General features: G+C 37.5%; 1 protein-coding gene across 1 annotated transcript; it reads left to right on the top strand.

The window, feature by feature from the left end:
* The first annotated feature begins 24,159 nt into the window (after positions 1-24,159).
* On the top strand, positions 24,160-119,192 carry LOC145984557 (dynein axonemal intermediate chain 4-like). Its single transcript, XM_083118206.1, has 16 exons — positions 24,160-24,217; positions 29,846-29,955; positions 33,087-33,170; positions 37,024-37,270; positions 40,929-41,095; positions 52,995-53,102; positions 56,502-56,568; positions 88,995-89,171; positions 89,537-89,643; positions 92,239-92,477; positions 97,833-97,981; positions 100,736-100,911; positions 106,673-106,852; positions 107,609-107,782; positions 117,230-117,307; positions 118,334-119,192. The coding sequence occupies exons 2-16, from the start codon at positions 29,896-29,898 to the stop codon at positions 118,445-118,447; spliced, it is 2,127 nt and encodes a 708-aa protein (XP_082974332.1). The 5' UTR covers positions 24,160-24,217; positions 29,846-29,895; the 3' UTR covers positions 118,448-119,192.
* Positions 119,193-144,179: the final 24,987 nt, after the last annotated feature.

Raw genomic sequence — 144,179 nt, 5'->3', positions numbered from 1 at the left:
GTGTAACAGCTTCGTAAAAACACTAAAAGACACCATAGATGTTTTTAGGCCAGATGAGAAGAAATGGACAAACACACATACTGAGATGGTTCCGGCATACAATGTTAATGCATGGAAACAGAGGAGTCGAGTGGTAAAAAATGTTCCGATATCACGTTCTGATTAAAATGACAGCCTTACAGTGGCGACGATTTAAGGGATAGTTGCTCCCCATTTTTTATTTTCTTGCCTCAACATTATGGCCTCAATGTTAAACCTTGTCTACCAAGAGAAAGTAAACTTTCCTTGCAACGCCCTCCGCACCCCCCTCCCCCCATTTTGGAACCCAATTGCCACCACTGGTCTTGAACATTTGTGAGATTCTTATTATACCCCTTAAAAAAATGGTGTTGAGCCCCCCCCGAAAGGAATTCCTGGATACGTGCCTGATCCATGGCCTCATATTGCTGTTTCTTGACATGTCTTTTTACAGTGCAGAGTTGTCAGCTCTATGCCTAACCCCCAATATGAATGGAGGACTGCACCTGTCGTTGGTCAGCGGATCCCTCGGATCTAGCTGGGAGGATCACATTGTAGTCCACCAACCATACCCAACTTCTGCCGATTGTGGGACGCTTATAGAGCCATGACAGGACAGCTCTGTAGATTCCAACAGAGCAAAATGTTGACCATTTCACTCAGTTGGTTGACTAACTGCAGTGAACAAGTCACTGGGCGTTGAGATCGTCACATCCCTACGCCATTTAGATATATGATTTAACTTACCCAGAAATAAAATTAATGGCTTTTCATTTTTTCTGAAAATATGACAACTTATTTCTAATTTTCTTTTTAAAATGGCTGCCGGATTTTATATATTTCAAATTAACTCAAAATCTAAGAATCCCATTTTTAGAACATAAACTTTTAAATAATGTTTGCATAGATGCAGGGATAGTGGGGCAAGTGGGGCCATGTCCTCTTCCATGGAAAATTAATGTCAACCTAAAAGTATATTTTTCACACACATAATTCTAATTCAGTCACAGTTGTTTGTGTTTATTATTAAATAATATTGGAGGAACTTTATATCAACGAGTGTTTCTTTAAGGGGGGGACACTGTTACGAGGGGAATCTGTCTCGTTTACCCCCCCCCCCCACACACACAAACAACCAAAGAAAATCCTGTTTGAATGTTTTGTTCTTAAGAATATTCTTATAATTTCTTATATTAGTTTATTTACATTTATTAGGAAAACGGCACATTTTAAAAAGGAGTCTATTCTCTTTTAACATATTAATGAGGAATGTACTTTTTATTTTTATAAGTTGTAGATTTGATTGCTTTGGTGACTGGTGCCAACAATACTTATTGTCGGATTAAAAATTGTGGATACTTGAGTTTGGACTCCAATTAAAAATTAGCGAGTAGACCTACATAAAAACGAACTACATCAAAATTTAGCTTATTCAATTCTGCATTAATCTATTGTAACATTTTTTTTCCCCAGTATGCCTTCTATTTTTTATCGGAATGAGAAAAAGATGCTGCTTTTTTTAGTGTTGCAAATTATCCCTCTCTTTTAAATTCTATAAATACATCCGATCATGATGAAATTTTAATACGGTGCAGGCAGAAAGGTTTTAAACACAATTCTTCATTTTCAGATTTCTAAAGTTGGTTAAAAAAACATTCTTATCAATTTCGTGGAACAATTTTTTCTTATTATTGGATAGTCCTACAAGTACAATATTGGCCTTGTTTAGAAGCTCCTTGCATCAGATTTTAAAATACAGTATCATTGTCAATTCACATTACAAAACCGATTTCATACAGAGTTTTTATTCAATGTAGTAAAGATCATAGGCATAGCTACGGGGTGTGCCTGGTGTGCTTAGGCACACCCTAATGGGCTGCTTTATCAAAGAGAATTAAAAGCAGATATTTCAATAAGAGAGAAAATAAGCGGATTCTTTCTTTTTCCAGGACAAATTTATTGAAAGTAGAGATTATTCAAAATATTGAGTTTATCGCCAAATCCCACCCTGCTTCCTCAATATTGGTCTAAAACTTACCTATATTTGTAGAAATAGGTTCTTTTCTTTACTGAAAGCTCGAAATTAAAAACTAAAACAATATGCATAACAATAACAAGAATGGAAACAATATGCATAACAATAACAACAATGTCACAGTAACATATTTGCTGCCAACAATTGCCTTCCCCTCCATTCTCACAATCAACTAATTATTGTATGCTTTCTGTGCAGAAGAAAGCTTATCAGTAAACATTTTGACAATGCAACTATATTGTTGGAAGTTTATTTATCAATGTCGCTGGTGGCTGGTACGTATTTAAATCTCTTTTCTGAACCGACTAGTTTACTTCGTTGTAACTGTCGTTGTACTTGCTTTTTCGGATTCTGTTGCAAATTCGTTTCTCGGAATGATCGAAGGAGCCATTATTTGATGAAAATTGCTACTTGTGGACGTGATATTTCGTTTGTGTAAACTTGCCATACTTTTTTTAAATAGTGAGTTTATGCTGTAAAAGAAGATGGATTGTTTTTCTGTAAGATTGAAAAGAAACGAAGGTGGTTCATATCGAAAGCAGACAGTTGAAAGTTCAAATGCCTGTGATAGTGCAAGTTGTAGTGGTATCCGTGAAATAAAAAACCATCCTGTTTTGATGCTCCAGATGCTGAACAAACACCAGGTAATCCTATTGACATATCAGTAGATCCTTGTGACCCTGTGAATGCAATACCACATAACAGAATAGAATGTGATGTAAGGTTGAAATTAGGACCGTACCAACCAAACCTGGTGGTTTTCCCTAGAAGTAGAATAGTTGGGAAAGAAAGGGCTTTTCAATCTAGCTGGTTTCACAGTTAAAAATGGTTGGAATATACAACTATACAAACAAATGGTTGGTAGTATAGCTGTTGACTCTGCATTTTGTTTTTACTGCAGAGTTTTTGCTTCAAACAATGCATCAGTCAGAGAGCACCTTGATCAAGCATTCATTACGCGAGGTTTTAAAAACTGGCATAGAGCAAAACAAATGTTTTCGAAGTCATGAAAAATCTAAAGGACACCAGCAAAGCTTAAGTTCCTGGTCAAACTACAATAAAAATAAACCAATTGACATCCAATTAGATGAGTGTAAGAAGGCTTTTCTTTCAAAGCAAGAACAAACAAGATGGCAAAATCGACAAATCATGGAGATCTGCAATTATTTTTGGCTTTGGAAGAAATCACTCAAAACAGTCATCAGGATGGACTAAAACAACAAGTCAGATCGTTTGAGTTCATCTTTTGTCTCACAATGCTGCATCCAGTCCTACAAATGATAGTGAAGGTTAGCAAGTTACTCCAAAGTCCAGATGTAAATCTACTTTCGGCTGTATCTAGTGTCAGATTGCTTCACAATTCTGTGCAATCCATGAGAAATTCATCTCAATTCATGGAACTCTTCAACGAAGCTATTAAGGACTCAGGAGATTTCAATTCCTCCAGTGAAGAGGCGCAAAATTGCAAAGACTCTTGACGAAACAGTCAGCTCCTGGTATTTGTATGAAACAAAGGAAGAGGCGATGAGAATTTCTTGTTATTATCCTCTTTTAGACTCAGTTGTTTGATATATTGATGAGAGATTTCATCAAGAAACTGTTGGGGTCATCAGTGCCATGGGAAATCTGGTTGACTTGAATGTAAAGGATGAAGAAATAGCTGTCTTAGCTAGAACATTCAAATTGTCAGGCGACGAGTTGGTAGCAGAAGTAAGACTTCTGAAAGGAAAATCCTCTGTACCTAAGGGAATTTCTTCTGTTATGCTACAGGAGTGGTTTGAGTGGTTGGAGAAAGAAGAGAGAAATAAGATATTTACTGCATTCTACTCTGTACTACAGCACTTTTCTTCTATACCTGTCACAAGCTGCATGTGTGAGAGAGCTTTCTCCAAGCTTACCCAAGTTAAAACTAAATTAAGAGCAACTCAGATGCAGAATAGATTGGAAGCCCTGCTTTTGCTATTTGTGGAACAGGAAAAAGCTTTGTCTATTGATGTAAATGAAGTTATTGATGAGTTTAAGAACATTGTACCTTCGGACAGATGTCTCTTGTTATAGATGACACATATTTTGATGAATTTGTTTGTAACATTTATGAACATTTTTTGTGTGTGTAATTTCTATGCAACTTGATTTTTTTCTACTACATATATTCAGAAATTTTCAACACTGTCATTTAGTGAATTTATATTCCTTTACACAGATCAGTGCAGTTAAAGAGCCAAGTGATTGTATTGCAAAATATGCTATTAAAAAGGTACAAGACCTACTTTTTTTTCTTTGTGCACAACCAAATATAAAGTTCTAGCTACCCCTATGGTAAAGATGCATGTAGAATGTGGCAACCAGTGGCGAAGCTAAGGCGTAAATACTGGGTAGGCTGAAAAATCTGCTTATATTTTTTTTATACAGCAGGTCCATGCGTCGATTCTTGTTGGTCGCAAAAGTATCAATTATCAATTACTCTTTCCTTGAAGCCATGATTAATAGAAAGTTCTTTAACCAGTTGTTTTTTTTTTCAATGGCTATTGTACTGAGAGAACTTAATCTTTCATTTTTCATTGAATTGCGGAGATAATTTTTTACTCTCTTGAGGGTGCTCATACTTCTTTCGGAGGAAGCTGTTGTTACAGGGAATGTCAAGACCAACTTGATAAGTTGTGTTACATCTTTGTAGATTGTTTGAAGATCATTGCTAACTATGAATTTTAGAAGGTCTGCAGGAGGTAAATGCTTTTCTTCATCAGCATAGATATTCCTTAAATCATTTTCTAATCGTTCTTTGTTGAAAAATGGATATGTGGACAGAAGGTTATTTAATTTCATCACAGGAAAATGTAGTTTATATCCCCCAAAGCTATTTTGGTCTAGCAATTCAACAAATTTTATCTTTCCAAGATCTCCAAAAAGTATTTCCATTTGTACAGTCAGTGTGTCCAATATTTTATAGGTTAAGCATCTGAGAGCCATGTAGTCTTGTTCACTTATATTTATTTCACTGCAAATCCTCTTAGTTTTTTCAACACATAATTTCACAGTATTATATTTTTATAACATAAATGCACTATGTGACACAAACACACAAACACATGCACACATGCACTTGAAGTAAATTAACATTCAACAATGCAGCACGTGAACAACGCACTTTGCACAAGAAGACTAAAAGCACAACAGGTTGGTTCTGAGGCTAGCCGCTTTCACCCAGCGAATCGGCAGTCCCCTATTCTTACACTCCCCTTCCATCTACGCAGAGCTCACGATGTAGCTGCCTTTTAACGTGAGGCTTTTCGTCAAAAGCCTCACAGTTCGGACCGAATGCGCTCTCCTCTTTCTGGCCTGACTGACGAGATATCTGGAAGGAGTGGCGGAACCAAACGTTCGGATTACATACAGGGTGACAAGAAATAACCCATACAAAGTTTGGTGTATCCTGCCAAGAATGTAGTGTACCGTAGCCAAATAATTGTTGTGTTATTGGATTTGCCATAGTCATTTGTAACTGTACCTGTTGTTTCGGCTTCATAACGGTCACTTTCTTTGTGTTTCATAATGTCAACCAAACGCAGTGCAATTTTGGAACTGTGGCGTCAAGGAAAGCATCAATGTGTTCCAAAAATGACAGTCTCAGATGCAGTTCGGTGATTCAAGGAGCTCAGCCATGAAGGCGACTGTCCCGGAAGATGAAGAAAGCCTACCGTCAATAAATCCAAGAACCGCAAGATCATCAAAAAGCGAGTTCAGCAAAATCCGAGGTTCTCCATGAGAAAAGTCGCCCGTGAGATCGGGATCAACCGTGAATCGGTGCGGCAAATGGCGAAAAAGAACCTCAACCTCAAGGCGTACAAGCTCCAAAAAGTTCACCTTCTCACGGACGAAAGCAAGCGCCTGCGACTCAAAAGATGCCGCCCTCTGAAGCACCGGGCTGCAGGTCAGCGATGGGAGCGCATTCTCTTCACAGACGAGAAGCTGTTCACCATGGAACAGGCGCACAACCACCGAAACGACAGGACCTGGTCTGCAAAGGCTCACGGTACATCAGCCATCGTCGAACACAGCCAAAATCCGCAGTCGGTCATGGTGTGGGGAGGAATTTGCGCAAGCGGCAAGACGCCCCTGGTTTTCGTGAATCAAGGGGTCAAAATCAACCGAGAAGTGTACCACCGCGACATTCTCGAGAACGTCGTCCTTCCGTGGGACCAGCAGCACTTCGGCGATACGCAATGGACATTCCAGCAAGACTCCGCTCTGGCCCACAGGACGAAAATGACGCAAGCGTGGTGCAGAACCCATTTTCTGGACTTCATCGCATCGACGGAATGGCTGCCCTACTCGCCGGATCTCAACCCAATGGACTACAGTGTCTGGTCGATTTTGGAGGCCAGGGTATGTGCTAAACGCCACCACAGTTTGGAGTCGCTGAAGCAATCTTTGCGCCATGAGTGGAACCGATTGTCGCCCGAGGACCTGCGGCCCATCGCCCAAAATTTCAAAGCCCGTTTGGACCTCTGTATGGCTGCCCAGGGAGGCCACTTCGAAACCGGCTGAACATCTTGTTCCTAAGGTCCCATGTCATTGTTCTTCAGTGTTGTTTTGCTCAATTGTTTCGGTTTAATAAATTTATGATCACAAACATTAGTACGGGTTATTTCTTGTCACCCTGTAGTTTAATTCGTTTTAACGAATGACGATTGTTAGAGGGTACAAGAAATTTTGATTTCAACATTTTTTGGGTAGGCTAAGCCTCAAAAGCCTCATAGTAGCTTCGCCACTGGTGGCAACACCATGTTGTTGAACCATGGAAACTGCAGGCTGTCAGTGTGAGCAGTGTTGGCACATTCCACATACATCTTTACTCTGTTGAATAAAAATCTGTATCAAATAGTTTTTGCAATGTGAATTGACAATAATACTGCATTTTAATAACACATGCAAAGGGTTTAAAAAGAAGACCAAGGTCGTAAGACCAATCCTAAGAAAAAGTTGTTTCACAAATTGAGAAGGACAGTTTTTTGACCAATTTTTGAATTCTGAAAATTAAGAATTGGCTTAAAAACCTTTCTGCCTGCACTGTATTAATATTTCATCATGACTGGACCACCAGTTCTTTATTTGTAGAAATTCAAAGAGAGATATAATTTGCAGAACTCCAAAAAAGGGTAATTTATCTCATACCTATAATAAAATAGAAGGCATACTGGAGAAAAAAATGGATAAGGTAGATTAATGCAGAATTGAATAATGCAAATTTTGATGTAAATCATTTTTATGTAGGTCTACTAATTAAATTTTAATTGGAGTCCAAACTCTAGTATCTATGATTGTTAATTCTTCCTTTTGGCATCCACATTCATTTCTTTGCATATGAATATTACAAAAATCTATCACATGACAGTTTTCTGAACATTATTGGATGAATATTGTTTGTTGTTGTACACTCAGATGGGATAATGGAAATAACTTTACTACTACGCCATGGGCAAGGCTTGTGTAATGCTTTTTATTCTCTTGTGTTTGTAGTCATATATTTGGTTACGTTGCAGCATATTTTAATGTTGCTTATTATATATTATATTGTTAATATAATTTGTTCAATTGAACCGGTTTTAAACCCATGTTAGTTAATAGCTGAGGGGAAGAACTAGCTCCCCTACCCCTCCCCCACACACAGATATAAATAGAGAGGGGGCTGGTTAACAACATTGTGAAGCCATTCAATTTCAGTTATAACTTGTAAACCAACTTGTTTCAGATAGTCAATATGTTTTGAGCACATTTAAAATATTTTTTGACATTTTGTGGCCTTTTTCAACCCAATTTTTCCTCAATTGAAGCCCCTTGCAGATGAAATTCTGGTCCCGTACATTGAAAGTACTATGAGGTAGGTTTTATTTTAACTTACATGGTTCATACTTTGGGATCGAATATCTGTTATTTGTGATTTCCGCACTTGGAAACACATTTATCATTATACATCGAAGTCTCAATGAATCGAAAAAATTTTCCTTTAGTTATTAGAAACAATACGTAATTCTCGAGGGGTACTGTCACACAAGGACCCTGGACATACCACTCCTAAACCACCCATTCACATACTAATAAAAGCAATTATAAGGGTATGCTTTCAATCAAATAAACACTAACACTCGTGCACATCCATAAAGAAACATTCCGTCGATATGACATTATCATGTTCCTGGGTACCATGGTCTGGTTGAGATGACATGGAATGACCCATCAAGTTGACACACCTGCAGAGGGTTGAAGAAGTCTCAGCGAGGAACATTTCCACCAAGAGCCGAAAACAAAGTGGCAGGGGGTGGGGGTTAGCCTTTAAGACACCAACCGTGCCCATTTTCGCCTCGCACAGCGATGGAACTCTCGCAATGTTGACACAGTTGCCACCTTCAGAGATAAGTCACTAAATACAACTAATTTGTAAGACCCATTGGCGAAGTATTTTCTGCCTACTTTTGAGGAAATGAACCTAGTATTTTTCCAAAGTTAAATGAACATTTTGATAATAGATAGATGCGCCTAAAGGGCCATCCAGCCTTTTTTAAAAATATAAAAGTAAAAAATCCTCTGATGATGCGAGTTTCCTTTGGCATTTCAACAATTTCTTTTTACAACAAATATATTTTCAACATCCAGTTGCAATACATGTGCATGGGTGAGGAGAAGGTGAGAGGATTTGTTTTCCCTTCCTCTTGTCATTGTTGTGTTTGGTAAAATTTTGATCTCCAGGAAACGTATTTCTTCAATTTTACAGGAGAAAGTACTTACGGAACTGAGTTGCCATAGACTTTTGAAAGGTCGTGGAAGTGTTTTCTCCTTTTGTTAATTTATTCGGCTGGTAAATCATGTATTTTTCGACATTAATGTCTCTCGGATGCACAAAAGCTCTTGCTCCATTACCTTCCACTACGTGAATCAGATGTTCTGTGCGTTCGTTGACGTAACCCCTGGTCAGTGTTTCCAACCACGTGGTTTTGTAACTGTGTAAACGTTGCAGAACGTACGTAAATGTGCATCATTTTTCAGCACGAACTTAAGAAAAGATTATTTATTTATTGAGAAAATTTCAGATACAGCACGCAGCCATTTTACACTGAAATCGGTAACAATGAAAGGAACAAAAAATAACAAAAATAAAAATAAGAAAATAAGACAAAATATTAATATAAATACGTCAAGATAGCACAATTAAATATTATTTAGCAACATATGTTCTGATGGTTGACCGAAAGGCATACTCTGTGGAAAATACATCAGCACTTGATGGGAGGTCGTTATATTGAGTGGGAAGTCTGTGGAAGAGCGATCTTTTTTAAATTTCCAGTCTAGGCTTTTTGTGTAAAATAGATTTGTGTTGCGTGGAATTCCTGGAGGAGCGTGTTGCAATGGATTTTGCCATTGAAAATTTTGTAAAGATACCTAAAATCATTCAGTAAACGGTGCTGATAGGCAGTCTGTAGGTTTAGAAAGGACAGGAGATGTGATGTTGGAAAGTTGCATAATGAGGGAACCCTGTAACAAACTATAGCCAGGAATAAGTTAAGAACAGAATCGATTCTGGAGAGCTGAGTGGGACATGCCATGGACCAGACGGGAGAGCAGTATTCTATTATTGGGGAGATGAATGATTTGAAGTACAAGGTGAGGGCTGAGATGTCACTAATTAAGGTGAAACGATACAATAAACCTAAGAGAAGCACAGCCTTTTTTGTCGTGCCTGTAATATGTTCTTCAAATGTGAGTTTTTGGTCGAAAACAATGCCTAGGTCTTTATGAGAGGATACTGCTTTGATGTTATTGCCAAAGATGGAGTAAGATGACTTTAACAGGTTCTTTTTGAGAGAGATGGTGAGAGTAGTACATTTTTCAGGAGTTAATGTAAGTTTCCCTGTCGTGTTTCCATGAAAAAAAAAACGTTACGTCATGTCATTCAGGAGAAGATGAGTATCGTTCGAAGTGGAGATTTCTCTGAAAATCTTACAGTCATCTGCGAAAAGAAGGTAATTACTAGAGGTGGCTGTAGATGGTCGGTAAGGTCATCGACGAATAATATGAACAAGAGGGGTCCTAGAACACTGCCCTGTGGTACTTCAGAAAGGACGGGAAGAAAGTTAGATAGAGTTCCTGGAAGGACTACACGTTGTTGGCGATCGCTAAGGTAATCTGTGAGAAAGTTAAGAAAGTTACCATGAATGTTGAATCTATTGCATAATTTGTGAATCAAAAGACGATGACTGACAGTATCAAAAGCTTTGGCTAGATCAAAACGTCCGGTTGTGAAATGTTTGAAATACATTTCATAGCATGTGAGAGAAAAACAGACAGGTTCGTAACACAGGAACTACCAGAAAGAAAACCATGTTGATTTGAGCTAAGGTACGGAGAAACAAATTTATATAGCCTGTCTTTGATGATTTTTTCACAAATGATGGACAGAGGAGAGAGTAACGAGATTGGCCTATAGGAAGAAGCAAGGTTTTTGTTGCCACTTTTGTGAATGGGAGTGATGTTAGCTTGCTTCCAAGCATGAGGAAAGACGCCCTCCGAGAAACATCTATTCAGAAGAATACAGAGGGGATAAGAAAGGGATTCCCCAGTTTTCTTCAGGAACATAGTGTTGATATTGTCCGGCCCTAGGGCACGGTGAGCTGGGAGAGACGACAATAGACTTTTCACTTCATCGGTTGTAGTGGCAAGCTTTGTTAGAGAGGAAGAACAGACTGATCTTACGTTTGGAAATGTTGCAAGGGGAGCAGGCAGACAGAAGTTACCGTGGAAATAAGCATTTAAGAGTTCAGCCCTTCGGTCACCTTTCCCACTTTCACTATTGTGTGTAATTTCAACAGGAATTCTGCTGTTGTTTCTTCTCGAGTTTATTAGACTGAAGAAGTTCTTTGGATTTTCCTGTATTGTTGCATTGATATTGTTTATGTATTCTTTGTATTTGTTTTGGAGTAGGTACTTTGAGTGCCATCAAAGAAAAGCGAAAGTATTGCAAGTGTGCTCACTCGGGAAGTCCTTCTAAACTTGCCAGGCTTGATTCTTGTTAGCCAGTACATAGCGCACTTCTGAGTCGAACCAACTTGGAAATCGGCGAGATGCTATTCTTTCCAAAAGGACAAGGTCGTTCAACCATTTCATGAATGGCAGCTGTAAATAGCTCACCTGCATCGTCGACTATCCCATGCATCGTGAAGTTGCACGGCAAAAACCAGAATATATGTTATCCTGACATGTAATAAAGTAAAAAAGTAAAGTGCTCCCCTGTGCATAGCACCAAGCCATGAAGGCGTATTGGGGGTGTGGGAGTAACGCCCCACACTTTCTTGATCCGGTCGTGAGTGGGGGTGATGTGATCAGCATCACGCCCCTGACCGCCTTTAACCCCCAGGGTTTCCCCCAGGTACCCATGTTCATGTAATATATAGTATTTTTCTGATGTTGAATAACAATTTTAACTATGCTTGCCTTACCTAACCTTGCCATGCAATTGAATGTTTTTTGGGGCTATCCGTGCATGGTTCGTGGTACAAGGTATTTTTTGGTTAAGAAGGTTGGAAACACTGCATACCCACTGCTAATCGACAACGCTAGTCAACCTGTGGCCGCCATATCGTGTCTTACGGAAGCGAAAAAACAACGAACAATAATCACTTGATATGTCGAAAAGAGAATTTATTTTCATTTAAAAAGCAAAATCCCATCTTAAACAATCTTTCGCAATGCAGAATAGGTAAGTACGATTATTAAAAATTACGGAATGAACAAGTTACGAGACGTTTCCCGGAGATTGGAATTTTAATCAATAAATTCGTGACCAAAGGTTGGTCACTAGCCATAAGAGAGACAGTTCACATTTTTCTCTGCAACCACGTAGTGAATAAAGAAATATATTTTCAAAGTATGTATGTTTCATTGTGTTGTTTTGGTTTCGGTTTCTTGTTAGCATCAAATCTAATACCTCTAATCTAATATTTTGTTAGGTTAAATGCTGGTGTAATTTTACATTTTTCTTAGGTCAGCATATTCACATGTTATCTGGCTTGATATGTGTGTATACAAACAGCAGGTACCCTTCACCCTCGGTATCACCTCAAGAAAGGGAAATATTTTGTATGATTTATGAAGTTTATATTGCTCATGAATGTCTTACATTGTTTTTGCTCGCGGAGATGTGTTATTGTGAAGGCTTTGTACAAGTGAATATAATACCTAACACAACATTCCACAACAGCAACTATAATTTTACATCATTAGGTTAGGTATGTTAGGTTTGGAGTGGATAGCACATTCCACTGTTCTTTTGATATGTTAGGCCCGTATTCATAGTCGTTTCTCAAGAAAGGAAAGCGTCTTGAGACCTCTCTTAAGACGCCATGCTGTTTCATAAACGTATCTCAAGATACTAGCCAAGAGACGGTTTACTTCACCATCTTGGATAAGAACAGTCTGTGCCAAGAGACACTTTTGGCGTTTCATAGTTTTCTCTCAAGATCCATCTTAAGATTCGCTGTTTCATAGACACTTCTTGGCAGCGTAAGAGCGATATTCGGTCTCTTAAGATCCTGTATTCGCCAAGAGAACGAAACAGATCTCTTGAGATACAGAATGTTCTCTTGAGAAAATAAAAATGGACGTTGCAGTTAGAAACTATGATGAAGAGGATGGATATTTTGAAGATTTTCTCATTGCAACAGCTGTTTTGTCCAGTTTTTATGCCTCAGTTTTGCATCAGGTATGTAAATTGAACTACTCTCTACGTAATTATCTTAGTTTGAGGAAACATAAATCTTGTTAATTGGTTGTACTGCCTCTCTTTCTTCGGTTTATTGATTCATAAAGAAAAGTGTAATCCTGTATTATAATAATATTGTTTCTGCATGAACATTATTTGATTCTGAAGTAGTGCATCGATTTGTTACTCAGTTGTGTAGCAAAATAATGGAATACAATAGGATTTCGGTGCCGTTAATCCAATGTACTCCCTCGAGAATTGTTTTGTTTTCTTTTTAATGGACAGATTTCGATGTTTTACGTAATATTAAATTGGTTCCAACTCGCGGAAAACACAAATAACGGATGTATTTGATTCCAAAGTATGACCGGCGTAAGTTAAAACCTTCCATCTACGGTTACTTTCGCCGCCTTTTATTAGTAAAAAAAACCGTTTATGTGCACACAAAAAGAGCGAAAGAACACGTCAACTCCAAACCTAACACTCCTAACTTAACGACGAAAAATTTTAGCTCCTGTTGTGGAATGTCGTGCTGGGTGCTATATTCACTTGCAAGAAGCCCTCAGGCTGTTTCACAGTAAGGTAACAGACGTACTTTATTTCACAATGACACATCTGTGCGAGCTAAAAATAGTGAAAAACCTCAACATTTAACATAAACCATGCAAGGCATTTACTTTCTTGAGGGAGTACAGATTGTCAAGGGTACCTAGTATTTCTATTTTGGGCAACTACTGGCACAATGTGGTGAGACCAGATATATCTTTCACACATTTTCAATGTATGTATGTCAAATTACTCACACTAACTTGGGAAAATAAACAAGACAATAACAGTTAATCAAACTACCTAACCTGTGCACTATAGAAGTTTCTGATTATTTTTAGACACACAAATGGAATACCTAACTGCCCTCCCTAACATGCAGTGCAAAAGATAGAATACAAGAAAATATTTGTGTCTTAAAAATAAATTTCCACAGTGACAAATCACGAGACCTGGTGAAAATAGCCCCAAAGCTTGGTTCATCACCTGGTGAATGAAGGTAGTCGCTGATTTTATTTTATTACTACAGTATATATGATTACACAAAAATATATGATTTAACATGAACATATTTGAACAAGCATAATTGTGAAATCATGAATATTTCTCTTCTATTTTTCATTCCAAAGGTGTACACAGAAGAGGCTGTATCCCTTCAGATAATTTTTATTTGACATAAATTAATATAGGTCCAAACTCTGCTTTTGTAATTTTGATATTCTCATAGTACACACATGCATTTACATAAATCATATTCTACATGTGCCTATAAGCAAATACTGAACAGGTTTTCTGATGAGAATAATTTTACCATCCCGCTCGTGTGCACTTATGCAAGTAGTTTAGGCAGGTATGTAGAAATTGTTTAGATTTGAATAATACTGAAAAACTTTTACAAACACAGTTATTTTCATGTTATTAACTTCAGAAATGAGTATTTTCTGCATTTCAAAATGCACAAGATATGGACATTTTAATAATCAGGTATGTGTATTGGGTTAATTTGTGGTCAGGCATTAATTTATGTGGAATGAATTTTCGTTACAACTTTCCATGTTCTTATTTTAAATTGTGAGATCAGTCTTAAGGATATTTTGTTGTTATTTTTTCAGGTAGTGCAGGTCCAAAAAGTGAGTTCTTGACTTCGTGGCTAGATGGGCAGGAAGTATTTATGATAATTCGATATTCCAAAGGACAAGATGCAATTCTTCATGGCAAGGGATATTCAGCTCAGCTCGACCATACCTCTACAGTCCATTCCAAGACCCACCAACTGATCCTGAAAGAGGTACAACTATGCCCATGCTCAGCAGAGGAATGTTGTGGAGAGTACCTTTGGGATATGGAAGCGACGTTTTCCACGTTTGTCCAGAAGACTTGGAAACAGTTCGAGACATTGTTATCGCGTGTGCAGTTTTCCACAATATGAGTATCATATACAGTGGCGATGTTGAAATTTTCAAGGAACCTCAGATATCATGTCTGTAGAAATAGAGCCTACACGTGTGCATCGTAACAATGGTGAGCTGCAAAGGAGCTTTGTTCATATGAATATAACAATGTGGTCAGCTTATACTTTGTCAAAGACTATTCACTCAGTTTTCAATGGTTCTCTTTTTCTCTCGCACACAATTTTCTGCATCAGCATGTGTGTGTGACTGTGAATTATAGTGGTAGGAATCCTAGTTTTATGAGATTCGTTTGATTTTTATTGTGAACGCTGTTTTAGCATTTTCCATGACGTTAAATTCGTATTCATCCAAGTGCTGTGTGCATTGATACTATTGATTGATACTAAGAATATCAAAAAGTTATGCTGCAAAACTGTATTTTCCTTAAAACCATGCATTTTACTACATGGTTTTAATGTCACCAAAAACATGTGTATTTTGTATATGTGGACAACATAATTTCATTTAACTTATGTTCTTTCCCCTTTTTTTTAGAGTCAAAGAAAATAATGAAATGTGACCTTCCTTTATGTATGACCAGTGAACAAGATTATTCTCAAAATAAATTAGTGCTTTACCTGTAAATTAGTTTTGATTTTTATTTATTACACAGTTTAAAGTTTCTCAGTGATGTTCATGTGTCTAGTAAAATTAACTTCTCAGTGATGTCCATGTGTCTAGGAAAATTAACTATCTTAATTCCTTTGGTTCTTTTATGATTTGTGCCGGACCCTGTGGCTGAGTGGTTAGCACATTGCACTGCAATGCCAAGGGTCCCGGGTTCGAATCCCACTTGGGCTCGGTTGTTTGTGAATGTCCATTCATCAATTTCATCACTCATCCCCATCTTCGCAAATTAGCCAAGAGGCACAAAACGCGAAGTAAAGTAAACTAAATCAATCAATCAATTTTATGAATTTGTATCATGTGGATATTCTTGGAAGCCATGGGAGGGAGTATGTATGCACCATGTGCACACATGCACAGACAATCTATAAAAAAGTAACATAAAAATCTGTGGTATCACACCAAAAATTATTTACAACAGGAATTATATGCTTTCAACTATTCAGTATAGCCTGGTACAGTTGAGAGTTACTGAGGTAAGTAAGTGCATCAAATTATCTTGATATCATTCATTAATGGGAAAAGGCCTGATGATAGTGTACCATCAAGCTAATGTTACTCTAATTGACTGGGTAAAAAAATATATACTCCTTATATGATTTGAAAAATAATGAGTAACTTATGCAAGAGAAATGTTCATAGGAAGCAATTGAAGGTCTCTGTGTGTAAAACATGCTAAGTGACACCTTGGTCATTTCCGAGTTCATTATGAAAAAATATTATTAGAAGCTATACTGTAGATAAATTGTTTTCGTGTTGTGTTTACCAATTTCAGAAGGCTTCACCGAGTCCAATGCAAATTGTATGACATGGCAATTTCACTCTAAAATTGAAGGATGGCACATTTTACTTTGTAACTCAAAAATACCAAAATGTCACTTACCATGTTTTTCACCCAAGCCCTTCAATTGATCATAGCTCGCTGGAACATTTTATTGTGACCATGGACTCTCACTTTGTTTCTATAGCCTATGGTACAGCGTAAATGAGCAAAGGCAGAGAGGCTGTGATTAGGGAGTGGGATAAATTAGTTTGGTAATGTTTGTGCATCTCCTCATATGTGAGAATCCCATAATCTTGTACCTTCTGTTTTATGATGGAATAAAAAACACACCCAGTGTATTGTTATACACTTTTGCATTAAACTTTGATACATCTCAGATATTCATTAAATGACAGTAGATTTATTTTGTCTTCTGTCAAAAGTTTAGCTCTTAACATATTCTGAATATTTGATGTCCTTTGCTATACACTCATTTTGTGCATAAATGCCAGGCTATAATCGCTCCGCATATCTTGTTCACGTGTATTGTAACCACCCATTTGAAATTCCAACTTCTCAATGTTACGCTTTCTTCGTTGATGAATTTTACTTGTACTTGTGTCGAATTATGTCATTGCATTTCGCTTATACTCTTGAGAGGAGTGAACAATTTATATGCACATTGTGGAAATTCATTATGAGTATTCCGCTTGGGATTTCGAATCCATAGAAGTAGTTTTGGTACTAATCTGATATTCCCCGGACAGATTTTTTCATTTTTACAGAAGAAACTACTTAACGGTAATAAGTTCCTGTAGCATTGTTTAACATCTGGAAGGTGTTTTGTGTGATGTGGGAATGTTTCATAGCGGAAATTCAACCATTGACACATAGCCCCATGAACGATTCCCGGTAAGGTTAGGTTAGGTAGGGTCACGTTTAGGTTAAAATAGTTAAAAATTGGTTTCGAAAGAAATATGCGTAGCCCCACACACCATTCTCGCATAGCCACACGAACCATCGACACATAGCCCCACAAACCATTTGCGGAAACGTACGTTCTTCAGTTACAAAAACACTTTTATTAAAAAAAAAATACAATTACTTTGATAAAAAAAACGTGAATGAATTAAAGAATGTTCCGAAAGTGAACAACATCTGTTCTATGGTTTTCTGAAAAGAACATGACAATGTGCAGGTAAGTTTGGACTAGATAGCCCTTTCTCATTTGTTGCAAATTGATACTTGGGTAGAAAATGGAGAAGCATCCCAGTATTAGACTGATGTAAGGAAATTATGTTCAAACATATTGATGCTACAGTGAAAGAGTGGTAAGGTTGGTAACCTTCAAGTTCATAAGATTCCTCAAATGCATGCCTGCAGCTGTAAATGCCCATTTTGCTCAACTAAAACTTTTTTTTTTATCTTATGCTTATGGATATATATTCACAAATGAATTGATTTTTCTAATATATAATGTATCAAATTTGTGTCCCAAAAAAGTTGAATTGAAATGGTTCTCGCACATATCAATGCAGCGATGTCCGTTGAACCATAGAAACTGCAGGCTCTTAGTGCTAACAGTGTTGGACACGTTCCATGTACATATTTACTCCAGGCTGTCTACCAGTCAAGATAGTCAAGAAATCATGCTTGTGGTCAAGAATGTTTGCTATTTTTTTTTGCAGTGTAGCGAGTTAAATTGTTATATACCTGTCCTGGGATTTAATAATATTGAATATTTGAAAATTTAAATTATATTGAGTTTTGTTTAAAATTTGTTTACTTTGGTTCTTAAGAATTACATTTTTGTATGCATAAAGTTTTGTAAAATATTACATAACGTAATGTGGGCATTCCCCATCTAAGATGATATCTGGAGCATTAATTTTTACATGCATTAATAATTAAAGCAAGTCAAGCACAGCTTCAGTTTTCATCTTCACTGGCCTTCTGGTAAGGGTTTTTCATTGAATAAAAATATCTAAATTTGCAACTATGCCTAAGTAGTGAACGATTAAATAAGGTTAAGAAAAAGGGAAGAAAGATCAAGAATTTTGGATTTGTTATTTTGGTAGACACCCTGTACTCCGTTGATTAAAAATCTGTTTGGCAACGTGAATTGACAATAATAATGGATTTGAAAAACAGATGCAAAGACCTTCAAAGCAAGACCAAAATTGTATTTGTAGGACTACAATACTATAAGGGAAGTAGTTTCGCAAAAATTGATAACAATAGTTTTTTGACAAATTTTAAAAATCTGAAAATTAAGAATTGTTTAAAACCTTCCTGGTTGCACCGTAATAAAATTTCATTAGAATCGGACCACCCATTTCTTTTTTATAGAATTTCAAAGAGAGCGATCGTATGCAAAAAAAAGGGGGGGGACACTTTTTTCTCAAGACAAAAAAAATTGCGTAGCATAGATTAACGCAGAATTGAGTACGCTGAGTTTTGATGTAACTCGTTTCTATGTAGACTAATTACTGGTTAATTTTTAATTTGAATCCAAACTCTAGTATCTATAAGTTTTAATCCGTGAGTAGATAATTATTTTGTTGTTCTTGTTTCTCTTTCATCAACGTATATGAACAACAAAACATGAAGCTACAGCACAACGCCTGTAGTGAATTTACGTCTTGACTGCACACCGCTGCGTGATTTTCTTTTGTTTTACTACCAACATACAACCCTATCGCTAACCCAAGAAAAACATACAAAGCCAGGAAAGTAATTCATCTTCTGTAACAAAATCATCACTTATCGAAATAAATGTACTTTTACGACTCTGTTCATAACTTCACGTAATTTATTAATGTATTTCAAAATGTGTTTTGTTGTTTCTTTTGACAATTTCTCTTGCAGTTCTTTTAAGTTGGCATCACTTCAGGCAATCGTATCTCAGGATCGTCGTCTTGGCGAAGAGAAAGTTTCTTTCCTTGGGAAGAGCGGCTCTTAGCCAAGAGTTTCTCAAGATACGACTATGAAACGACACTGTCTCAAGACGAGATTACCTTCCCAAGATCGTCTTGGCTAAGAATCTCTTACACAGTGTCTTGAGATTTAACTATGAATACGGCCCTAAGTGTGCATCCAAATGATAAAACATCGAAATTTGTCGACTTAAAATAAATTAAACATAATTTCTCACGGAAGTACAGTGGGTGAATGTCAATAAACAGTGTTTCACATACACGGAAAAGTTAGAAAATATTCCACGTTAGAAAAACATTTTCTCATAAAAGCCACATTTTGGGATAAAGTAAATTATGTGTTCTTTTTGGTTCCGAAGTGTGTAACAATTTTAAATTAAATTATTCTAATGGTTTTAAAAAATGCCAACATATTTTTCGAGGGAGTACACTCACTCACTGGCACCGTTAACTTGTCCGTAACACATTCAAGAAAACCAAAAAGAAATAATGAATAAAGTGAACTAAATTTAATCCTGCAGAACATATAGATGCAAAAAGAAGATGTAAAATTTCAGTAACCGCCAAACGTCTGAAATTCCTTTATTTTCTTCTTTTACACATTGGTACTTATGTATTCTGCATTCCTAAGGATTTTTCAGGGTGCCATTTCATTTTTTTCACGCAAATAATATCAACTTTCGACATATCGAGTAATTCTTGTTTGTTCGTTTTCGCTTGCGTTACACGCAATATGGAGGAGAAATCTTGACTAGCGTTGTCCATGATCAGTGGTTATGCAGTGTTACAACCTTCTTCATCGAAAAATAACTACTTTCAAGTTACTGATTTTGTATTTTTTTCCAGGTTCGAAAACCCCACGAACCATGCACAGATAGCCCCACGAACCATGCACGAATAGCCCCATGAACCATGCATGGATAACCCCACAAACCATTCACGGATAGAGGGCCTCCCCAATGGCGCAGTGGTAGCATGGTCGCCTTGTAATCAACGGGTCCCAGGTTCGATACCCGGTGGTGGCACAAGTGGTTCGGATCCCACTTTAAACTGTAGGTCCAGTCCCGATTAGCCTTACTGTGCATAAAGTGGACTTAAAACACCAAATCAAATCAAATCATTCATGGATAGCCCCACGAACCATTCACGGATAGCCCCATGAACCATTCATAAATAGCCCCACGAATCATTCACGGCAAGGTAAGGTTAGGTTAGGTTAGGCAAACATAGTTAAAATTGTCATGTTCTTGGAAAACAACGGTGCGGTTGGAAACACTGACCGGGGGTTACATCATTGAACGCACACAACATTTGATTCGCGTAGTGGAAGGACATACAGGCAACAGCTTTCGTGCATCGGAGAGACATTAATGTTGAAAAATACATGATTTACCGCCAATATATATTAAGCGAGGGAAAAAAAAACACTTACGAGATCTTCGTAAAGTATCCAGAAACTCATTTCGGTAAGTACTTTCTCCTGTAAAATTGAAGAAATACGTTTTGCGGATACGAAAATTTTACCGAAGATGCTACTCCGATACACGAACGGGATGTATTTGAAAATCAGCACTAATACTAAGCTGTATGCGACAGTAAACAAATGACTGTTGTCATAGGCCTGTGGTTGTTTATCATCGGTGTATGAGAGGTATTCATAATGCAAGCATCTCTGTAAATGAAAACATAAAAATTAACTCCCTAAAAACTATTATTTTTGGTTCCATAAATAAATTAAAAAAAATCGCCAAATGGTCCGGCATCATTGCATCTTGTGTTCCATGTTCGTGTGAAACGTGAGATTCGACCTCTTCATTTTGTGCTCGCTGAAGCGAAGCGCCTTCCACTTGATCATGAAATACAAGTATAGACGGTGTTAAAGGCGGAGCTACTACGGAGCATGCGCACTCGTCTGGTCCCCCTCGAACATCCGGTTACGCTTATGGTGCTATGGGCGTTAATATGAAAGAGCAAAGTGGAGATTCTTTTACAAGGAAATAGGGAGTCAGCTGTGTAGCATATGGTTGTACAGTTCGATCGTGAACAACTATATTGAGTCAAGTACAGTAGCGTACGCAGGATTTCATCAAGGGGGGTGTTATCTCGAAAACTTTCTACAAATTCACATTACCATTGTTTTATTATAATTTAATTAACTAATAATAATAATAAATTAATTAATAATTCTTATAATTAATTAATTAGTTTAATTACTACTAATGCAGCTGCTATTTATGAAAGAAATAGAACAAAATTACAATTCTTTTGTTTCAAAATAATTGTCTAGTCAACGGTTATTTGTATATGATAAGTGAGACATTTTAAGTGTGAAGAAAATCCATAAAAACAAGCAAATATATTAAATTTATTGAAATAATCGAAATATGAAACTCATTCAAGGAGCCGCGCTGGTGTAGCCTGACAACTTCGTGGGATATCCGGGTTCGATTCCCGGAATTGGTTGGAATTTATCCAGCCTTGTCTCCGCACCCAGCCTATGGGTATCTGAGAGCAACCTTGGGGGATGAAGGCTGCCGGAGCATGGTGCTGATCACATCACCTGCAAAATAGTTCGAGATCAAGAATCTTTGGGGCCCACCACACCACTATGTGTGACTTCATGGCACGGTGCTATATACACGGGGGAATTTACATTACCTTTACCTATGGAACTCACCCAGGGTGATGATGAAGCGCGAGAATACATGTTGCTGAATTCCACTGAGTCTATGTTTTCGTTGTAAAGTAAGTTTATAGACATTCCAATACATTTATCCCTTCTAGGTGATTCACAAAAGACTTCTTCGACATTATTTAATGATGTGGATGTAGACTCAGCATCACTTGAGAGTTCACAAGGGGATGTGAAATCAGTACCGGGAAGAACGTTTGCAATAAGGACGAAGCAAGGAATTTTCACACTTCTCGCAAGAGTCACTGCGCGACTTTTGCAAAAGAAAATTGCAAAATTGAACTTTGCGGCCGCTTAGATTGTGTTTGGAATGTTGTGTTTTTCTTCATGCTGCATGGGAATAATAATGCAAATTATTATTATTATTATTATTATTATTATTATTATTATTACTGTCGCAGATCTTTGACTGTGATAAATTAGCCATTTTTAATTTTTTCTACAGCATTTTCCATAATATTTCAAGAGCTCAAGGGGGGGGGGGGTTTAAACCCGGTAACCCACCCTTGCGTACGCCACTGGTCAAGTATCACTTCGAAAGTTTCCGAAGGACGTAGAGAGACGAAACCTATTGATACAAGCAGAAAGAAGAAAGGATTTGTACGACTTGCATTTTGTTACAAACATGTTGATCGTATATCTGCGTATTGTGTTGTGGTGAAAAGCATGACTCTTAGTGAGGTTTCAAACCGAAGCGACACGCGACAGCAGTGGTTCGTACCGAAGTGACAAGCGACACAGGCCCATTTAGTCTATAAATAAGCATTTACCGCTCATGGGAAATCAAGTCTCAGGCTGCACAATACACGCCATTGGAAATCTGAGCGACACGTGCAGCTTGTCGTGTCGCTTTGGTTCGAGAAATTTCATTGATCACTGAGGATCCACTTTTAAGTGGCACGGAGATTACACATCGAAGCGACAAGCAACAGCCCCTTTACTCTAAAGGAAACAATTCATCTTGCATACGAGTACAACAGACCGAGGCGACACGATGCATGATACTGAGAAAACAACAGTCCAGTCCAAGCGACATGTGCGTTTTCTCTTGGTGATTTGGTTCGAAAGGAAGCTTTCAGACTGCAGCGATACGTGTCTCTTTGAAACCAACATCCAAAAATAGACAACGCCTTCCGAATTAGAGACACACGACAAATTGCAGGTGTCGCTTGTCGCTCGGAATGAGCCGTTTTATCAATACCGTGCATTGTGTTGCCCCGGGCCTGTTATTTGCGCAAGCGTAACTGGTGAATGGTTTAGTTTAGATCGAATGCTTCTGTACGAAATCTCGATATCGCTTGTCCCTTCAGTCTGAAAACTCCCTTGTTGTTTGAAATAAATTCGTGCAAGTGAAAGTAGCATGCCATATCATAGATTTTCCCTAAATCCCCCAGGCGGAAAGGCGACGTTGAAAGCACATATATTTACTAGCATTTGTAATGTGTCATTTCATAAATTCTGCAGATTTGTTGACAAAGATTCACTTAAGCATACTTTATAATATAATAATATCACTAGTTTTATAGATTTATCTTTCCCTCACTTTTCCATTTACAAAATAATTGAATATATCTAAACTTTCGTACGTTTTGAGTTCGTCGTGCGTGTACAATGTACATGCGATACTTGTATCATATGTAGTGCTATACAACTGGCGGCCACAAAGACTCGTCATATTTTCTCTGCAGTTGATCATCCGACGAATTCTAGACGTACACTCCTTCATAGGAGAACCTTAACAAATACCTTTCTTGACTATCGTCGCACAACTGATGAAAACAAGCGCTTATTTCTTACTTCGCATGTTGGTGAATCTGCACTGGCAACAACGGGGACTGGCCTAAACCGGAAGTTCCGGGGGGACCGGGCAAGACCTCACCAATGTTTATGTTTACATTTTTAACACGGTCTATAAGTTGAACCATGATATGTGATTTGGTCATATCGAAGTGACCTAACCACAGCCAGCCTCATTTGTTTATTTATGCATTACTGCCTGCCCACGGGTCTCTCTTAATGCACAACACTTTAGAAACCTTGCGTACTGACGTCACAGCAGAAAACTTTTCAATTTTAGGGTAAATGCCTATGTGGTTAGGTTAGGCTAGCTAGGTTTAGTTAGCTTAGCCTAAATAATAATTTTTCATTGTATTTATGCGACTGGAACAAAATCTAACAGACCTAATTTAACCTCGTGGTACTATTTTGTCTTACGTCAGAACACAAGGTAGCAAGACTGTTGTGCGACAAGGGAGGCCTCTGTCACGCCCAGTCCACAAAGGAGACGAGTGTTGAGTTAGCAAACACCTGTACCTGGCACCATTGACATTGAGTTGGTAAGTGTAACTATGGCAACAAGCAAAAAGGGTAACAACTTAGGCAGGTGTTTAGAAAAGGTAAAATTGCTTTATTGTTTCTAATTATTAATTAGCATACCGATTACAAACGGATAATCCGTCACGGATTTGTATTTTTGGTTAGTTTATGTCACTTTTCATATAAGATAATCGTGACGATCAGGATAATGCTGGCTGAATTAATGTACTGCATAATATCCGTGCCATACCCGCGAAAAATGGGGAAAGGCAAGGAAAATTATGCAAATAATCAGTTTCAGTTGAGCACGAAACTTTTTTCTCCGAAAAGTGAACTAATCCACTACTATTCATCATCTTGTTGCACTACAAGCAACCGCGTGTGCTAATGACCAATTGTACACCCTGTATAATTTCAACTTTTTTTGCTCCAATTTACATATTTCGATGTTTTAAGATGCCTAGAAGTTAGTTTAACATGCGGAAACAACAAATAGGGGAGATATTTAATGGGAACGATTCCGATTGTTTTATGATTTTTTTCAAACTCTCCAGCAGAGAGACTAATTTTTGTAGAATATTAGCAATCATTTTGACACGAAATTTGAACCTTTCTTAACCCTTAAACAGAAACGTAGGTCTCTACTTCATAATTAGAAACATCCGGTCTGAGAGACCTTATTTTAGTAAATATGCGATAACGCCCGGACACCTTTCACTCATTTATTTCCTTAATTTTACCACTGGCATTTACCTATTTTGCCTTGCGGAACATTCTTTAAGGTGAAGTTATGCCCTTTTCCATAAAATACTGTCAACTTTTCATATTACGATTGATTATTTGTCTTACTTGTTCCGCTTCTGTAATAGACAATATGGCATGCACTCGTAATGGATCATCACACGTCATGATGCGCCAGCTTGTGTTTTGTCGATTTTCAGTGCGCAAGCAGTGTTTCAAACCTTCATGACGGAAAATTACGTACAATTTCAATTTTGTTTTCATGTTTACCTCCACAAACCATGTACATTAGCCCACGGGTAGCCCCACAAACCATTGACGTTAGCCCCAAAATCCATCCATGGGTAGCCCCACAAACCATTGACATTAGCCCCAAAAACCATTCACACAAGGTTAGGTTAGGCCTGTTACGTTAGGTTCCATTAGCACTCATTTCACCCCTAAATTCATCGAAAAAGAAAGCGCGGCAAACATAGTTAAAAATATAAATTTTCGTAAAATGAAGGCACGTTTGGAAACACTGCATAGATCGCGTGACTTTCAACGCTCTCGCCTTCTGCACGCACACAATGGAAACAACGGCATAATGTGACAGGCAATGCCAATTTCTTACGTAAAAAGTGATTAATTCTTGTTCGGCAGCATTAAACTACGAAGTTTTTACTTTCCGTGAAAGAAAATACCCCCAAGAATGTCCAGAATGTTAAAGAAACTCATTTCAGTAAGTACTTTCTCCTGTAAATTTGAAGAAATCCGTCCAGGCGATATCGCATATTTACCCTTATTTTTAAGGTATCAGTTCGTTATATCGGAAACACTTTAAAATCGGATATTTTGTGTTTCGTATGGTTTGTACTTACCAATTGTGTATTGTGGAACATATTTGAAGGTGCCATTAAGGTTTTCACACAATTAGAAACATTTTTTACACTAAAATAAGCCATTTCTCGAAGTGTTATGGAACGCACATCATGGTGCGAGCCCCACAAACCATTCACGGTAGCCCCAAAACCATTCATGCATAGCCCCAAAAACCATTTTTTGATTGTATAATCATCCACCAATAGCCCCACAGAGGTTAGGTTAGGTTCAGTTAGGTTAGGCAAACATAGTTAAAAAAATGGCATGGTTAACCATTCAGGCATAGCCCCAAAAACCATTTGGGATCATTTAACCATCCACGAACAGCTCCACAAACATTCCCGGATAGCCCCACGCACCATTCACAGAGGTTAGGTTAGGCAAACATAGTTAAAAAAACAGCGTGGTTACGTTTTCGCTTAAATTGAAGCAATGGGAATTGATTTCCAGCTGAAATAGATTGAAAGATGAAAGAAAATACCTCAAAGAACTTCGACAATGCTACAGAAATTGATTTCCGTAAGTAGTTTCTCCTGTAAATTTGAAGAAAAATGTCTCCGATATAACAAACTGTTACCTTTTTTAATATTTGTTATTAATTTTTTTAAATTTTTTTTAGACAATAAAATAGCAAAATTATGATTAATAACTCAAATTTATAGAAAACTAAAATTACATGGGAACAAAACTAAGAAAATGTATTATGTAATCACTTCCAACTTTTCTCATTTGATATTGCACATGTGATACTTACTTCATAATTAGAAACATCCGGTCTGAGAGACATTATTTTTAAATATTTGTTATTACATTTTTAAAGTTTTTTTTAGACAATAAAAGAGCAGAATCATGATTAATAACTCAAACTTATTGAAAACTTAAATTACATGGGAACAAAACTAAGAAAATGTATTATGTAAATCACTTCCAACTTGTACTCATTTGATCATACCTTGGCATTGAATACGTAATGCGAAACACCCGGTCCGTTAGACCTGCACGTTTTCAAACAACAATAAGTCTCTCGTAACAGACAGTAACAAACTGACCAGTAACATGTGCAGAGTGTAGGCAAGAGGTTGATAATAAGGTACTGTAGAGGGGGGAGATGCAGCTCGATGAGTGTTGCCACACTGTAGAATTACAAAACACTAAAGGTCTCACAGACCGATGTTTCTGTTTAAGGGTTAAATTAATGAGTATAGTTTGGATTTTGCGAAAATGTTATTTATGTTGGAAAAGAAATTACCTTCCACAAGCATGCATGCTTCCCATGGACAGTAAGTTTGTAAGTACACATTTGAACACCGCACGGTGAACGAACCAAGGTAGAAGGGGTAGTTCATAACTAAGACGATAATAAACAAATGGCTGTTGGCAAGTACAGAATTATATAGAATTATAGGGAGCTGAAAGACTAGTGTCAAGGAAACACACAGTAAAACTCTGCAGTATGTGTTAACAGATCTAAATCAAAATCAAACCATGTAAAAAATGCATATGTAGCATGATGAAATCGCAATGAATCTAAAGGATCTTGAACTGCAATTTTTGTTATTCACACACAAAAACACGTGGGAAATCATACAATAATGCATCATTACTAAAGCCATTAATCACAACACTCTAAACATGACAGAAACTGAAGAGTCACCACTTTCACCATTCGTTTGGAAACAATTTTTATAACATATCATATAATTGTGTAGATCGGGTTTTGGGGAGGATTTTATTTGTTATGCCATTAAAAAGAAACAGGTATGTTTGTTGGTAACTAATGCTTTTACTGTTTCAAGGTGTTCAGTGAACAATGCATATATAAATGCACAGCCATGAAAATAATCAGCGGGGCAGAATTTTTTATATTAAGTGTAAAATATTTATGTATATTGTGTGAGTGTAGAGACATTACGGAATCTCCAGTAGACTTGAAGTGTGGATACCCTTAAACACAAATAAAGTTTGATACCCTCCCAAAAGCTGAGCTTCCAAGAATGCATGGCCATTGGCAAGCAGTCATCATCAGAAAGTCTTAATGGTAAGAACTATAACACTCATGTGCTGTTTCATGTGCTTTGTAGATTCATATTCTACATCAGAAATTTCCTATTTTACATAATTGTGTCATAAAGTCCATCAGTGTATATTTGTAGTGTAACATAGTAAGTTACTGTATATATTGTGCATTTGCGTCTCATCCCAACCGTGCAGTGTATAAGACCGAGTGCCTCCTCCCATGCCCAGTTCCCTGAAGGGGCATCATCGGCCATTTTATCAAGGACCTAATTTATTTTTTCATATATTGATATGTGTATACAGGGTGGTCCAAAAGTGCGAACAGGCCGAACAAAACCGAAATGCATGCGGTTATTGAAATTTTATATGTGTACATGTAGTTTGGGGATGGGGGAAAACCTACCAAACTGCTTTTGAAATATGGTCGCCATCTTGGATCGGGATCACTTTTTTTAAATGGGAACCTAGACATGTGAAAACATGAAATCACACTGGAAAAAGCTCACAAACACGATGATAGCATTAATTTTTGCAAAACTTTATTCATGTTCATGCTACAGGGTGTTAAAGAAGTGTTTTCAATGGTTTCTCTCATTGTCGCAGGTATACACAAGCGTTTCCATCTCTCATGATCAAGGATGGCAGTTTCCCTGAGTTCTTTCAACATGATTGCACTCCCCTGCATTTTGGTCACAGTGTTGGGGACTATCTGAACATCCAGTTTCCCAATTGGTGGATAGGTCACAGGGGGCCTGTGGAATGGCCACCATGCTAGCCCCCCTCGATTTTTATCTGTGGGGCCACTTGAAATCACTGGTCTATTCCGTAAAAATTCATGATATGGAAAATTTGAAAGACAGAATTATCGAGTGCTGTGCAAGCATCACACCCAACATCTTATTGAAAGTCCATCAGGAATGGGTGAATTGACTCAATATAACACTGGCAAACAATGTTGGTCACATTGAGCATATCCTCTAACATCCTGCAAATATGAAAAAAATGTTGAAAACACTTCTTTAACACACTGTAGCATGAACATGAATAACGTTTTGCAAAAATGAATGCTACCATCATGTTTGTGAGCTTCTTCCAGTGTAATTTCATGTATCACGTGCCTAGGTTCCCATTTAAAAAAAAAAAAGTGATCTCGATCCAAGATGGTGACCATATTTCAAAAGCAGTTTGGTAGGTTTTTCCCCATCCCCAAACTACATGTACACACATAAAATTTCAACAACCGCATACATTTCGATTTTATTTGACCCATTCTACACTTTTGGAACACCCTGTATACATGTTCAATACAGTAATTTACTAATTATATTATGCCATGAACTTACAACAATGAACTTTATTATACAATATGATGTATAACCCCAAATTTATTGACGTGTATGTTTCTCTGACATTTTTTTGTTTAAAGAATATGTTCTGTTTCTTTGTAAAATAAATATGCAGTAATTTTTTTAAGGCACAGTCCAACAGTCATTTATTAAGTAAATTATTGAATTATTTGGGCTCTTCAAGAATTTTGTATCACATTGGTATATTCCCATCTCTGGTTACTCACTTTTGACTTTTGGTGGGGGTGTAGGGGCTGAGTTTTTTTTAGGTCTACTTTATTAACAGGAAGGCTAATTTGGACTGAACCTACAGTTTAAAGTTTCATTTGAACCACTATGTGCCTCCATTAGAGAATCAAACTGGGACACATTGATTACAAATAAGGTGATGATGATGACCACTGCACCATTGCAGAGGCATTTGGGGGTACTGTACAATATCCTTATGCTTCAAGAGCAGTGGCAGCTAATGGCAACAAAATATAATTTGTTTGGGGGTGGTGTTGCAGTCCTGCAGCCCCCCCTCATCTGTCGCCACTCTTCAAGAGTAGTTACTGCAATCCCCCCCACCCCACTGATTTTTTTTAAATACCACATTAGCACATTAGTGGTTATCAGATTTGATAAATTTCAAATTTGTATTTTATCACTGTCTTATCATTTACCAATTTCCACATTTGAACTATTTTAGTTTCACTTAAGCAAACAATTGTATTATTTTTATTGTTTTTTATTGTTTTTTAGATTTTGCTATTGAAGATACCAACATAATAATTAAGGACAAGTGCAGCAATATGGAAAAGCCATCAGATGCAACAAGACGTAAAAGAACTTCACGAAAATATCATGTTAAGGTGAAATAGGTGTCTTTCTTTTGTTTTGGAGTTTGGTGAAATTTTTAGTTTAACCTTTTGATTACCGAGCCAATTTTGCCAAATAAGTACGCTGTGACCGGGCCAATTTTTAGCAAAATGCAGAGTTTCATTTAGACAACTGTAGATCGGAGGCTAATTGTCCTAGAGAGACAAATGAAGTACCGTTGTACGTGGAATGAACCATAGATTTGTACTATATACAATTTATGCACATTGAGTGTATCTATTGATGTGGGGGAGGGGAGGGACGAAAATTCCAAAATTTCTGAAAATATAATGCCCTTCTTCCCCCTCACTGGACAACAAAGTAAAGGACATTGTCAAAATACACATGGAAAATGATCACAGGCATGTTTGGAACAAGAAAATAATTGCACTATTATCATATGAGCAATAGAGCACAACTTGTAACCCCCAAAGTGACATGTCTGTGCTCCACTTGAAACTTGTCAATGCACAGCCACGCACTACAAGAACTTTTCGCTGCACAACCATGATTGTGAGTGTCTCAGAACTCCTTAGAACTGTGTTATCAGTCTATTTTTGGACGTTGCTGGTCACATTGCAGTCACGTGATGACCATCTGTATTCGGGTATAAGGATTTCTCTTTCCACCTGCACTTTCCTTTGTTACACACCCTCTTACCCCCCCCCCCCCTGCCGAAACTGAAAGTACTTGCCAACCTCCTGCTACCGACCATCAAAGTATTCCCAAATCGAGGTTCAAGTGCATTATTGTAGTGCAACAAAATTCCGACCTTTTGTTTGTCAAAATGCTTTTTTTTGTTAAAAGAAAGCCGCCATTTTCCTGCCTTTTTTTGAAACACCAAGACATTCAAAAATTTCATTTCCAGCGTATAATAGTGACATTATGACGTAAAAACTTACAACATGTCAAAGTATCCCGATCGAGATACCTGGTCACCGAGGGTTTACCAGTAAGTATCTCGATCGAGATGCCTGGTAAACAAGAGGTTAATATCATATTGTAATGTATATGATTCTCTTACATTGTGTGATGTAATAGCAGAATTATTAACATAAAAAATTTCAAATTTCCATTATTTCTATCTTAACAAGATGTTTATAGTGTAATTTTTATAAAATTGCACTATTTTTATTGATACAACTACACTATTACAATTGATGCATTTTTTTTGTCAAAATTGGACAGAACTTGCTGGTTATTAAGTATGTGGTTACATTATATCTTTTAAAATATGTGAAGATTATGATGGAATTTTGACATGTGATATTCATTAGATGGTTCTAAAATATAGATAACACAATTTTTTTTCTTCCTTCACAGGGATATTTTTATTAAGACTGAGCTGATATAACTTTGAAACAATTTCAATACCAATACTAATGCTTGAACATTTTAACAAATAGAAGTTTTTGAGAATACCTATATAAAATTTTCCATTGCAATTATACCACATCAATTTACTAAATTCTTGCTTTGGAGCATTATAAGAAATAGAAATATTAAAATAGATATCAATTTAATGATATAATCCTTTTTTTTATGTAATGCTGGTGCAAAATAAATGAAAATTTTGAATTTTGCATAATTTATGTGAAAATCAGACTCCACAAAAGTGTTGCAGAGCTTTTTTGTGGAGCTCATGATATAGCCAGACTTAAGAAAGTATCAGTAATCAAATAGCTGAAGGTAAAGTTCTCCAGGACTTGGCTATGGTTCTGTAGGAAAGTTTGAGTATAGAGAATTTTTTTGCTTCAATGCTTAGTGGGTGTCTGACGAAGTATTTTTGACTTGGATGGACATCCACCATGTGGTACATTTTTTTACTGTGACTTCATCAAAGATGGCAGTCACTCAATCACAAAACTGCTCATATTTCTCTTAACGCTTGACCAATTTTGATGAAAATTGAGTCAATATGTTGTAATTTCTATTTAGAAGGTGAATAAAAATTATTTGTAAACCATTTCATATTTTGTTTATTGTTTCTTTAGTTTTGTTTTGCAAAAAAAAATCTATAGATACTTCACTTAATATGTATCGCAATAAATTCAATATTATTGTATCTAATTTAATTAATAATAATAATAATTGTTGTAGAGGTTCTATTAATTTCAGTGGCCTCTGCCACCATCCACTTGGGAACTCGTTGCTTCACTGCTGGGCTGGAAACAAGTTCCCAAGTGGATGGTGACAGAGGCCACCAAAATTAATAGAACCTGCACAAGTAATTTTCATGGAAAAAGTTAGTAACTTGCTTATGTCTATTTAAGTATCTCTTTGTATGTAGCAAAGGGTGGCCTCCCTGATGGCATAGTGGTAAGATCTCACCTTAAATCGAGGGGTTCGAAGTTCAATACTCTGTAGAGTCACATGAGTGGTTTGGATGTCCCGATTAGCCTATCTGTGCATGTAGAGTGGACTTAAAAGCCCCTCTAATGTACCAACGAATTATTTACTATTTTGGTTATTTTACATAACTTTTCTACCTCTCTATGCTAGTTGTGTTGATTAGGATGAATGATTAGAACAGCAACATAGAACTGCTGACTTGGCAGCACCTTATATGCTAACCATCTCATAATAGATACCACATCAAAGAATTTTTATAAATCATGCGGAGAACACAATGATTTTAATTGTGCCTTCATGTGGTCTTTGTTTATGCCACTGTGGGCCTTCCAATGTCACACTGGTAGCATTGTCACCTTGTATTCAAGGGGTCCCTGGTTCAATGCCCAGTGAAGGCACATAGTGGTTCGGATCCCACTTTAAAGTGTAGGTCCAGTCCTGATTAGCCTTACTGTGCATAAAGTGGACTTAAATCTCCAACTCAATCATTCATTTATGCCACTGCAAAGTAAAATAATAGAATAGTCCTTTTATTTTCTACTGAGCATATACTAACATGTTGAAAGGTGTAAACCATAAGGAAAATATATTTTTTCATATGTGCTAAAGTTATTTACAAAATTCAGTTACTAAATTAGTTTAAAGCATTTTTATTGTGGGTTTACATTGCATAATATTCTTCAATCTGGAGGACAAAATTTCTAAAATCTGCTTTGGAATTATTTTTTTCTAAGGAAAAATGTGAGTGTCACTTTTTACTTATGTTTTTTAGGTATATGATGAAGAGGGAGTGGATCGAACACCTAAGCCCCTATATGATCCCAAGACTTACATTTTTGATAAAGAGATTCATAAGGTAATACATTATATATATGTGTGTGTGTGTGTGTGTGTGTATGTAACAAATCATGAAATTTTAGATGTAAGAATGTAATACACAAGTCATTGCATTTATAAAGATGACGAAGTCAATAACATAGCTAGAAAATTGTATCGAATGGAAAATTGCGGAAATTCCATAATTTATAAAGCTACTCATAAATTACTGAAAGATGAAAGAAGCTGAAATTCACAGCAGAATTGAAGGCAGTTGTCAAAAGAATGTGAGTGTCATATATCATTGAAAAGTGTACCACTAGAATATTTCTGATGAAATTGTCTGTAATACGTGCTTGTAAATGGAAGTAATCTTGAAGGATTTTTTTTTTTTTTGTGAGTCCTTGTTTCAGTCCTTGTTATCCAGTGCTGGCAGAATGTTATAGTTAGTATATAACTATATTATAGAGGTCTTATTTTACATCACTTTCCTGCCACTCTTGGCTAATCATGATGATGATTAGATGAAATTGGTGAAGAAATGAACTGAACTGGTTGATTACTCAAAACATTCTACTACCAATGCAGTCTCTGTTAAATTTTATTGTAAATCCAAATTAGCTTTGACCAAATTTCATATTTGGAATTCTTATTTCTTTTCTACTGCACCAATTGAAACATGATTTATTTTATTTATGGTAAAATAATCTGTTTTAAAACTAACTTGATTTGGTGAATAGCTTAATTAGTTTTCTTCCATAACAGAGCAGCAATTTTTAAAGAGCACTTCGTGATTATGTACCACAAGCAAACATAAATTGTAGAGATGGGCTGATATGAAATTTTGGCAGAAACCGATAAAATACTGATATAAAATTTACCAATACTGGTAGCAATTATTCTACCAATCTGATATAAAATTCATAATGGTCCTTGAAGAACCTGAATGAATCATTGATTTCCTTAATAAATGCATGTTTCAAGGTAACTGCAGCGCAAAAGAAGTTGTATATTTAGACATTTAAAATAATAACCTGTGGTGCAACAGCCCATGAGGACCAGGGCCTACCTACTCAGTCCCACCTGCTGAGATGTGAGATCATCGAACCAGTTATGGGGAGATGTGTGGTCAGCGCAACGAACCCTCAGTTGTTGTTATATATTTCCATGACCTGGTTGTGCTACTCATTCATAGCTCCTCAATTTCCTCATGATGGTGGGTGGCCACCGATTCCATACACAGGCCGAAATCTCAGGAGAAAAGTTATTATGCTTCGCCCTGGAGACTCGAACCTGCATGTGTCCCATAGCCAGAACCCAAATCACCTTAGATCACATGCCCATGGTGCAAGACTATTTAGACATTTATTTTTTAAAAAAGTAGGGCTTGGAGATTATCCTTAAAAATTATAACTAAATGGTAGAATTTTGCAGTAAATTATAAGTAGGTGCATGCATATTTCGTTTTTGACGAAAAAACGAAATTTGAAAAAACACATTGTAGTGTTAATTTTTCATGATTTTGAAAGGTGTGAGATGCATTTTGTGACCATGTTTTGTCACGAAATAATGCGAAATGAACTGCAAAAAGCTAAATTATCTCTTAAATACGAAATTTACCGTTTATATACCGACGCGACACCTTCCGAGGTCTGAATTATCCTGAGAGTTATGCAATTCCCTGAAAATTGATTAATTCTGCTGTTAATATTGGAGAAGCAAAAATGGACTCCTTTACACAGAAATAAACTTAATACTCTGATAACTACATAAATGTGCTATTAGAAGTGAAATGTTAATTCTGTGGAATAAGTGTAGTTTTTAAATCAAATTTAGGATTATATTCACAATTTTAAAACCAAAATGTATTTTTATATACCACCTTTCATCCAATTTTTCACCGCTATAACACCGATATTTTATTTTATTTACCGCTTTTGAACCTGAAATTGACTCAGTTTTTGTACCGAAATTTTGCTTTTTTATTTACCAAAAATATGTGCCTCTAATTATAAGATATTTATTAGGGCTGAAACCGATACTGATGCCGATGTATCGGTATCAGAAAGTATTGGTTGGAATTCTTTTACCGATACTTTATAGCATTTTGATATTTCACAGAGCGTGCAGAAATGCCACGCAACACTTTCGCGGAGTCACATTATCCTGGAAATTATGAAAAATTCAAAGTTTATTTTTATTTTGCACCAATTTTGCATGAAAACCTGTATTTTGTGATTACATAATAACTATTTTAATATTCTGATATAATTCTGGAATATTATAGATCAAATTTCTTGGTAAATTATGCATATAATTGGAGAAGAATATTTACACACCAATATTGATCAATATTTTCAACAAATTTAAATTATTGCAATTTTCAAGTATTGCCGTTTCCTGTGACGGTGTGGTTAGCATATTGTGCTACGATGCCAGGGGTCCCAGGTTTGAATCCTGGCCTCGGCATGGATGTTTGTGAGTGTTCATTCATCAATTTCATCATATCGTCACTCATTCCCATCTTCGCAAATTAGCCAGAAGTAGCACAAAATGCGAAGTAAAATAAAGCAAAAAAAAATTCAAGTATCGGTATCGGTAAGTGTATGGATGCCGTAAGTGTGTGGATGCAGGAGGACATAATTTCCAACACATCATGTAACAAGATACGTGCTCATTTTAATTGTAACAGTCAATGTAATTGTATGAGCTTCTTTCATTACTTAGCTAGTGTCTCCAGTTATGTGGATATTGCATCCACTTTGCCGACAAACACGATCTTACTTTTCTGTCATGCTAGCTGCCATTCCTTAGGCGACTCAACCGAAAAAGGCACTGTATAATAAATGTTTCCAATAAAAATGACAATCTGTAAGTTACGTACCCTGGTTGTCAAGTTAGTTGGGCATCTAACATTTTTGGGGGTGGTGATCTAGCATGTGTGATCTCAGGTTGGAATTTTTCTTAACAATGTTATTGTATAAAGCAGATTTTCTTGAGCTGACCTAAATAGTTAGTAACTCAGGCAACTGGGGAGGGGGTTGTTGGAAGAGGGTCATGACGACATCATCTCCAAGATCGAGAATAAGTGTAACCCTGCCTCTACACCATTCACAGTATGGCACAATGCACAGTGGATACCTTTTCTTATTTTATCTTTTGAATATATTTAAGATTCAAATTGTTCTAGTAAGTAGGCTAATGTGAAGTTTAATTTTACTTGAATATGTCACCTTCTGGATTTCAACCTCTAGAGAAGATATTATAACTCTGAATCCATTTTAAATATATGTCTGTGTTCATTTCTTGCATGGATACAAATAAAACTGCACACTATAAACATTAGCACAGAAAAAATAATCTCCTAAAAATGAAACATTTTGTTTTTTGTTACACACAATTCGATTTTTGACTGCAGGAATGGAGTTTTCACCCCATCAACTTTGTAATTTTACATTGGATTATGGACATTAATTAACATTGGATATTTTTGACTCTCAGTGATGCCCTGGCACCAAATGAGTACAAATTTTCATGCAGCATTATTCAGTAGGGTGCAGCATATGAACACTTTTGTTAATTTTTAGAAATGTGTGGGGCTCAAAGCATGTTTTTTTTTCACTCCCTTACAACACACACATGCCCTCCTTGATGGCGCAGTGGTAGCATCATCACCTTGTAATCAAGGGGTTCCAGGTTCTACCCAGTGGAGGCACATAGTGGTTCGGATCCCACTATAAACTGTAGGTCCAGTCCCAATTAGCCTTACTGTGCATAAAGTGGACTTAAAACCCCAACTCAATCCAAATCCAATCCAATCCAACATCACACACAAAAAATTTGACTTGATTACTTCATTCTTTCTGATTTCACTTTTGATTTGAAATTTTCAGACTCAACGGGTAGGCCGCTTACACAAAAATATGGTCTGTGATGTTTTTCAAAGCAAGATAGAAGCCAAAGAGACTCAAACCAAACATAAAAAAGATGTAGACAAGAAGCAGCAAACAGAAGCCAAAACTCAAGAAGTTGTGGACAAGACTCAACAAGCAGAAACACAAGCTCTACGATTGTGGGAAATGTATAAAAGGAAACCTCCCACTCCATACCAAACATTTCGTGAATTTGTGGAGTTACATGGTGAGTTCATATTGCATATTTTCATTGTTATTTTTTAAACTCGAACAGTTATTCATGGAAGAAAAATATGATGATATGCAATATATACCAGCAGGGCTTCCTTGAAGAACTGATATTTCTGTTTAGTTATGTAGATATTTCAGCAAAAAATGCAAGCTTGACGAGAACTCGAACTAGGTCTCTGGCATGCTGTGCCATTGCTCTACCAACTGAGCTATCGAGAAAGCCCTGACTTCACCTGATTTTTTCGCTGTTGCTGTTTTACCTGTGTGTAATTGTCTCTGTCAGTGCTACAGTTGTGTGTGCCAAAGCTTTCTGTTCAGTTGTTTGTTTATGATATACAAGGGTCTTTTTTTAATGGGAACATTACAATAACTTTGTAAATTGAAAACATGAGAGCATGAGATTTTTCCAAGCAACCAAATGGGTTTACCAAACATTAGGCTAGCCATACTACAAATGGTTGACTAAACAAATGTACAAGGTAACCAAAAAAGTTCTTGCCATTCTAGAGCAGTGATAAACAAAGAACAATACAGTGGACGGTACATGCCTTTAGGTTTCGAAGTAATCTCCATCAGCATCCAACACCTTTTGCCAACGTTCCTGCAGCTGCACAATACACTGGTGATAAAACTCGCCGTTCCGCATGTCTCCCTCATTTGCAAAGGATCTCCCACGGAGGTGGTTGTCGAGGGAATGAAACAGGTGGTAATCTGTTGGTGCAAGGTCCGGTGAATATGTTGGATGGCACAGTGTCTCCCAGCCAAGTTGCTGAAGGGTCTCCCGGGTCCTCTTTGCGACATGTGGCTTGGCATTGTCGTGCAGGAACGGCACACCCTTGCGATTCACCAATGCCGGCTCCTTCTGCCACAATGCAGATGGTTACCTTGTACAATGGTGGTTTTGTGCATGGTGCCAACATAAGGCCAATAGGTAGTTTAACAACCACCTAAATAACAAAAATCAAATCAAACATTAAAAAATGGTGAAAGATTTCAATTTTGGCAAAACAGAACCAATTCGATTCTTAGCATACTGGAGGAAGGATCAACACTTTCTTCTGCCTGCTGCCATTTACCTTCAGCAAGGTTTCTGCCAATTCGTGGTAGAGGACATTCCAATTTGGCATTTTTAATCTCTGAATAATAATTATTTAAATTTAACCTCCATTTTTCTAATATAAAAAATTAAAAATAAGTTAGCAAGCACTGATAAACATATGTATAAAACACAAGGTTGCAAGTATAAGTAAGATGTTTTTACATATACATTAAAAATATGTTCTTAGCTAAAATGTGATATATGTTACTAGATGTAACCAATATTAATTTCATTCCTTTTTCAAAGAAGAGTTTTCACACTGTATTCCCTGTTTTAGATAAATGTAAGACAAAACAGTAGTACAGTGCATAATGTCCATTCCAAACAACATAAATTTGCTACTTCAGTGGAGACAAAATCTGCAAATTTACATTTACTAAATATTATTTTATTATTTCCTGACAATTCTCTCTGAAACAGCATTTTATTATGCCTTGGAGTATTGTGAATAAAGCTCCGATGGCATAGTGCTTATGTTGTCAGCTTGTAATCATGAGGTCTCGGGTTCGAATCCCACAGTGGCTCAAAAGCTCACATTAAACCATAATAGTCCATGGGTTAAACCAGATATCGGTAACACCCAAGGTGGCGAAACTTCAATGGTACTGAAATATCTGTTGTATCTTCACTCCCAAATAGCTCTCTGAGCATAAATTGGACATGAAACAATCTTTTTGACTTTGTTGGTATAATTATGAGCAAGTTTGAAAAATAAGTTTCAATGAGGTTTTGGTGCCATTGGGGCCACTTTGCATAAATGGTCTCGTGTGTGTGGTCACACACTGCTTTATTTATTGCTTTTCATGATAGTAGTTCCAATATTTCTTGAACTTACACCATCATTTAACAACTTGTCATTCATACTATCATATAGCCATGTGCTCATTGATGGTACTATATGTATTGATTGATTGATTGAATTAAGTCATTTTATGTCACTCTTCTATCACTTTCGGCCTCCTCAATGGTGCAGTGGTAGCGTCATTGCCTTGTAATCATGGGGTCCCAGGTTTGATACCCACTGGAGATCCCACTTTAAGCTGTAGGTTCAGTCCTGATTAGCCTTACTGTGCATAAATTGGACTTAAAACACCAAATCAATCAATCAATCAATTCTATCACTTTTGTGTAATCACAATGAAGAAGATGTGTAATGATATGATGAAATCAATGAAGGGACACTCATGAAGTACACTCATGCCCAGGCTGGAATTCGAACCTAGGACCTCTGGCATTGTAGCATGCTGTACTAACTAATCTGTCTTCCTCTCCCTTTTTCCTGTGCATACATGTAAGTTTGTGCATGTGTGTAAAAAGTCATTAAACAACTACATACATATATTGTATCTACCAATTTGAGTTGGCAACCCTGCCAGAATACACGTTTGCATGTGTGGCATACCTACATCCATAGAGAGTTGGGGGCCAGGCAATTAGTATACCATGGAGCGTTGGCCGGTGCAGATGCAGATTGCGGCTGTGGAAGCCTTCATCCAGTCACCGGGCACTGCGGCAGTGAAGATCGCCATGCACCTGCTCCAGTTACACACAGCATTTTGAGGTGGGTTAGACAGTGGAGAGCAAGGGGTAATGTTGTGAACTGTCAGTCGTCGTGAAATACGTGCTATTCCACAGGACATGTTGAGATGTGTGTCATGCACAAACAGTGCACCCAAGCAGAAGGAGGACATTTAGAAGACATTATTTGGAGTTTTCACTGTCTCCTGAAACTAAAAAATACCAGTGGGAGTGCTAGTAGAGAGAACCAAAACTGATAGAACACTTTAACATTAAAAAGGGTGACCTTCCACATAGTACACCCAATTGTTAACCTCACTTCCACATAGTACACCCTGTACTGCATTTTGCAGATGAACGAGGCTCTGGTGACTGGCCCTGGCCAGTATAATTCTGTGTGTTGTCTTGTCCTTATGTGTGCTGAGTGCCTCTTTACAGCCTCAGCTTTTAACCGAAGTCAGAATATTTTAATATTTTATTTACGACATGACATTACAGTTATGCTTATTTTAGTTCTGTTAAGTCAGAATATTTTAGTCTTCCAATGTTACAGTTATGTTATTAGTTACATTTTAGTTCAGGTAAGGGGCTGGACCCCATATAAAGTGGTGGGTGCAAATTAGCCTAAGTTCTGACGCACCCAAAATTTTAAATTCAAAGTTCAAACTTTAACATTAAATTAGTGCAAGTGGTGGTGATAACATAAATGGGTGTTTCATGTTTATAAATACAGTGGAACCTCGATTTTATATTTTTCAGGGGACCAACGTTAAAAAAACTTAAAATGAGGAAAATGGTAAAATTGAAAAAACAAATTATGTCACTTTGCTGCGTTGAAACTATCAAGATTGAATGTATAATGTGGGAAAATGTAAAATGAAGGAACATAGAATAGGGTTCTACTGTATTTCCAACACTTTTAACATTTCTTGAAATATGAAGTTGCTGAGAGCCAAGCCACCAAGAACAAAGATCATTATTATAACACACAGAATGTAACTTTATTTGTAACCACTCATTGTCTTAATTTCTACAGGACACGCATATGAGGCCATGACAACTGAGAAAGTCAAATTCAAACGAATAAAAGTTATTTTGACAGAAAGTGAAACTATGTTTTTTCTGCATATCCAAAGTACTGCAGCTCCTGAAGGCACTGAGGAAGCTGAAAGAATTAAGGAAAGGAATGAACAATACAAACAGGTTAGTGTAATACTTACTCTAATGAGCTAAGTATTGTAGTTAGTATAAACTGCAGAAATACTTTAATTCTTGCCACACATGTCAATGGCAAATACTTCTAAGGCCAAACAAGGTTCATGTATCCATTTTGATGCTCACCATGATAAAGGCCATTTGATTAATTTGTTAGTTAACCCTTTGTCTGTTACACTCGTATATTTACTTGCTGCTGGATTTCGACTGTTTCACTCCATGTCTTACCATTTTCGAGATATGGACCACCGAAAAATTTTGGGAGTGAGCCAACATTGATCTTAGCACCCCAAAACTTGGTACGTGGATCCTCAACTATTGCAAAATGCTTTTTTGAAGTAAAAAAATTTGTCCGTTTTGCTCTATCTCTATTACCATTTTCGAGATATGACCCATTAAAGTTATTGGGGGGGGGGGGGGGCAAGTTGATCCTACATTAGACACACAAGGTATCGATCGTACCAAAGATGTGTGCTCTTGTTTACTGGAAAACATGATTTGTGATTAAAATGTAAAAAGTTGTAAAATGCAATGCTTATTATTTTTCAAAATAACCTCACACAGGGGTGTCAAAAACAAAACAAAAAAAAAATGCCACAGTCAAAGGGTTAAGTTTGTTCAGTGTGAAAAACTTCAGGCCTCAAGCACCTGCTATTTGGAAACTCCAGGCAGACATGCATGGAAACTCAGGACACAGTAGGCTCCACTCACTAGTGGACGTTTTCAGCCTGCATGGATTATGAGACACATCCAGCATGTTATAACTGCTTTTCCTGGCAGAAAGTGGAAAAACATGTTGGCAAGCTCCAGCAGAAAATTGCATTCTGGTGGCAAGATTTTGTGTGTGTTCAAGTCAGTCTCTTATTTCTGTTGTTTGGACACCTATTTCTTTTTATTGTTTTCAGAATTGCTATAATCTCGGGCTAAGCCGATACCACTTTGAACTGATACTGATACCCTTATCGATTTCCACCAATAGCAGTACCGATGATTGAAAATTACAACAATTAAAAGTTGTTCAAAATATTAATTAATATTAATGGGTGAGTATTCTACTCCAATTGTAGACATCAATTTACCAGAATTTTGCTTTCAAATATTAAAACATTACATCAGAATGTTAGAATACCTGTCGTTTAATCATAAAATACAGTTGATTTCACATATTATTAGAGGCTCATATTTTTGGTAAATAAAAAAGCAAAATGTCAGTACAAAAATAGAGTGAATTTCGGGTTGAAAAGCGGTAAATAAAATAAAATTTTGGTGTTATAGCGGTGAAAAATTGGATCAACAGCATGACATTTTGGTTTCAAAATTGTGAATATTATCCTAAATTTGATTTAAAAACTGCACTTATTACACAAAATAAGCATATCCCTTCCAATAGTAATTTGTATAGTTACCAGACTATTATGTTTATTCCTGTATAAAGGAGTCCATTTTTGCTTCTCAAATATTTACAGCAGAATTACCGTAATCAATTTTCCATGAATTGCATAATTCACAGGATAATTCAAATTTCAGAAAGTGTCGCATCAGTAAATAAACTCTAAATATCATGTTTAAGAGTCTTATTTTGCATTTTGTAGTTCCTTTCGCATCATTTCGTGACAAAACAAGGTAGGAAAATGAGGTATTTTTGCAGACCCCACAAAAGGGCAAAATGCTGGAAAAGTATTGGCCAGTGGCAGTAAATAAAAATCCAACAGATACTTTCTGATACCTTTACCACTGGTTTTATTTTGATTGATTGATTGATTTGCTGTATTTTACTTTGCTTCTTGTGCCATTTTTGGCTAATTTGTGAAGATGGGGACGAGTGATGATATGATGAAATTGATGAATGGACACTCACAAACATCCATGACCTGGCCAGATTCGAAACCAGGACCCCTGGCATCGTAGTGCGATGTGCTAACCACTCTGCCACTGGGGCCGGCTCTTTTCCACTGGTATTGGCAGTTACAGATACATAGGCATCAGTATTGGCTCAGCCCTACTATAAACACACCTAATAACATTCGGAGTGTGCATTTTTTGGTCTGTGTGTGTGTTTGTTGTCAACATCATTGCCACGATTTACATGTTTACTTTCAATTGGTCTTTGTTTAGTCCTGAAATATTTTAGTTCCAATGCCATATGATGTGATCTTTATGGTGCTAGTTCATAAATGAATCTTGCCCAGTGCTCGATTGATTGATTGATTTTATTTTACTTCGTGTTTTGTGCCTCTTGGCTAATTTGCGAAGATGGGGATGAGTGATGAAATGATGAAATTGATGAAAGGATATGCACAAACAACCAAGCCCGAACGGGATTTGAACCTGGGACCCCTGGCGTCGCAGCGTGATGTCCCCAGTGCTTTAAGTGGAGATTCCTAGCTGAGAGGATGGTTGGTCAAGTTTGGGGATAGATGCTTGCATGGATCAACATGGAGACAATGCAGTAGGTGGGAGGATGCTTATGCAAATTATACTAGGATGGAAGGATGCTTTGAAAGCCTTTGTTACTGGGTATAGCATCCCTCCACATTTTCCCCACTTTGAGCACTGATCTCGCCTGCAGCTTCTGAATGAGCTAAGTCACTAAATATTAGATTAATCAGCATCCGTTTGAAATGGTATATCTTTAAATAAAACTGTATACATGAAGCAGAAAACCTGCTGATGACACTGGCCTTTGTTTACATTTTTGCACCATAGACAGTGCTCGAAATGAAGGGGATGGTATCCCCCCAGCTAGTGATTTTTTTTTCAAAGCATCCCCCAGCTGTCTGCTTATCACCATGTTAAACCAGCTAACCCCAAGACTCGACCAAACATTCCCCCAACTAACCCCAAAATTCGATCAAACATTCCCCCCGCTAACATTTTCCACTTGAAGTGCTGACCATAGACAATCTCATGGTTCCTAAGTGCAGCTCAGATCAGCGGTGGCCCTAAGGGCAGAGCCGCCATGCCATGGCTCTAAGGACAGAGGCCATGGCTCTACCCTCAGAAAAAGCACAATCTTCGCCAAAATATAGTTAAATTTACGAACAAGGAGATTCGAATCTTGCAAGCATTCAAGCTTATGACCACCTCAATCCCTGCGCCGAATTCGCAGCTGTTCCTTACACTTGCTGTGAGCTATCCAAGCCGAACACAGTGTGGCACAATGTTGATGCATGCGCAGAGGCTTGAAAAGGTTTCAGTGGGAAATGAGTAGTAGGGGATAGCTATGCTATTTTTTTTTATTTTTGATCATGTTGGCACTACCCATCATACTAGCTGCTGGCCGCCACTGGTTCAGATAATGACGTAGAGTGTGATCAACAAAAATCAATCATGAGACAATGGCTAGCATTTGTGGAGTTTCTAAACAAGCCTGTAATATAAAAATGAGTCTTGCACATGGAAAGCAGGATGTCTGTAACTTTTTTTGCTTCTTATGGAGGAAATTAGATGAAAATAGTTTTTTTTTTATCTAGCAGAAGCTAATATCTGCAATAAGCACTTGTTGCTCTCACTTTAAAGAATTAGCTTATCTGATTATAATCAAAGTGAACTTAAAATAAATTTCACATGGTTGAAAGTAACAGTTGCTGTTTTTGTCCCTGGTACCATTATTCACTTGTTTACATTTCAAAGAAGAGTATACCAATCAAAATTCTCCATCTACTATCCGTGACAAACATATTGAGCCTTCAGTTTACGCGCATATAAAATTGTACTCCGTGGGAGAAAAAAAGTTAATATACCTCATTGGAAAACTTCAAGTATCTACTTTTTAATAAGTGTTATCTGAAAATTAATCTTAACTTTATTTTCTTACTATAATGAAAATTTCACTGAAAACTGTAGTTTTCCTTCTAATTTTCATGAACGGGGAACTTAACACCATGTAGTTCATAATCGACTGTACATATAATTTTGAGATTTTGTGTACTTGAAGTTTGATTATTTTTGCACCTCTGTAGAAAATGCATATTTTTACTAGATACTTCAGAAATTGGCATTTTAGGGAAACGTGCAAACTTGAAATTCATTATTGCAAATTCAATGAAATTGCAAAAAACTGTTGATATAACATATTTGATCAAATTCCAGAAGTTTGGCGTGTGTACCTCAAATATGGTTCCTGATATTAATTATTCTTCGCACTCCTAATATGGTAAATGGGTGCATTACGTATGGCCGGGTGCGGCCAACCTCAGACTCCTCAGGCTGCAGGCGACTTCCACAGCATTGCCGTTTCGCTGCACTTCGCTGCGAGAGTTGTGCAAGTGCGTTCCGTCGAGCTGATCCAAAGTATTGTCGCAGCATAAAATAATGAATGAAATATTTCTCATATTGCAAATGAAGTACTGGTGTACTGCAGTTTCTTTTGGGGGGGGGGTATTTTTTCTAGCTGTTAACTTCATATGAATGTCGTCTACTTCGATACCCGGTGGGTGTACATAGTGGTCCCACTTTAAACTGTAAGTCCAGTCCCTATTAGCCTACCTGTGCATAAAGTGGACTTAAAGAGAGAGAAAACAACTCCACTCAGCTTTATGTGAAAGTCATTTTATCAGTATTATTTTATGTCACATATTTAAACAGATATATTGAGGGCATTGATGTTCGATGAGGACGATTTGAATTAAGTCGTTGAGAGATCCAGTCTTCTCTGTATACAATAAGAATGCACCTGCTGTGTACAGCAATTTCATAAGAAAGGGAAACATTGCGAGGTCGTACTAGTGATAGCAACGCATAAAAATTATATTTAAAAAATTGCACAAATTTGAAGCCTTCATGCCAACTAACATTTTAAAATATATTTTGATCAAAAATGCATGTAAATTGTGTTTATCTCACAAAATTGACTTAAGCATTGTATCGAGTAGTGGTGGTGGTTTCAGCATTTAACATGTTGCTATACATTCCACCTGAAATATGGCTTTCATATTTTGGTCTGTTACACAGCTGCAACTCTTGTAATATGCAAGGAGTTGTGGGTTTATTATGACAGACAGAAGAACTAAAAGCTAATAAATTTTCAATAAATATAATGAGTGAAAGGTAAAAGTATGAAATGCTGTTCATAATGGATTCTGTTGAACTGGATAATTAAAATAAAAGTCATGTATCTTTCTTCTCACCACATCTCAAAAGAACTCGCCCAATAAAGTATTGGGTCGATACAATCTTTTGTTGTTCCCTTTTTCTTTACATACCTTTTCCACTGTGCCGACGTAACCCCCAAACACTCAGCCGTGCACTTGCACCTTGGTTTATGTCGTGAGGTCACCTTGGTTTATGTCGTGAGATACACCTGTTTGTTTCTCCTGGTCAAAATATCTCTTGGCACTGACTATCATTTCTTGTGCAACACTATGATATTACCATCTTGCCATTGTCATGGGAAAAAACAAAAAAAAAACATTCACAGAATCGCCATCACTCAATACCGTGCGTACGAACAAACACATGAACTTGTGAGAGACCGACTGCCTGGATAGAATGCACGTAAGAATTATTATGGCTATGTGGGAGTTCAGGCAATAATTCATGGTAGGATGTATTATTGCAGATATGTTGACCGACATCCTCATTATAGGGGACAGCAATGCATTAGACACAGCTTTTGTTGAATTAGGAAAACAAGATGAAAGAATCAGCTTTACCAGGGAAAATATAAAGGACGGGAGTATTAATTTTTTGAATTTAAGCGTTACCAAAACTGGAAAAGGGCTTACAACTGGTGTTTTTCATAAACCACTGGCAGGCGAACTGTACCTCAACAAAAAATCAGAACACCCTAATGGGGTTAAACTGAACATTTTCCTTAATTTCTTGATCCGAGCCGAAAGACTGTGTAATAATAGCAATACAAAAGAGAGAGAAATCACCTTGATTAAAAGGGTAGGTCAGAAGAATGGATATAATATCCGAGAATTGGATAGAATGGCTAGGAAAGCGAGAAAGATTAACTTGAATGAAAATAATAATCAAAAATAAAAAGATGATAATGAAGAATCCAATGAAGGACATTTCATCGGAATCCCCTATAAGAGGGTTTTCGAGAAGATCGCAAAAACAATGAGAAAATAGTGCGTAAAATGCAGGATGAAGGCCCCTAGAAATATTGAAAAGAATTTTACCGGGTACAAAACGGACGGGGGGGGGGGGGGCAAGGATAACCCGGAAGAACAAAAAGGGGTATACCAGATCGAATGTGAATGCGGGAATGAATATGTAGGGCAGATGGGGAGAAACATGTGAACTAGATGGGACGAACATAATAAGGATATTAAGGAAGGGGTACAGGGGTACCAAAAACAGGCCTATCCGAACATATCATAATGAGCGGATATAGGATTATAAAAAGGGAAGTAATTAGGAAAGAGGAGAATAAATTGAACAGGAACGTTTATGAGGCTGCATTTATATGCACGGGAAAAAGGAATAAGCTTAACAGAGATGATGGTAATCTGAAGGAAGAGTGGATCGCTTTTCTTAAAAAGTGGGATAAAGCGGTAAATACCGACACTAAAATGGGTTTTCATGTCACTCCCGAGGTTAGAAAGGCCGTCGAAGAAGAGAGGGAGTTTACCTTGGAATGGTGACGTATATGATCATAAGAGGGGAACGCAGGAGGGGAAATTTCACCTTCCACGCAGGATAGGAGCGCTCATAGTCCATGTGTTTCACCCAACACTGAGGGAAGTCACTAGGGGACTGTAATAGGTCTTCACCTTTTATTTGTTTTAGCTGTGGTTTGTGTTTTTAACATAGGGAATTTTTAACCAGCGAAGACTTCCATCGGAGTTTTTATCCTGTCACCGTAAGTTTTTGGCCTTTTATATCCTCAACCTGAATCCTCAACTAACAATTTAACAATGCGGTACCATGTTTGGCACCTAAAGTTTTTTACTTTATTATCTGATGAAGGAAGTAGTACAGACTTTCGAAACGTCGTTCTGAAACCTTGAGACATTCCTACTCACTCACGTAAGTTATTTATATATTATTATTTGAATTGATAGTGAATAAAATGCACCATTGTAATATGTTTGCTTTCCTTTGCGCAACACATTGTTTTGGCTCATTTCCCATGTCAAAGCTGCTTGGATTTGGAGTTTAAAGGGCAAGCGGCAATGCTTGGCAACAAAGCTCACTTGCTGTACGTGTGTTCTTAGCAACAATGTGAATTGTGCAAGAACCAGTTCCCAAGAAAAACAATTCTCTCTGTTGTTTTCAATTCGCACAGTGTGAAAGAATGAGATATGGAAATTTGATTTTTATTCCACGGCCATCATTTTGATATGCATTTCATAACCATTGGACTGACCATTTCCGAGATTGCAACATCATAATTAATCATTAATTGTGGCTGTTCAACAGCTGATAGTACAATTATATTTGACTGAGATATTTCCACATAAACAAGCTTCAATCACGAAAAATATCATATTTTTACGAAGGTTTTACACAAAGCTACACACAATTGAATTCGACTTAAGTAAAAAATACAACGAAAAAAGTACACCTTTACTAACATTTTTGTCTGAATAGAAAACAGACAGAGTTAAAATCACTTTATCTTGCTTTTGTCTAAAAGCAGACACTTGTAAGCCTCGCGTCAGGTTTAATTTGCAGCAGGTTTTATGTATTAATCCGCATGAGAACGGAGCTCAGAATCATCCGCTCCAGTCTTGCCTGAACCGCCAAGCTCTTCATATTGCAGACAATGCGGGGAATCGTCAGTATTGCCAACCCCTTAACAAATCAAAACCCATACATGCATGTCAAGCGGAATGCATTTTTGCTTCTTTTTGTCTCCTGAACCATACCATTTTTAAAGTACTTTCTGCGCATAGATTATGTAATAAATGTGTCCTTACATCGTGAAATATCTTTGAAACATGAGGACATGTGTGTATATGTTGAGCACGCACAAAAGAAAAAAGAAAAAAAGGTAGAAGTAAATGACATTCCCCTCTTGAATTTAATGACGAGTTATTGTTTCTCGTTTAGAAAGAAATAAATTTATGAAAATCTTGGTTGCTTCATTCGTAATACATACATTACTATAAGATACATGCCCTTCAAGATATACTACCAAAAAAGCATGATTTGTTATTGATGATATATACAATGTAGTGTACTGCTACTATTACTCTGGTTTCAATTTGTGAATCACTTCACTAAACCAGGAGCCAAATGTTGGTCTGTCCATTTCTTCTTAATAATCACCCTTCTTTGCACGGAACAGTAAACATGCCTCTTCAACAAAGCCTTCATTGCCGCCAGTGGGTGAAACAATAAGCCTCCCCCTTCCCAGTTGGTTGCTTCAGGCCTGGTGGTGATTTTGCACGCTCCCACGCTTGAATCAATGTATGACCCACGTTGATGCATGTCTCGTCCAAATAATTATTTTTATAACATGTTTCTTTTCACAGCGATATATTTTAATACTGCGGAGATTCTTTTGTTATCAAACAACAAACAATTGTTACCTACTCCTAAACTCGACCGCAAATCATTCAACACCCGAGACACAGTTCGTGCTCACGTTGACGGCAAATCACCTCACGCCCTGTTCTGTGTTGGTCTTGTTTCCGTAAGGATGAATACATATATAGAACAACTTGTTTGACTTTGAAGAGCTTTTTCCTTCGGATGATGCTCAAAATAACACTTGGGCAAAGCCAGGCATTGAACAGGAGACTTCAATTCAGCCATTCTCGCCACTGTATAGCACGATTAGCAATGAATCAGATAAAAATTGGGTTAAAGTAGTGGGATGGGCAACACTGGTATCACTGATTCCATGCGCTTTGCAATGTATTCAGTCTCACGTGACTCACCCTTGAGCTTCAGTACCCCTTAAGCGCAACCGATTGGCCAGTAGGCGAATCTGCAGATCCAAGTTCGTCTGCACAGTGATTGCAACTGATCAAGTCCATATCTGCTAATGGATGTATCATTTTGTCTGTATATTACACATTAAATAACTGTTTGCTTGCAAGTGTGCAGTTGTGTCGAAATGGAACCCGTCTCAGCGGCACTATATTCTGCATGCTCGTTTGGATCTACATATGCAAAAACCTGCTGCAAACTTAACCTGACGCGAGGCTTAGCTTTCCAATGAGGTATATTTGACTTTTTTTCTCCTACGGAGTACAATTTTACAAGCACTCAAACCGAGGGCTCAATATTTTTGTCACAGATAGAAGTGTTTGAGTGAGCTTGTTTACTGAACTCCTAAAATGAGAGATGACTGCCCCCTAGAAATAAATGAGCAGCAAGGTTAGTCAATAATTTTTTCTAGCCTAACAAGGATATTGCATTTTGAAACTTAACATTAGAATATATAGTAATAGGTTATCGTGATTAATTTTAACATGAGAGTGATCAAAGGTGATCATTTAGTTACCATAAATGTAATAAAAATTGCAGGAAACTTTGTGTGGTCTCAGTTCACAATTTTGTTCTGGTCTGACAATGATAGAGACCAACCTGCAATTAGTTTAGGCACACTCTAGATTTTTGTAAATAAATATGAATTTGATTACTATCCTAATTCACATTTAGTTCTAGTTTACAACCTACAGAGTGAACTAATAAAAGTACATTTTTGGCTCCAAATGAGAGAAAAGGATCAAGGGTGGATGCAATGTTGTTACTTTAGCCCCTGTCATAAATGACCCTTTGCCCAGTTAACATCTGCTATATATGGGGTGTAAAGGTTGATCCTTCCATACAGTAAACCCAATTGTCAACCTCACTTCCATGAAGTACACTCTGGACTGCATTTGGCAGACTAACAAGGCTCTGGCATCTAGACCTATGGCCAGTATAGTCCTTGTACTGCTGTGTATGTGTTGCCCTGTGTTTTGATTGATTGATTGATTTGGTGCTTTAAGTCCACTTTTTGCACAGTAAGGCTAATCGGGACTGGACCTACAGTTTAAAGTGGGATCCGAAACCACTATGTGCCTCCACCGGGTTCGAACCCGGGACACCTTGATTACAAGGCAATGACGCAACCACTGTGCCATCGAGAAGGCCCTTGTCCTGTGTTTTGTCCTTATGTGTGCTGAATGCTCCTTTACAGCCTCAGCTTTTAACTCAAGTAAGAATATTTTAGTTGTCTGACATTACAGTTGTGTTATTTAGTTTTATTTTAGTTATGGTAAGGGGCTGGACCCTGTATAATGAGATGGGTTCAACATAGCCTAAGTGTTGATGCACCCAAAATTTCAACTTCATTCATTCATTCAACATCTGCTATGCCATTGCAACTGACTGATGCCAGAATGTAGCAAGAAGAACAGAGTCATTCTAGAAATTCACCCACCCTCTATTGCTCTTTAATTTTGGCAATCTAGCAGAAAAAGAAAAAAAATTTCAGCACAATAAAAACATTCCTTCTTTGATTGGGTATAGAGTCAGTCAACAATCCCTGTTCATGCCCACCTATGAAAGTGGCAGATGATCATCAACAGCTCAAAATGTTCATTACTCAGAGAATAGTCAGTGTAAGGGCTCTTTTTGTTGTCTTTTTTTCTGACTTGCTGCATAATCAAGTGTCTCAGCCTGCCACTGCCAACTGAATGGTGCAATTTACTTACTGCAAGATGCAGTTGTATAATATTAATAATATGAGGGCAAGTCAATAATTATCTGCATTTCTGCTGTAATTTTCTTGAGGTTGGCGCTACTGTTTTCTGTGTACACATGTCATTAAAGTGTGCATTTATCATTGCTTTAGCACATATTTGACTTCACTCACTGACCGTGTCACTCTCCATTTGCACTAAAGAAGAACAGCAAGTAGTGATTCTTTTTTGTGGTCTGAAGGTTTACCAGGGGCCACATCCACTGAATACGTGCATCACAATATGGCGAGCTAATCTACAGATGGGTAGATTCCTGGTGGAATAGTTAGCGCAGCATGCTATGATGCCAGGGATCTTAGATTCAAATCCCGGTCTGGACATGGGTGTTATTTGTGTTCCTTCATCAATTTCATCATATCATCATTCATCCTCATCTTTGTAATTAGCCAAAAGTGGAAGAAGAGGAAAGTAAAATTTACCAATAAGTCAATAATATGCAGATGACTTCATCACTTCATCGATAGTCAATCATCGACTTGTCAGAATTGTGGACTTCTTAAATGTTGTCCTCAGCAGTGGACGTGAATGGGCATCCTGCTCTTCCTTCATCCTTAAAACTTGTTTGACTGTTTTGGAACTTCTGTAACCATTCAAATATACTTCACCATGGTATAGCACTTTTCCCATATTGTGATGCCTTTGGTGTATTTCAGCCTCTGGTACACCTTCAGACCACATATCTTCACTGCTTGCTGTTCGTCCTTGATGTAAAGAGAGAGTGGCATGGCCATGTTTATCTTGCAACAACAAGAATATGAATGAAGAAAGCCAAATACACACTAAAGAAATGACAAATGCACGCTCTTTTGGCATGCATGTGTAAGAAGCAGTATTACAGCAAAAGTGCATATAATTATTGACTGACTATAATAATATCAAGTTTTCAGATTTTATTGTTATTTTTTATTTATAGTACATCAGAAGGACAGACTAATTCCAGATCATATCTTTATTAATTTAAACTGATTTTTAGTATATTATATTTAATATGTTACATTTTATTATATATTATATATTTTATTGCATATGTGCCCACATTGGTAATCAAACCATGGACCCTGTCATTACCAGGCAACAACTTTAGGTACTGTACTGTCCTGAAGGCCAAAACAAAAATTGTTTCTATAACAATTTCAAACAATAAAGTGCAAATTATTATATGTCAGATATTTATTTGTAAAATTATTATATGCTATATTACCCACATTACCATTACCATATTTGTATTACAGTATATGGAAAGCAAAGGCAAATTAAGGAAAATGGTTGATCAAGAAATCCAAACTTTTGATAATATCATGAAGTCAAAATATACAATGGCAAGACCACCAGAGAAAAAGGTAATCTTTTAAATCTGATATATCTATTATATTATTATTATATTATATTTGTATTTATGCCATTAACATGAAAGTTTCATTAAACCAATCTACATTTTTACAGTCTACCTGCAGTAGAGAATTTTAAAATCATTAACATTGTTATACTACTTTGAGAATTTGAAATCGAATTGAATTTGAAAAAAAATCATAATGGTACTTTTAAATTCCAGTATGTCAAAGGTTCATTATCCTTTCTGAATCAAATTAAATATTTACTTGTTGTACTTGATTGATTGATTGACTTAGTTTATTTTACTTCGCGTTTTGTGCCTCTTGGCTAATTTGCGAAGATGGGGATGAGTGATGAAATGATGAAATTGATGAATGGACATTCACAAACAACCAAGCCTGAGCGGGATTCGAACCCGAGACCCTTTGCATCGCAGCGCGATGTGCTAACCACTCGGCTACTTGTTGTACTTATTTTCGGCATTTCATTTATAACATTTTTGTAATACTTTCAGGTTTTCAGTTATATAGAAAAGAACACAATAATATAAGGATAAGCCAGTAATTATCCACAATGCAAACATGAACTTTAAATAAATGTAGTCAACTTAACAATATCATAATTTTTCAGCACAGTTCCCTTGCTTTTCAACATATTTGTTCTGATGTTGCACAATCTTTCACATGCACTCAGGAAAATAAGTAAAAAGAGAAAAAGAAAACAGTTAAGGTCCCCGTGCAGTTTGCACCTTGCCATGAGGCATATAAAAGGGGATGTGGCGGTAGGAACTCATACATTCTATCGATCATGGCCATTTTAGATGCAATGTGATCAGCACCACACTTTGGCCACCTTTACCCACCAGCAGGGGCGCTGACTTGTCAAAATTATTGGGGGGCTCTGATCACTGAAATAAATTAATGAATGACTCACTCTCTCCCTTTTTTAAGTTTTGGCCTCAGTGTTCGGAATCTCATAAAAGCCCATGAATTCCTTAAAAATATCAAAATTTTTATTCACAGTTCAAATGCAGAATATTAATTGTCCACGGATGGATATGTCACAAGTTACATCAACCATAATAGCAAAATATTCCCAACTTTTAATATCTGCTACCATGGAGCGCAAAACAGATCTCCCTAATATATCAATGATCTCGTTCTGAATGTCATGTGAGAGCCATTTGTAGCCCGAACGTCCCATCCACTCTCCTAGTTCATGCACATCATCTTTTGAAACTCTTTTTAGTAATAATTTTAACAATACTCATAATTACAGTAATAAGTCATGTGTTTTGCTGTCTCTGGTCATAGCCCCCCCAAAAGTTGATGGTTTAGCGGTGTCAGACCCCCAAAGTTGATGGTCTAGATTCTAGCACATTTCAAATGTGTATTTAAAGTTAAGTTCATGTGGCACAGTTCAGAGTAAACTTTACAAGAGAAGCAAAATAATACATAAAATCCTCTTAAGCAAAATTATTTGGGGGGCTCTGCCTCCACTTTGTTAACATTGGGAGGGGGGCTCGAGCCCCCCAAGCCCCATGGAGTCGGCGCCTATGCTCACCAGGATTGTCCCCAGGTACCCATTTTTAATTGAATCTGGGTGAGCCCCAGAGCTGCTTTATGCAGGGACAAGGCTGGAAGAATTCTGACCTTAGATAACCCACCCCAGGAATAAAACCTGGGTCTCCTATGTGGCAGTCAGATGCCCTACCAAATAGACCACCATGGATCCTCAGGAAAGAAACCTTTTTGGTTATTCAGTAAGCCATGCATGCACCATTTTAATCAATTCTTCCAAGGTGAATTAACAGCCCCTTAAGACCTGTTTGAGTGGCTAAAACAGGCAATAGTCTGATGACAAGAGATGAGAACTATACTGAGGATGAACCAATACTTCACTGAAGGGTTTCAACAGTGGAGGTAGCATTATGTAGACAGCCATTGTCATGCAAAAAACATTTCATTTAGACAGTAGTCATCAGTATTTACAGAGAATTGTGGGGTTTAACTTATCACTAAGCAAATTTATTTTATTAAAAACATAAACTAAACGTAACGTTTCAACCTTCTAGCAAGGTCTTCTTCAGACTCTGTATCAAGTACAAAAGTAACAAGATACAAAAACAGGGCATTATATATACACAAACATTACTCCCTCCAGACTATTTAGAAAGTTGTTAGGAACTTTCTAGCAGGTGACTTTCACTTTCCAACTTTACTTTCACCTAAAAGGCTAAACATAATTACTTCCATATAGAATGTGGTTGGACTTTTAATCTCACGCTCTTTTCCCTTCATTTTTCTTCCTTCTCCTCTCCTCTTTCTCTCTTTTCCTTTCCACTCTTTCCAACATCTTCTTCCATTCTTTGTTTAACTTCAATCCCCCATTCCAGTTCATTGTGTCTTCTTCACCTTTCTTCTCTATTTCCTTAGCTTCCTTCCATTTTCTCACTAGCATTCTCTTCTCCCTTCCTATCTGCTTAGCCTCATCCCACTCTATGTCATGTCCTGTTTCTCTTGTGTGTTTAAATATTGCATTTCTTTCTCTCTTAAGTCGTACATCATCCCTATGTTGTTTCAACCTGTCAACCTTCCTCAACCTGAGGAAGAGGAAGGGATTATCTACGAAGTGAAATGTAAAGAATGTCAGAGTGTGTACATAGGAGAAACGAAAAAGAGGCTGAAAGACAGGTTGAAACAACATAGGGATGATGTACGACTTAAGAGAGAAAGAAATGCAATATTTAAACACACAAGAGAAACAGGACATGACATAGAGTGGGATGAGGCTAAGCAGATAGGAAGGAACCACTTGTGCCTCCACCAGGTATCGAACCCAGGACCCCAGATTTCCTGGCGCCAAAGTTGATATTCATACTGGCAAAAAGACAGTGGTTGCTTTTAAAGAAATAAACAAAAACACTAAGAAATGTACTTTCCCTCATGAAAACATAAGAAAAGCTTTAAAAATTGTTAAAGATACACTAAAATTCCATGAAACCCCCTAAAATTGCAATATTCTGCAAAATTGACAAAACATACAAATAAAAATAAAGAAAAACCCCATCAAAGATGCTTTGTTTGGCTCCTTTTGTTATGAAATGCATGAACATCTAACTGAGCAATGTATTGGGCTTTCCAAAAAAAATATGCAAATGCATCAATATACTAGTCTGACTCATAAATTATGTGCTCTATTGTTGAGAGTACATTATATGTAATATTTTGTATTAATATATAAGAATCCAGTATTCCTTTTTTCATGATATTGTCAATAATTGACAATATGCGTTAGTAATTTCTGCTTTGTTTCTTATGTGTTAATTTTATATTCTCTTTCTCATTTCTTATGTATTTCTATTCCCTTTAATTTTTTCCTGTTCATACCTTTCTTTTTTTTTTCAGGATGCGCAAACATCTGTTGCTCCTTGTGATATATATGATACCTACAACAAAGTTAAAGGTGATAAAGGTAAGCATTGGTAACAACTTTGAAAGGGTTCACATAAAGGGAATGGTGCCACTCCTTCAAAAATGTTTGACTGCATGGCAGAAAGGTGAAGATAAACATTTGTATCAATCAATCTTTTTGAAGTTTGAAGTGTTAAATGATTATAGAAATTGTCTTTCTCTTCCTCTTCCTCGAAAATGTGCCTAGAAATTAACTTCGTAGGAACGCCACTGCCACAAGCAGCAACACTATTTTTCTGACAGAGGTCATCATGGAGAGTTAAAAAAGTGATGTTGCCAACTTCGCAACCTAGGACAGTGGTTGCCATATTGGATTGAAAATGGCAGCAGGTCAGATACAGTAGCTTGCTGTTTCTCATGATAGAAACGTTACTATGCTCCACAGATGCAAAACTGGTGTCATTCGAAGGAGAAAACTCCAACGAAGTATACAATTACCATTAATCTTAAGTTTTATTGTTACTCGTTGAATATAAAAACGTCCAAAGATAAATATTTTTCTTGCTCTCAAAATTGTATTTTGTTTCATAAGATGGTAAATATCAATCAGATCAAAAATATGGTTATGATGAAAAGTAAAGTAGAGTTTTTCTTGATTATGTTGCAAGTTGTTTGAGGAAGTTATCTCTCTTAGTTCTGAAGTTATGAATCAAAACATATTTGTTGGCGCAGATATTAAACCTGGCATTTCAGACTCTCCAGTTCAGTTTACCAAGATATAACGAAGAAAACACATAACCTTCATGTACATTTGAATACATGTTTCATTCGTAACGATTTACAGTGTTTGAGATGATATTATTTTAAAATGATGTGCAAGGGGTGGTCAAAAAGTAAAGTTACCAATTCGATTGTTCATTATAAGAACAAGACACGTGATTGGAGATACATCCTATAAATGTTTTGTAAGATACTAAAGGTCCGTTTTACAATGATATAAGAGAATAGTCTACTAAATAGACAAAGAAATAAAATTGAAATCTATTTTTCTCTCTGAATGGAATAACTACCTCTGCAAACCATCATCGGCAATTCATTTTGACTCAAATAACACTTGCCAAGTTCTTACAATAATCAAGGTACCAAGCAAAGGCCGAAAATTAACAAATATCATGTTATAGCATATTCTTGGCCGTAATGCTGATGCTAGTTTACTATGACAAAATACCAAACTTTAACCCAAAGAGTTTCGGGGATATAAAGTCAATGGATTTGCTTTTCAAGCCTGATGGATCACTCCTGTTTGGTTACAAATCATCTCTTTCATATACTGTATTTACGCGTGTATAATGAGCACTTTTTTCCAAAATTTTTGCCCCCAAAACTGTGGTATGTTTGGTTTGGTTTGAGTTGGTGTTTTAAGTCCACTTTATGCACAGTAAGGCTAATCGGGACTGGACCTACAGTTTAAAGTGGAATCCGAACCACTTGTGCCTCCACCGAGTATCGAACCCGGGACCCCTTGATTACAAGGCGAGGACGCTACCACTGCGCCATCGGGGAGGCCCCACTGTGGTATGTATTATGCATGGAATAATTTGGACAGTCAAAATGAAATCCCACATTTTTTTTTACTATGTCACTGCGTATAACATGTATATATCTACAGATTGTCTTTCTTTAGCAATAATAATTTTAAAAAATAACTTTTAAAGGCGAAATGGCCGTTTCCCATGAGTTTTCACTTAGTATTGGAAAGTTTTGTGACATCGAGAAAAGCAGCACCGTTCTGGTGGCATTGAAGCATGCTGTATTTTTCGCAGGAGAAATAACTTCCACAAAAATTGTTTTTGTCTTAGAAACTGTCAAGAACAGAGATCGGGTGAAAAATACGTTTTTTGCAGTCATTTTATTCGCACTCATTCCCTTCACAAACACTCTACCGCTCACAAGTGGGTCTGATCTAAAAATAAACATCAGACCACACTTCAGTGATATCCAATAGAACTTGACCTCTGGCCTCCCCTCCCCCAAGCGCACCAATGTTACCCCGCAGCCGACGGCTGCTACCCAACATGCCAAGCTTGTTTTGCCATTGTGATTTCGTTTGCTCTTGGATACGTGAGAAGAGATCGAATATGCTTGGATGTTATTTTAACTCGACCTTGTAGCGGACAACTTCCGGTAACCGCTTTCATTCAAAACGTGTTCTATGTCCCCTGTAACACTTCATAAAGAAGCTAAACTGTTAGAGATACTCAAGGCCGAGTGACTTCTCCCTCTTTTCTTCTCAGCAAACGTTTGGGGGGGGGGGGGGGGGTCGGCAATGCCGATTGTTTTCTTGCTCGTGTGTGCATACAGGCTGATTACAGGCGAGGGTGGAAGTGGACTGCTCTTCCTTTCCTTTGACTTCTAAAATGAGCAACCAGTTATGGATGCATTCTTGAAAACGAACAAAAACCATAGGACAAGTAAAAAAAAAAAGTGCGTCCCCTTCCCAGCTCATTTTCCGCCACTGGTCTGCACGACAATGTAATAATTGCAGAATTCAGATCCTATTTTTTTTTTAATGCTATTGAAATATTGCCCGTATTATTGTCTGTTGCAAAATAAAACGTAAAGAAAGGGTCATTTCTTACTTCTTCACACAGCTGATAAAAGTTCCACCTTCGACAGTTGCGTTATATTTGAAATACGGAGGATTTTCCCTTCGACCACCTGTTACTCGAACTTTCAGCCAGTCGCCTTGTTTTTAGCTGCAACTGGCGAAGTTGTCGCTTGCCGATCACAGCAATGACTCATCCAGCGCGAAGGCAAAAGTCATTGTTTTGAATCTCTCAAAGCTGTTTTGATTTGACAATAATGAAATTCGATCTTCAGAAAGAAAAACAAGAGTTAAAACAACTTCACGTTCTGCACCTTCTGATAAACAAAACTGTAAATTTTATTTTGCATCTGACACAAGGATAAACTTCCTGAACACTCAGAGCAAGGAAATGCACACAATATAATCACCGCTTATCTTCAGAATCATTCATGGGGAGTGGGGGGGGGGGGGGTTCTCAATGTGTAAGCTGAGAACAATTTTTTTTAAAAAAAGTGCTCAATGTATAAGCTGACACCGATTATCGTCAATTAACGTGAGAGTAAATAACGATCTCCCATTTTGATATCTGAAAATATGCAGGTTTCATAAAGCTTGTTTTGAGTTCATTTTATGCTTTTGGGCTAATCGGGACTAAATATACAGTTTCACTTTAGTGAAATCCAATTCCGAACCAAAATGATTATCGAGTGTGACACTGTTCAATGTGTCTTAGAATACGCATTGGGTACAAACAGATTGCAAGTTGGGTATTTCCTTTTTCAGGCTGGCTTACAATGCAAGTCAAAGAAGAGTATGGACTGCTCCCTGGAATGGGGGAGGGGGTGAATTAGATAGAAGTTGGTTGAAGGAAGGAAAACCTGAATTTTTTACGATGTATTTTACACAGTCGAACCAGAACAAAATTTACAGCCGCACTTTTTTTTGTGCCTAGAAATGTAAGATCTTCCGAGAGATCTTATCTTACCAGTTCATATTTTAACAAACAATTCTCTAGTAGACCCGTATTAAACCCAACATTCATTCTGCCCAATTATCTTCCGATAATCATTATTCAGGCTGGCGACAGACCTGGAAAACCTGGAAAACCGGGTAAAGTCAGGGATTTTGAGGTGTCAAAAAAAGTCAGGGAAATGTCAGGGAATTTCGTCTTCATTGACCTTTTTATTTTATTTATTTATTTAAATATATCGTTGTAGAACTCTGCAGGGGAACAGGAAATCTCGTTCGTAAGTTTTGGCCTCAACTTTTAGGCCCCTTTTATTCGCAACACAACCACGGCGCCAGAAACCAGTGATGGCAGGAGGAGAGAGAGAGAGAGAGAGAAATTTCTCTGGCATGGGCTTTTCGGCGGGAATTTTAAATTCGAACACTCTTTGGAAGAAAATTGTTATAACTCGGGCACTATGGGAGCAATATACTTCGGATAACTTTTGTTTTTCAGCTAAAACATCAGAGCATGCAACCGTGTACAATTCAGAACACCGGACCAAGGAAGGGGGGCTTAGGGGGGGGGGGCGACCCCCGAATTTCAATGAAAAAAAAACAACATAAAAATCTGGAGTTTGCCCCTTCTTCTCCCGCTATTATTAGTATTCTTTTCAAAGAATAGACGTTTCCAAAGAGAACGTAACATGTTTCATGTGCTTGGGTGCCATACAAGTTGAATAATAAGCCAAAATGTGAAACTCTGTTTTTTACGAAAAATAGGTAATTTGCATATCGCTCAGAAAATTGTTATAACTAGGCCACTATGGGAGCAATCTACTTCGGATAAGTTTTGTTTTGCAGCTAAAATATCAGAACATGAAACCTTGTACAATTCAGAACGCTGAACCGATGAAGGGGGTTTCAGGGGCGAGACCCCCGAATTTCAATGAAAAAAACATAAAAATCTTGAGTTTGCCCCCTCTTCTCCCGCTATTTGGGAAGAAAGCTCAAACTTTAGTATTCTTTTCAAAGAATGGACATTTCTGAAGAGAATGAAATATGTTTCATGTTCTTGGGTGCCATAAAAGTTGAATAATAAGCCAAAATGTGATATCTTAAAAAAAAAATTTTACGTAAAATAGGTAATTTGCATTTTTGGAGGAAAATTGTTATAATTCGGGCACTATGGGAGCAATCAACTTCGGATAAGTTTTGTTTTGCAGCTAGAACATCATAGCATGCAAGCGTGTACAATTCAGAATGCCGAACCGAGGAAGGGGGGGGGGGGTTGGGACACGACCACCGAATTTCAATGAAAAAAAACATACAAATCTTGAGTTTGCCCCTCTTCTCCCGCTATTTTGGGGAGAAGGCGCAAACCTTAGTATTCTCTTCAAAGAATGCACGATTCCAAAGAGATTGAAACATGTTTCATGTCGTGGGTGCCATACAAGTTGAATTATGAGCCAAAATGTGAAACTCTGTTCGGAAATGTGACATGGATATGTTGCAGAGAGGGGAGGTTGGTCATCAATATGAATTTCCCAGGCTTGCTCCAGACCTGTGTCAGAGTTTGCACCTAAACATAAGAGTATGAAGGTCCAAAAAGCACATTCATTTCGTAATCAGCACCATGATACCACATGGTAGCATCGGGCGAGTACGACCTTACTCTGGTGATATCATATGGTATCATTGGGGGAGTAAAGGTTAAGCCTCTAAATATTACCTGGAAAATGCATTGAATTATCATTTTTTCTTGTCCATATTGGAGTAGTAAGGGGACTTGTCAACAGATGGAGGGGATAAGTGCGGGTGGTGCCATCCGATAGTTGTCGGACGTCGTAGTAAGGCATTTTGTTGGGCAAACTGAAGGAACATGCAAACAAATAGGTTCCATTAATACATACGATTTTTGTCGAATATCGCCACCCAACAAAGTATCTCACTACAACATGTGACAGAAATTGCATGGACTGCAACATGCAACAAAAATCGCATGCATAAACAAGAAGAACTTTACACTGCAAATATGCTGCTGGAATTTTATTACACTTCTGGCTCACTTCACCTTATTTAATATAGCAGTGCTTATGAAAAATTTATTTCATCATCCTGACATATTACTGGTTTCGCACAAGTTAACATACGATTACAATGACATTGCACTATTCTTAGATATCAAGAAGAATCCAACAAAATGGGATATATATGTATATTGAATACTATCACGAAAAAGTGAAACATAAAGCTGCATTGGTGAACGTTATAAAAATTGGCAAGTGCATGCTCCCAACCTCAAATTTACTGCAACACTAGTATTGCAATGAAATTAACAGCACTCTCTGTCCTGTCTGTTTAAACTCATGAGAGATGGTCATTAATCTCTCACTGAGTAAGGTTAATGTCCAATATTATGAAATAAAATACTAATAATAAATACGTAAATATTTTAATATCATATTTACTCGAATCATTCAATTATAAAAGCAAATCACTTTCTTCAAGACTTGACTTTTCTCTGCCAGCCCTTCTAAATTTTCACTTTTCATCTACTGATTTATACGGAGGGTGGCCAGAAAGTAATTTCCAATTAGTAGGGACATTGATTTTTCGCAAATGCCAAAACCTTGAAAAATGGTAATTGCTGCGAAGTTATGTTTAGGAATGTGCAGTGATCTCTGGACACATTTTTTGCCCATTCGAAATATCGAAATAATGCGAATTTGGCATAAAATGCAAATTGTTGGCGTTTTTAGCGATGTTTTTTAAAAGAAATGTCCTAAAACAAACAAAAATTCCATGAAATCCAACATTCTTGTCATTTCTAGGCCATGTTTGTGTACATAGAACATGCAAGTTTTCCAACATTTTACTCAAGAGTAAACTATAGAGTTATACGTACATGGAATAATTCTGACAGCCACATTAAATCATGTATTTCCCACAATTTTTTCAACTTCTATCCAAACCATTTGCATTACAGAGCAAAGTGGCAGGGTTCTAACAGGAGATCGTCACACGGGAGCCACACATTCGTATTTGTTGCACGAGATATGTTTTGAATTACCAAGCTAAGTGCTCACCATCGGCATTTGTCGAGTGAGTAATAATGGAGCTCAGTCGTTAGGGAATCTGACTACTATGTGAGAGACCCGGGGTCGATCCCCTGCGGGGGAGAACCAGGATGTTTTCCACCTATTCAAACTGCATCCGGCACCCACCCAGCATCATATGAAGCTGGTACCTTGAGGAAACTTTGAGGGATAAAGGTAGGTAGCCAGGAGCGTGGTGCTGATCACATCACCCCTACCTTTAGCCGTGATCAAGAAAGTGTGGGGCTCAAACTCCACACCCCTAAACAGCTTCATGGAAAAGTGCAGGGGAGCACTTTACTTTTACTTTCTCAAAAATCTGTTCCATCATATCAAACTGTCACGAAAATACGTAGACCATGTGTCCTACAATTTAAAATAATAGTTTAGAAGCACAATGGAGTATTACGTTTCAGTATATTTGGCAGAAAAATGTTCTAAAACAAAAACGCGAATTTTGGGAAATGTAACACTATACCTGCCGCAAAATTAGTTTGGTATTGACGCTTGGGAAGCACGTGGAGAAAGCGGGTCTATGTTACTGCGGGAGGGTGGGTTGCTGGCATGCGAGCCAATCAAAATCATCCCAGTGCTTCACTCAAGACCTGGTTACATAGCAACAGAAAACATTTTTCTCGGTGTTGCCACTTATCCGGCGATTCTTCCTGCGATCAGTTTTCATGTTGTTGACGTGAGGACGTGTTGTTTCTTTGTTGCGTTGCGTTGCTGTGATATTTTAACCGGTCTGTTTGTTTAGTGTTTACCGGATTTAGAGTATTCTTTGTTGAATGTAGCGTGTTGTTTTAGTGTGTTATTTTTTTGTACATAATTTTCTGTGTTCGGCTTGAGTATGTCGTGTGCTTGTGTGAAGAATGTCAAGCACAGGACGCAATACTCGAGGATTTCCTCTCAAATTCCAAACACGGGAAAACGTTTGTTCTGTGCGCAAATATTTTGACCAAGAAAGAAACAATGGGGGTCCAATCATTTCTGTAAATAAAATTCTGGACAGGACTGCTGCTGCTGTTGGCGTGTCTAAGAACACTATTGTTACCATAGAGAAAGAAGATATAATGTTGTAGAAATAAATCAATGCGAGGCTTCAAAACTGGAAACCCCAGGAAAGAAGAGGAATATCAGTAAACGCGTGACAAATTTAGATAACCTTTCAGCAAGACACTATTCGTCGCCATATTTACTCTTATTATAGGAGGAAAGTTCATCCCACTCTAGGGAAACTGCACGTTTCGTTGAAAGATTTGGGACTTTTTCAAGGTGGGAAAACATCTTTAAGGACAGTCATAAAATCTCTGGGATTCTCATACAAAATAATTTATTGGACACAAAATAAAGTAAAGTATGGAGGCATATGGGGATGTGGAGGTAGTTCTCCACACATTCTCGACCTCGACCTAGGCCATATTATGGAGGTGATGTGGTTCACCAACCACCTTTACCCTAGGTTTGCCCTAGGTACTCATTTGGGCTGAGTCGACTCCGGAGCCGCTAGGGATATTTGATTGATTGATTGATTGATGCATTTGTTGTTTTAAGTCCACTTTATGCATGGGAAGGCTAATCCGGACTGGACCTACAGTTTAAAGTGGGATCCGAACTACTGTGCCATGTGCCTCCACCGGGTATCGAACCACGGACCCCTTGATTACAAGGCAACAACGTTACCACTACGCCATCGAGGAGGCCTGCTAAGGATATTTGAAAGAGTTCCCCAAACCACCGCGGGTCTCCCGCCTAAAAGTCAGACGCCTCAACAACTGGACTTTGTGCAATTCAGTTGTGGTATAATTGAAAGATGGGCAGACTTTAACGGCGACTTCAGAAAGAAATGATTATTGAAAGTGTATATATTCAATATTTTCAGAATGGATTGAAAAGGTAACCTGTAAACAATGCTCGTTTCGTTAATTCGTTCATGTTGTAAGGGAGATGGAAATGAAGAGAGAAAACAATAACACATTCATCGTTGTTATTCCGTTTTCCTCAAAAAACAATAACACATTTCATCATTGTTGTTCCTTTTCATAACACGTTTTCCTCGACACAATGTCAGACGGCTGCACTGCGTACCGTACCGCATGATATGGTAACATCGTGATGCGTGTTCCTTCAGCTCTCAATACCAAACTAATTTTGCGGCAGGTATATCAAGTCAAAAAAAGATCATGCCAATTTTTGGTGGCATAATATATTGGTATATGTCACGTGAGATTGATTGATTTTAATTTTTTGGGTGCATCGCCACTTATGGTCATTATGCACCCTTCAGTATATGCGGGGAAAATTCCATTATCTAAAATCCTTACTTTAAAATTAAAAAAAGGGGTATGGAACATAACTTTCCCAAAATAACTTTCAAGATATCAAACTCTCACGACGAGGCATAAGCCATGTGACTTACAATTTGAAACAGTAGTATAAAAACACCATGAAGGTATAATTTTAGATATTTGCCAGAAAATACGCTAAAATGAAAATGTGAATTTTGGGGAAAATAACACCATATAGTAAAAAATAAAAAATAAGAAAATACACGAATTTGAAAAAAAAATATCAAGGTCCCTACCGATTAGCCATAAATAAAACAAGAATATCAGTAGTAATTTATTGCATTAGTAACAGTGAGTCCTAACCTAATTTTCGGCATAATCACCACCGTTGTTCTGGCATTTGTCATAGCATGGCACTAAATTTTGTATGCCCATGGTATATGTGTCTGACAGCAAAGATGGGAACTATCTCTACCGCAGTGTAACTGTCAAATCCTTGCCTTGCCAGAAACCTTTTCATCTAAACAAAGAGATGAAAGTCGGTACATTCAAGGCCAGGGATGTACAGGGACAGGTCCAAGATCTCTCACCTGAAGTGATGCAAAGGGCCCGTGTGTACTCAGCTGTATGTAGTTGTGCACATTCGATTGGCCTTCCGTGAATTGTCTGCACCATCGTCTGACCATACTATCACTCATGACGTCTGGTCTGCACACCTCATACGATTGCTGGTGGCTCTGTGCCAAATTCTGAGCTTGCAATATAGGCTACATCGCAGTCGGTGGAAGACTGTATGAGAGCTGCAATCTTTAACCTAGAACTGTCCTAAAATGGCTGCATTGCAACTGTACCAGATTACAGCTAGATGCCACTTCTTCCTGCCTGCACGTGTGTGTGTGTCGCTCTCCGACCACTAGTGCTGCGTATAGGCACCATTGGAGCTTTTTTCAGGATGCTCCTCGTATATGAAATTTCAGAAGCTTTTATTATTAGAGTGTTCCTGTTTTAATGTGTGGTTAGCTAAATCAGGTACCTATACAATGCAATTCTATAAATTCCTTGCGTTATATTTCTAATACATACCCTTTTCGTCAGCATTAATGGTATAAATGCATGTTGTCAGTTTCACAGTACTTCACTTGGATATACTATACTGAAGCAGAAATCCCTTTGATAATGTAAGGAAATATGACACTTTATTTTGTTCGATTCAATTGTTTCACTTATATGCAAGAGTTAAGTTGTTTTGATTTACAGAGAAGAGAGAAGTAGCTTTTTGCATTGAAAAATGAGTCCGCACTCACGGTTCTTGCAAGCAGAGGGTTCCAAGATAAATTACAAATTGTATTTCTCAATCATTCACTCTTCACTCTCATCTCATTTAGTCGTAACTTTAAAAATAATGAAGTATTTTATTTTAAACTTACTGCATATGACAAAATTCCATAATCCTTCCCTAGCTTGTGAATTGTAATAATTTTCCAAATTCACTATTTTGCAGTTTGAATTCAAATCATAGAGAATATAGAAAATAAGTCAATTTCATAGAAGATAATATTGGTACTTAACAAAACCATACGTGGATCTGTATGAGTTTATTATTTCTATTTGAAAGAACATTGATTTAGTTTAGTTTGTAATTGTCAGGGAAAAATGTAAATTTTGTCCTGGAAAACCTGGAAAAGTCAGGGAATTTCATTTCTGCTTGTTTGTAGCCACCCTGTTATTGGTGCAAATTCCAATAACGGCCCCTTCGAAATTACTACCTTTTTCCCGGGAACTGTGAAAGGTCATTGTATCGAGAGTTGACTGTAACAAATATGAAGGTAAAATAATTATGTCAACACTTACCAAATAGAAATAACTACTGTATATTTACTGCACTATTGCAGCTTGACTCACGTAAATAAATAAATAACGTTTACACTTAATTTCGTCATTCACTCACAGTTACTAATACAAGCTGTCTGAAATGTTCTCACTTCCATCCATTTTGTTCGATATTCACGTTACCTGAAAACTTTTGATCACCATTTCCACGGAGATGGAGTTCCATGCCTCACGTACCCATTCACAAACAATCAGCAGCGACGCACGTTTCACCTTCCCACTTGGTGAGAGTTCATGCTGCATTGATGTCATCCATCTATTATAAGCATCAAGCACTGTGACCTTGAACGGGCGGTTGATACCTTTGCTCCCTCCTCTCCTATGAAAAGCCTAACATCTGGAAATTCAAGGTTGCGTGGTTTATGCAATAGCTACGAAGCAAGGAAAAGCTCATTTTTATGATCTACTGATTAATTTTAAATGAAATACGTAAATGTTAGTCCGACACTAAGAAAGCCATTTCTGGGACCTGAATTGTACTGCGCATTATATACGAGATATATTTTTTGTTGCTTTTCCCCATCAAAAACGAAGGTGCGTATTATACACGCACCCGCATTGTACTCACGTAAATATGGTATACTTATTGGACAACATATTCTTCACTGAAAAACTACTGAGAATTTTCAGTTCTTTACGATATGGCTCTTGTCCAAAGGATTGGAAACCCAAAAGCAGCACAATGTTTAGGAGAACCAGCAGACTCTTCATAGAGAAAATGTTATTTTTACCCATCATGTAACAGAGTTGATGTTTTCGCTCACTATGTTTCACCAGCAATAAAGTCATGCATAAGTGAGACGAGATGCAGCAGAGCTACACCTATTTGCAGAATTATCAACAGCAAGCCAACTCTTCTTCCTTAATCCTGTTCCAATTTCATGGCACTTGCCACTTTCGGCCTGTTTATGGGATCGGTGGTCTAGCAAATTTCTGAGCTGAGGAAACTATTGAAATATCATGAAAATGACTCAGAAGTGACCAAAATGTAATGGTTGTATGGTTTTCAGTAGGAAATGCTGAAAACTCCCCCAAGAGGTAAGCATTGATGGACTTCATTCGTAACATTAAAATGCAGACACAAGAATAATACTCCATGGGAAGCATGCACTTGATCATAGTTGCACTTCACTTGTTTTTTCTTGTGACATTACCGATGTCTTGACTGATCTTCTCATGTATAATCTAGCTCTTGGAGTAGGGTTGAAAAGGAGCAATACTAAAGTATAATACCCATTCATAAGATTGCAGCAGATCTGTCTGACAATTAGGATTCTGTCCCACACAGTAGCCGTGCGTTCTAAGGCATAATGATTTGGGAACCGGCTACGAGATGCATGTATGTGCGATTCTTCTGGGAGAAGCGTAACAACTTTTCTCCTGAGATTTTGGCCTGTGTATGGGATCGGTGGCCACCCACCATCGTAAGGAAATTGGGGAGCTACGAATGAGTAGCGTAATGAGGTCATTGAAACCTACAACAACGACTGGGGTTCGTCGTGTTCCCCACACTGCACCCCGTATCTGGTTGGGTGATCTCCCACGTCGGCAGGTGGGAGTGCGGTCGGTAGTCTGTGGGTAGGCCCTGGCCATCACAGGATGTTGTGCCATGGGTTATGTTATTATTAGGATTCCATAGCTTCTTGATTGATTGTGTGATACTGTACATCATATTAGAGGACATACAAAAAGCGTGGGAAGTTCTTATGGAACAACTTCCTCCTGCCCAAGATGTTCTTCAACTTCGACTGGACATAACACGAGCCAATTATCAAGCTCTTACTTGTAGAAATACATTTCATACCAATCCAAATATTTTTTTTTCACCAGAAGATGGATGGAAGCTTTAAGATAACATTATTATGTATGTCGATCATGACAACTTGTAAATAATTTTCCAATGAATTACTGAGCATAACATGTTGCAAATGCACTAAATGATTTGGATGCTCTTGCACATCGGCAAAGCTCCCGTAATGTCCAGGTTGTGAATGTTATGGAAAAGAATGCTACAATGAGTTTACCGGGCAACTTCAGGGTTGTAAGAGTGGACCTTCCTCAGGACACCCACATATCAACCTCACTTCCACATAGTACATTCTGGACTGCATTTTGCAGACAAGTAAGGCTCTGGCATCTGGACCCATGGCCAGTACAATCCTCTATGGGACTTATCTTATGAACTGTCCATTTGTGTTTGTGATTAGGGATGGCCAAACGGATCCGGATCCAAAAAATCCGGATCCGGGTTCGAAAATATTGGATCTGGATCCAGATCCGTAAGTTCTGGATCCGAAAATCCAGATCCTAATCCGAGAGTTTCGTTCTCAATCCCATTATAATATTACCACACTTTAAAAGCTATTATGATCTTCGATTACAAAGAAATTTTTCATTAGTTAGTCCTACAATAATATTTTTCAAGTGTTGTTCCTAAAATACTTTGCTACGCATCGGCTAACACACTCGTGCACAAAAATAATCTTACTTGTTTAACATAAAATGTCAGAGGTGATTTTTTAAATGCCATTGAAATGAATATGTATTCATTCGAATGTATTGGAAATGGAAACAAACATAAATGTGAGACATTCCATTCCAGGATGAAACCTTTAACAAGATAGAAATGTTATACAAAAATTATACATTTTTTCTACAGTTACAGTTTTACAAATTAAAATAAAACATTATAATATATGCAGTGTTATATAATTACAAAGTGTAAGGCTAACAGGTGAGGTTATCTAAGTGTCCCCCTCTGATTTCCTTGAAATTTGGCAGGTGTATAGTGGGGCCCAATGGAAGAAATACGTGTTTTTTTTGTTTCAGCTAAAAAACTGTTTTAGGGGGCAAAACCCCCTCAAATGTCAAGATGAGGACAAATTGAAGTGAGGATCTGACCCCTGTTTCCCCCTCCGATTTCCATGATACTTGGCAGGTGTGTGTATAAACGGGCCCAAAGGAAGAAATATGTGTTTTTTTTGTTTCGGCTAAAAAACTGTTTTAGGGGGCAAAACCCACTCAAATGTCAAGATAAGGAAAATTGAAGTGGGGATCTGACCCATGTGTTCCCCTCCGATTTCCATGATACTTGGCAGGTGTGTGTATAAACGGTCCCAAAGGAAGAAATACGCTTTTTTTGCTTCGGCTAGAAAACTGTTTTAGGGGGCAAAACCCCCCTCAAATGTCAAGATGAGGACAAATTTAAGTGGGCATTTGACCCTTGTGTCCCCCTCCGATTTCCATGAAACTTGGCAGATTTATAGAGGGGCCCAAAGCAAGAAATACTCGTTTTTTTTTTGTTTCGGCTAAAAACCTGCTCTAGGATACAACCTCCCCTCAAATGTCAAGATGAGGACAAATTGAAGTAAGTATCTGACCCCTGTGTCCCCCTCCGATTTTCATGAAACTTCGCAGGTGTATAGAGAGTCCCTATGCCCCCTGTTTCTTCCTATGCCATATTTACGTGGTTTCGGGGTCGGATCCCCACTTCAATTTCTCCTCATCTTGACATTTGAGAGCGGGGGGTCCCCCTAAAACAGTTTTTTTTTAGCTGAAACACAAAAACACGTATTTCTTCCTTTGGGCCCCTCCATACACCTGCCAAGTTTCATGGAAATCAGAGGGGGAGACTTAGAACTCCCTTGTAAGTGTATTAATTAATTACAAATCGCGCATGCGCGTGCACATACTATATATATACATGTGTGTATATATGTATATTATATATACAGGGTGATTAGTAATTCGACCTATTCCTGGAAAGGGGTAATACTAGAGCACATTTGCAACAAATTTGACCCTATGCACCGGGGGTCGGAAATCAATGGGTTTCGAGTTATTGCAGTTTGTAGATTTTCGTGACATATTCCGACTTGCGACCAAAAAAACTACTACACCCTGAGCATGTAATCGACATGTTGCTAACAGCTGACGAATGAGTGACTACTGGGAAAAAAATTCATGCCCAAAATTCCCATACGCACAGAAAGAAACAGTCATTGGTGCAAACGTCATGAAGAAATTTGGAAATGATCATTTAAATCTAAGAGGATTACTAAAAAAATTGGTAACACACTTGGCGTAAAAATTACGGAAAAAACTTCCTCGTTTCATAAGCTATCCAAAAAGATAAAAATGTTGTCAACTGACACACGGGTTGGGGGAAAATCTGAATAAAAAGCGGAGAAGGTGCATTGTATACCTCTTTGTAAAGTGAAAAGAAGTTGTCGGCTGTGAGAAATAAAGGAACTAAAATGAGTGAAATAATAATGTTATTTACCATTCACATGATTCCAGGTTGTCAGAATTAACTGTTACAAAAACTACAAATCCTGCGGCGTACTTCAGACACAATCACTCGCGTTGACACTCTGTCTCTTATGTCTCAATTCTCTCTCTCAATTCTTCTTGGGAATCCACTGGTGTACTGTAGACTAACTCTTTCATGTCACCCCAAATGCAAAAATCGCATGGTGTCAAATCTGGACCCCTCGTCGGCCAGGGAACCGGGCCGCCTCAACCAATCCATCGCATGGGATAATTGTCGTCCAGCCACTGTCGCACACCCCATAAAGAGTGGGCTGGGCAGCCATCATGTTGGTTAATAACACTGGTCAACAGCCAAAATGCGACATGAGTGATATATACAATTTATAGTCAATATTGGTCTCCTAAATACGAAACTGTAGTTAAAAATCGCAATTTACTAATTAGAATTGAGTTACAGGGCATTATTGATTTGGAGAAGTTCCCTATATATATAGTATTGCATAGCTGCAAGAAGTAAATGTTGAGTTTTTATTTTCTTATCTTATTTTTTTTTTTATTTGTTTTAAGGAAAGGGGAACTGTTCAAGGCCAGCCACAAAACCTCTTTATGCATTGTTTTGTGAGGTTTTAATTTGTGCAGACATGAATGTGGCTTTATAAAACTAGGTTGAGTGAAGATTGTGTTTGCGTATTACGTGGTCCGTTTCTGGTAAGGTTGACATTTAATTAAATTGCTGAGTGATGTTAAAAAATGCCACATAAATGCATTATCAATGCTAACAATGTCTGTTATGTTTATGGTCATATTGTGTTTTCTGGACAGCGGAGAAATATTACCCCTGCTGTAAGAACAGCCTACAATCTATATTTCGGTAAATACTCCAAATTCAGAGATGAAGATAAGACTTGGGCTCCACATTTCCGTTGTAAGATCTGCTACATGAATCTGCTGGACTGGATGAATCACAGAAGACCATTGATGATGCCATTTGGCTGGAGCCCACTAATCATACAGACGATTGTTTATTTTTTTGTATGATCCCATCAATACAACGTATGTCCAATACTAAAAAGAAGACAATTGTATTTCCAAATATTCGTTCTGCTTCTCGTCCTGTGGTGCATAGTAATGAACTACCTGTTCCAATACCCCCTGAATCTTATTCCGTAGACTCACAAGACAAACTGTACGATTCACAACCTTCCACATCTACAGATCCGGACTTTACAGGTGATGTTAAACTTACAGAACAGCACAAGGTTAGCCAAGGCAGAGCTATTAGCCTCCAGAGTTCAACAATGGAATTTTCTGGCTAGTAATGTGAAGGTGTAATTTTATCGTGATGGTCAAAAAATATTGGAAGAATATTTTTCTACTGAAGGAGATCTGATATACTGCAGTGATATTAATGGTTTATTGGGGGCTATGGGCATTAAGCACATCTGCGAAGAGTGGCGGTTGTTCATAGATGCATCAGTATAAAGTCTAAAAGCTGTACTGCTTCATAACAGCAATCAATTGACGTCAATCCTTATTGGTTATTCTGCCCGATCCTGTGGCCGAGTGGTTAGCACATCGTGCTGCGACGCCAAGGGCCCCGGGTTCGAATCCCGGTCGGGCTTGGTTGTTTGTGAATGTCCATTCATCAACTTCATCATTTCATCACTCATCCCCATCTTCGCAAATTAGCCAAGAGGCACAAAACGCGATGTAAAATAAACTAAATCAATCAATCAATCAATCAATTATTGGTTATTCTGTGTAAAAGAAAGAATAGTATGATTGCCTAAAATTCCTCCTTCGATCAATTAAATACAACAACTAGGTACATACTTATGGAAAATATGTGCAGATTTGAAAGTCATTGCTATTTTAACTGAACTCCAACATGGCTATACCAAATACTGCTGTTTCCTCTGCGAATGGAATAGCAGAGACAAAGCTTCTCATTTTATTAAAAAGGACTGGTCATTACGTCAAAGTATGGAAACTGGAAACATGAATGTACATAATGAACCTCTCGTTGAATCTGAAAATATTATACTTCCTGCACTTCATATAAAGCTTGGACTGATCAAAAACTTTGTCAAAAAGTTGGATCGAAACTCTTTGGTATTCAAATATCTACTTAAAAAATTTCCAAAAATCAGTGAACAGAAGATCAAGGAAGGAATTTTTGTGGGCCCTCAAATTCGTCAACTTCACCAGGACGAGATCTTCGAACACCTACTAAGTGATGTTGAGAAAGGTGCATGGAGTTCTTTCGGAGAAGTCTCCAACAATATTTTGGGAAACAAACGTGCTGAAGACTATGAAAAACTTGTAAATAATTTGGTTTGATCCTATCAAAAAATGGGTTGCAATATGTTCCTTAAATTGCATTTTCTACTCTCATCTCAATTTCTTCCGGAAAATTTGTGGGGAGGTAAGTGATGAACACAGTGAGCATTTCCACCAACAAATATCTGTAATGGAGAAAAGATACCAAGGGAAATGGAGTAGAGGAATGCTTGCCGACTATTGCTGGACAGTAACCAGGGATGATCCTGAACTTCACTATAAGAGGGAAGCAAAGAGGAAGCAGATTTAATCCCACGTAAGTAGTAAAGAACACACCATACAGTAGTATAGTAGAAAATATTTATTTTGTGATTAATGTAAAAACTATTATTCATGAATTTACTTGGAAAGGCAAATGGAAATGTACCCACGTTTTGTACTGTTCGCATAATACAGTTCAAGCGTAAAAGTCACATGCACACCAAGCATACGTCATTCCACTACGTTAGAACACTGGGAAACCTGACTTTTCGACAATACCTAGTATAATTCTTAAACCGGAAGTCGAGTGGCATTTTCATTGTCAGTTTTGTGTTCAGCATCATGGATTGATAAAGAAAAGTGAATTTTCATCCATGTCGCAAAAAAAATATTAAAATTTGTTGACCAGTGTAATAGGTACCCCTTCTTGTGGCGAGCGACACATCCTCCAGCAGGGTCGTCAATTCTTCCGTTAGGAAGTTTTCGTAGGTAATGCCGTTTAGGTTTTGTGGCAGAAAAAATGGCCCGATCACATGATTGTGGATGATTCCGATCCACACATTTAGTGAGAATTTTCTCTGGTGAGCATTTTCTTTAGATTTTCTTAGACCCTTAGGGGCCCAAAAATGCGCATTATGAAAATTCGTAATACAATCGCGGTCGAATTTGGATTCGTCCGTTCACAGAATTCTTGTCAAGTGATGGGGGTCTTCAGTGTCGGTATGTAGTAAAATTTCTTCATAACGTGTGCACCAATGACTGTTTCTTTCTGTGGGTATGGGAATTTTGGGCATGAATTTTCCCCAGTACTCACTCATTCGTCAGCTGTTAGCAACATGTCGATTATATGCTCAGGGTGTAGTAGTTTTTTCAGAATTAGTAGTTTTTTAGTCGCAAGTCGGAATATGTCACGAAAATGTACAAACTGCAATAACTCGAAACCCATTGATTTCCGACCCCCGGTGCATAGGGTCAAATTTGTTGCAAATGTGTTCTAGTATTACCCCTTTCCAGGAATAGGTCGAATTACCAATCACCCTGTATATGTATATTAGCAGGTAACAATATGTTATAAACACATTCTTACTTTCCAAAGAAGCGGATGTGGGATGGCAAAATGGACCCGGATCCGAAAGTTCTGGAACTGGATCTGAAAGTTCTGGATTTGGATCCGAAAGTTCTGGATAGGGATCCGAAAGTAGCAGATCCAGATCCGGATGTGAAAATTCCGGATCTGAAAGTACCAGATCTGGATCCGAAAAATTTTAGGATCCTTATGATCCGGAACCAACCGGATCCGGATTTGGATCTGCCAGGATTCGGATCTGGCCATCCCTATTTGTGATTGTCCCTTCATCCATTTCTTCTTATCACCCTTTATTGTCAACTTCACGATTAGCCAAGAAATGGCAGAAACTCGAAGTAAAATAAACCAAATCAATCGATCAATCAATCAAGGAGCAACTATTTTAATTTATTTTTCTGTGTGAAAACGTTTTGGTTGATTTGGTGTTTTAAGTATACTTTATGCACAGTAAGATGAATCTTGACTAAGCCTACAGTTTAAAGTGGGATCTGAACCACTATGTGCTTCCACTGGGTATTGATCGGGTATTAATTATAAGGCTACGATGCTACCACCGTGCCATCGGGGAGGTCCCATGTATAATATATAAAGCACTAGCTTTACAAGATTACTTTTTCCTGCAGTTTAATAAACTATATTTTTATTTCCGATAAGCATGGATTGATTGCAACATCTCTCATGATAAACATTCTACAACCTTAGTGACAATGAAGTTCGACCAGTCACAAGTATAGGAGTGCGTTGTGAAAGAAGGAGAACACATGCATATGCTGAACATATTTTATTCAGCAGGCTACATGGAACAAAGGAAAACATAAATTTCCGCTGCAACGCAGCAATGTATGGTGTCCACACAAAATAAAACATTTTCGTCCATCTACACGTGACATTGAAGTTCGACTACTGTTAGAGGGGATTCTGTTTACCATGGTGTGACGCCGCCCCGTCGGCGAATAACTGTGGCAATGCGTCGGGGCATGATGCGGACGAGTCGTTCAAGGTATTCCACATCAATGCGGTGCCATTCCTCCTGCAGGCAGCCACTGTCGTGGGTCCCCTCTGTTGCACATGTCGCTTAAGAACACGCCACACATTCTCAATGGGCGAGAGGTCGGGACTCGATGTTGGCCATGGCAGAGTTCGCACATTATGGCGAGTCAACCATTCTCTTGTCAGCCGCGCTGTATGAGGCCTGGCATTGTCGTGTTGAAAGATGAGACGCCACCTGTGGAACAGGTGCCTTTGCACTGTGGGAAGATGCAGCTCCAGTATGCATGTATAGGCGTGTGCATTCACAATACCCTCACAGACGTGTAGTGGGCCAACCCCAGATGCCGTCATGCATCCCCATACCATCACTGACGCAGGTTTCTGTACCCGACGTGCATAACATTTTGCTTCATTCTGTTCCTCCTTCCGACAAATGACTGTTTTCCGTATTTTCCCATACACAACATTGAAAATGGATTCGTCCATCCACAAAACCCTGTTCCACTTCCGAAATGTCCATCCCTGGTACATTCGTGCCCACCATAGTCGATTGCCTTTGTTCAACATTGAAAGGAAGGGTTTACGTTTCGCCTTGTACACTCGGTAACCGCATCGCTGTAGGTAACGGCGAATATTTCTGGTTGACACTTCAATGTGAAAGCGTTCTCGAGTCCACAGTCGTAATTCGGCCTCAGAAACATGATTGTTGGTCTGGATATAGCACCTAAATATCCATAGGTCACGCACGCTCAGCAGGCGTTTTCGACTGGGGGCCTTACCTGGCTCTGTAGTACCCGTATTTTGCTGGTGTTTGATGATGCAGTGGACGGTTGACTTGGGTAAGTTCAGTTGGCGCCCTATTTCCCGTTCACTGAGTCCATCCCATTGCAACTCTAGCACTCTTCTCCTCACGGTGTTGTCAATAGGTTTGCCCCTGGCCATGGTGATGATGCACTGCGGTTCCTCGGTGCACAGCACGCGCTTATATACGGCGGACTCCCTTATCGTGTCCGTGACGTCATGCTTCCGTCGAATGCGCCACTATCTGGAATTTTCCATATGGGTCTGGTGCCTGGTCGAAGTTCAATGTCACGCGTATAGTTCCCCGTTTTTGTTCTTTACGTGACCTTGGGTGCAACATGCTTGGTTTGAGTTGGTGTTTTAAGTCCACTTTATGCACAGTAAGGCTAATCGGGACTGGACCTACGGTTTAAAGTGGGATCCGAACCACTGTGCCATGTGCCTCCACCGGGTATCGAACCCGGGACCCCTTGACTACAAGGCAACGACGCTACCACTGCGCCATCGGGGAGGCCCGGGTGCAACATGCTGGGATCACGATTCTTGCCTGCTCACACGCCTCCTCTTACACACATGCGTCACTTCTGCGGGTCACCCATTCCACCGCCTATGCCTCTGTGCATTTAATCACGTATTCCTTTCTGGTCGAACTTCATTGTCACCAAGGTTGTAGAACATCTATCTTCAAAGTGTTATTATTGTCTGCGATATTTATTTCAACAGAGCAGTAATATCAGAAAATATCCTGTGTGTTGTGCATATTCCAGATCCACTTGCTGTGGCTACATGGTACCTTGCTTAATTTCGCAACAGAAAATAGGTAACTTTACCTTTTGAGCACCCCTTGCACATCAATTTAAACTAACATCATCTCAAAAAGTGTACATCTTTATGAATGAAATATGTACTCAAATGTACATGAAGGTTATATGTCTTCTTTGTTATATGTTGGTAAACTGAACTGAAGAGTCTGAAATGCCAGGTTTAATATCTGTGTTATAATTAGGCCTCGGATTTTAGGTTTTTAACCTATTTTTTCCTTTGCAGGTAAATAAGAAATAACAAGTTATATCGGCATTTCATAAAAAAATGAAACAACTGACTAAGTTTTATAGTGCCTAAAATAACCTATTTTGCTTGTTAGAACCTATTTGGTTTTTGTGCCTAAATTAAACCTTTTTTTAGGTTTTTATACTTTTTTTAGGTTTTACAGGATTTTTATATCTTACAGAGGTATTTACTAGTGTTGGTGGGGAAATAATTCAATGAGTGGTGTGTTTGAAACATGTTTTCTGTTGATTTTCCTCCCTCTAACTATATGATGTTTATCAAAGCTTTAAACAAAACAAAAATATCTGACGTCACTGTTACCTGCAGACAGTGGCGGCGAAAGGGGACAGTTCCCCCCTACTTTTTACACCTGCACAATAGACTCTTAATGCTAAGCCTTGCCTACTAAGATAAAGTACACTGTCCTTGCCTCCCCCCTCCCCATTCTCAGTTTTGGCACCCAATCGTCTCTACTGCCTGCAAAGTCCCAAGTACAAACTTCTGATCTGTGTGGCCTTGCTCACTTTTGCGTCAGTTTGGTCCCTTTTGGCATTCACGCCTTGCGAAGTAATATTTCAGCATTCAAATTAGCACTACTGACTATGTTTCTGTTGAAAGATAATTTTCAGCACATGAAATGATCCTCACAGACAAAAGGTGGAGTTTGAGTGTGGATAACGCAAAAAGATTCATGGTGGTCACTAGGACCATGTTAAAATTCATAAAATTCCTGACTTTCAAGGTGAATTTTCCAAAAATTTAAGGATACAAGCAGATTCCAACCTTACATATTACCGACTCTCACCCTCCCTTCCATACACAAAAATATTGACAATATAAAGGGTTTGTATGATTCCAATGTAACAAAAAATTTACCTAATCAACTTCAAGATATATTATTTTGTAATAATCTTCCGTTTGTCAGATAGATTGTTCTGTAAGAGACTCTATCAAAGTAAACGGATTGAGAAAATTTTGTTTTATTTTCTGTGTAGCTTTCTTTTTCATCCTCAAAAAAATGAATGAAATAAAAGCTAAACTGAGAGAAACTTGCCTCAGGGCATTTATAAACATGTATAAATTTAATAGGATATGGAAAAAAAAAAGTTGCAATTTTTCATGTCTACGGAGAAAAAAATGGAATAGAGAAAACATCCGCTTGTAGAGAGCAATTACTTTCGCAACATCACTGGCAGTTACGCATTTGCAGCTTTGGAGTGAGTCATACCTCTGGAAGCGACCAATGAACAAGCGCACCGATGACATCATCTCAAGCAAGCACCAATCACTAATCTCTTGCTTACGCTCTACGTCACTGGCAGGCTGGCTGGCTAAATTTTCACAGTAAGCTAGGGATGTTTTGAAAGTAATCATACTCTACCTTTTTTCATGTCTTGCCAAAATTCATGAATAATTTCTAGAGCCAATAATTCATGGCATAATTTCCGTTACCAATAATTCACGTGAAATTCCCGGAATTCAAGGAATTCCAAGTGAGTAGCCACCCTGATATTGTGCAGCAAATTATACATACGTAATTCTTTTTTCATATCAACAAGTAACTTTTTCTAACAGCACAAGTGCAGTATTATAATAATTTGCAGATAACTCTGAAAATGATATAAAGAATGAAATTTTGTTTAGAAAATTAATATTTGGTTATTACGGTTCTTGTGAAATTTTGTTTTTAACGATTGTATCTAATCAGTATTTTTCAGGAATTTTGTACCAAATTAAGTCTTTTTACAAACCTTATTTCAGGATTTTTCGAGCCTAATTTAAGGTTTTTAGAACCTAATTTAAAGTTTTTAGAACCTATTTTAGGATTTTTAGAACCTATTTTCTGATTTTTAGAGCCTATTTTAGGAACCTAAACACATTTTTTAGAACCTAAAAATCCGAGGTCTAGTTATACTACAATGCCCACAAATATGTTTTGATTCATAACTTCGGAACTAAGAGAGATAACTTCCTCGAACAACTTGCAACATAATCATGAAGAACTACTTTACTTTTTATCATAACCATATTTTCGATCTGATTGATATTTACCATGTTATGAAACAAAATACAATTTCGAGAGCAAGAAAAATATTTATCATTGAAAGTTTTTGTTTCTGTATTCAACGGGCAACAATAAATCTTAAGATTAATGGTAATTATATACTTTGTTGGAGTTTTCTCTTTCGAATGACACCAGTTTTGCAAGTCTGTGTAGCATAGTAACGTTTCTATCATGAGAAACAGCAAGCTAAGTGTATTTGACCTGCCACCATTTTCAATCCAATATGGCGGCCACTGTCCCAGGTTGTTTAGTTGGCAACATCACTTTTTTAACTCTCCATGATGATCTCTGTCAGAAAAATAGTGTTGCCGCTTGCGGCGGTGACGTTCCTGTGAAGTGATAAGTTTTGGCCAGTTTGTCGTCCTACTATAATGCTGGTATATTTAATGCTGTTTTCTACAATGAAGTTGAGTGCAGAAATTTTTATAATATAGCGATTGAGGGACATTTATTTATTTATATATTTATTTGCCTTCAACAGAGACAATCTCCAATTTCAGAAGGTAGTGTTATAATATTACATTTACATTTACAAACTCTCCAGCATCATCTCTCCCTTCTGCATTCTTTACACACACACACACACACACACACACACACACACACACACACACACACACACACACACACACACACACACACACACACACACACACAGACAGACAGACACACACACACACACACACACACATACACATAAACATAGACATATAGTACATAATACATACATGCATATATATACATCTTGGTCACAGATTTATTACTTAAGTGTAACAACAAAAATTTTCAGATATTTACCCATTTCACATGAATCACACAAAACACGTATCACAAACACTGGTGCAAAATATCATTACAACAAACTTCAATGTGACAAATCCAATCCTCATTATTTAAGAATAATACCCCTTTAACATCTTCATAAATTTGGCCTACATCATACCAAAATCCAAGTCTACCAAATGATTTGAGATCTTGTTATATTTAAGGGTCATTTTTTGTAGTGTGGAACTTTTATACATTTCTGTTCTCGGGATTATGTATATAAGTAAACATATATTATGTAAATGACCCTGTCTCACATCAAACCATATGCTTTGTAGTATAGTACTACTATCAATATATAAATTTATTATTCCATACAGATACATTTGTTGAGAAATTTCATGTCTACTTGAAAGGCTTACAAAATAAAATTCATTTAACAAATCATTGTATGATGTTTTAAGTATCATTGGCGATATTTGATGCTTTGACATCTGCATATGGAAGGATGTAAGTGATGATCACCTCAACAAAACATTAAAAGAAAATGCCTGAGATGTAGTAATTACAAAATGTACATAAGAATTTCTTCTTTAGTTCAATTTTCATCATTACAAGAAAAAGTGGCATATTTTCTTCCTCTGCAGCCATACTTGCAACTTAATTTCTCCACATAGGACCACTGAATGGTGCATTTGTGGAGGATGAGTGACTTGATGAATGTTCCACAAACTCACCACTTGGTGGGGTCCACTGCCCTACTACACAGTATCTAGCATATGCTCATGAAACATGCCATGGTTCACAAATGTGCCGTGCCAGCTCAGTGACAGCACATTAAGTGGTCAATTTTCAAACTCACCATTGAAGTTCCTGAGTTTGATGTGTGCTTCATCAATTTCATCATATCATCGCTCATCTTCATGATCCTGATTAGTCAAAAGTGACAAAAAATGTAACATGAAATAACGGAATTAAGAAAAAGAGTGTCACTCGGTGGCCCAGTGTGAAAGGACATTGAATGTATCACATCATCAAGTCAGGTTTCCATGTGGTTCACTCTGGAAACAATGGACTTAAATTTGGTGGGGGAGGGGGGGGGCACAATCTAAAAGTTTCCACCCCATAAAAATAGCATCCAGAACTATTTTGCTAAATATATTGTTAAATTACATTTCTGAAATCATAAAAATTGCTGTTTTATTACTTTGCTCCTTGGGTTCCATGAGGTTAACTTGTAAATTTTAACAAGTGTTCTCAGGTTATACTAGCCAGGTTAATTCGATGCTAACGTTGAATTAACCTTGTTGGTAACCCAGAACACTTATTCAAATCACATCACCAGGAAAGCTACAATTCTTACTTGTAAATTTTAATAAACCTGAAAATTTTGGGGGGAAGTGCCCCTCCTTACACTTGCCAAGTTACATGTATGCTGGAAACTACCTTCTTGCAGGCTAAGAAGGTTCTAGCACCTAGATGCACAACCAGTATAATCCTCTCTAAGGTTTGTGTTCTATGCCCTGTCAACTTGTCAAAATCCTCGTAGTTGTGATTAGGCAAAAGTGGCAGGAAATATCTTCTCTGTTGCTCTCTTGAGAGACAAGTATTTCACTAATTGTAATTCACTTTAGCTTTTGTAAATGGAATATTGTGATGAGAAAATGTTTACTCTGCAAACTAAATTACACAATTGCCTTGCCTTACAGCTCTGTATTGTTGTGATAGGTAGGGCTTGTGTCACCGTATATTGCTAAAGAGATGACAGTTGAACCCAAACCACTAACATAGGGAAAGCGTAAAGAAGGTTGTTCAGGATATATTCAAATTACTTTGCATTGCCACTGCCATCTGTGGGATTGAGCTGGAGTGACAGTGCAGCTGTTGTTATCACTCATGTATTGCAGCTTGCAGGTGCCAGGGTGTTGTGCACGTGGGTGTGAAATTGTGCCAAAAGTGAACCGTTATTGGGAAGGTATGTATTGTCCTTTTCCAGGCACATTTCTCTTATGACTGAATAGTAAAACAGTGCTGGGAGAATGGTTTGACCATTGGGAAAACCACTGGGAGAGAGATAGTATCCTGGTCACACAACAGAGGCCCGTTGGTAAACATTCGCCAAAAAAGGACACCCATAAGAGGACACCAGTGAAAGTACTTCCTGTTGTGAAAAACTAAATATGCTGACCAAGGCAGTAATTTATTTTATTAAAAACATAAACTAACGTAACGTTTCAACCTTCTAGCAAGGTCTTCTTCAGACTCTGTATCAAGTACAAAAGTAACCAGATACAACAAGAAGGGTAATATATATACACAAACATTACTCCCTCCAGACTATTTAGAAAGTTGTTTGGAACTTTCTAGCAGATGACTTTCACTTTCCAACTTTACTTTCACCTAAAAGGCTAAACACAATTACTTCCATATAGAATGTGGTTGGACTTTTTAATCTCACGCTCTTTTCCCTTCATTTTTCTTCCTTCTCCTCTCCTCTTTTTCTCTTGTCCTTTCCACTCTTTCCAACATCTTCTTCCATTCTTTGTTTAACTTCAGTCCCCCATTCCAGTTCATTGTGTCTTCTTCGCCTTTCTTCTCTATTTCCTTGGCTTCCTTCCATTTTCTCACTAGCATTCTCTTCTCCCTTCCTATTTGCTTAGCCTCATCCCACTCTATGTCATGTCCTGTTTCTCTCGTGTGTTTAAATATTGCATTTCTCTCTCTCTTAAGTCGTACATCATCCCTATGTTGTTTCAACCTGTCTTTCAGCCTTTTTTTCGTTTCTCCTATGTACACACTCTGACATTCTTTACATTTTACTTCGTAGATAATCCCTTCTTCTTCCTCTTCTCCGTTTTCCTTTTTCTTGTTAGCATTCCTCGCTATTCCTAAGATGCTTCTCCCTCCCTTCCTGTAAGTTTTAATTCCTGCTTTCCTAAGTACTTTGCATATCTTTTCTGTGGTCTTCCCCATACTCCTTATTCCAAACCTTCTCTCCTCTTTTTCTTTCTCTGCCAATTCTCCCCTGCCCGTTTTCTTACTTCTTCTGTTTATGTCCAGTCTATCCTGCTTCTCATAGCCATTCTTTTCCAGCTGTTTCCATAGGCTATTTATTTTGCCTTCTTTTTCACATTCTTTCATGCATATTTTCTTGATTCTGTCCTCCATATTCTTTATAAAATTTATTTTTGTCACCTCACTTACATCACTTCTTTTGTGGCAGAATACCCCTGCTGCACACTTCTTCTGATGCCAAGCGGTTTCAATTTCTTGTCCTCTTTTCCTTTTCATCAATATATCTAGATAGCTTAACTTGTGTTCTTCTTCTATTTCATGTTCCAATAATATCCCTCTTTCTTCATCTTGAATTTCTTTGGCAAAAATGTCAAGCTGCCTCTTCGTTCCCTTCCATATGCCAAAACAGTCGTCCACATATCTGCAAAACAGAATCATTTTGTCACCTCCCTTTTCTATCACTTTCTTTTCCCATTCATTCATAACCAATTCAGCCAATGCTGGGCTTAGACTGGAACCTATATTTAGTCCTTCACTCATTAACATTATTTTATCTCCCATTATACTGTAACCGTTATTCCAAATGGTTTCCAGCGCCTTCACTACCCTTTCACTATCCCATTCTCCTATAATTTCTTGTCCCATTCTCTTTTTAATAATGTCCAAAACGTGTCCCCTCTTGATGCTCGGGAACATACTTTTCACGTCTAAGCTAAACATTGTCGTCTTCATCTCATTTAACTTAAGTCCTTTTATGAGGTCTACTACTTGTTCACTGTTCTTAACTGCTCTGCTTTCTTGCTGTGTTACTAACACGTCAATAACTTTCTTTAATTTCTTTTCTAAGGGTTCCAAAATATTGTTTCTGCAGTTCATTACTGGTAGCATAGCATATTTAGTTTTTCATAATCATGGAAACAAGGCTTAATGGAGTTATAATTGGACATTTTCCAAGGCTGATGAGGAAAATTAACAACTGGAAAGACTTGAAGAGGAAAGAAATACACAAAGACGAACAAGAGAAGTTTCTGAGAAAATGTTTGGAGAGAGGCACAGCGCCTAAAGGATTAAAAATAAGTAAGAAGGGAGTGGTTTGCAACACCAGGAGATGGAGGATATTGGTTCAGAAAATGGAAATAGAACTGCTATGGAATGAAATAAGGGCAAGAAGAAAGGAGATAAAGATAATAAAGGAGAACCTGACAAGAATTGAAAAAGCTATTGAAGATGGTCTCACCATTTTTACGAGAGAATATACATTTCATGAAATGAAAATCTGGCAGGAGAAATTTAGAGAGAAAATGAAAATAAAATTGAAGAAGAAAGGAGAGGGACTAGGATGGAAAGAAGAAAGAGGAGAAGAGGAAGAAGAAGAGGATACCAGAAGAAGAGTTGTGGTAATAGGGAATGTAGATCTAACAAAAGAAGAGGAAGCTTTTTTAAAACTAGGCAGAGGTTTTCAAAGTTAAAGAAAGAAATGTAGATTATGAGGAAGTTATATATGACATTGAAGAAGCAGTGCTCCATATAAAAGAAGAACCAGAAAGAGACAAGATTAGAAGAAGAACAGCAGCCATACTGAAGAAAGAAATGGGAAAACAAGGAAAAGTAGATAATTTGAGTCAAAAAGAAAGGGAAGGGATGAAGGAAATCAAAACAAGAAATGATGTGGTGATAGAGCAGGCAGATAAAGGTGGAGCAATTGTGGTGATGGAAAGAGAATGGTACGAGAGGAAGTTTGAAGACCTAAAAGAAAATGGATATGAGGAGATTTGTGGAACAGGTGAAGAACAAACTATAAAAGAAAGAATCATTAAAGACTGTAGGAGGAGTGGATTCAAGAAATGCATAAAGGAGACAGGAAGACTACCAAGTTTGAAAGGCTTTCCAAAGATACACAAAGAGGAGATAAAGTTAAGACCAGTTATGAACTGCAGAAACAATATTTTGGAACCCTTGGAAAAGAAATTAAAGAAAGTTATTGAAGTGTTAGTAACACAGCAAGAAAGCAGAGCAGTTAAGAACAGTGAACAAGTAGTAGACCTCATAAAAGGACTTAAGTTAAATGAGATGAAGACGACAATGTTTAGCTTAGACGTGAAAAGTATGTTCCCGAGCATCAAGAGGGGACACGTTTTGGACATTATTAAAAAGAGAATGGGACAAGAAATTATAGGAGAATGGGATAGTGAAAGGGTAGTGAAGGCGCTGGAAACCATTTGGAATAACGGTTACAGTATAATGGGAGATAAAATAATGTTAATGAGTGAAGGACTAAATATAGGTTCCAGTCTAAGCCCAGCATTGGCTGAATTGGTTATGAATGAATGGGAAAAGAAAGTGATAGAAAAGGGAGGTGACAAAATGATTCTGTTTTGCAGATATGTGGACGACTGTTTTGGCATATGGAAGGGAACGAAGAGGCAGCTTGACATTTTTGCCAAAGAAATTCAAGATGAAGAAAGAGGGATATTATTGGAACATGAAATAGAAGAAGAAGACAAGTTAAGCTATCTAGATATATTGATGAAAAGGAAAAGAGGACAAGAAATTGAAACCGCTTGGCATCAGAAGAAGTGTGCAGCAGGGGTATTCTGCCACAAAAGAAGTGATGTAAGTGAGGTGACAAAAATAAATTTTATAAAGAATATGGAGGACAGAATCAAGAAAATATGCATGAAAGAATGTGAAAAAGAAGGCAAAATAAATAGCCTATGGAAACAGCTGGAAAAGAATGGCTATGAGAAGCAGGATAGACTGGACATAAACAGAAGAAGTAAGAAAACGGGCAGGGGAGAATTGGCAGAGAAAGAAAAAGAGGAGAGAAGGTTTGGAATAAGGAGTATGGGGAAGACCACAGAAAAGATATGCAAAGTACTTAGGAAAGCAGGAATTAAAACTTACAGGAAGGGAGGGAGAAGCATCTTAGGAATAGCGAGGAATGCTAACAAGAAAAAGGAAAACGGAGAAGAGGAAGAAGAAGGGATTATCTACGAAGTAAAATGTAAAGAATGTCAGAGTGTGTACATAGGAGAAACGAAAAAAAGGCTGAAAGACAGGTTGAAACAACATAGGGATGATGTACGACTTAAGAGAGAGAGAAATGCAATATTTAAACACACGAGAGAAACAGGACATGACATAGAGTGGGATGAGGCTAAGCAAATAGGAAGGGAGAAGAGAATGCTAGTGAGAAAATGGAAGGAAGCCAAGGAAATAGAGAAGAAAGGCGAAGAAGACACAATGAACTGGAATGGGGGACTGAAGTTAAACAAAGAATGGAAGAAGATGTTGGAAAGAGTGGAAAGGACAAGAGAAAAAGAGGAGAGGAGAAGGAAGAAAAATGAAGGGAAAAGAGCGTGAGATTAAAAAGTCCAACCACATTCTATATGGAAGTAATTGTGTTTAGCCTTTTAGGTGAAAGTAAAGTTGGAAAGTGAAAGTCATCTGCTAGAAAGTTCCAAACAACTTTCTAAATAGTCTGGAGGGAGTAATGTTTGTGTATATATATTACCCTTCTTGTTGTATCTGGTTACTTTTGTACTTGATACAGAGTCTGAAGAAGACCTTGCTAGAAGGTTGAAACGTTACGTTAGTTTATGTTTTTAATAAAATAAATTACTGCCTTGGTCAGCATATTTAGTTTTTCATAATCATGGAAACAAGGCTTAATGGAGTTATTCCTGTTGTGCTATGAGAGATTTGGTGAATGGCATGCCAGGAAAATTCACCATCCCCATGTGAGATAGCCAGGAGGGTGCATATGACTCCTTCCCCTGTGAACATGCTCATCCATAACCATCTGAAGGTGTGGTATGTTCATAAGTCCAAAAGCACCACCTCCTCTCACGCCACATTGCCGAACACAGGATCAACTGCAGAGAACTCTATGAAAGACACCTGGCATGGTCCAAATAGAGGACTGTGGTCACATTGGACGAAGCGTACATTTACCTCACTGGCAGTGGCTACATTTGGTTGATTAAATGCCGTAACACTGACGAGAGCAACTTTATTCACTACTGTCATGACACTTTTCCAAGGGACTTCATGGTTGTCACCCGATTCGGTTATGTGGTAAAGTTGCCACCATATGTAAGGTGGACAGAACTGTGAAGGTGAATGCTGCCTACTTTCAGTCATCCATTATGGCCCCCATCTTCCATACAGACATCCCTCGTTTATACAGAGAGGACACTTAACAGGAGCACATTCATATGGACAAGGCCTCAAGCCATACTGCCCAAACATCCCCCCACTTTTATCAAAAGAAGGAGCAGGAAATAGGGATCCATGTTATCCCATTTCAGGACATTCCAGTGAAAAGCCCTGATCCCAGTCATGTGGATTTCTATGCAATCGGACTCTTCAATGTCTGAAATATCTCCATCCATGGACTGCATGCACCCGCCCCAGTCTTTGGAAAGCCTACAGAGAGGAATGGGATAGGATTCCCATGCCCGTTCTCCAACGTAGTTTGCAACAATGTCTAAAAAGGCCATCATGTTTCAAGGAAATCTTATTCTACCTTGAGACAAAGAGGAAAGCAAGGTGATCGTCTATCCCATCATCCACCTCACAATTGAGATTAACCTAGAGCAGCAGGAAATTGATTGATTTGATTTATTTTACTTTGCTTTTCTGCCACTTTTGGCTAATTGTGAAGATGAGGAGGAGTAATGATGTAATGAAATTGATGAAGGGATACTCACAAAAAACTCAGGCTGGGACACAAACTTGGGACCTCTGACGTCATAGTGTGCTGTGCTAACTACTCCACCATGGAGGTCAGCGTAGCACCAGAAAATAAGTGCAAATTAAGTTAAATAGAAAAATTTCAATAGTTAATTATTATATTTTATCAAATAGTATTTATAAGCACATGACCATCATAATCCCTGTTCCATAACACTTGTATTTCCACTTGCATATTTCTCCATGCCATTTTATTTTGCACCTTTCCATTCATGCCAACCTAATCAATGCTACAGGTATGAATTAAATATTTTTGGTGTACAATAGCTTCATTTAATTATGAAAGTACATATATTTTAGAATACTGGAGTAATGGAATATTAAATATTTGATTTCAGGTGCACGTAGAAAAACGAAACGTAAGGTAGACTTCCTGAAGATGACACATGAAGTTCAGCTTCAAAGGATTGCAAGACTTCCAAAATTTTGTTATGCAGCAATGGTAATAGAGAGGTACCTGTCATCAAATACATTTGAAACTCAGCAAGCAATCTTCAAAGGAATCCTGAGTCCAGGTTTTATAATTTTTATTTTACATTATTTTAAAATTTAGGTATTGAAACCTGTTGAGTGCTTTTATCACATTCAATTGACTGTCGTCAGAAGCTGTTTTTATTGTATTACCTGGGACAAGTTCTATTTTTGGCGAAATTTGAATGAATTCTTTTCATTCAACCTAAATTCTATAAATTTCATTCTAGTTAGCTTGTGTGTGTTCATTTTATGCTAAAACAAACTAAGTAAAAATGATTGAAGTTATGTCTTTTTTACATTTTTTTGGTCTCATTCTCATAGTTGGATGCTATAAAATACATCTTTGTAAAAATAGTAGTTGAGTGTTGTCTCATGCTAGTATTATTCTTCCAATATTTTATTATAGAGAAAACATCATCACATAAAACCCAGTTGCATGAATTGTGGTCTTTTCACTGTGAAAGGGCAAGTGAAAGAACAGTTACATCACTGTGCTGGAATGACTATGATTTGGTAATTACATTTTTAAAAAATCACTTTTTTTTGCTTTCCAACACATTTCATAAGTAGATGAACAACATTGTTATCTATAGCAGTGGTTCTCAAACTTCTGAAACCTTTTCACCACAAGGATTTCATTTCCTGTTGTTTTGGCTAACAATGGTTCACACAAAACCTTTTCCTTCAGTGAATTTTTATGTTTAAATTTCTGCAAAAACATGAGAAGTTCTTCTTTTGCTACCCCTGCCTAGCAGGTAGATTCATCCATTTGAAGCATAGAGTTGCAACTCTTGAAATGGCAAATTAGCTCCTTGACATTAGTTCCTAGGTCTTTAATCCAGCAAGACAGTCCATGGGATATTGTTTGGCAACTTGCTATCCACATACATGTAATGAAGTCAACAACATAAGGTTCAGAGCCATGACGTTCCAGTGGGTAGGGCATGTGTTCCATGTGGGGACCGAGATTTAGTTGCCAGGATTGTTGATCTCAGGTGGGGATTTTTCTGACACTGTCCCTGCATAGACTGTCTCTGGGGCTCTCCCAGCCTCTAATCAGTGTGTACCTGGGTACAACTCTGGGTGAGGGATAAAGGCAACTGGAGCATGGTGCTGATCATATCACCTACACTGTGACCGAGATTGACAAATGTGTGGGGCCCTACCCCCACACGTCTGTGTGTCTTTATGGCATGATGCAATGCATATACTGGACGTGAGTCCAGATGCAAGAGCCTCAATACTGCAAAATGCAGTCCAAGGTGTACTATGTGGAAGCGAGGTTGACATTTGAGTGTCTTGAAAAAGGGTCACCCCTTACACCTCTGCAATTTTAATTGTGGCCACCCAGTACATTATCATTATTATTATTATTAATAATAATAATAATCCCTTTCACAAAAAAATTGCATCTTTATTGTTGCACTCAGAATATGTTTCAAAATGACAGATAATTTTTGTTGGAGGCATGGATGTTTTGCAACATAAAATACACTGAGAATGGTTTTTAGCATCTATAAACCCACAAGAAAGGTAATTTTTGTCATATTTCTGTTTCTTAATGCTGCAGAATATTGTTCTCCTTCCCATTATACCTACTACTTGTATTTTTATATATGTATTATTTGTACTTCCTTGTATTGTGGACTGTAATTTTCTTGTCATCTGGCTTTGAAGGGTGTCGCATTGGCTTTAAAACTTGCATTGAAGAAGACTAAAGCCAGAGATCCATTGCAAATATTAAACACTAGTGCAAACCTGTAAACGTACAGTATTTACTTCCGCCAAGACAACTAAATTCTAATTACCTGACAGTATGCAGACACATGTATGAGACAATGATATGGGAGGCTACGTTGTGGTGCTAATCTCACAGTTTCAACAATGATGATGCCAAGTTGGACTTTGGTGTGCTTTTGGTTCAAAACTGCTGTATTTCTAGAATAGATGACAACTATAGTATGTATACACAATCAATATAGAAGGCAATTTTAGGAAGTTCTTGGGTTTGTCCCGTATTTTTGTTGTCAAGTATGGACTTCATTACGGGTGTTTTTCAAGGAACACAGAAACCCCATGGTCCCTGTGGAGCCCTTGCAGTGCACACTTTGAGAGCCACTGATCTATAGTTATGTAGATATTTGCTGCACTTTTCAAGCACAGTATTTTCTTCAAATTTCTTTTTATGATTGTTTTATTCACACTAAATGTTCAGAAAATATAGAGAAGACATTACCTGAAGTGTGAGGTACAAAGAAATGCTAACAACAGTTTCCATAAAGTATCCTTCTACCTGTTTCATTGTTACTTTTTCAATATCCATGTATCAATGTTCACTAATTGTGAACTTTTCTTTATGTCGTTTATTTATTTATATTTTTGTTATTTTACATTGCTTTTCTTCCCCTTTTGACCAATTGCAACAATGAGGATGATTGATGATTAAATGAAATTGGTTAAAAAACACCCATGCCAAGGCTTAAAACTGGGAATTTCAGTGGTGAGAACAAAATTTGACCACTTGATGCAAGTCGGGTTTTTTCTTTATGTAGTACATTTTCACATAAATTCCACAGCTTTTCACCAGTTTTAGTTTTTATAATTTATTTTGTTTGTGTATCAGATGTAATTTTTTATAGAGAAATTATAATTGTAGAATGTTGTCCTGCAAAAGTTGAATCAATGGCTAGTTAGAATAAAGTGCTCACCTGTGCTTTGAACCACACCATGAAGGCGTGTAGGGTGTGTGGGGTTAGGGTCCCATACTTTCTTGATCTTGGATGAGCTGGGGGTGATATGATCAGCACCATGCCCCTGGCTGCCTTTACCCCCCAGAGTTTCCTCCAGGTACCCACTTTATACGATGCTGGGTGGGTGCAGGAGCTGCTTGAACAGGTTGAAAAAATTCCGGTTCTCCCCCGCCGGGGATCGAACCTGGGTCTCTCAATGCCAAAAGTGTTGATTGTACATTTAGGTAAAAACATTGGTTAAGTAATGTCTTAAAAATGCATGTTTTCATTTCATGTGAATATTTATTCTCATATCTAAGAGAAATATTTGTGTGTGATTGTATGTTCATTTTAATGTAACCATTGCACTTTTTTGTAGGATACTCTGGCTGTTGGTTATGGAAAATATTACTTAACAGAAGTGATAGATGGTTTGGTTTGCTGCTGGTCTATTATGAATCCAAGACACCCAATGAGGACATACCATTTTGAGGAAGCTGTTATGGTTGTTAGTTTTTCCAAACAATGCCCCAGTCTCTTAGCAGTTGGATGCTATGATGGAAGAATATTTATTATTGATGCATCACGTGAAAAAAAGACTATTGTTGCTGATAGTGGGTAAGTGTTTTCACAAGACTTTTCATGTACTTTGTCAACTATTTATTTCATAGTATGATATTATATTTTCCTTACTTCTTGCTATTGCTCTCTCTGTGGCATTTTTTTATATGTAATAAATCAGTTGTCATAAGTAGCATGTTACTTTTATGCTGGATATCCTCAATTCAGATATCTAGATATCTTGGTATATTTTTATATTAGTATCTGACATTTGTATTATCCATGTACAGTCATTACTAGAGGCATGCATATATCGTTTTTGACAAAAACACAAAATGTGAAATAACATCTTGTAATGTTCATTTTTCGTGTTTCTGGAATGTGCGAGGTGCATTTTACTACCCTATTTTGTCATGAACAGGCGCGATTCTACCCTTAGGTCAAACAGTCATGTACCCCTCCATCCACTAGGGTATCTAAAAATAACTACAATTATAACAAGTTGTACTTGTTTGTAACGCTTGTATATGCTGTGCCGCAAGCAGTCTTCATCTGAGCTAAGATGGCTTTGGATGAAACTTGGCAACATAGCAATGGTCACATTCTGACTGCGGACTTCTTGCCTCACTGCTTTAACATCATCCCTACATTCTGAGCTGCAGGTGAGGTTGGGGGGTTAGGGGTGTTTTCATTGCGAATAGTCACAATATCGCCGAGACTCAAACACTTGGGGCAGCTGTTTTTCGGTTTCCCACTAGATGGTGGCTGGGTCCATTTACTGTAACTTACAGAACAAAAGGAACTTGAATGGCAAAGAACTTGGGAAGAAGGAGGCAGGGAAGTCGTGTCGAGGTTCGATGCACTTTGAAAAGTTTTTATAAACTGGTGTTATTTAGTGAGATCTTTAGTGACCATGCGCATGAATATAAAGCGAAATTAATCAGGTGAGATATTGCAAAGTCAATTTTTAAATCACAAAGAACGATTGTTGGCCAAATAATTAGGCCAACCAAGACCACAGCTTTGCCTAAATCAAGTGTTCAAAGATTAAGATAAAAACATAACATACAACAGAAAATTTAATAAAAATATAAATGAATATGAGGTGTCCTGTAGCTAATTCCCTTTTTTTAGTTTTCCGAACATTTTATTCAAATGAAAAGACGCATTAACTGAGAAATTTGCTACAGCCAAGAATAGGAGAATAGATCTGATACACAAGGTAAACTTTTCTAAAGTATTACATATTTTTAATTTGATATATATTAAATGCCGCTGGTATGACTTTCGTTAGTTCTAAGATATAGCCTATATTTTGAATGTGCCCTGCCCCTTGTAGACCCCACGAATCGCCACTGGTCATGAAATGATGCAAAATTAATGCAAAATGCAAAATAAACTCTTAAACATGAAATTTAGAGTTTATTTACCAATGTGACACTTTCTGAAGTTTGAATTATCCTGTGAGTTATGCAATTCACGGAAAATTGATTAATTCTGCTGTATATATTTGAGATGCAAAAATGGACTCCTTTACACAGGTATAAACTTAATACTCTGGTAACTACATAAGTCTGTTATTAGAAAGGATATGTTTATTTTGTGTAATAAGTGCAGTTTTAAATCAAATTTAGGATTATATTCAGAATTTTAACACTGAAATGTCATTTTATGTACTGCTCTTGATCTGAATTTTCACTGCTGTAACACCAACATTTAATTTATTTACTGCTTTTGAACTCGAAATTGATGCTGTTTTTTAACCATTTTTTTATTTTATTATTATTATTATTATACCAAAATATGTGCCTCAATTAATTACAGATATATAGATAGGAATTGTAGCTTTCCTGGCAACATGATTCAAACAAGTGTTCTTGAGTTACCAGCCAGGTTAAGTTGGCATTAACATTCAACATTTCAAGCTCAAACATTGCTACAGGGAATGTTGATTGGAGACCAAGTGTAAGATTAAATATGTGTGGGTGAGAAAGCAGAACTCATGTTTTTTATTGGCAGATGTCATGCTTTTATGGAGAAGTGGAATCCAGGTGTGAATGAGCTAGAGTCCCACATCCCTGTTGAGGTTTGGGCTTTTTCCAATTACTATGGCTTCTTTAACTCTCCTATCCCAGTAACCAGAATATTTGTCTATGACATTGGTGTCTGAAAATAAAATTCTGTGATCTTCAGTGATGCTGTGTTTTGCTAGTCCTGACTTTTCTGATTGGAACAGTGTGATATAATTTTGATGTTCATTTCGTCACTGTTCTTGGTACATCCTGTTCGTCCAATATATGGCATCACACTTTCAAAAGGTATGCAGTATATTCCTGGTTATTCAGAGTTCCAGGTCATCTTTCACTGAATGGAGTAGGACCTTAGTCTTGAGTGGCAGTCTATGAGTGGTCTTTACCCTGTGCCTGGCAAGAATTCTGCTTAATTTCCTGAATGTGTGTCCAATGAATGGTACAGCAGTTGTAATGAGATGTTCATCTCCTGGGTTGCTATAAACAGAAGAGCTGTGTGGTGAAGAATCAGTACTTGTAAGGGCCACGTTCCCATGTGTGGCTGGTCAAGATTGTGAAGAATTGGTTCTTCAAAGGTTCTGGGGATCATGGGACCAATGTGAGCTGTTCACAAAGCTCCCCTTTTCACTTCATTTCCCCCCTTTATAAAGCATCAACTTGCAGTTGCTGCATATTTTACCTCCTTCTTTTGATTAAAGAAAAATGTACGGAGTAACATACAAATAGTCAAGAGTGACAGTTATGATGGAAAATGGGATGGGTTTCTCAGTCTCATCACATGGCATTCTCCAGTTCGAAGGTATGAGACTTGCCTACCTAGTATCACTCTTCATCAAGGTGAAAATGCTGAGTGGTGAGAATGATATTCTCATCTCATCCAGTCAGCTTCGTAGTGGAGTGGTTAGCTCAGCATGCTATGATGCCAGGAGTCCAGGGTTTGAATCTCGGCCTGGACATGGGTGTTCTTTGTGAGTGTCCCTTCATCAATTTCATCATATCATCACTCATTCTCATCTTCATGATTAGCCAGAAGTGCCAGGGAAGTGAAGTGAGATAAACCAAATCAATCAAACCTCATTTCATCCTTCTGTAAGGTGACTGTGTTGATAGGTGAGACCCACCCGCTCATTCTCTTGTAGGTCTGTCCAGTCTCATCGTTCAGCCAAGCATGTGTTATAATGAGTCTTTTCTTTTGCAAGATGACATTGCTACTCAGTGACGTTGGCCTGCCTGGTCTTACCAGACTCACACAGTGCTGAAGGTTTATGATTTGAATTCTCAGTCTAGGTCTTCAGTAACAGTGTTGGGGTCTAAGGGGTGACCCTTCCATGTAGTACACCCAATTGTCAACCTCACTTCCATGTAGTACACCCTGGACTGCATTTGGCAGACTAACAAGGTTCTGGCATCTGGACCTACAGTCAGTGTAAACCTCATAGGGCTGTGTGTGCGTCATCCTGTGTTTTGTCCTCATGTGTGCTGAGTGCCCCTTTACAGCCTTAGCTTTTAACCCAAGTAAGAATATTTTAGTCCTTCGACATTACAGTTATATGATATTAGTTATATTTTTGTCATGGTAAGGGTCTGGACCCTTATGTGCATAATAACTCTTTATAATATGATGGGTGCAAAATAGCCTAAGTGCTGATGCACCCAAAATTTAAAATCCAATCAGTCAATCAAAAAGTGACAGTGTTGATTGGTGACAAATGCCAGGGAAGATAACAGTGCTGATGGCTAGGCCACCGAGGAGGCCCTTGCACCTTTTCTTTCCAAGATTATACACACACACACACACACACACACACACACACACACACAGTATAGGCCTATATGGTGTATAAATAGTTTGTTAATTTATAATAGTTTGATAGAAAAAATCTTACATTTGGGCCCCCCCAAACTAATCAACCTAGCTACGTCCCTGGAAACGCTATTAATTTCTCCCTATGCTGGGAGAAACTAGGCACAGTCAATGTCAAAGTGTTTCAAGTGCAACAGATTCCAGTACAGTAGCATTTACATAGACAATTCCACACAGCTAAAAATGAGACGAAACATTGTTGGCTGGCTTAGTAGCTCAGTAGAGCATTGGCGCAGCATGCCACAGACCTTGATTCAAGTCCTGGTTGAGCGTGCAACTTCTGTCATTAAGTATGTTAATATTTAGCTCATTTTTTAATATTGAAGAAGAAGAAACCTGCTTTCTGCTTCTAGAATTCCAATTCATAAAGAGATAGGAAGAGTAGATACAGTTATTTTTTTAGATGCAAAATAATTGCTTCATGTAAACTCTGTTGTTGTTGTTTTGACAGCAAATTTCTGTATTCAAGATGCAGCATGATATTGATATTCATTACATGTGATTTGTTCCATAGCTTCTTGAAGCATAGCTTTCAAATCATATCTATGCTTTCTCTTACATTTGCCATTTATTTCTAGAAGGATTTCTTCAAGACATAACCACTTAGTACTTTTGATAGTAAGATATACAGAAAGTTTTGCTACTTCATAAAAAGATGTAAATATGTAGCTTGGATAAAGGAGGAAAGGGAACATTGGAAACTTGTGAAGAATTTGCAATCAATTCACAATCTGACACAGAATTCAGTTGCAACTATTTGACTACAAACATGAACATCCGGAAGGGAGGGCCATGCCCCCTCCTCCCAGGAAAATGAATGTCCACCTAAGAAGTATATAGTTAACACAAAATTTCATTTCAGTCACAGTAATTTATGTTAATTATTGTAAGTGCATTGAAGGAACATGATAATTTCAGACTGAAACAGTGTTTTTGGAGGGGACATCACTATTATTGGGAAAAATATGCCCCCTTTGCCCCTCCCTGGAAAAAATCCTGTGGATGTCTATGACTACAAAGCCAGTAGTTAGATACTGACATATTGGCATGTGCAATGTTTCTGCATAACAAAATATTCCTCCAAGTAGTGGAAAAATTCTCTGACCTATTTGTAATACTTACATTAGACATACTTACTTTCAGGATGATTCTTGAGTGCATGTAATATGTACATGTGTATATGTGTGAGTTATATGAAAGTCAGAAATGTTGACTAAAACAACATCAAATAGCTCAGTTTTACTTGAAAAGTTATGTTTTGGCTCTAAAATACAGTTCAGCTTACAATATATTTTAAAACTGAATTGAAGTTTGAATGAAATGTTTCTTCAGTTCCATGTCTAAAAATATTTCTATTTGCATGTTCTCTCTTGAAGAGTCCAGATGCTACTTCTCTGAAAGTGTTGATGACTGTGCCTGCAATGTTCAATTTCACTTTGATGTGAAATTTAACATGCTTTATCTGTAACTACCCAAAACATGTATTCAGTGTTATTGATTTTTGGTTATTCATTTTAGCATTAGTAAATCAGGACAATATGGGCCAATATGGGATTTGCACTGGTACCAATGGGAAAATTACGCAGATGATACAGAACATTTAATATCCATTTCAGATGATGGCTGCATAAATAGATGGACTTTGGGGAGAGAATTTACATGTTTCAGTAAGTTCTTTCCATACATGTTATACTGTATTTTTGTATTTGTTAATATTGCTTGTAAGGTGTACTACACTGGTGTAATGTCTAGTCTGTGTCAATTTAATATCATGAAATCTGCATGAGCTACAGAGACAAAAATTTGGTGAATGTATGACCTTTAAAATACAGGAAAACCTCATTAATTCAAAGTTCATGGGACCAGAATTATCCAAACTATGAAATATATCCAATGACAATGCTTTATTGACAGGTCTTTTGTAAGTATCAGGACCATTGGGCCCTTGACTTACTATCATGTTCTTACAGAGTAGTGTATGTACAGTCACGGACAGTTCTGGGTTTTAATGAATGCATTGACTTTCAATGGAATCATTACAACCCATCAGTGTCTGTGACTGTTCAACATTGCTCTTGCTATAACCCAGGTTGACTTTTGGCCGAGATTTGAAGAATAGTTCATTTGTATTATTTCACTAATTTGAAATTATTTAGTTCCTTGTTATCATTTTGCATTGAAGGAGATGGAAATAATCACAATTATTTCTCTAGTCATACAATAGTTTGGTACAGTGATGAAAAGTTCTAATCACAAACTACATTAATTTGTTCATCACTTTAAAGACACATTAAACATAAAGTAAACACATAGAATAATAACAATGACAACAATATGTAAAGTAATAACAAAATCACAATCTGTGCTTCTATAGCTGCACTATTAAGTCACACTAATCTGCCACATTCAAAACAGTACTTTGAATTTCTCATGAATGGTAAGAAAAGTTACATAATATATTAATACAATAACATTTTCTTGAATTTAGTTGTGGTCAAAATTTTGCGGCATAGAGTGGGACATGTAGGACTGTAGTCGAGTTGCAATGCCCCGAATTACTGGATTTGGATGCTGTTGTATCTGAGTCCAGAAGTTGTAACACATGGCATATATAGCAGGTTGAACAAAATCCAGTTCAAGGTCCTCATGGATTCGTGTAAGGCGAGTATGTCGGCTATGACCAGTAATAAGTCGGGCAACATTATTCTGTGTAATCTGCAATTTCCGTATGACCGAAGGTCGGAGATGACCCTAAGCTGGTGCTGCATATAGGAGTGTGGAATGTACCATCATCTTATACACATTAGGGATGGCCAGATCTGGATCCTGGCAGATCCGAAATCCAGATCCGGTTGGTTCCAGATCCTAAGGATCCGGATCCTAAAATTTTTCGGATCCGGATCTGGTACTTTTGGATCTGGATCCGGAATTTTTGGATCCGGATCCGTTTTGCCATCCCACATGCGCTTCTTTGGAAAGTAAGAATGTGTTTATAACATATTGTTACATGCTAATATATGTACACACACACGCACACACATATATATATATATATATATATATATAATGTACATACATACACTTATATATATAATGTACATACATACACACATATATATAGTGTGTGTGCGCGCGTGCGCGATTTGTAATTAATTAATACACTTACAAGGGAGGTCTAAGTCCCCCCCTCCAATTTCCATGAAACTTGGCAGGTGTATAGATGCCCCCCCCCCCAAATGTCAAGATGAGGAGAAATTGAAGTGGGGATCTGACCCCGAAAACCACATAATATGGCATAGGAAGAAACAGGGGGCATAGGGCCTCTCTATACACCTGTCAAATTTCATGGGAATCGAAGGGGGACACAGGGGTCAGATAATCCCCACGTCAATTTGTCCTCATCTTGACATTTGAGGTGGGTTTTGCCCCCTAAAACAGTTTTTTAGCCGAACCAAAAAAAAAAAAAACACGCATTTCTTCCTTTGGGCCCCTCTATACACCTGCGAAGTTTCATGAAAATCGGGGGGGGGGACACAGGGGTCAGATCCTTGCTTCAATTTGTCCTCATCTTGACATTTGAGGGGATTTTGCCCCCTAAAACAGTTTTTAGCTGAAACACAAAAAACACGTATTTCTTCCTTTGGGCCCCTCTATACACCTGCCACATTTCATGAAAATCGGAGGGGAACACAGGGGTCAGATCCTCACTTCAATTTGTCCTCATCTTGACATTTGAGGGGGTTTTGCCCCCTAAAACAGTTTTTTAGCTGAAACAAAAAAACACATATTTCTTCCTTTGGGCCCGATTATACACACACCTGCCAAGTATCATGGAAATCGGAGGGGGACACAGGGGTCAGATTTTCACTTCAATTTGTCCTCATCATGACATTTGAGGGGGTTTTGCCCCCTAAAACCGTTTTTTAGCTGAAACAAAAGAAACAAGTATTTCTTCCATTGGGCCCCACTATACACCTGCCAAGTTTCATGGAAATCGGAGGGACACAGGGGAAAGGGCTGGGCTTTCACATGTGCTGAAATTTGGCATTCCACCACTCAACAAATATAGTTAAAAGAAATTGAGCAAAGGGAATTTTTACTCAAAAAATATTCTTCTTGGGCAGATCACTGTGACCACCACAATAAATCAAAGTGAATAGAAAAATGTATGTACACACAAGTTCAATTGTATGTTGAAATTTCTCCATATTGACATGAAAACACTGCATTTCTTATGCCTTTGTGATGAAGAGAACAGAACATCAAAGTGAGAGCACTTGTCCTCCTTAATATCTGTGCATGCTCTTATATACAGTTTATGTAGAAATTGTATAGGTCCTGTTATTTGTTACACAGCATGTATTAAATAATTTGTTGATTTTTTAAAATTATGTGGTTTATAATGTATTCTTTATTGGTAGATCTACACAAACTGAAAAGGGTGTCAGGCACAATTAAAGGTATCCCATTTATTACAAGTGAAGAGGTGGATGAACTTCCTTTGTTGTCTACATATTCGTCTCCATTAGTTGTCACATTTCATCCAGATGGAAATGGTGTATTTTATGTTGGAACTGATGAAGGTGTCATACACATGGTAAGTTCTAAGTTTAACCATAGCTCAATCATTTTTGGTAATTTACTAAGCAATTAAACATTGCGAGAATTGCATTTTATCTTTTTATTTTGTGGTGTTTCTTGTTTATTTGAATAAATTAAAGTATCCAGTTTAAAATGTTAATTTTTTATGTACAAACTCTTGTAGTATATTATGTTTAAGCTATCTTCTAGACATTCAGTACAGGGTAATTATAAAGAACATGAAAGATTTTTAAAAATCAGTAAAAATTAAATGGTTCATTTGCATGTAATGGATCATACACCAAATTCAAGACAAACTCTCAGAGATTTTTAGTTTTCATAAGTGTTCAATATGTCCATGCTTTGTCACATGGCACACATTTTCTGTTGTCTATTTCTGCCCACACCATAACCCCCTCTTTGGTCCAATATTTCCAAATAAGGTTCAAAGGCAGGAGAAGATAACTAAATGAGGGCTGACTACTAAGAAAAGCATACGTAACACCTCCCTTTTGAAAATCCTGGGCACTCCACTGGAACCATAATATCAAGAGTGCCTGTGCTAAAGGCAGTGGTGATTTGGTGACACAGACCATCCAGGTCTTCTGATAGTGGTAGTACATAGATGTTTCGAGTTTTAAATCCACTTTATGTACAGATACGCTAATTGGAAATGGACCTACAGCTTAAACTGGAATCCAAACCACTATGTGTCTCCATGGGGTATCAAACGTGGGACCCTTGACTACAAGGCAACGATGTTACCACTATGCCATCAGGGAGGCCTGTTGTATAGAGATGTGATCCTTGATGTAACCCAGAATTTGCATAGATCAAGTCCATTGATCTTTGGTGGCCACTGGTGTACTGTCTGGTCAGTTGCCCCACCATGCAGTGATTCAACAATACACCTGTGGCAGTAGTGCCTTTGTCATCTGTTTTCTCAAGCTTGCTGGCACAATGTCAAGAAGAAAATCTCTGAGAGTATCTTTTATTTGGGGTATGATATATTACATGTTTCTGAAACATTTAATTATACCTTGTATAATTTAGTATAAGGAAAGTGATCGAATTTCAAAATACAGCACATTACCAATGTGAAGTTTTGTGAACTGATGTTTTCCCATATTTAACATTATTTTGTTTCAGTCCCAGTGAATCTCCCACACAACTAGGGTAAAATTTCTCCCACATTTAATATTTTAGAAAACCAATATTATGTACACATCTAATTTTGCACAAGAATGGTTTCTCAGAAAGAAGACAAATAGATTTAATATTTCAGAGGTTTGAAAAGGCAGAAAGGAAATGGAATTTACTGGTTTTTGTTTAAATATTTTTTCGTTCCTCCACCATCCACCACTCTCCATTCATCAGATGACAGAGAAAATCTAGTCCAAACTATGCCATCTTTCTTCAAATCGATGTCAGTTAAACTTTAGAATATACATTATTTTCCTCACAAAAGTTATAATGTTTCAGTTTTAAAAGCTACACTTTCTGTCCCATGAAGTCTGCTGCCTACCTGTTGACTTCTTGCACTTTGTCATCATCTTTAGGTGAAGATACAAGTGATGGTCACTGGGTGTGACAGGGCCGTATCAAGGTTGGTGGAGGCCCCTGGGCAAAATGTTTGGTGGGGGCCCCCATTTTTTTATTATTTTTTACTAGGAGCTTTATTAGCTCAATATGTTAACCACCAATTTTGCAGATAGGTTTGCAGGGAGAATAGCACCGTAAAATAATGTTACAGGACAAAAATTACAGCGCTATAGCAGCAGTAAAATTTTGCGTCTAAATGTCTACAGTATATTATGAAGAGTGAACACCGTAACTACAATATATAGTAAATACTAAGGGGGTTTAGATCAGGCACGTATCTAGAAATATGTTTCGAGGGGGTCCGAACCAAGTGTCTCAGGAATAATAATAAAATAGTAATAATAAAATAACTAAAATAATAATAATAATGTTTAAATTAAAATAATTATATTAAATGAAATTAATACTAATTACAACACATAAATTAAAATTATATTATCACACGATTAGGTAAAAAGACTGTATAAGGATAGAGATATAACAGTGCATATTCATTATGTAGCTTACCTGTAGTTATGATCGGAATAACTTACATAAAACCAAGTGCCCTGGCAATGAAATTAATGTCAAATAGATGAATAATTGAATATTTATCGAATAACAAAAATAATGTTACATGTAGTTGGACAAATGTAAGTTTCTGATTAAAATTTTATGCGTATTATTTTGATTCATAGTGTATAATAAATCTTCTTTGTAATGTGATTCAAAGCCTTATGATCCCAATATAATCCTTGCCTTCTAAAAAGTTCAGAGGAAATTAATAACCATCGATTATGCAACAAATGCTAATATTTTCATTACTTAATTTTAGTACGTGGTAAGTCTTTCGGGGAGTCTGGATCCCTGGACCCCCCCCCCCCCCAAATACGTCCTTCCTGTCCTTCAAAGCCGTATGATCCCAATATAATCCTTGTCTTCCAATAAGTTCAGAAGAAATTATACAACAAATGCTAAACGAGTATATTTTCATAATTTCATTTTCGTACTTAATACATCTATTGAGTTGGGGGGGGGGGTTCCAGACCCTCAAAATACGTCCTTCCTGTCCTTCAAAGCCGTATGATTCAAATTTAATCCTTGTCTTCCAATAAGTTCAGAGGAAATTATACAACAAATGCTAAACGAGTATATTTTCATTATTTAATTTTCATACTTAATAAGTCTTTTGGGTGAGGGGGGGGGTGCCCAGACCCCCGAAATACATCCTTCTTGTCCTACAAAGCCGTAAGATCCCAATATAATCCTTGTCTTACAATAAATTCAGAGGAATTTATATAACAACGGCTAAACGAATAAATTTTTCATTATTTAATTTTAGTACTTCATAAATCTTTCTGGGGGGTCCGGACCCCCTTGACCCCCTAAATACGTCCTTGGTTCAGACGGAAACAGAGAACTGAGCAGTAGACTGTACTTACGTACATATTTCATTATAAATTATATTATTTAATAGTAAGTATTATTAAGAGTAAATATGTCACTACATATGCAGGGTCCATCTACTGAACAATTACTGGCAGGTTCGATGTGGAAATTGTAGTAACTGCACTTTCTGCAAGAAAATTCCCAAAGGCTTAACACTTAAAGACACCCTTTTCTTGCCTTTTTCGCCGAAAATTCATCTACTATATCATCGAAGTCCAATTCACGAACAAGTTCATGTTCAATGCTTAGTAAACAAAGATTGGATAAGCGATCCTGTCCCATGGCAGCATGAATCCTGTTTTTCACTAATTTCATTATTGAGAAAGATCCTTCTCCACTGCAGTTCGTTACCATTAAGACCAAATACATTCTTAAGAGAATTTCGACATTGGGAAATGTACTGCGTAACGGGTCCTTACGTACAATATTATACATAGACCATTCCATTGGGATGTCTTCCTGATGTGTGACATTGCTACTGCTTACTAGGTGTGCAAGCTGTATCAGCTCATTCTCTAGCGAGGGTTCCAGATACTCCTCGTAGATGCTCACAAGTTTGAATAAGTGTGCCTTATTTCCACACCACAGCCAAATCAATCCATGGTATCAGAGGTGCCCACAGGGGAGGATTATGGCGCAGGTTGCGACATCGAGATTGGGGGGGGGGTCCCCATTAAATAATATAAAATTCAACATTATATATTTCTCCAAAATATAGCTATGTGCAAATTTTACACCTTAAATGCACCGTATTTAATCCATTAGATGAAGAAAAGAAACTGTTTAAGGGTATTATCGAGGGGGGAATATCCAACTATTACATTTTAGGCATTAATTGACACGTGGGTTCTTGGGGGGGATCTGAATTAAACATTTAAACATTGGGGTGGACAGTATCCAACTCTAGGTTTTAGATTATTACGAAGCAATTATTTAGAGGAGGATTGAGAGTTAAATTGAGGGGGGATCCAATTCTTGTATATTACTATTGTCGTAGGCTGTTGCTGAAATTCTGGTGTGGAGACTGAGATATTTTTTTTTTAGTAGGTAATATTCACTCTTCAATATCAACAGAAAGTCTAAAATGGCCATGGAAATTTTGGTGGTAGAATTGAGTATTAAATTTAAAGGGGGAGATAGGAAGCTCTTGATAAAGTGTTAATTAGATCATAGATTGTCAAGGGATTTCTGTAGTGGAGAGAGAGTTTGAACATTAAATTTTGGAGACTGTATTTTAGCGATATGGAATCCACACGTTTTTGACCTCGAACGTGACAAAAAGAGAAGCTGGAAAAGATTAAATATATCGGGATCCTAAGAAAGTATTGACACCCCATTATTCTTGAAAGCCTGCAAGGAAATGGATGTTAAAATTTTCTTGCTCGCTTCGCTCGAAATAATCTGTTGCGAGAATGATGGTTGGCACTTTACTGAGGTGAATGTGAAGTTTTATACTACAGTTGCATTACAAGACATAAGCGATATTCGTGATATTCATTAATAACATCACTTCTTAAAATATAATGCTTAGTGTTGGTATACTGCTTAATTTAAAGCAGGTGCATTATTTGGAACAAAAATATATCGAATCTGCATTTCTAACTTCTTGTCACAGGAAAATTTTACTTCAACAAGTTAAATTTGCACTGAAGGTAAATTCCACGTAATTATTGTTATAGGATAGTAAAATAATTATATTTACCCCAAGAAAACAGGGAGGAGTTCTCTGAAAGAGCAACTGTATTATATAATCGCCCTGAGCTTAAGAAATTCTAGCTAGGGTTCTGTAATGTCCTGTGAAACAATAAGTTAAGTTGTGTTACATTTGTGTCAAATACTCAAATTGTAAGTTTTATAAACCCACTCACAAACACTATTTATATGCACATTTACATAATTTAATTTACTACATTTAACTAATCAAAGCTTTAAGTTTTCTTTTTCAAAAATCGAACAATTAAAAAGTTATGACAGTTTAACATGGTATTTCATTCAAATAGACCTCAATTATTACTTATTCATCCAAACTATTTTCGGGGGATTATGATGAACGATTTTAGGGCCAGTCTTAAGTGATGGGCACTTCTGTTCAGGGAGGAAGGGCAGATCAAGTATAGTGTTCAGTAAAGCTAAGAAAAAGTTACTTTTGGTAGACATGATGTCGTAATTTAATACTTCGTTGGAATTACGATATGGTTTGAGGGTGCGAATGATATGATTTGGGGGGACGCATGACAAGATTTTTGGGGGGATTGTGCCATTGGCCTTGGGGGGATGGGCACCCCTGCATGGTATAAAGTATACTGAGCTTCAGAAATCTACAAACAGATCGACTGAGAGCTGTGCTGCAATTCAATCCAGAAGAGTGTAGACATACAACAATATTGATTTTTTTCAAATACAACTTCTTATGTAATTTTTCATAAGCATAGCCAGCTGTTTTTTTGTTTGTTTTTTTTGGTGGAGGCCCTTCACAGCTTCCTTTTGGTGGGGGCCCCGGGGCAATTGCCCCAGATGTCCATAGGTTAATCCGGCCCTGGGGTGCGAGGTGCAGACTATGTGGTGGATCTTTCCAGAAGTGAAATGGTGGCTCTTTACTTTCCGAATATGCTTCACACTCGTATAATAAAATAAGTAAATCATGAATGTGTATACTTGGTTACTAAAGTGCATTTATTTTGTGGTTTATACATATAATTCCTATTTATTCTATAAAAACTGAATTTATGGTCTGTTCTTCTTTGCAGTGTGCATTGTACAATTCTGAAGAAATTAGGGGTATGTTTAGGGCACACTGTGGACCAGTATATTCCATTGAATTTTCACCATTCTGCAAATATATTTTTGCAACTTGTGGTGCAGATTGGACCATTAGATTGTGGATTGAGACTGTACCAGAACCAATCATTACTCTTCAACATTCAATGGTAAAGTTCCAAACTCATCATTTGGTGCATTTAGTACAATATTTATGTTATCTTGAATTGCTTCAAATGGCATCATTAAATAGCAATTTTGTTGCTTAAAGTGCAAAAAGTAAAATTAATGATTTCCATTTTTTTGATGTTTGCAAACCAAGAACTGGAAGGCCCATTACTAGTTGCACATATTTTTGGTAAATAAAAAAGCAAAATTTTGGTTCAAAAACAGAGTCAATTTCGGGTTCAAAAGCAGTAAATAAAATGAAATTTCACTGTTATAGCGGTGAAAAAGTGGCATATAAAATGACATTTTGGTTTTAAAAATGTGAATGTAATCCCAAATTTGATTTAAAAATTGCACTATTACACAAAATAAACATATGTGTCCCTTCTAATAGTACATGAAATCATTTCCAGAAGTTTATTCCTGTATAATAGGGTCCATTTTTGCTTCTCAAATGTTTGCATCAGAATTAATCAATTTTCCGTGAATTGCATAACTCACAGGATACTTCAGACTTCAGAAAGTGTCATGTTGGTATATAAACGGTAAGTTTCATGTTTAAGAGTCTATTTCGCATTTTGCAGTTCATTTCGCATCATTTCGTGACAGAAAATGGTAGGAGAATGCACCTCAAACCTTTCAGAAACATAAAAATTAACATTAGAATGTGTTATTTCACATTTCGTCTTTTCGTCAAAAACGAAATATGCATGCCTCTACCCATTACTCTAAAGTTCAATTCATTTTATACATTTCAGGCTGCAATCCAAAAGATTATATGGTCACCAATGTATTCTACAGTGCTTGCAACTATTTGTGATGATGAGATCTCAATTTGGGATATCCATCGTAAGAGACATGTCCCTGTGTCTGTCACAAAAACATCAGATTATGTACAATTATCCTCCATAGTATTTTCTTCTGAAGGGCAGGTAAGCTATGTTGTATGAACATTTTATCAGAAACGCTGTTATGAATTTGTGTAAGAGACTTAATTGCCCATGTATTTTACATACACACCAGGTGTTTGATACTTGCAAACCGTGGTATTTTATAGATTTCGAATGACACAATTATTAAAATTTTGGTGTATCTTTTTCTGATTTTATTCATTTTGGAAAACAATATTATACTCTGGCATGTAATTCATTAATTTGTAGATCTAATGATGTGTGCGAAATCTAAATTTGTGTGCATTTCTTCTGTTATAACATGACAAGTTTAAAAACAAGACACTGCAAATAGCTGTTGCACATCTTGCACCACATTTCCCCACTCCATTGTCCACAGCAACGTTGGTTCGCAGTGTTGCAACCTGGAGGGAGCGGAATGGTTTGAGGATTTTCAACGAAATTTGTATGCACTTTTTCCTGGGCTGTTTTCTATCTGTTGGAGTACAGAAATTCAGCTCACCTTTCACCAACGACTCTTTTCCTTCTTTTAAAACTTGGCCTACCCAATGGCGCTGTGGTAGCATCGTCGCCTTGTAATCAAAGGGTCCCAGGTTCGATTCACGGTGGAGGCACATAGTGGTTCGGATCCCACTTTAATCTATAGGTCCAGTCCCGATTAGCCTTACTGTGCATAAAGTGGACTTAAAACAACAAATCAATCCAATCCAATTCTTTTAAAACTTGAGAAACCATCCATTTAGATACTCCTGTGGCGGTGCTTGTGGACTCGACAACATTATACTTAACTTTATGTAACTTTTTCTGATTTTGCAAATATGTTGCAACATTGTAAACAATTTATCTGGCCTGTCCTCTAAGGGGCTTTCCAGAGCAGATTGTGGATGTCATTGGACCCAGCATGATTTGATTTTTGCATTTCAAAAATATGCAGCCAAGAGTAAAGTGCAAGAACATTTCAATGCTTTAAAAAAGAACACAGGCAAGCGTGTTATCAGATTGCCTTCTCGTAGTGATTGTTGTACGATAAACAAAAGAACCCCCACCCCACTCGGCTTTAAAAAAAACAGGCCACTGCTCGATGTCGCATTCAGAAAATGAAGTCATTCGCCCAGAAGTTTCTCTTCGTTATAAACCTTAACGCACGTGCGTAATACTACATGAAAAACTAAGTATGCTGACCAAGACAGTAATTGTTGTACTTGATGCAGAGTCTGATGAAGACCTTGCTAGAAGGTTGAAACGTTGCGTTTAGTTTATGTTTTTCATAAAATAAATTACTGCCTTGGTCAGCATACTTAGTTTTTCATAATCATGGAAACAAGGCTTAATGGTGCTGTAATACTACAGTTTATGATCTGGGCACTGCACGCATTTTCAAAGACCGGATTAAATCAAATGAACCACTGATAAACTGATATGAGCTGGCACCGTCAATCCACACAGTAAAAATTGTTTGTCATATTTGTTTTAGCTTAATTTTGCTGAGTTGGCACCACTCGTACTCTCAAGGGCAGACCATTACGTAGAAGAGTGGTGGGGAGGATGACGTAATAGTTAGTGCTCCGAAACGATCTGCGCATATCGGGACTTAACTTGTCAGGCTATAATTATGTTTATAGCCAGCTTGGTGCCCAAGTAAATTACATGGTTCACTTTCAGTCTGGCCACTGAAGTTCTAGGGTTCACATCCTAGGTGTTCTTTATGAGTGTCCCTTAATCAATTTCATCGAATCATTACTCATCCTCATCATTGCAAATTACCAAAAGTGCTAGAAAAGCAACACATATTTGCCATGTAATCACAGTCACAAATAAATGAATAACAAAATATGAAATACAAATTATGTATGTTTATGTAGTGAATTTCCATTTCAGTGTTTTTGACTGGACAACAAAAGTAAATGTTAGTTGTTGAAAACATTCAACTTGAAATTTAACTTTTCAGAAGATTTTTTTAGGAATGAAACAAGAATGATACTAGCAATTTTGTGTAGGTGTGACTCTTCATCATCCTAATTTTTTTTTTATCAAAAAATTGACAAGTGCACAATTCTGTTACTGGTGCAACTAGAAATAATTCCTTGTTTCATTCATGACTCACTGTTATAGTACTTGTAATAGAAAATATAACCCAGTGATGTATTCCGAAGGCAGTTATCAGGCTTCAGCTTCCTCATGAACATCTCACATATAATACAGTGTGTTCGAAAAATCATGCAACCAAGACTTTGAATGTGCAAAAAGTGATAGACACATGAACCTTTGTCTATGTGATTTTTTTTTAAACATTAAGCAAGAAAATGATTCTCTACATGAACATTCAGTGTGGGGAAAAGTTACTAAGGTGTGAAAAGTGTCTCCTACATGCATAATTTCTTCTATAATTTTTTCTACTTTGAAAATATATAATATATTCCAAAATGTGATCCAATGAACTTTGAATTAACAAGATTTTCCTGTATTTAATAGGTCTTACATACACCAAATCTCAATGATGAGGATGAGTGATGAGATTAATGAAGGGATACTCACAAAGAACACCCATGCCTATGCAGGGATTAGAACCTGAGACCCCTGTAGGAAATCTTGAATCATAGAGTTATGTTTAGACAGCATTGTTGATTGAAAATTCTTAACCCATTCATTCTATTTGTGTATACAATGTGTATTTCAACATTGAGATTAATCATAGACATATTTCTGTTATTTTCACCCTTCTGATTAACAGCAATTTTTAGTAATTCCTAGCAGTTGGCTTGTAACAGAGTCTGCTTGAAAAGAGTTGTGTAAATTTGATTACTGTGACTTGTTCTCTTCAATTTTTAATAACACTAGGGAAAGAGGATGTTTCTAGATTAACATTCACAAATTATGCACCCAAAAAATATACTATTTTCACACAAACAATGATTTTCACTTGTGGTCTGTAACTATTTTTCTATATTTCACCATGTCATGTGGTTGCATAAGAATGTTGGAAAATATATTGAAGTTAACCTGGATAATAATAGAGCTGTGTACCAAAAGTGAACAACATTACTTGTGTGAAAATGTTGATGTGTGGTGTGAGTTATCCTGTAGGTATCATTGTGCTTAAATCTTTTTCTGTTTACATGTACAGCGAAACTCTGATTTTACGTTCCAGTGTTTTAAGTTTTCCCATGTCATTCAGCCATCCAAGTCCTGGCAAAAGGCCATGTTAAATTAAAGATGTTTACCTTGTTATTATGTTTCCCGTAACACCTGTTTCCTGCTTTATATCCTTTTCTGTGCTCATGTCATAGTTTGCCAAAAGGCTGTTCTGTTAGCAGTCCTGTCCCCTGATCTCCTTGATTTTACCCAGTCTCATTATGGACTGACCTTGAATTCCAGCAAGTAGGCTTTTCATGTTCAAAAGGGATGGGTTTGGATGTTTTGTATGAGAAAGAAGTGAATTCTAAAAGGAACTGACCTTCAATGGGTGACAAAACTATTATAATATGTTTACTTGTTTACTTCCACCATGAAGAGGCATTGATTGGTTGGTTGGTTGAGTTGTTGTTTTAAGTCCACTTTATGCACAGTAAGGCTAATCAGGACTGGATCTACAGTTTAAAGTGGGATCCGAACCACTATGTGCCTCCACCGGGTGTCAAACCTGGGACCCCTTGATTACAAGGCGAAGAGGCATTGAGGGAGGGGGCAAATTGCATTTGTCATACAGTATTTTAAACCCAATCCTCCCTTGAATGACATCTCTAGTCAAGTAAGAAAACAGTTGAACATAGGTGCAATGTTGTCAAACTGACAGTCACGGGATTCTAATGTATGGTAAATGCTGCTTTTCCTAGACTTTCAGTACAATCTAGAAATGTAACGAAAGTATTCGTTCCCCTTCCCATCCCTCACATTTGACAATCGCTATTCACTACTTTTCTATGGCACCCAAATCAACATCTCTTCCATGTAGTTGTAACGTACTAGGTGGGTAGAATAATAATAGGCAAAAGGAAGACATGCTTAAGGCTGCAGATCAAAAAAACTATACCCTATCCCAGTAAATTACAAGTCACTACTTTAGAAGAGTATGACACGTTGTTACACTTCAGTCTCGTAAGAGAACCACGCTGTGACACCCAAGGCCAGGCTTTTAAACACACACCCACGATAAACAACCACACAAGCAATTTCAATTAGTTAACATTAATTCGCTTGACGTAGATACTCATCAAATATGCACAACCTCATCTGGAAACAGTTCAGGAAATACCCTGTATGATGATATTTCAATACCTTCGTACAAGATGTAACTATTATCATACACGAAATGGCACATTCAATCTCATCAAAATTAACACTGCTTATTGTCAATAGAATTCTTGTAGGGAACAAACAACAACAATATTTCAGATCAATTTTTATGTAACCAATTTATTATATTGTATCTTGTAACGATTGCAAAAGTTTTAATACAATTGATTAACAATATGTCGATGAACCAGCATCAAAATTGTAATTTCAAAAGGGTGCTCAAAAATAACAAATTAATTATGTAAATAATCGTTTACCAAGAATAACCTCTAAGAATAACAACTTCTCTTTTTTTTTTTTGTACACAATGTACATTTAAATGCATGTTGCTTGATTAAGCTGTACCAAGTACAAATGTGACAAGGTATACAACATGACGATATATATACACAAAAATACTCCCCTCCAGACTATTAGAAAGTAGTTCTGGAACAATTTAGCAGGTGGCTTTCCCTTGTCAGCTGTACTTTCACCTGAAAGAGAATGTGGTTGGACTCTTTATCTCATGCTCAATTTCCTTCATTCTTCTTCCTTCTTCTCTCCCCTTTCTCTCTTGTCCTTTCCACTCTTTCTAACACCTTCTTCCATTCTTTTTTAACTTCAGACCCCCATTCAGTTAATTGTGTCTTCTTCACCTTTCTTCTCTATTTCCTTGTACTCCTTCCATTTTCTCACTAGTATTCTCTTCTCCCTTCCTATCTGCTTAGCCTCATCCCACTCTATGTCATGTCCTGTTTCTCTCGTATGTTTAAATATCGCATTTCTCTCTCTCTGGGTGGCCGCGGTGGCTCAGTCGGTAACGCTTCTGACTACCATGCTAAAGGTCCCGGGTTCGATCCCCAGCCGGTTCAAATCCGGGAACTTTTCTAACGATGGAAGCGGCCCCGGCGCCCACCCAGCGTCGAATAACATGGGTACCTGGGGGAAACCCTGGGGGGTAAAGGCGGTCAGGGGCGTGATGCTGATCACATCACCCCCACTCACGACCGGATCAAGAAAGTGTGGGGCGTTACCCCCACACCCCCTATATGCCTTCATGGCATTGTGCTAAGCACAGGGGAGCACTTTACCTTTACCTTTACTCTCTCTTAAGTCGTACATCATCCCTATGTTGTTTCAACCTGTCTTTCAGCCTCTTTTTCATTTCTCATATGTACACACTCTGACATTCTTTACATTTCACTTCATAGATAATCCCTTCCTCTTCCTCTTCTCTGTTTTCCTTTTCCTTGTTTGCATTCTTCACTATTCTTAAGATGCTTCTTCCTGCCTTCCTGTAAGTTTTAATGCCCACTTTTCTAAGCACTTTGCATATCTTTTCTGTGGTCTTCCCCATACTCCTTATTCCAAACCTCCTCTCTTTTTCTTTCTCTTCCCATTCTCCCCTGCCACTTTTCTTCCTTTTTCTGTTTATGTCCAGTCTATCTTCCTTCTCATAGCCATTCTTCTCCAGCTGTTTCCATAGGCTATTTATTTTGCCTTCTTTTTCACATTCTTTCGTGCATATTTTCTTGATTCTGTCCTCCATATTCTTTATAAAATTTATTTTTGTCACCTCACTTACATCAGTTCTTTTGTGGCAGAATACCCCTGCTGCACACTTCTTCTGATGCCAAACGGTTTTAATTTCTTGTCCTCTCTTCCTTTTCATCAATATATCTAGGTAGCTAATCTTGTCTCCTTCTATTTCGAGTTCCAATAATATCCCTTTTTCTTCATCTTTTATTTCTTTGGCAAATATGTCGAGCTGCCTCTTCATTCCCTTCCATATGCCAAAACAATCGTCCACATATCTGCAAAACAGAATCATTTTGTCACCTCCTTTTTTCTATCACTTCCTTTTCCCATTCATTCATAACCTATTCAGCCAATGCTGGGCTTAGGCTAGAACCTATATTCAGTCCTTCACTCATTAACATTATTTTATCCCCCATTATACTGTAACCATTATTCCAAATGGTTTCCAGCGCCTTCACTACCCTTTCACTATCCCATTCTCCTATAATTTCTTGTCCCATTCTCTTTTTAATAATGTCCAATACGTGTCCCCTCTTGATGCTCGGGAACATGCTTTTCACGTCTAAGCTAAACATTGTTGTCTTCATCTCGTTCCACTTAAGACCTTTTATGAGGTCCACCACTTGTTCACTGTTCTTAACTGCTCTGCTTTCTTGCTGTGTTACTAACACTTCAATATCTTTCTTTAATTTATTTTCCAAGGGTTCCAAAATATTGTTTCTGCAGTCCATTACTGGTCTCAACTTTATCTCCTCTTTGTGTATCTTTGGAAAGCCTTTCAAACTTGGTAGTCTTCCTGTCTCCTTTATGCACTTCTTGAATCTTGTGCAACATCAGGATAACTTCTTGCACTCATGTCCGGTGACGTCATGGCTGGCTTCATTCCCCTACATCTACTCATCAAAAGTTCTCGTTCCACTGAAGTTGTGCAAAAAATGGAATGGGACGTCAAAAGGCAACCATGGGCAATCGGGACGTTTCCTACCAAGAGTCCGAAACATGCAACCACCTTAGCAAAAAAATCATGAACGACATGATTCTTCCTTGCAACGAACACACTCTTGTAGCAATCTTCTAATCGGCGATTACTGTTTCTACTTGGTCAGCAAGCTGATGCAAAAACTGTTCCAAATTGGTAACGTGCACTTTTCACTGGTAAGACTCATATGCGCAATCTCCATAAAAATGCACCCAATCAAAAACTTCCCAAGCCGTCGTTTTCTCGCGAAGAAGGTAGAATTGGGTTTTTGTCAAAAACTTCTCACTGGTCCATCTTGTTAGTGCCCATGTCGCTTGCGTACAACTTGCCGTAAGATACACCTCAATCCTCACTCAGCCAACATGCCTATACCACTAGTCTTGCATGTAACATGGCATTGTCCTTTCCATGTTCGATCACTGAAGGTAGAGGAAGCACTCCCTCTCTTACGTCTGGGTGAAGATAAGCGCGAGAGTCGACGTTGAACTGTTGAGTGTTGTCTGGCGAGGCGTAGGAATGCTAATACCTGCTGAGTGCCTCTAGCGGACAATTTCGCAGCTATTCCCCAAAACAAAATCAAGACACGAAGCGTGCCGAATTGAACTGAGGCGGATCTGTAGCGTATTTTCGCGGCAGTAAAACATTAGTTTTATACATTTTCAATTGCCGCAGGAAAATACGTTGCATAGTATACCCTGACTGCACTCTTGCAGATCATGCTACGATGCCTGGGTTCCAGGTTCAAATCCCAACCTGGGCATGTGTGTTGTTCCCTTCATCAATTTCATCATAACATCACTCATCCTTATTACACCATTAAGCCTTGTTTCCATGATATGAGGAACTCAGCATATTGAGTTTTTCGCTCATCCTTATCTTTGTGAATCAATCAATCAATCTTGCAGACTAACAAGGCTCTGGCACCTGGATCCACAGCCAGTGTAATCCTCTGTGGGGTTTATGTTGAGTCCTTGTTTGTGATTGTCCTTTTATCAGTTTCATCTTATCATTATTCAAGTTCATCTTTAAAATTAGCCAAAACAGGAAGAATAGCAATCAAATGAAATTTTGTAAAATCTTGTTACTATGTCATACTTAGTATGAATTACAAAATCTCTCTCTCAATGGGAAGTTGTTAAGATTCCTCATAAAATAAGATAACATATAGCTGTAAGGTCCCTTCACACAAGTTGATACCCGGTGGTCCAGTCCTGATTAGCCATACTGTGCATAAAGTGGACTTAAAACACCAATTCAATCAATCAACCTTCACACATGTTGAAATATCTAAGGGTTGTTGTTAGTGCCAGTGTGTTGTCTGGCAACTGCAAAGGTCTGAAATCAGCTTCTCAACAGCAAATTGTTTGGCCTATTCTTCTTCGCAGAGGATAGTGTCATGGAAAAGATGTACCTAGGCATGCTGAAAAACTGGTTAATGTCACAACTCATGGCTGAGGAGGGATAGGAGTTCATTTATCAAGAAGACAGGGCTCCATTACATTGGCATATGGATATTCTTAGTACCTAAATGGACACCTGCCAGGTCGATGTTGTGCAGCATCTGTAGACAACATCTTCTACACATAGCCACTCCAGTCACTGGAGCTCACACTGTGTGGTTTCTTCCTGTCGGGTTTCATCAAAGACAATGTTTCCATCCCTCCACTTCCACAGACACTGCTGGAATTGTGAAGGTGCATCAACACCACTATTAAAAACGCCATACAAGACATGATTGAGAAAATTTGTTGAGAATGGAAGTACTGCATGAACTTCTGTTGTGCCACATGTGGAGTGCACATTGAATGCATGCAAGGTCTGTATGAACTACAAATATTTATCTTTCAGATGATGGTAGTATCTGTTCAGTATTGCTGAAAACATGGTCTTACAAAATGCACAAGTAATTTTGTCGGCCCTGTATTATACCAGATTTTTACAATTGGCAGACTAAGGAGTGCATAGGGGATATTAACCCCCAAACACTGCTAAATTTAACATTAAACGATCAATTAGCATAAAAGTAATTTGTTATCCTCTGTTTTGACATCTAAAAAATGCACAAGTTTTACAGAACTTGTTTGGAATCTACTTTATTAGGCTAATGGGACTGAACATATAGTTTAAAATAATATCTAAACCATACTACATGTGCCTCCACTGTGTGTGAATTGAACCTGGGAACAGCTTTATTACAGTCTATCAATGTAATCACCACCTCTAACCAATGTAATCACCACCTCTAACATCTCCTTACTCAAGACATAAAATTAGCAACAAATTTCCAATTAATAGAGTAAATGGACATCCCCACCCGGCCAGTCATCTAAATTTATTAGTAAACCTACACTGAACCTAAGATGCTCTCCCCTCTACCTATGAGAGAAATTAACCCATTTTAATCAGCCACTAAGTTTCATTTCACATCTTCATTTTTTGCCTTTCCCTGTTCTTAAAATTCTTTTTGATACATGATATGCTTAGAAAATCAATTCTGAAATAATTTCACCCCTTCCATCATGCTTTCCCAAATTTCACATTTTTTTTATTTACATAAAATTGTGGTTTCACTGTACTGTAATTTTTTTAAACACCTAATTTAAATGTTTTACTTTATAGTAAAATATTATATGTATGAGAATAAATATTCTTAAAACTTTCTTTCTGTCTTTTTGTAGAATATTCTAACTGGTGATCATGAAGGTCATGTCCGTGTGTACAACATACAGAATATGCCTCCTACCCCACATTTGCAGGTGAGAAGTGTTCTATATTATGATATGTGGACAGAATTTTCTTAAAAAACATGTGATTCTACATCTGTTAAATTGATAATGTTCCAGCCTTCCCTATGCCTTTTTCTTTAAACTAAATAATGGTGTATATATTGCAATACCTTTCAGTATAGCACACAATAGAAAATTATGTTTCAAGTGGCTGAAGAGAGAAAACTGCTGAATTTGAAGTTTCAAATAATTAAAGAAAAACTTGTGAGCTTCAGCTTATGCAAAGCTTTGAAATAACTGGGGACAAGAAAGTACATACAGGTAATTTTCGGATTTCGTCACATCCTTGTTGCATTTCTATGAGGTGCTAGGGAAGTTCCTTTTCATAATCCAAGCCCACTCAGATGTATATGAAATTAGTACCTAGAGTCATCCTTGAAGCTAAAAGAGTCTATCTCCAGGGCAGAGTGGTTAGCATGGCACACTACGACACTAGGCGAATCCTGACCTGGGCATAGATGTTCTTTGTGAGTGTCTCTTCATCTCAATTTCATCATATCATCACTCATCCTCATCTTTGTGATTACTCAAAAAGTAGCGGAAAAGCAAAGTAAAATAAACTAAATCAATCAAAAATTGAAAGTAAAAGTAACCACAGTGGGATACTTATATCATTCCTATCTAAACCTAAAATGAAAAATTTCTTGCAAAATGGGAAACACTACATTTTTGTCTTTATACAATACAATTGATTCAAATTGAGAGCTTTTTTATAAATTGCATTAAGAGGCACACTTTGGATTATTTTCCAAACTTTTTTTATATATATATTACTTATGAATAAGTTTGTGTACCATGAAATATATTTTTTTCACCATAATAATATTTTTTTCATATGATGCAGTATTAAATTGTTCAACTCAAGCTTTCTTTTCAGATATTCTTGATTGATGCACCAGTGTCTTAAATTTGACATGAGCCATCCTGCTGTCATCATTTTTCAATACCAACTATTTTGCCTTGTCTATATCCGTATATATTTCTTACTTTTTCCAGGAATCAATATTGTTGGAAATTATTGAAAATGCTGTTTCTGTAAAACAATATCCTGAGGAATGTTTGGAAATCCTGAGTGAGTTTGCTAGATCTACAATCAAGGAAAACACTTGATCTACTTTTAACATTGAAGAAAGTTTGTGGTCCTGTTTATAGTGTGTGTGTGTTTTTATTTTTTTAAACTAGTAATGATGTCAATTTAGTAGGAAGAGTGATAAAATGACACAAGATTAAAGTTCTAGATATTGGGCTGAGATAACTTATACCAAAGAGTAGAAAATTTAGCATTTCATCTTGACACGGGTGTACAATTGTATGTTTATGTAACATGTCAAATAATTTAAACCTTCCACTGATGAACATATGTTCCTGTGACAAGACACACTGTTCTGAATAAATTTTGCAATTATTAATTGAATTTAATGTAATTCTTATGTTAGATGATGTGTGAAGATCAAACAATATCCAGATATCTCGGGAATCACCTTTTCTCACACAATATTAATCAAAACAGGCAATGAAATGAGCTTTCTTCTTTAAAAGGGTTTCAGTAAGGTGTCATATATGAACATGAGCAAAATGTGTAATTGAAAAGACAACAATGTATCTTGAATTCAAGCTATGTAGTTGTAATTAAATTTCATGAAAAAACAAGACACACAAATTGCTTGCTTGGTGGCTTGAAGAGCAAGTGAAACATGTTCCAGACAGCACCTTCTGTAGGAAGCAACATTGCACTGGAAAGCACCTCACACGACAAGGCAATACTGTATACAATGCACAGCACATGGTTCTGAAGAGTTCAAGCCCTGGTAAGATCTATTACTTTTTTATTTTTTCAATACTATGAAAAGTGTAATGTAAGTGTAATATTGTGATATGAATAAAACTTTCTATTTACACATTCCTATCCGTATGTGAATTGACAGTTCCTTGATTGTTGAACAAACTGTTTCAAGCAGATACATCATAGCATCTTGCTTCCATTGTATATAATAATATAAACAAACAAATATCAGTGGTCAGAAGTAGCGTGCTACTTGTAGCGTCGCTACAGTAGCTAGTTACAAAATTTGTAGCTGTAGCGACCCTACATTTTGAAAATTGTAGTTGTAGAGGTAGCGAAGCTACAAAATTCCTGTAGTTGTAGCGAAAATTTCACTACAGCTACATTTTCTCTCAGCATTTTGAGGTGAATTTTGAATGTGGCAACAGCGTCAGAAAAAATCGACAATAACCTTTAATTTTGTAGAAAGTTCATAAAGATAAAGTCTATTACATGGAAATACAGATTATCTATATTGCAGATTATAGATATCTGCATGTTATTTAATTAGTATCTGAATAATTCAGATATCCAGATAACTAACTGACATATATGAATATATTCCAGCTAACAGCTACGTTTATTTGAGCTGCATCGCTATTTTGGGGAGAATCATGCCTCGTTTGCTGCACCACTGGAAAAAAGTGCCTCATTTGCATCACCCCCGGAACAAATTCTGTAGATATCCATGGTGTACGAGACACCAAAATGTCATTAATTGCTGTGTAAAACACAACTTGCAGTGCAAAAATGAGCGTGGATTTTCCACTGCACCAACAAAGGAATAGTGCCAGCAATAAATGGTTCAGTACATTAACAGCATTGATCATTGTCAGTATATAGGATCTCACCAGCAAGAAATTATTGTTACAAGAATGAGTTTCTGGAATTACAATTATTTTCGCGATAATATTTGTTCACAAATTTTAAAATTACAATACTATTAGAACCCTCGGGTTTACGCGACATTTTCCTCAATATTGCATCCATCCTCTTCATGTGTTCCGAACCACCTCATCTGTGCCTGATCTATCCTGTCCTGAATCTTCACCACACCCACTGTCTGTCGGATCTCCTCATTCCTTATTCTATCCCCTCTAGTCTTCTCCCATAGACTCCTTAAAAATTTCATCTCCACTGCCTGCATCTTTTTCGTGTCTCTCTATGTCACATAATTATTGGCACATAGTATGTGTTATATATTACCTTCTTGCATTTCATAGTGTAACTTATTAGTTGGGTAGTTGAATAATAAAGAAGGGGGAAGTCGTGAACTGAGGCTGTGGGATCAAAACTAAACGTACCCAAACCCAACAATTACAAAAGTCATTTTGTTTAAAGCTAATGATGTGTTTTTACACATTGCCTCAGTCTCGCAAGAGAACAATAAATTGGGGCCAATCCAATTTGTTAACCAAAAAATACCAACAGTATTAATGCAAGAAGATATGTGTTTCCACAAAAAGGCAATTTAACCCAGGAGAGAAGTTGAATGTTCACTCCGTGTCCAAATGAGTACAATCCAATTTATGTGACTTACAACTAATACGATCAGTTGCCAACTTGGTTCATTTATTGTCAAAAATGTTTAACTGCCTAGTTACAATAAAATGTTGATGGTTAATTACTTGTACGTAATGACATGCCAATTCTAGTTATTCAAGTTTAAATCAAGAGTATGGTTTCTAGGACAAATGTATAACAACAATTTCTTATTTGCGACATGTGGTCAATTTTTATTATAATAGTTGATTAATTGATTGTTTTGTTGTTTTAAGTCCCCTTTATGCACAGTAAGGCTAATCGGGACTGGACCTACAGTTTAAAGTGGGATCCGAACCACTTGTGCCTCCACCAGGTATCGAACCCGGGACCCCTTGATTACAAGGCAACAACGCTTTTATTATAATAGTCCCGCAATGGAGAATGACTATTATTTCCCAACAACAAGTACAATAATGTAACAACAATTATAAGATGAACCGGCGTCTATTTAATAATTCAATCTTTCACAAAAAATATAACGATTAATTGAGCAATCTTGTAAATTACGTCTATGTGAAATGACATCAAGGTATTCCATATAAACCTTATTATAATTTGACAATAAATTATATTAGTAGCGATTCCTATAAAGTCTTTCTTCTTTATGTCATGAAGATCTAACCATTAATTTTGGCCTTGAAGCAACATAATACAAATATTAATTCTTTGGTGCTCTTACAAGGATTTTACAAAGGTACATTGCATATCAGTTTCTTCCCGACATAACCATGTTAACGTATGTGTGTGCTTATAAATTCCTTTGTTACAGACTCGTAGTGAACATGTTTGTTCAATAATTATGATGTATAACACTACGATAATACCATATGCGCGCAGTTCACCAAATTATGCAAAAATGGGCAAAGGAGAGCAATACGTTGCATCTTGTCACTCTGGGTCAATCACGATGATATTCGTCTTGACACTTGGCGAAGGATAAATTGAACACTTTCATTCGTAATCCTTCCAATAACTCATGATAATTCACAGGTGCAAATAATTAGTCATATGTATGCACGTTCCATGATAACACTTCGTTATCCACTACCAACAATAACGTAAAAGTACATACCTCAGCGGCACACTGTTCGACTGCGTAGTTCCTTGTACAATAGTAACTTCAAAACTGGATCATCTTCTATCTATGCGTTGTCTTGGCCCAAATGCGTTCCTTCCCAAAACAACGTCCATAGGTTGCAGTAGCGAAGAATGGGTGAATAGTTCAAACTTCATCTTCCATTTACCGGACTTTGCGATTGCTCCAACGTCGACATTTCAACAAGGTTTCACACAATGTAACTTCCTGCCGATGGACTCCTTTCCTTCCCTCGAACTATGTTGATTACACTTGTCTCACATGTACACACCTCCATGGAAACTGGAATCAAAGTGGGCTGCAGTCAAACACTTTGTATGGTTCCAATCTTTTGTAGATTCCTTCTCACTGCAGCAACCCTCACACGTGTTCGTCAATACTACGTATCTCTTGAAAACTCAATGTACCAAGTTATTCCTTCTTAACACTGTCAAACAATTCACGATGTCCGTGATATAAAATAGTTACTTTTGAATGAACTTCTTCGATGCAATCGGAGAGTGTGAGTTAAACACTCGGACTAGTCTTGGAGGTCGAATGAAGAGGAGGGGGGAAGTATATCGTGACCGACTAGTCATGTGCTCTCTGTTGCTGTGTGAGAGCATAATCGCAGAAACAACTAATGAAACTGAGGGTCTCTGGTGGCGATTCAGACAACTAGAATCTAAAACAAGGGAGTGACGCATCGCGTACCGAAGCAATGAGGAAAAGTGTGAGGTTTTTCACGCGGTATATAATTTAATGCTTTTACTATTAATCCGTGTAGAAAAATGTCACAATAGGTATATCCCTGTTCCATATTAATCTTTAAATGCTTTGATATAGTCCACACCCATTTGTCCTCTTCTGTTTACCTCCTCATCTATTCTTCAACTCTTCTCAATCATGACAATGAGGATGAATGGTTTATTTAATTATTCTCTTATCTATGGTCACTTTCTGCCACTTTCGGCTAATTGTGAGAACAAGGAAGAATGATGAAGGGCAGTGTGGGGAATGGAGGAGCAGGAGGATCCCATCCTCCCAACTTGGCGTCTTTCCTAGTTTTTTTTTTTGTTTTTTTGAGTCCATTTTATGCATAGATAAGCTGATCGAGACTAGATCCGAGCCACTATGTGCCTCCGTTGGGTATCGAACCTGGAGCCCATTTGTAAACAAAGGGCCCCAGGTACTTTTCATTCAAAATGCTGCCTTCAGATCAGTCTATTAAAAAATGAAATATCTATTCTTAAGAAAAATATGTTGTTGTGAACATAAATACGTAATCCTACCAAATTTCATTTGTGTATAGCTGTAATTATTAATTTGGGTAACACCCTACTTGCAATATTCATATATCAAATTTGAATTGAAATGCCATTTGCATAGGTATGTTATTCTCAAAAACTATAGTATATATAAGCAGTGGTCGGAAGTAGTGTGCTACTTGTAGCGTCACTACTGTAGCTAGCTACAAAATTTATAGCGGTAGCTGTAGCGCGCTACATTTTGAAAATTGTAGCTGTAGCTGTAGTGAAGCTACAAAATTCCTGTAGTTGTAGCGAAATTTTCGCTACAGCTACATTTCTTCTCTGCATTATGAGGAAACTTTTGAAAGTGACCACAGCGTTAAAAAAAATCAACAATAACGCTTACTTTTGGAGCAGGTTCATAAAGACAATCTATTACATGCAAATACTTATAATCTAGATTATAAATATCTTGATATCCCAGATTATCTGCGTAATATATTTCATTAGTATAGAATAAATCTAATATCCAGATAACTAAACTGAACTGGTATATATGAATATATTCTGGCTAACGGTTACGTTTTTTTTAGCTGCATCGCTATTTTGAGGTGCCTCGTTTGCGGCAACCCTAAAAAAAGGCCTCATTTGCGCCACCCCAGGAACAAATCCTGTTGATATCCAGTGTAAGAGGCAGGTAAATGTCATTAATCTCTGTGTAAAACACAACTTGCAGCGCAAAAACGAGCGATCCAGTCTCCACTACAATGACAACGCAATAGTGCCAGCAATCAATGGTTCAGCATTAATCATTGTTAGCATATAGGATCTCATCAGCAAGAAATTATTGTTACAAGAATGATAGAAATACACTTTCTGGAATTACAATTATTTTCGATATAATATTTTTTTCAGAAATAATAAAATTGCAAAGTTTACAACACTCGAGTTTGCACATCACTTTCCTCAATATATTTTATGATATTGTAAAAAGTATGTACGAGATATAGACTTTTCTGCAGAAACAAAAAATTTCTTTAGTTAATATACAGTTTCCAAATGTATGTAATTCTTCTACTTTTACGTCACTTTTCTGTACCTTTTGCTAATCATGGCAATGAGGATGAATGGTTTATTTTGTTATTATCTTATCCAGGGCCGGATTAAGATGGGTGCTATTGATGCTGCAGCATTAGGCCTATTCCTGAAAGAGTGCTTGATGAAAACAGACAAGAATTTTCCGAAAGCTGAACAGTTTTCTTTTGCTGTATTAACCTGAAAATAAATCTTAGAATGATATTTGGAGCCCCAACTTTGGACGCCTAGACACAGCATTACTTATTATACAGTTACTATTATTCTTTGCGCTGTGATGTAACTGTAACGTTGTTGTGTTTATTGTTCACCGAAGATTTCAAGCATCAGGCCCAATTTAGTCTTAATCCGGCCCTGATCTTATCTAGAGTCGCTTTCTGCCACTTTTGGCTAATTGTGAGAATGACGAAGAATGGTGAATGTGATGATAAGCAAGCAGTGTAGGGAATGGAGGAGCAAGAGAATCCATCCTCCCAACTAGGTGTCTTTCCTAGTTTTTGTTTTGAGTCCACTTTATGCCCAGAGACAAGCTAATCCAGACTGGATCTGAACCACTAGTGCCTCCGCCAGGTGTCTAACCTGTGGCCCCTTTGATTACAAGGTGACAAAGTTTCCACTGCACCTTCAGGGAAGCATTCCCAACAGAAAACTTACATAAAGCATATCTCCACCTGTCGCTCATTCAGCTATGCCAAAGAAGCACCCCCCCTCCCCCTCCCCCAGCTATCTGCAAACTTAGAGCAAACATCTAACGAATTATGCTTGTATAACGATCTACGATCGTATTTTCCAGTAAGTACAACTATCATACTAGGGGCTTCTTTTGAATATCCATGAGCTTGTTTCAAGTTTTTTTCTTATGCAGAAGTAGCGAGTAGCGCACACAAGTAGCGTAGCAAGCTACTTTTTAGTAAATGTAGCTGTAGCTGTAGCGAAGCTACATTTTTGGAGAAGTAGTGGTAGCTGTAGTGAAGCTACTTTTAAAGTGTAGCATTCTGATCACTGCATATAAGTAACTGAAGTAACACTGCTATCAAAATTATCGAATGACAGGAATCATAATAAATAACAGAATCTATTTACCAGTAGTAAGGGATTTTTTTTAATATATACATGGTAATTTTTAAGTTTTTTTTTATGCAGAAGTAGCACAAAAAGTAGCGAGTAGTGAACAGGAGTAGCGAAGCGAGCTACTTTTTGGTAAATGTAGCTGTAGTTGTAGCGAAGCTACATTTTGGAAGAATAGCTGTAGCTGTAGCAAAGCTACTTTTAAAATGTAGCGTTCTGATCACTGAACAGGTGGAGGACGTTGAAACTGATACACCTGGAATGCAGGCACTAACCTTTATTTGTATGGTGTTGGGCTGCCTTTGGCGGCCTGTGCAGCAACACATCTTGAGAAGGACCGATAGAGGTCCTGCACAGCAGTGAGAGAGATTTGGAGCCATTCCTCCTGATGTACACTGATGAGTTCACAACATGTTGGTGGAGGAAAACATCGCCACATGAGATCCTCCAAAAGATAATGTTCAGGTCTAGCTGACTGGGTGGGCAATGGCAAATGTTCAATCTCACGTTCATGCTCATCAAACAACTCTAGGGCCTCTTACCACTGTATGTTGGTGCATTTTTATCCTGGAATATTGCACCACCATCCGGGACCAATATTTGCACCATGGGACCAATATTTGCACCATAGTGCCAATAAGGTCCTCCAGAATGTCTCTCTATACTGTTTCTAGATTTTAAACAAAGTAGGTGTGGCCAATAAGTTACCGAAATTTGTATTAATGCACACAGTGCCCCTATCTATTCTCCAGCACTTGCCCCTCCCTCCCAGCGCACATGTTAGCTTCAGTGTCAGTACTTTCCACAACGTGTCGAAACTAGAGTGACTTTTTGAAATGCAAATATTAGTTTTCAAAGTGAACAATGTTGTAAATATGAGAATTAAGAAAATATAATAAAATAGAGGTAAATACTTACCAACGATGTCAGTTCTCATCAATTCACACAGCTGGCCATTGTAGCGTACTACAGTCCTGAGTTTAAATCCTGGCCTGGGCATGGATCTTCTTTGTTAGTGTTCCTTCATCAATTTCAACATATCCACTCATCCTCATATTCTCGATTAGCCAAGTGTGGCAAAATAGAAATGTGAAGTAAAATAAACCAAATCAATCATGTAATAATTTAACCAGCATAGACAAACTCACATCCAGTAAAAAAACATCCACTTTTCTGCTGATGGCAGCAAGTGCAAAATCAGTTAAAATGTGCCATTCGCATTTTTGTTAGGCTGTTTCTTTGCTTCAGAGTAACCACCGTATCGTTCAGCTGAATTTCCTTGCGGGCCACACAAATGCTTGTTTTCAAGACACCTGTGCATTCAGATGTTAACGATTTAACACAACACTCTGGATATTTCTTTGTCAAATAATTGAACATATTCACCGCAATTTTGTGTAGCATTTTCTGTCAATTATTGTTTACAATTCTAAATTTTGACGAAAATTCTACACTCTCAACCCCTATGTGTTGTTATGGGCTGCCGGCTCATATTCGCGAAGTAATTCTGTTAGTTAATTGGACTGGCAATAGATGGCCGCGCCTACTTCACTTACTTTGCTGTTGCATAATCACGCCATCTAAATAAATGGCGTAGTAGTTGACGTCCTGAAAAGCGAGGAAGAATGAGTCAAAGACAATACATGGTTCCTTTAGGAAGTTTCAACACATAGTTGTGGCTCGAGGACTTGGTTGCGAACTGGCATTTGGTAATCTCGGTTGCTTTGCCATTATCGGCATTCGCGTTGCCACGTAAAACGTACGGTGCTTGCATATTGCGTCAACAATCAAGTTAACACGAACTTTTGACTGAGTGTTTGACAAGTTGAAAATGGGCAACTTTTGAGTAGTCAAATTTTGAAGTTGATTTCTCAAGTTTTCTTGCAACGAACTTTTAAGAAGTGCGTATCGTCGAAGTTGAAACCACGGAATGTATCCAGAAAAAAGTTGGACGGAGTATGGACTCTTTTGAAGCAAGGAAGTAAGTTATGAAAAACCTGGTTTCGTAACATTGGAAGTACCTTTACACATGAGGCCGTACCAATTTGAAGAGAAAGTAATCGTAGGGTTACTATTGTCAGAGAATCTTCATGCATCGTTGATACAGGTATAAAAATTAAACTTATTTAGTGCCCACTATTTTGTGAAGTGCAGTATTCGGTCACACCCATCACATTTATGAATGTTACGTTCTTTAAAACTTGTGCAAAGGTTCGAAAACATTGCATGATTGAACTTTATGTCCATTATGCACTGTATGATAGAATGAACCTAAGCACTGGAACTGTTCACGTAATTTTATAATAGGGAGATACAAACTAGTAGACATTTTTTGTGAATTACGTAATTATTGTTGCAAACAAAAGAAAGTTACGATTGCTGAAAAACGACTGTTATAAGTTAATAAAAGAAGCATGACATACCCAATAATGCTCAGCGACACATTAGTGACAAGTTGCCAAAAGATAAAAGTTCCGTCGCAAATAGTTACTTCTGACCATTCGCGATGATCACAAATTTAAGACGTGATTGGTATCCCCGTCCTAATATGACCAATGTTCCTTCCTTTTACGAGCAACTGTTGTAAGTTTTGTGAGTTTATAAACTTTGTAAAAAGATAAAGAAGCATCTAATGATTTTTTTTATAAGAAAAGGTAAAATTAAGAAAGATTGTGTAACTTACTTTATAACGAGTAAAATTTAAGCGTTGAACTCATGCAATATATATATATATATATATATATATATATATATATATATATATATATATATATATATATATATATATATATTTGATTTTTGCTGGACAAAAAATATAAACGCATTTATGAGAAATTATTAATGTTATTACAAAAGATAGTTAAAATACACTCTGCTAAAGGCCAGTTATAAGTAATATAAAAGTAGTGTCTTTATTAGATGTATCTAGCAACGCATTTACCCGTACAGACAATATTGTTGCAGCGCAAACAAATTAGAAGCTACACATTGCATTTTGGCTTTAATGTTGAATCTTGATTGTTAAAAAACTTAGTTCAAACAAAAATGTTACATTATTGGAGTGACTGTGTGTCACGTATTTTGAACTAGCTGTTATTTCAACTTTAGTCTGTTAATTGTTCTACGAAGATGCATAATATTTTGTGATCTAAGAAAACTTGAATAAAATTGTTAGTTGTTGAAATAAAACTCCATGTACGATTATTTGACCTGACTGCAAGTATCATCCAAAGTTTGGGCATGAGTAGATTGACGTAGTTAGTGGTTGTGGTACATTAAATTGTTGCCATATATATTTGTTGATGCATTTTACGCAAACTGGAAGTTTCGAGTGCTAAATATTTATTTGCAGGTATAAAACAAAACTATGATAATTATGTCCTTGCCATCCATTGATTTTCAGCGCACCTCAGTTTCATTGCCCTGCTCTTGATAATGTATTTTTGTATGTCAGCACAAATTTGCGTGGAAGCCCTTTCACACTACTTCGCTTATATTTCTGAATAATTTTGAGGTACTGTGAACAACACGGTAAAAGCCTCTCAACCAGCAATTTTGTAAGTTCTGTTATTTGCCTATATTGGGATCCCGGCCTCATTTGATATTTCTGGTAGCTTACTTTCCTCCCATTTTTACCACGGCAACCAGAACGTTACATTTGTTATCGCCACTTTTTAAAGATTTCAAATGTGATGTCTGGACCTACAGTTTAAAGTGGGATCCAAACCACTATGTGCCTCCACTGGGTATCGAACCCGGAACCACACACATCTACATTTGAAATCTTTAAAAAGTGGCGATAACAAATGTAACGTTCTGGTTGCCGTGGTAAGCCTGATTAGCCTCTCTGTACATAAAATGGACTTAAAACACCAAATGAATCAATCAATCAAACGTAGATGCTTTGTAACACTTGCTGTTGAAGCCACATCGACATCCAACGATACTTACAGCCATGTTTCGGAGGATTCTTGACCACGAGAAGTAGTGTCTCCAACTATGTTATTTTTTCCCTTATGTATTAGATACAAGAAATGTGAAGGTCTTACGAGGGGCATTCAGTATGCTCTAATACTCGCCCCCTTCCCCCCCATGTAGAATCATAATTTGAACATGTGCAGAAAGTAGACATCTTGTGATGATTTATGCCAAAATGCAAGATGTTTTACCATGTACTTTTTCTTGGCAGCTGTTGGCAGTAGACCATCTGTAAGAACGTGGTGAAAATGGAAAATAGTGAGGTCCGTGCTGTCATCAAGTACTTGAAATTGAAAATCCTCCAGCCAAAGGAAATTCATGAGGACTTGGTACAAACATTAAGGCAGTCTGCTCCATCATATCCCACCATTGCGAGATGGTGCCATGAGTTCAGCTGTGGCAGACAGTCATGTGAAGATGCCCATGGAGGTGGGCCACCAGTAACAGTGATAACTGAGGAAAACATGGAGAAAATCCTTGACATGGTTATGGCAGAAAGACGAGTCTCCATCAGAGAGTACAGGGTTGTCAACCGGTACAGTTCATAACATCTTAACAAATCATTTATGTTTGAAGAAAATTTCGGCACGATGTTTCCTGCAAAAACTGAATGCTGATCAGAAGAGAAGCAGAGTGACATGTTCAAGACAACTTTTGGACATGTATCGTGCAGATCCAGAGGACTTTTTGGCCAGATTTGTGATGGTGGACGAAACATGGGTCCACCACTTTGACCACAAATCCAAACAAAGCTCCATGCAATGGAAGCACACCAGCTCCCCAACCCTGAAGAAGTTTCATGTTCAAGAGTCAGGCAGAAAGGTTATGACAACTGTATTTTGAGATGCCAAAGGGATACTGCTGTTGGATTATCTGGAACATGGAACCACCATTACGGGCCAGTATTATGCTGACCTTATGCCAAAATTACGAGCTGCAATAAATAGCAAGAGACAAGGAATGTTGACACGTGGAGTGCTGCTGCAGCAAGACAATGTTCGCGCCCACAAGTCCGGTGTTGCCATGGCTGCAATTCATGCAGCTGGATTTGAATTGGTGCCTCATCTCCCTATTCACTTGATCTAGCCCCAAGTGACTTCCACTTGTTTCCACATTTGAAGCAGCATCTCCATGGGCAGATTTTTTGGAATGACAATGCCGCGTCAAGGATGCTGTGAATGCATGGTTGCAGGAGCAAGAGAACATCTTCTTCCAACATTGTATAGAAGCTTTGGAGCAGCGATGGACAAAGTGCATTAAAAGGGCAGGGGACTATGTTGAAAAATAAATATATTTTCTTTTCTTGGTGAGTATTAGAGCATACTGAACGCCCCTCATATTACGGACACGCATGTTGGAACATTAATAAAACTTTGTAGTTGTGAAGTTGGCTGTATAGCAATTAGGTACGATAACAGCTTTGTAATATTTCTGAATTGTAACGATGTTTCTATAGAGGTCGAGCAGCAACACTGAATGGCAAAGTTTGCCCATCTGTAACGCCAACAGCTTGTGTCCCCACCCTCTACAAATTCCTTCTTGGAAGCAGTTACTAGTGTATGCGTCTGGCATTTTTTTTTTTAACAAGCTGGGGGAATTCAGGTTCCTGAAATCTGAGCATGTTTTATGTGGGAAGTAAAGGAAAGGAAGCGTAGGTAGATCATTTAATAAATACTAAAGTAACATTCCGAACGATTTTAAGCATCACTGGTTGTATTTGCACCAAGCACTTCTGCTTTCTCAAAGGTTTCCCTACAATCTTTTGTAGTGTGTTGATTCTACCAGTCTAGATAAAATGCATAAGTTGAAAGTATGTGTGTGTGTGTTTGTAGTATATACACAACATGTGTGTAATCACATTGGTCACTGTTAGTCAAAATCATGTTTCCTAATTCTATCTAGTCTGGTGTTTAAAGACTATAGACTCTACTTAATGTTGTGAATTTGCAACACTGCACAACTCAGAGTGATCGACAAGTAGCGGGAATTTCGTTAATTTGAATGAGTGAATGTCACCATAGGTGCTTTACTAAAGAATGGTTATGAATTCATAAACAAGGATAAGGCTAGTAAATGCTTTGAATAGCATACAATGATATATAACTCTAGTTTTAAGATGGCATTAAATGCACTATCTATCAGGGTGCAAGAGGTCTACGGAAGGATTACTGCCAGAATCCACCAATAGGGCTGCACTGGCTTTCTCTAGAACTCATACTTTTGTTTATACCCACTTCGTAGTGGAAAAAAATGGACTTTAGAAAAGTGATTCTCAACCTTTTTCAGTCCGGGACCCACCCATAAGCATGGGTACTGGCAGAATTACTTGTAGGGGTGTGCACCCAATTTTTCATATTTTTGCTAACATCTAGTACTTAGAGAAGCCCCATTTTACACTTGCTTAAACAAATTACACATACTTTATTGTAGAAAAGTAAATATGTAATTTGAAATACTAATTTACTGTAGTCTAGCATCTAACCAACCACACATGCTGAAATTGAAAACATTTTTTATTACTCATCGAACTAATGTGATGGTTGGGGCTGCCTTTTCCACATAAGCTGGGATATGTTGGGTTCATTGGTGGTTAACTTAAGTTGTAAATCTGAGTTTGCGTCAAGTTTACTTTTGTACTTGCTTTTTACTTGAATCAGAGATGAAAATCCCTTTTCATACAAATATGAGGTGGAGAATGGCATGAGCAACTATAATGCCACATCCAGAAGTTCAGGATAATCACCTCTTAAAGATATCCAAAACTTTGTTAAGTCTGAATCTAAAAATTTAGTTGCCCGACCCTGTGGCCGAGTGGTTAGCACATCATGCTGCAATGCCAAGGGTCCCGGGTTCGAATCCCAGTCGGGCTTGGTTGTTTGTGAATGTCCATTCATCAATTTCATCATTTCATCACTCATCCCCATCTTCGCAAATTAGCCAAGAGGCACAAAATGCGAAGTAAAATAAACTAAATCAACTAAAAATTTAGTTTTAATGCCAGAATCACAGCTGATATCACACAGTTGTTCACTTAGTTTACTGACAACATGTTTGAACTTTCAAAATTCAGAATGGGTTTCGAATCCAATTGAATGGACTGCAACTTTCTGGAAAGTAACTTTCAGAGAGATGAGATAATACAGAATTGTAAAACTCACTAGATAAGGAAAGATCATTCTCACTTACAAAAGATTCTAAAGTCTGGAAGGCAGGAAAGTTACCATTTTTTTTACATACTCTGACCACAAACTGTTTTTTTTTCTAGAATGTCTTGACTTTGTCATAAGCTTGGACCACAGTGATCGTTTGACCTTGAAGGGATAGATTGAGTCCATTCAGTTTGGTAAATATGTCAGCCATATAAGTTACTGTGGCCAAATAATTTTCATCTGAAAGCAAAGTCACATACTCATTCTTACAATCACTTAAAAATAGCATACAGCCTCTTGCCTAAGTTCAAAAAGTCTTACAAGGACTTCACCTCACGTGAGCCAAGACACTTCTGTGTGAAACACAAGCTTCTTATGTTCACTGCCCATTTCATCAAACAGCACAGAAAAATTTCTTGAATTCGTATCAATCCCTAAGATTATATGTTTATTTTATAAAGTCTCTCTGAATGCTTCACGTAGACCAGGGTATTCACTTGTTTTTCTCAGTTGTCTCAGCCTCTGAGGCATGTAAACAATGCACAGTGTTGTGCTATGCAAACCTCCTGAGCTATTCAGGAAACAGGTAGTTTCTTCTGCCTATGGAGTCAGCGGTTTGCATAGTTGCAATTAAAAACACGATTCGGCATGGAGGAAGAGCTCCATGGCTTAGGGATATAGGGAGGAGACAAGCTGAGAGGTGACTGACTTGGGATTGGAGTTGAGAAGGGAGAAGAGGTTAGGAGAGCAGTAGGGCAGAAGTGAGACGACGCTCCGGTCAACCAATTGAGAAGCCAACAGAGGACTTCGTATATTTTATTCATCATAATTCATCAGATAGACAGGTAACTATCCTAACACCCAGCCATGATTCAGGTTCAAAGGTTCACAAAACCCAACGAGTGACCATTGTCTTTTCTGCAGTTTAGTTCCTTAATCTTATTTGTACCTTTCGTATTGCCAAGCATTAACTCGTCATTGCTCTCATCAGAGGATGAATGATGAGTAACTTACGTCACCCAGCAATTAATTGCACAATGACTGGCTCAGATCCCATCATTCTTTAGAATGATACGTGGTGTTGATGCGGGCCTTTTCATTTTTTTTTCAGAAATGAAAAGAGTTGCAGTTAATTGTTAACTTTGAAATTTTCCCTCTATCTCCGTTTTGATACGTGATGGAGATGCTTAGGGCTTGCATTCATTTTTTCGGAAATGAGATGGAAAATTGTTAACTAGTTTTAAATTAATCCCACCCCAAAATTTTTGCTAACTTGTTTATTTTTTTTTAGTATGTCCTTGCTATATTTCATTTTGAAAATACATAGGGCTTAAAGGTTTTTTTTACCGGATGGGAATTTTTTTATTACATATGCCATGATAGATGTCGAGCTTTCACCTTGCTGATGAACTCGATGAAACGTTGGTATTATTATTATAAAATTAGCACGAGGGACTACAAGTTTTAATTTAGATGTCAAGTTCATCCCCCAAATTTAAACGTAGCCAATATTAACTAGACGCCTTCAGCGACAATTATTAGAAAAACAGGAATAGGAAAAGCAATTAGAGCAACAAGGTCAGGATTTTAGAGATTTAGGCCCAACACAATTTGCAACTATGGCTCAGTCTCAGTTTGTTCCCCCAACAATTTTAGAGGGTATCCCATTTCAAGGGATAGCCGGGGAAGATGTATCGAAATTTTTAGATAAAGTAGATAGCCTTGCCATTTTAAATGGTTGGAACAGCGCCAGAAAGCAGGAATTGTTCCCAGCCCTTTTGGCCGGGCCAGCGTTACAATGGTATCAGGCTTGGAAAGATGACCCAGAAAACCAAGACAGTTCTTACGAGAATATACGACAAAAAATTAAAGACGAATTTACAGGGTCCTTGGATCAACTGCAGATCGAGGAACAAATTCCAAACAGGTTACATAAGGAAACTGAGCCAGTTACAAATTATGTTCGGGACAAGCAGTTACTTTTACTTAAAGCGGATCCCAAAATGGGCGTTCAACAGCAGATCAAACAAATTATATTAGGATTGCAGGTGGATTACATGAAAGATATCCATCATAAAGAATACGAGTCAGTGCATGGGTTGCTTAAGGATTTAAAATCCTTTGAAAACCTTCAGTTCTTGATGAGACAGCGCAAGCTGAAAGAGCTGAGGTGCGAAGATCAAAGGGACAGTTTACCCCTTCCTTTGAACAGCGTACCAACACTTTCGCAACAGCAGCAGATTTTATTGCAGAATAACAATCTGGCTACTGCTGAGTCTGCACAATCGCGACCTACTTCAGAGATCGACGCAAGATTTAATGCCTTGCAGAAGGAGGTCGAACAATTAAAATTAGCAAACAATCCTCAAAGTAACAAGGCTCAAGTCCAGACTCAGGAAACTGGTTTGGAAGCTAGATTAGCTAGTCTTACTTTTAGACTGGATAGCATGGACAATCAAAAACAGCACCCTGGCACCGACTCATCTGGTCAGAGACAATTTAGAGAACTATATTATAGAGATAATTATCAGTCAGAAAATAATTATAGAGGTTCCTACCGGGGTAATAATAATAGACGACCACAGTATAATAGGGAGTATAGATATGCATGCCCTAATAATAATAATAACAATTCAGATCGCAATAGGCGATATGGCAATACCCAACAATGGCGAGGATTTGGAAACTTCCGCGGACAGAACTCGCGGGGTTCCTCGTCTTCAACAGGGCAAGGCCAGGAGGATAGGGAAGAACAACAGGGGAGACCACGCTGCTCTATTTGTAACTATCCCAATCACTCGGCAGCCACTTGTTTTCAAAACAAGGAGGCTTTAAACGAGCAGTGACTGCCCATAGAAGAGACGTATGCGCAGATTTTGTAGGAAAGCAAATTTCAGTCTCTACTTTCCCCTATGAGGAACTAATTTACATTAACACAGTGATAGGGGGACAACGTCAGAGGTTTCTTGTGGATTCCGGGAGCCAAGTATCAGTTACTAGTGATCAAGGTATTCCTTCAACCGCCAAACGTTTTAAAATTCATACGGCCATAAGGGGAGTAGCAAAGGAACAAATTGAAATTAAAGAGATTGTCCTGTTAACATTTGCAATAAACGGCCGCAATTTTACCCACCCTTCTCGGATGATATCAAATTTTGAACATGGGACAATCTTGGGTAATGATTTTTTAAGAGCTCATAAGGCAAATTTGGATTTTGAACAAAATCGACTCACTTTGAGGAGATTTGGTACTCCTCCGCGGAACCAGTTAAGGACGGAACACAGAAAAACCTTTGACGTATCCATAAAAGTTGCTAGTCTGATCAGGGAAATATATGTGCCAGAATTTGTAACTTCCAGACAAATTAGAATTAAACCTAGGTCTCATTTGTGTATTCCTGTCAAATTGACAAATTCTAGTAATCAAAATTTAACTTATTTAGAACCAGATTTACAGTTTCAAATGGACACAGGTTTAATGGTGCCTCGAGCTATTGTAAATGCGGAGTCATTTTTAATTTGGATTACTAACCCAAATTCTAAAAAAATGAAAATTAGGAAAGGGGCATGCTTAGGTACCGCAGAGGCATGGCAAAATCCAGTACCAGCTTCGCGTCCTACTGCAGGTGACGAAAGACCTTACGTTATGGTGACCAAGGAAACTGGCACCATGACAAAAACAGTGCACGACATTACTAAATTTGATATTAATCCAGCATTAGAACCCGATCAGAAGTTGCAACTTACACAATTATTAGAGAGGTATGTAGATGTGTTTTCTTGGTCTGAGCAGGACATTGGTTGTGCCACAAATTATACGCATCGTATAAAGTTAAAACACGATTCTGAATTTCACGTCCCAGCCTACCCTATACCTGTACACCTGCGTTCGGAAATTAATCAGCAAATTGACAACTTGCTAGAAGCAGGGGTCATCAGTCCTACAACATCACCCTACAATTCCCCAGTCTTTCTTGTTAAGAAGAAATAAGGAGCTTAGCGCATGGTGCAGGATTTTCGGTTACTTAATGCCAGGTCTGTTTTCGATGCAGTTTCAATAGGAAATATTTCAGACATATTACATAATATGGCCGGTAAGAGCTACTACTGTAGTGCAGACCTAAAACAAGGATTCTTTCAGATTCCTTTAGCAGGTGAATCGAAAAAGTACACTGCCTTTACTATACCAGCTAAGGGACAATTTGCTATGAATTTTACACCTGTGTGACATGTGACGTCTCCCGCGGCGATGACCCGGTGTGTCCAGCTCGCTACAGCGGGTATGAATGATAATAATTTTGCCTTTTATATTGATGACATCTTTGTATTTGCTAACACATTTAAGGATATGTTGGTGAATTTAGAAAAAATGTTCCAATGTTTACGATCTGCCGGATTAAAATTGGCTGTACCTAAATGTTCATTTGGATACTACTAGACAATTGCCTTAGGACACAATGTGGGCAGATATGGGTATCGTATCAGCGATAGGATACTGTCATCCATTAAGAATTATAAAATTCCTACCACCACAAAAAAGGTTAAAATGTTTTTAGGTCTTTGCAGCTACGTGAGGAAGTACGTCAAAAAATTTTCTGACATTGCATCACCATTACAAGGTTTAATCCGTAAAGGTAAAAAATTTACATGGGGTCCCGAACAACAATCAGCATTTGAAAAATTAAAAGAAGCACTAATTACTGCACCTGTCTTGTTACCTTACGATCCAGCGAGGAACACCAAGGTTTTTACCGATGCTTCATCTCATGCTGTCAGTGGCGTATTGATGCAGCCCAATGCAGAAGGAGAGTACTTGCCATGTGCATACTGTAGTAGAACTTTGACGGACACTGAAAAACGATTGAGTGTAATTGAACAAGAACTAACAGCAATTTTATGTCTCAAATCATTTAGATTCTTTCTTGTGGGACGCCATTTCGATTTGCACACGGACAATAAAGCAATTACGTATATTAGGACATCCCGTAATTTAAGCTCAAAGCTTCTTCGATGGAGTAACCTTTTGGAGGATTTTTCATTCACTCCTATACATGTTAAAACTACGGAGAACATCGCCGATCCCCTCAGCAGAGAATGTGGAGAAAATATAGAGGATGGCAAGATTGAAGAGGACATTCCCGAACCCAGGACACTTACATTATTTGATGCAACCACAGATGTCGCGAAACATCAGAGACAGGATTCCTTTTTGGCCCAATTATTAAAATGTTGGAGGACCCAGACAGGGACGATGGGACACAACCTTTATCCATCCAGAGGCAGGTTTATCATCATGTATTGGAAGATGGTTTATTATATAGACAGGAGAAATTAGGAGCCACAACCAGGAAATTGTTATGCATTCCAATGACGTTACGTGATTCTGTGATTGAGACACTCCTGGCTTCACCCATGGGAGGCTCTCATCTTGGATTTACCAAGTGTTACAATGTCGCATTACCACGAATTTATTTTCCGAATATGAAATTATTTATACAAAGGAAAATTAGGGAATGTATTACATGCCAGCAGTATAAACGCCGTCCAGGTCCACCAGTAGGAAAACTGTGTACTTTTCCCGCACAGAAGCCATTCCAGCGGATTTGCCTAGACTTTTCAGGCCCATATCCTCCTTCCTCCGATCTTCGTCACCGATACATAATTGCCGCAACAGATTTTGGGACGCGGTATTTAATAGCCAAACCAGTTGCGGATTGTACGGCCAGTTCAGCAGCTGAATTTGTGTATGAGGAAATAGTATTACGCTATGGGACGCCACAAGATATTTATACCGATCGTGGTTCAGCATTCAAATCTAAGCTTTTTCAGGAACTTGGCAATAAATTGGGAATAACCATCAAGTTTTCGCCAGTAGGTTTACATAATTCTATAGGGCTTTCCGAACGTAATCACGGCGTACTACAGAGTATAATGAAGTGTTATGTTAATTCTAAACACACTGATTGGGTCCAATATTTACAACCAAGTGTGTTCAGTTATAACACTACAAAGAATCAGAATTTGCGGTAGAGCCCATTCTTTTTAGTACATGGATTTCAACCTACTTTGCCCTGGGAGCTTGCATTACACATACCAAGCTTTGAAAATGTGGAGAATGATGTACGGTTTCGAGTATTGGAAAAAGCAAGAACCAATGCTATGGATAACTTGGCAAAGCGACACGTTGAAGTAAAGAAATATTATGACCGGAAGAGGAAACAGATCAAATTTCAACCAGGTGATGAAGTATTAATTTTTGACAGCACCCAGAAAATTAGAACCGCACGGTGCTTTTCGTGTATTTATAAAGGCCCGGCCACTGTTATCCGATAAGAGAATCCTAACACATTCCTGGTGAAATTCCAGAACATGCGAGGAAAGACAATAGTGGACTCTATTGCTGTCCAGAGACTCAAAAAATATTATGCGCCAGAGGACGGTGAAGGCGAAGAGAACTTCAGAGGTCAAGATGAAGATGAAGGTCATCAGGAGGACAACGCGGACTCACGCATGGATAATGGTCACTAAAAATGAGAATTCATATAAGTAACAGGTTTAATATTTTTAATTTCACTTGCGTGACATAATAATAATTTGTAATAAAAATGGCACTAATAATATTAAAGGTTAAAAGCAGACTTATTACTTAATAATGTGCCTTTGGCACAAAAAGTTTTTTTGCAGTATTAAAAAATGCTAGCTCAGCAAGTACATCACTAAAAATTTACAGTTACTCTTCAGAAGAAGGTATATAATTATATTAGCAAAGTTTCATTTTAAGCGCCCGTTAATGAGAATATTTATTTTATATGAATTTGTATACGTCGACGTCAAGATTTTTTGCGCCCCAATAACAAGTATTTTCCTTCGGATATTGGATCTAGACCAAAATGCTGGAAATCCATTCTGCCATCGCAGAATGATTATGGTTAAACCACAACGGTTTTAGTTTCAAACTTTGCCACAATAATATGCTAAGTATATTTTAGAATGAGTTGAGAGAATTAAAGATTCTTCAAGTTTTAGTGATGTTAGTATTTTAATGCATTTAAAGATTGCATAAAAAGTAATTATTATTTTATTTCAGGTAGTCAGGAGTAAATCAGTTTCAATTTTTTCCTTCACCTTGTACCTCAGTACGGTTTGATTGACTTTAAGTATTTAAAAGTTAAGATAACACCTGAAATTAAATAACATAAATTTGCAGTAAAATTTAAAATAAGATAAGTTAAACAGTGCAAAAAATTTAGAGAATAAATAAATTATATCAAATAAATAAATTAAGCAGATAAATTGAGCCTAGAATCAGAAATAATTAAGTTGAGCTAAAATATCTAATAATTTAAACTAGGCAGGCTTAAAGTACGTGTTAGTTTTGAAGAACTATTTGTCTTGTTGCCTAAGCGACATGAAAATCATTGCGATTTTAGTTATGTTAAACGGATTTCTTCCATACGTAAAAGCTTCAAATTTTATTTATCTGTTGAAAAAGTCCTTTGACTATCCTCATAATATTATTACAAGTTTATTATTAACAACATTTATTATTAGTATTTTTATAATTTTCGTAATTTGTTACTGTAAATGTCAACGCAAGAAATATATTACTTATGACCATGAGTGTACCTACGAATTAGCGTTAAGTGAACTTAAAAATTATTCATCGTCCATGGACCAGCTTTACGATGACGTTGCATCGACTGTTGAAGTGGTACCGTTAAAAACAATTCACCCGCCAATACCGCCACCCTTCCTTCAGTCCGTTATTATTCAGCACAGTGTACAAGAAGAAGTTCAAAATTCATCCCGAATTATATTAGTCACCAAAGACGACGTTTTAGATTTGCCTAAGAATATTGTATCTGTTAAAGATAGAGTTCAGAAGTTTGCAGTAAGCAAGGGTCCAAGTTTTGTTTAAAACAGCCGCAAAATTGAAAGTGAATTGATTAGTTCGCCTTGTGTCCAGCCAATTGTAAAACTTAAAGATTTATTTGTAAATCAGTCAACAGCAAAAGTCGAGAAAGTTCCAAGTTTCACTCAAAGAACAGAAAGTAAGCCAAATTCTCAGGTTTCCGAACCTGTTGTATCTTTTACTGATCATATTTTTTGCGATTATACGTTTGCCTAGAATTTCTATTATATTTATTACGTCTTAAATTTTGAGTTATAATCCATTATTGAGATCTGATTGTATTTTATGCAAGGTTTATTAGTCTTTTATTTTGCTAGCTCCTTCCCAAGTCTTTGTTATTATGCGATCACGGAAGTGTTCGAGTTTTGCAGCCACGCTGACAGCGCGACAATTTTTTCTCTCTCTCCATCCCGCCTACGACGTCATTTCAAACGTCCTTGACTTCGTTTTGACTCTCGCAGCTTTTACTAAACCTTGTTCGTAATAATTTAAAGTTTTGTCAACATTAACGTGTCACGCAGCGAGTCCGCGAATCATAGCGCTTCATTTTCTTCCTCCGCCCGTTGGAATGTTACCGTCCAAGCAGGAGTTTTTTTTTGCCCGTTGCCCGTTGCTAGAAGCAACGATTTCCCCCTCCACTATTCCAACGGAACCCGAACTGTACGCGAAGTCGTCCGAACACGGCAATAAGGAGCCTGCAAGCCTTCTCTGCAAGTAGAGAACTCAGCTCAGTTCATTCCAGCGACCACAAAATGCAACTTTGCAAGAACTTTGAATATCTGGTCAGCGCATTCTTTTCTCCGCGTTGAAGCCTTCTAGAGCACGCTAGAAGCACAGAAAGAATTAGCATGGAAACGACAACGAAAACTTTAGACTCTGCATATTTTTTCGAACCAGTCGCGTTCGCTCATAAAATTTTCATGGGACCAGTTTAGTTACGGATATAGCCATCAGAATTTGATTTTCACGATAGAATTTCATATCAACAATGTTAGGGATATTTTGTTTTACATAGATAAATTTTGCCATGAAACGTCGCATTTATGCTCCTAAGATTAATCACGACCAATAATTTTATCAAAGGAACAACAAGACGAGATTTTTTTTTAGTTGTTCTTGCAAAATTTTCCCGTTTACCAAGAAGATATTTATACAAGTAAATTTTTTGGGAAATCGATTTGCATTTGATTAGAATCAGGATAAAGCCAAATGAAATTTCGATTGAAATCAGGGAAATTTTTACAAAAGGGCAATTTTAGCATTTTATGCACATAGATTAATCAAAATTTTCAGCAACATGACCGGGCTAAGCCTCTGTGATTAGCACAGGCGTGTGCAGCAAAAGTCGCCACGGCACCGTTAGCCTTTCCAAATTTAAACAGAATGGTTTACCACAAATGTCATTTGATTTGATTTGATTTAGTTTATTTTACTTCGCGTTTTGTGCCTCTTGGCTAATTTGCGAAGATGGGGATGAGTGATGAAATGATGATATTGATGAATGGACATTCACAAACAACCAAGCCCGACCGGGATTCGAACCCGGGACCCTTGGCGTCGCAGCGCGATGTGCTAACCGCTCGGCCACAGGGTCGGGCCACAAATGTTATAATTTGAGAATTTATTATTATTATTATTATTATTATTATTATTAATATTTAGTATTAGGAAATTTAGTATTACTTACCCTACCCCACGAACAGTCGATAATTGTAGCAGGCCAGATACACGTCGACCAACCACAGGAGTTCTTCCCCTAGCCGGAAGAGCTCCCGTTGAACCCGGTCATGTCCGGGACCCGGGGGGGGGTTCCATGCCACCGCTTCCCCGGAATTGCGGACTAGGCCCCAGCACTCATCGACGAGACGCCTTATGGACGCTAGTGAGACCATCGACATGCGATATCGTCGCCGGAAGATGGCGCCCACTAACATTCCCAGGCGTGCTCGCCATGCCATGCTAATCTGGGCCATTTCTAGGTAAATGGGTAGATGTTCTTCCAGATCCGGGAGCTCTTCCAGCGTTTCCATGAACACATCGCCTTCTACGGTCTCTCCCATGGTTTGTCACTAACTAACGGTATTGTCTTTAGAGTTACAGTATCTTTCCCATCTTTCGAATGATATTGGTGATGTGTTATTTCCCACCCCTTCCCTAACACCGATCAAGTTACTTATCTGAACCCATACTTGGTTCATGGTCACTACATCAGCATAATTTTAGCTTTACTAAGGTATATATCCCAACTTCAAGCTGTACTGATGCAGGAAATTTTTTATTATTACAGAAGCATGGCTACTCGCAGAGTTACTTTCCTACTTTGGATTTTAATCCTAGTCCTATCCCTGATTAATTTTATTGCATCCCTACCCAACAATGAACAGTCGCAAGACATATTTTTCAAATCATTAAGCTTATATTATGAGAGACAAGGGTTAACCATTCATAGCAGTAAGAATATTTTTACAACAGTGAATATATTCATCGATGCGCATATTCAGGTTGAAAATGATTCCGCATGTGCACAATGGAAGGTCATTCACAATGATACTAGCACCAATGATTATCTTACTGAAATTTCTCAGTATTTTCCATGTAAATTTACAGTAGGAGACGTAAGACCTAATTGTCAAAATTTATATCAGAATGTTACTAATACCCACAACAGGGAGAAGAGGCAGATATTTCTCAATTTAATAAATTTGTTTAGTTCAGGACATTCTGTTTTCAATACCACGTCAGTTCATCATTTATCGCAATCAGTTAAAATTTTAGCAACCCATCAACATCATATAATTCAGGAAGTACAAAATATGAAACAAAGTCAAGTTAAGTTTTAAAGCAATCAGTTTTGCATTTAAAAGAAGAATTACTTGCTAAATTTTGTTATGATTATAATGAAGAGAGACATATAGTTGCTTTATTGCACGCCTCTGAAATGATAGAGCGTTTAGATTTTATAGTTAACTTAGGCATTTTACGTAATAATTCTTGGTCTCGCATTAGAATCCCAGAGTTAACTTACAGTATGCAACATAAGGGAAGCCCACGATTAGTGCAAATTGTTGAGAGCACATGCGAGCTTAAAAACTTTTTTTTATCTCTGCTCGCATAGTGAAGTTACCATCGATAGAGATGTACAGTGTCTAGAAGACTTACTTTTACACAACAGAGCAGTTTCTTGTAATTTTGAAGTGAAATCTATTACTGACAATAAATTTTTTCAGTTTATTAGAACACGCAATGGTATTTTAATATCAGGCTCAGGTCAATTTATTGTCATTCAGAATTTGAATAATAATTTGAGCACCCACAGATCAATTCAGATTAACGAGGGGCAATCTATATTTTTTAATTATCAGGAATTTTCTCAGATTATTGTGGATCAACAAATTTTACATACCAGAATTTTAGCTTTTGAACAGGTAAAAATGAAGGAAGTTGAAATACCACTTAATATTCCCAAGAATTTATCTGATTTCACTATTCCCCAATGGTCTTCGCTTGAACTTGCCTTAAAGCAACTTAATCAATCTATTAGTAAGGGCATTTCATTTCAGGAATTAGTTTTAAACCCTTTGCCCATGTCTATATTAGTTTTTATTATTTGGAATTTATTGCTAACTACAGCACTTGTGTATTATTTTTATAAGCACCGTCAACTTGCAAGACATGTACATTCAGAGCAGCACAGCAATCATGGACATTAATATTGTAATTACGGTTGTATATTTTATTTAAATTTTCCTTATTTATTTTCAAAGAGTTATGGCAGTTATTTAATCAATTTATTTTAATCATATTTTATTTTGATGAGGCAATTTAATTTAATTTAATTTTAAGAAAAGGCAATGGAATGAGTTTGGTCTTGTGTGCATACCGTGAATTAAATACACCTATCCTCAGCAGTTTCCTTTCATTATTATAATTTTCCTCTTATTTAACCTA

Source organism: Lepisma saccharinum, chromosome 2 (assembly GCF_977018435.1).
Source record: "Lepisma saccharinum chromosome 2, izLepSacc3.1, whole genome shotgun sequence".
Classification (NCBI taxonomy): Eukaryota; Metazoa; Arthropoda; class Insecta; order Zygentoma; family Lepismatidae; genus Lepisma; species Lepisma saccharinum.
This window is presented reverse-complemented; position numbering and strand designations above follow the sequence as displayed.

Excerpts from the sequence above, each read along its gene's own strand:
- LOC145984557 (XM_083118206.1), top strand. The coding sequence starts at position 29,896 with ATGGAAAAGCCATCAGATGCAACAAGACGTAAAAGAACTTCACGAAAA. Across the intron at positions 37,271-40,928 it reads TGAATTTGTGGAGTTACATG|GACACGCATATGAGGCCATG; the intron begins GTGAGTTCATAT and ends TAATTTCTACAG. Across the intron at positions 89,172-89,536 it reads CAAAGGAATCCTGAGTCCAG|AGAAAACATCATCACATAAA; the intron begins GTTTTATAATTT and ends ATTTTATTATAG.